Source organism: Bactrocera neohumeralis, chromosome 5 (genome assembly GCF_024586455.1).
Source record: "Bactrocera neohumeralis isolate Rockhampton chromosome 5, APGP_CSIRO_Bneo_wtdbg2-racon-allhic-juicebox.fasta_v2, whole genome shotgun sequence".
Taxonomy (NCBI): domain Eukaryota; kingdom Metazoa; phylum Arthropoda; class Insecta; order Diptera; family Tephritidae; genus Bactrocera; species Bactrocera neohumeralis.
The window spans coordinates 63,145,754-63,267,649 of NC_065922.1; the positions used below are offsets into that span (position 1 = coordinate 63,145,754).

The 121,896-nt window shown below is 35.7% G+C and overlaps 1 protein-coding gene and 1 long non-coding RNA gene across 10 annotated transcripts; one reads left to right on the forward strand and one right to left on the reverse strand.

Annotated features, from left to right (window-relative positions):
* Positions 1-27,296: 27,296 nt before the first annotated feature.
* Positions 27,297-98,025, reverse strand: LOC126759512 (uncharacterized). Its single transcript, XR_007667015.1, has 3 exons — positions 97,929-98,025; positions 97,616-97,841; positions 27,297-27,405 (listed from the first exon to the last, which is right to left on the reverse strand). It is a non-coding gene; the product is annotated as an uncharacterized LOC126759512 (long non-coding RNA).
* Positions 34,720-113,323, forward strand: LOC126759390 (uncharacterized). 9 transcript variants are annotated; one of them, XM_050474142.1, is made up of 9 exons: positions 34,720-34,998; positions 35,141-35,288; positions 101,702-104,858; positions 104,920-105,573; positions 105,643-105,769; positions 106,209-106,448; positions 106,535-106,944; positions 107,751-107,917; positions 108,031-113,323. In XM_050474142.1, exons 3-9 carry the CDS (start codon positions 101,880-101,882, stop codon positions 110,828-110,830), a joined length of 7,377 nt encoding a protein of 2,458 aa, XP_050330099.1. In that variant the 5' UTR covers positions 34,720-34,998; positions 35,141-35,288; positions 101,702-101,879; the 3' UTR covers positions 110,831-113,323. The 9 variants fall into 9 exon arrangements, with proteins under 9 accessions (XP_050330099.1, XP_050330098.1, XP_050330101.1 ...); XM_050474141.1 differs by having other exon boundaries at positions 34,720-34,994; XM_050474144.1 differs by having other exon boundaries at positions 34,720-34,994; positions 35,146-35,288.
* Positions 113,324-121,896: the final 8,573 nt, after the last annotated feature.

Genomic DNA, 121,896 nt, shown 5'->3' on the forward strand with positions numbered 1-121,896 from the left:
ATTTTCCATCAAAACTTAACTATAGAAAAGTAGGTAGTAGGTAGGAAAGCACCTTGCCAAAGTAAACAGGACTTAAAAAAAAAACAGGACAAATGTTTTTTTCGGCAAGATCAATTTATTTTATTCAAAATAGTCTTCTTCTGCTTCAATACAGCTTTTTGCACGATCCAAAAGCATGTCGAACGAGTATTTTAGCTCGTTGGCCGGTATGGTCGCCAGTATGCCGGTGCAAGCCTTTTGAGTGGCCTCTACGTCTGCATAACACTTTCCTTTCATGGGCAAATGCATTTTTCCGAAAAGGAAGAAGTCGCACGGTGCCATATCAGATGAATACGGGGAGTGATTAATGGTTAAAATGTGATTTTTGGTCAAATAATCGGTCACAAGCGTCGATCGATAAGAGCAATTTTTGGTCGTCAATCAATTTGTGTTGGTCATAAGGTGGCGCACACTAAAGATATTATTATTGCAAAGTTTTAACCCGTTATATTATCAAGTGGAATTTAAAATTTTGCTATATGGGAAGTAGGCGTGACTGTAGTCCGATTTCGCCCATTTTCACAATGTGACATAAGAATATAAGAAGAATGCCATGTGCTAAATTTTGTCAAAATCGGTTTGGTCGGGTCCCGAGATATGGGATTTCAAAAAAAGTGGATGGTACTACACCCATCGTCCTATTTTCTCACCGGTCGCCATTAAGATCTCTCATACCATATAGGTTTATAGAAAGACGGAAATCATTATACGTTGTATATTAAGGGCAGAGAAAAGAACGGCTATTTTGCAATTTGTACATTGTTCAGGTATACTTGAAAACATAAAACTATTTTATAAATATATAACTCACACACTGAACGTCATATTCGGCATCAAAGTTGTTAGAAAAACACACATGATAATATGGGAGTTGGGTGCAGTACTCGTATCAACACTTTATTAGGATAGAGACAACAACGGCTTATTAGCAGTTAATTTTGTCCAACTTTATAAAGATCCAAATCCAACAACTGATCAACATCAACGAAAATGTTGCAAATGTGGTTACTCTAATCCTGTAAGCCACAGAGGATTTTTAGTTGCAAAAGAACTGCAAAAAATTCTTGATCACAAATGTTACAAAGAAAACGATCTTCAGTTACCAAAAATGCAATAAGTCATCCAAAACACAACACGCTAACCAATAGCTAAAGACTAACGTTTAACAATAGTAAGAGCACCTTTTGCTTTCAAATCCATTGTGTTAATATGAAGACTGAGATTAACCTTAGTGTACATAGTAACTCCCAAAGTTAAAAACTTTATCTAGACTACAGACCTTTATTACATATACTCTGAAAACTGAATTTGAAAAGAAGCTGCTATCACAACAGACAACCGAACGATTTTCTACTTGACTTGCACTCCTGCTCTCTGAGAGCACTCGTCAACAACTCGGTATAAGGGAACTATGGGACGGCATTTCAACCTCCTTACGTACAGCTGCAACCAAAACCATTGGTTTTCGGAAAATGCAAAAGAACAGCTGATACGACGAGGACAGTGGCGTAGCTACAACTTCGGGCACCCAGGGCCATGTTTTCGCCGCCCCTTTATCTACCTACCTACAAGTTTCGGTGGTTCGAACAAAAGTGAATTTTTACTTAATATCTTCGATATTAAGTATATAAAATTTAGGAACTAGAAGCCACGCAAATTCTGAAATTCCAAAATTCTCACAAAACGGTTTTTGAGGAAATTGATAGTAAATTTACAAGACATCAAATTAAAAGCCATTTTCGCCCTATACTCGTATCTTGTACACTTTTGACACAATTTGCAGGAATTTTTGCCCGAATTGGAGTTTTTAAATACCATTTTTGAAAATTTGGAGAAATAAAAGTATTTGTTACATTCAAAGCATAGGGTAACTGTGAGAGTGACACTTCGCTAGACAAAGCTAGAAAAGTGCATCTTTAAGTTCTATCACTATTTTTAAGAAAGATATAAGCCAAAAGATATAAGTAAGACAAATACAAAGACTGAAGAGTATTCGAGTAAAAATTAATATTTTTCATTGTTATTCAGATTATTACATTGTGAGTGTACAACTCTTTATCTTTTATAATAAATTTTGTAAAAAAATTTGTGGAAGTATTTTTCTGAATATTAAAAAACAGCGAAGATCGTTTTGCCGCCCCCCAAGACGTTGCGCCCGGGGCGACGGCCCCCTTCGAACAACAAAGCGGCGGGGCTGATGGATTGTCGGACGAGCTATGCAAACACGGCGGCGAAGAACTGATAAGGAGCATGCATCAGTTTCCATACTGTCGGACGAAAGCATCCCCAACGATTGGAATTTAAATGTGCTCTGCCCAATCCACAACAGGGGAGACCCAACTACCGTGGGATAAGTTACCTAAATATCGCATATAAAGTTCTATCGAGCGTATTGTGTGAAAGATTAAATCCCACCGTCAACAAACTGATCGGACCTTATCAGTGTGGCTTTAGACCTGGCAAATCAACAACCGACCAGATATTCACCATGCGACAAATTTTGAAAAAGACCTGTAAAAAGATAATCGACACACACCACCTCTTCGTCGATTTTAAAGCTGCTTTTGACAGCACGAAATGAGCTGCCTTTATGCCGCTATATCCGAATTTGGTATTCCCGTAAAACTGATTCGGCTGTGTAAACTGACGTTGAGCAATACCAAAAGCTCCGTCAGGATTGGGAAGATCTTTCCGAGCAGGTCAAAACGAGGTTTCAGATAAGGCGTTAGTAATTCTTTGACGTTTTAGCCTTTAAAAGTGTTCTCCTGTCTGACATTAGTAATCCAGTTGGCTAAATACACTCTCTGACTTTGTAAAATTAAAATTAATTCACGTATTCATTTTTCACCACGACAATGCGAGCTCCCACACGTCGACTGAAACAACTGAATTTTTGAGCATTCAAAACATTAGTCCTAAATTGGCACCGAATGGTTTCTTTTTATTCCCGTACGTAAACAATAAAAATTTTTGTTAGACGAAAATAAAACTTGACACATCTTGGTGTTGGACCGGGGTTATATTTTTTTAAAGTGCCAACGCAAAAAAAAAATTCTAAAAGAGAGTTCTTCGCGAAAAGTAGTAATGCCATAGAGGGTATAACAGCAATTTCCACAGCAGCCGGTTCTACGCACCGGAATTGATTTCATCAGGCCAAGAGCTGTTATTTCGGAGACCTAACCCCGTTTAGATCGGTAAGTTTTAGTCTAAGTTTGTCGTTACTGTCGTGCTGGCATTGAGTCCAATCAGGGCCCGGAGAAATTTTTCTGCTACGTTTGCGCTAAAAGGCTCCATCCAAACACTACCTCAGTCAGGTGTAATACATGCAAGGGATGGAGCCATCTTAAAACCTGCTCAAGTCTTAAGACACAGGGAGTGGACCACGAGTTACGTGGCCACATGTTGCCAACGCACTACTGCGACCTTAGCCTCTACGGCTGTGCAACCTGCGTATAGTTCGCGCACTACGCCGCCACTCCAGCTGAGTGGCCAACAGAGGACCTCCGTGGTCCATAAGAGCTCCAACAGGCAACATGACTCCCATTCTGTCGTGCTTTTGATAACTTTTACAAAGCTAACTAGGTCAACTTCACTGAATTTACTGAGAACACCTTCACCGATCTACCCATTCTGTTCTAGGAGAAAATTCTAAAATGAGAAGAATTAAACAAGGGTTCCGCAGGGTGGTGTCCTCTCCCCGCTTTTGTTTAACTTCTATATCTCGAAACTCACACAGCCACCAGAAGGAGTTTCCATAATCTCGTACGCTATTAATTGCACGATATTGACGTCGAGCAATGGAATCGATGGCAGTTCCTGTTGGAATGTTTTCGCAGAAATCATCACTGCAGTCATCTGCTTGGAGCGGAACCGCCTGCTAGGAACATTAAGAGGTCATTCGTCAATTACGTCAACGACGTTAGATAGCACGCCGACCAGACATCGGACACGTACTTGGAGTCAAACCACCACCCATTGCAGACGAAAAGCTCGAGTTGCCACGAGAAACGAGATTGACTCTTGCGCAGCTTCGTTCTGGATACTGTAGCAGGTTAAACTCCTACTTATCCAGAATAGACCCCGACATATCCAATATATCAACAGCACGTTTCTTGAGCCTTCCGTTAGATGACATCGACGACAACCCGGCTAACCGTTACCATCCCAACGTGGTCTTTAACATCAATGTTATCTAACGGATATCACACACTGCTACTTTGAAGCAAAGTACCATTTCCTTTTTATCCCTTTGCTATTTAATTCATATTTGGCAAGAGGACCTTTGCCGCAAATCTTCTACCTAACGTTTGGATACGCACCACATTGGTCGCAGAAGGAAGTTCGGAAAAATAGCATTGTCTAGCGCTACCAAATGTATGTGACTGGTATAACTACTGGAGGACCATCAGGAGGCGGCAGGTAAAATTGATGGGCCTGGCAAAAAAGTACAAATCGACGGAAGTAAATTTGGAGAAAGAAAATTTAACAAAAGTAAGATCAAAAATAAATAAGATTAGATAATTACATACTTAAATATATGTTTTTCTTATTTATGGCAAGAGGGTAGTGCGTAACTGGGTGTTGGGGTTGGTGGAGGATGGCAACGACGACCAGCGGTTGGAGGTATGTCCGGTCTACTGAGGTAATTATACCCTTGATAAAAAAACATGTTGCGCCAGGCACAATCATTTGTACTGATTGTTGGAAGGCGTATGATTGTTGAACGAATCACAGGTATTACGTACAAGCTATAAACATTTTTGATTTATTAAATTGGAATAATTTATTATATTTGATTTTTATTTGATTATATCTGATTTCAACCCTTTATTATTCTTAAATAAATAGAATTGAACTATAAGAAATTAGAGAGCAATTGCTAAACGTCAAAACCTCCTGGACTTTGACAGTTGACAGAGTTCAGGAGGTTTTGGAGGTTAGCAATTGCTCCCTTATTTCCAATGAGAGACGAGTTGGACATTTCTTTATCTCTGGTACTGCTCAGCAATATTCCGTTATGTGCAGAGCTCAGAGACAGATAGAAAATGAAAAATTACGGAAAAATATTATGAGTTTAAAGGCTTAGTGGGTCCATATGGCAACTGAATTAGAAAGACGTAGGGAAATGTTAAGACTTAGTTCATGTAGGGAAAAGTCAGATCATCTTGAGATAGTTTGCAACAAAGTTCAGGGTATAAAAATGCGGTATGTTTAATTGTGACACCAAAAGTAGAAAATTGGGTATTTTTATCTTTTGAGATTACTTGGCATTAAACGAAGCGTCAGAGGTGATGTCACAAATGCATATCTGGCCGCCTATTTATACGGACTCTGCAGAAATACGACAACATTTGAAGCTTTTAAAAAATTAACTAATGTCGCATTAAATAATACTGTGCGGTGGTTACATTTTATTCCAAAAATGTCTTTAATTTGGCTTCCTGACCCCATATTAAAAGAGCCCTAAAACTAAAAATATGCCGCCATATTTGCTGTCGTAAAGGCTGGTTTAGCTGTCGGAGAGGTTTCTATCGTGTGAACCACCAGCTACCCCGGAATAACAAATACAATTTACAATGATATGCTGATCAGATATATATAGGTTAGACTCTTAATTTTTACCCCAACATCGGAATTAATAAATTATATTTTAAGTTTGATTCCAAGTTGTTGGGATTTTTAATATTTAATCCGAGGTGTTTGGGACTAAAAAACAAAAAAAAAATGATTTTGTAATTTGATTGTGTAAGTTTGCCGACTAGTGCTGTAGAGTATTGTGATGGTTCTGTGTGAGCTCTGATTTAAAATAGTAGAACACGAGGTGCGGAGTTCTTGGGATTAAATTTCTTTTCACCCCGGTATTTTTTTAGTTTATAAGTAGTTTAGTAGTTTACAAAATGAAAAAAAAAATAATAAAAGGTTAATTCTATATTTTTTTGTGGTGGTATTTCTGCGATAACGAGGAGGTTTATTAATTGGGATGCGCACGCCAGCGATAAAATTATGTCCAACTCATTCCAGTGTGAGAGCTCCTTAAAATTAGCGTTTTTTATAACATTATCCATTATGGCCAGGCCATTTATTACGATTAAAAATGACTACATAGAGGCGCTCTCACACTGGAATAATTTGGGCATAATTTTGAAACATGTACTGACCTATCTTCTGATCACTCTCCTGTACTAATAAAGTTATGTGAACAACCCATATTAGTTGATCCAAAAGTGGGTTTAACATCTAATAAAACGAATTGGCTAAAATATAAAAAAAATGTGAGTAGCCACATTAATATTGAGTACAAAATGAATACAGAAAGAGTTATTGACGAAAGCATAAGAGAACTCAATGATATAATAACTAACGCAGCTGTCTTAGCAACACCAAACAAAAGCTACAAGCCGATTGGTTTCGGAAAAATCACTAATAGTGAAATAGAAAATCTTGTAAATGAAGAAAGGCGTGCAAGACGAGAATAGCAGATAAATCGCTCCCACTGAGCTTCAATTGAAATCTGCTGTACGAGGAAGAATTCAACACTGAAATGTACATAAAAAAAGCTGTGTCAAAACTCAAGCAAGCAAAATTCCTTTTGGAAAGCTCAAAAATGCATGAAGCCACCAATTGACTCCAACATGTCTCTACGCAACTTCTAAGACTTTACCTTCTGAAATTATTAAAATCATATAAGCATTTAACCCAAAAAAGTCGACAGGACCTGATAATATTACAACAAAAGTGCTAATTGAGCTACCAAATATTGCTGCATCTCTTTGCTCTTCAATGCAATTCAAAATGTCGGATACTATCTAATTTTATAGAAAAAGTCGCAGATTAGCTTGATATATAAACCTGGGATTTAACACAGGCGTCTTCATACAGATCAATCAGACTTCTACCCTGTCTTTCTAAAATATTTGAAAAAATGTTACTATCAAAGATGTCTTCTTTGCGCCACGAAAATAATATAATACCAACGCACGAATTCGGGTTTCGTGAAAAACATAGCCGATAGAGCAAGTAAATAGAATTATTAACGAAAAAACTAAAAGCATTTGAGCACAGAGAGTACTGTTCAGCCATATTTCTAGACGTGGCTCAGGCGTTTGATAAACTGAGGCATGAAGGCCTTTTATATAAGATTAAAAACATTCTACCTTTAGAATTGTATAAAACATTGGAATCTTATTTAAAAAATAGACATATTATGGGTTAAGTGGGAGAATTTATATCTGATGAAAGACAGATAAAGGCTGGTGTACCATAGGGCAGTGTTTCAGGCTCAACTCTATGCCTCATATATACAGCAGATCTTCCAACAGCTAATAATGTATTGACATCAACTTTTGCGGATGATACAGCTTTAGTGAGCCGTAACAAATGTCACATAATAGCATCAAGAATATTAGGGGAGCACTTAAGTTATATCAAAGAATGGCTAGGCAACTGGCGCATAAATGTGAATGAACAAAAGTTAAATTTTCGCTAAGACCAAAAATGTGCCCGCCAGTAAAAATGAACAATTTTTTAGTACTCCAAGCGAAAGAAGTAACTTATTTTGGTATTCATCTAAATAGAAGACTTACTTTGAGAAAACATATAGTATATCTAGTAAAATAACTTGCATGAAGATATAAGCTTCAAATTTAAATTGGCCTTTAAATAAAAACTCTAAACTTAGCCTAGACAACAAAATGCTTTTATTTAATGCGGCCATAAAGCCGATTTGGATGTATGGCATTGAACTGCGGCGTACGCCCTGTGCAACTAATATTGACATAATACAAAGATTCCAATCGAAAATGCTTAGAACAAAAACTTGTTTGCCATCGAACATGCGTAATTGCGTAATGAAAAGTTTCTAAATAGATTTAGATTTCTCCACTTGGTCCTTTCAACGGAGTGGAGGTCTTCCTCTTCCTCTGCTTCCCCCGGCGGGTACTGCGTCTAATACTTTCAGAGCTGGAGTGTTTTCGTACATCCGGACAATATGACCTAGCCAGTGTAGGCGCTGTCTTTTAATTCGCAGAACTATGTATGTGAATGTCGTCGTATATCTCGTACAGCTCATCGTTCCATCGAATGCGATATTCGCCGTGGCCAATGCGCAAAGGACCATAAATCTTTCGCAGAACTTTTCTCTCGAAAACTCGCAACGTCGACTCATCAGTTGTTGTCATCGTCCATTCCTCTGCACCATATAGGAGGACAGGAATAATAAGCGAGTTTGGTGTTTTTGTTCGTCGAGAGAGGACTTTACTTTTCAATTGCCTACTCAGTTCGAAGTAGCACCTGTTAGGAAGAGTTATTCTGCGTTGGATTTCTAGGCACATTGTTGGTGGTGTTTACGCTGGTTCCAAAATAAACGAAATTATCTACGACTTCGAAGTTATGACTATCAACAGTGACGTGGGAGATAAGTGCGAGTGCGACGACTATTTGTTTGATGACAGAAGATATTTCGTTTTGCCCTCGTTCACTGTCAGACCCATTTTTGCTTTCTTGTCCAGTCTGGAGAAAGCAGAACTAAGGAGGATGGATTCATGTGTAGAAGTTCACGCAAGTGAGGAAAGTTCTCTGATCGCCATTCACTTGGGAGTGGCCAAAAACGATTCTTTTACGTATGGCTCAAGCAGCTCACGACTTCCGGTCTTTGACCAAGTATCCTCTGGGTTGCCTAAGAACATCCGTTTGAAGGCGAGCTAAAATGAGAAGGCGAAACATCTCTTCCGCAGGGTTGTGCGCTGGGTTTGGGACCCGTAAAAAAAACACCCCCAATGAAAGGCCATATCAAAAGTACCGCAATGGAATTGTTCTATATTATGCTATAACTAAATTTCATTGAATAGCTTACTCGAAATATTTATATAAATCCTTTCACTCTTTTATAGATCAAAATTTACATATATGCCATATGTTCACGTTGGCTAAACTGGAAGAAATAATGATGGCTATATTCTTGAAAATAGTTGATTAAAGAAATGTCAATGAAGCGAAGTGCCTCAACTGCTGGCATGATTCCGGTCGAATGAGTAGCTGAAACCAAAAAATTCAAAATGTTTATTAAACTTAAATATATTTTCTATACAATGAACTACGATCTTTGAAAAATATCAAAAATTAAGAAAATGGCGTAATTTTGAAAAAAAAAAATAGTTTTTTTACGAAAAAAATGGTCGTTTTATTAATGCCAAATTGACAATTTTCAACCTATCAAAAAGATAGAAAGAAGTAGTCCCTTGTATAGCAAATTTATTCAACTATACCCAGTTTTAATTTAAAGTCGATCGGTCAATTTCTCGTTGAGTTATGATGTCAGCAATTTTGAAAAATGTCGTTTCGAGAAAAACGCGTTTAAAGTTTCACTTATAATAATGAGTTGTCAAAAAAGTCTTGCGGTATTTTCGCTAGTTGGCGCTGAAAGCGCGTAGTTCTAGTTTTATTCGTCGCATCGTCGTCGAAAATTGCGATAAAATCGCTGAATTGGTCGAAATAGACCGGCATAGTAGCAGCCGTAGCATCGGTCAAGAGCTGGGCATGAGTCATCAAAAATTCATTTCAATTTCAATAAAAAAAAATTCAATAAAAATACCGCAAGACATTTTTGACAACCCATTATATGTATATGTTTGCAACTCTGAGCGGTCGCTGTTTAGAACGCTGCTATTCAAAAACTATTCAAGGTACGAACTTGCCGATTTCACAGGATTTTTTTGAATACATAAACTATCGAAAAAGCAAAAAAGAATTTTTTTTTAAAGTGTCACACTGGTATAGCCCCTTAAGATACTTTCATGCCCTATTTTGCAAAATTTTTTTGAAAATGGAAAGTGGTAAAAATCCTTCTTACTGTATCCAAGATACTGCAGAAATAACTACAGAAGTTCTACATCACACTAGAAGAGCTGGGGAAAATGATGTAACAGCATCGCCTATTATATATGCAATAGCTCTGAGGTTACGTGTGTATACATATGTAGATGCCCCATAATATATAGGGAATACTGGAGGAAAATATGGCGCAACTCACCAAATTAGGGAGCAAGTTACACCAAGCGGCCAAACCTTTGGGGAGGTGGGGTGAAAAATATACCACTGGAGACTTTTAATTTGCTAGTTGAGGCCTTGCACTTGATCAATATAACAGTAGTGACAGACCGTCTCACTTCAACGCAACGGGCACAAGCGAGGAGAAAGTATTATGTGGAGCCGGTTCTATTCTTGCCAAGGGAATTTAAAAAAAAATAATGATTCATTTGGGCCAACTGACTGTGAGTAAGGTCTATTGTGCCCTCTCATAAGTCACAACGAATCACTTAGCCCCAGCACGTTGATGAAATCCTGAATTCCTAGCATGGCGCATACCTTGAAATTGTTGCCAATGTCTTTCCCTACCTGCTCTTTTCTCATTACGGAGCAGCTCCTCAATGGTATGGGGACCAACCGCAAAGTAAGGTTCTGGTCTTACCATTCTTGTGGAAGTTGCAGAGCGGGAAAGCTCGTCAGCCAGTTCATTACCAGCTATTCCCTTGTGACCATGCATTCAAATAAGATGCACTTGTTTACCATCAGATAGGCTGTTCAGTATGTATTACTTAGCAGAAGGTTAAGCGTGGAATCATTCCATTCCGCCTTACTGCTGAGGGTAACTTTAAATTTCCAGAGCCAATGGTATTTCATCACTTAGGCCTTTCGTCTGCTTTCATGTTCTGTTGTCATTTGAAGCATTGTATGTTTGACTGCTTGATTGCTTACTATGTGTAGCGGTGAGAGATCCATCACTTCCAGTGTTGCTGTCGGGCACGTACGCAGATTCAGGCTAGTCGTTGCCTCTTCGATAGTTGGAGTCCTACAGAAGTATGCGATGCTTTTGAGGTGTTTCCGCCCCATTAGTCATAATCGATCGTACGATGATCGTGTACTTCCTGAGTGCTTTTGTAACCTTGACTATGGTCAGTTCCATAGGCTGCTTCCACCGAAGAGTTGAATCCAGCATGAGGCCCAGGTAATTGACCATATTAGTCATCTCCAGCTCTAGGTTTCTAAGGGATAGATTTCTTTCGTCTCGCGAGTGGAACGATGGTGGTTTTCGAGGGGTTGATGTTTAATTCTGGCCGAGTCCTTTTTGTACGATGTCACAGAGAGTGTCTACGAATTTTCCCCTTGCTAAAATGACAACGTATTGAGGTTTCAGCTATCCTAGTACGCAGTCCCATAAATTCTTTTAATTACTAATGCTGTGCCAGTCTTGCATCTGGCCAGAGCCCGCAGCCGAGCTGCAGGTGTGCAGGTGACGCCTCAACCGAGGCGAGGGACGCTATCCGCAAACGAGGCGATTTTAAGCTGCTCAGCTACAGAAACAAACATATACGGTGGAATGGTTCCTTTAACTCAAAATTTGTTCTAGAAAATTTTAAAAGTAAAAGTCTAAACTGCCTGGTTGATACTAGGGTCCCATATCGCAGAAACATACTCTAATATAGGCCTCACCAAAGATGTAAAAATGAATTTTCGTAATAAGCGGATCTCTAAATTTAGACCAACGTTTAACAAAACTGACTAACTAACTAACTACTTTAAAAGCCATGGAAGATGCATGAAGATTAAAATTGAGTTTGGGGTCCATAGTTACTAACAGATCAACAAAACTGCTCACTTATTCCAAACTAAAGTTTTGTATTACGTAAGAATTAGGGTCCACAGATCTACGGAAAAAACACATCGTTTTACATTTTTTAAGTTTCTATGGCATATCATTTCTAACACACCAAGAAACTAAGTTGTTTCAGTCTGTTTGTAACTGACAGCTTTCAGTATTTACGATTTAAAGAGTTTCCGGCCGCCGGCATACAATAAAACTCTTGAATACTTAATAAGAGAAGAAATATCATTAATAAATAACCATAACAGAATTGGGCCAAGATTGCTACCTTGAGGAACGCCTGAAGGGAAATCCATTAAATCAGTGAAAGTATCGTTAAATATAACTTGTTGAGTTCTATTACTAAGATAAGAAGCAACCCATTTTAGGAATATTGGTTAAAAATCCAGAAAAACCCTTTTTTTGAAAAGGATTGAATGGTTGACTTTATCAAAACTTTACTAAAATCTGTGTATATAATAACAGTATACGTATTATCCCTAAGAGCTATCGTTACATGTGTTAAAATTGTAGAAAATTAGTTACTGTAGATGCCCCTTTGCGAAAACCGTGCTGAGCACAAGGGATTAGAGGAGAAATTCGGTAGGAATTTCATCAGTAATAATTCCTACAAAAAGTTAAAGTATTACAACTTTGCTATTCCCCTATAGGTTTCGATGCATGACCTAAATTCACTCTTATGCAAAGGTATTATTAAGGACTTTTTCCATTTTGATGGAAACAAGCCTTGTATATGTATGTATATAGCATTTATGGGGAAATCATATCTGGACCATAACTAAACGATTTTCTTAACATATTTAACTGGTATAAGATGTCTACCTCGCAAATGTTAGGTGCATTATTAACAGAAATCGGACGTAACTTATGCTGTTACAGCACACTTACAGGAGAGTTTGAAGAGTAATTGAACTTAAAGAATTCAGCAAACATATTAGAAATTGTGTGAATGTCACTGGACAAAGTATATTTTATCGTGGACGGAAAATTAAAAATCTTACGTTTGGAGTTGACGAAATATGGATCAATTTTGGATTACGTATACTATTTTTTACTTCGTTTCTGTAATTATTTTAACATATTTTGTTAAGTTCAGCAAATTGTCGACGGAATTTAGAATATTTTGAATAGTCAGCAACTTAATAAATTTTTTTAAGTTTAAAAGCACGAGATTTTCTGTTTTTTAATTTAACAAATTAAAACTGTATTACAAGTATTATCAAGTAAGGTAATTCGATATTAATATCCAAAGCAGAATGATAAGAGTCCTCTGACAATACCAAAGCATCACATCGGACAACAGAGAATATTGAAGCGTTATCAACGTAAACCAGATCTAAAAACTTACCGAACTTGTGTGAAATTTAATTAATTTGAATAAGACCCAACTCCGACATTTCAATTAGAAACTCATTAAAACATAAGCGATTACTAAGAGGAATGATGTAATCATCAATAGATTTCCATGATACACTCGGTAAATTGAAATCTCCCAAAACAATTTTCAATTTTATTAGACATATAGAAAACATTATTTATTAAAGCGTGCAGCATATATACATATAAGTACGATTAAGGCGGTATATAGGTATATATGATAAAGTTAAGTAAATATCATCACTATTAACACAAATTCGAATGCACTTAAACACAATGAAGTCTGCATAAGGAACATCCACTTCTTCAGATGCAATTGAAGAATGTACAGCAAACAGGACACCACCTTTTATTCTGCTCAGCCGGTCAGATCTAAAGACTTCAAATTCGCTATTCAATATCTTATTATCAAAAATGTGGGGCTTTAGTCAATTTTCAGCGAAACGATAATTTTAAAATTACAATTAGATGTCAGATCGTCCAATTTTAATTTTAAAGAGATACAACACTTTATTATATTGAAAAAATATTCGACTTTTTTCGCGGTATTACAACTAAATTTTTGGTAACAGACTTAGAGTTATTAAGAGGCGGATCCTCAAGAAGTTTTTCAGTTAAAATTTTTCAGTTACAACTTTCATTGTATTCTAATCATGTGATGACGAAAGTTTGTCTCCTTGAGGACAAGCGAAGAAAGATTAATAAGCTTAATGTTGGGAGAGAGCATTCTTTTCAGGGCAGATTCGGTGGTATTTTCATTAGACGGGCGTTTACGTTTGGAGAAAAGTTTCGAATCATATTCTTGATCATTAAGGCCTTTAAATCATTGAAGCAACATTTCATAATGCCTAAATTTTCCATAAATGTTTCAAGTTTAAAACCGATTTTCTTGAAGTTATTGCACGCCTGCCTTAAGACTTTAAATAGATCAATTTCTGGCGGTCTATGGTTTATGCAAGACTAGCGCAAAACTTTACTATCAAAAATAAAATCTCAAAAAAAAAAAAACATCTTAAATTAAAATAAAAAAATTTTGAATAATAAAAGTTAAAAGATAATAAATAAATGCAATAACATAATAATTGATTATCAGAGGTCACAACCAATGTAACGGGCAGTGTGAGATACACTGTGACGCACGAAAAATAAGAACACGCAAATAGCTGTGAACAAAGATGGAAAACGAATAAATACAAGAGAGCATAAATTATAAATTATGCTGTTGACCACTCGCCAGGCCGAGGAGGACTTCGTTTTGGTTCTTAATGAGTCCGAGAGCAAACTCATATGGCTTGCCTGCGCATTTAAGGTTGATGAACGGTCAAAACGGCAAATAAGCATTTGGCAGTCAGTAAAAACATTTCCCCAGAAAAAATTATGCGTCAACTAAATCTTGAGGTGTCCACCCGTCGAGTTCAACACACTTTGAAAGAGAATAGTAACATCCAGTATGTTAAACGAGCGCCTCAAATTATGTTGCTACCTCGACACAAAACTGCAAGGATGCAATATGCCCAAAGGCACTTATTGTGGGACGACGAGTGGAAAAAGTGGTTTTTAGTGATGAAAAAAATTTAATTTAGATGGCCCCGACGGCAATGACAAATATTGGAGAGATATTCGACGACCACCAGAAACAATGCATTCGAGAAATTTCCAGGGAGGATCTCTAATGGTAACCCCATACTTTCGGATACAATGGTGCAACTCCAATTTGTTTTGTAATGCATAAAATGAATACTATGAGTTATATGGAATTATTTGACAACGTCTTAATATAGTTTTTGGAAATATTTTGTGAGGAACCATGGATTTTCAACAAGATAACGCCGCTATAAGCAATGTAGCTGAAACAAAACGTTTCTTTATGGACAGAAATATAGCAATAATTGACTGGTCCACCAAAAGTCCCGGCTTAAGTCCTATGGAAAATTTCTGGGGAATACTTCCGCAGCAAGTTTATTCAGCTGGCCGACAATTGGATACTGTTAGAGATCTAAGGAAGTGCATTGAAGCCGAATGGAAGAAAATGCCGATTTCCACCTTTCGCTCTCTAATTGAATCCATGCCGAGGCGCATAAACACAGTTATTTTGGCTAACGGTAACCATATAAGTTATTAATACTTCATTCCATTCCGCCTTACTGCTGAGGGTAACTTTGAATTTTCAGAGCCAAGGGTATTTCATCACTTAGGCCTTTCATTTGCTTATATGTATGTCCTGTTGTCACATCTTTTTTCCTTACCATGGTCGTACTGGATTTGCTCATTACATACCGTCGAAACCAGTGAAGTGGAAATTCATATCACTGATGAAACAAATAACACTCACGAAAATAGCCGGGGTGAAAGGCTCCGTACCGAGAAAGTGGTACCCGTTGTTAAATATCTGTTATCTTGGAATCCTTACCACTATCATAATTTCTAATGTTATGGCAGCAAATAAGACACGGGAAAAATATTTATCTGTTCTTAGATTTCGCGAAAAGGTGACCACGTGTTCTTATCTACATAAAAAAACAAAGCTGCCATTCTATTCCAAATGCATCAGAAGGTGATAATAACAGACGGTAACCAGAAATGATAAATTATTATAATAAATATTATATAAAACTGGCGTTGATACTATGGATCAAATGGTTCATGATTGAAAGGTTGATCTACAAGTCACACAAGTCAACCACGATCTTCGAGAAAGTCAATGGCAATGTTCTTCAACATGCTAGACATTTTTTCACTGGAATCATATCTAATAGTTATATTATACAAAGCAAAAATAAAAAAAAATTATAGCCAGAAAAACAACAAAACGTCTTCAGTTTTTCGTAAATTGAGTGAATAACTGACACTACCAATGGTAGAGCAACGCACAGCAAACCCATGCAGTAGGAACTTTTGCACCCAATCCTGGTTGAGCGATTAAACCAGATAAAATTGTAAGAAAAAAATACGCAGAATCTTCCATAACTCACCAGTAAAGCATTTAAAAATTCTCTGAATCCCCGGATCTCAAACGGTACGTTTCAATGCAATCCCAGTCTTCTAGGTCGCGACTCTGGCATGTTGTACAAGAGGCTTGGGCCCAGACTCCCATTAAGCGCTGCCAGGAGTTGATTGACTCTTTTATACGGATGTGCCCAGTTACAATGGCCAATAAAGAATATACAACAAAGTATAAGTTCAATAGCAAAATGTTATTTAGTATTATTAAGTAAATTAATGAGTTATTTTTAATTTAATTTTTTTGTTACTGTTATTTCATTAAACACTTCTTTCGTTTTTATTTTTTTATTCATCCATACTTGAAAAATATTCTATAAATTAACAAAAAATTATTAGTCACTTCAAAAATTTGTTTTAAACTCTAATAATCTTTATATTAGGATTTATTAGTCTGAAAAATACAATAATCTGCACTACTATTTCAACGAATACAGGCGTTTAATTTATGGTAGAGGGAAGGAAAGACGGAGTGCAGAACTTTAATCCGCTAAACCTAACCTATGACCAACTCACGTTTCTCTCACGGATCCACCACGGATTATGTATTACTTCACAAGAGACCAAGAAATTTAAGCCTCCTTTATGGACTGACACGAGTGTGCGGTCATAGTTCCCACCGTAGAACTACTGCCGAGTGTAGATTTTAACTTTTCCCGAAAATTAAAAAAACGGAGACACTGAAATAATACGTGTTCACAGTCTTCTGTGCATTCGGTGTGTCGGACAGTATGCACTGATGTCGCGATGAAATTGGAGCAGGTACCATCCAAAACATCCATATCCGGTCAATATTTGGATTAGAAAATAAGGTCCCCATGTCGTCTGTCTATTGTCTGGTATTAGTCTGTGGATGCACTGTCTTTTGTTTGAGGTTTTCCACCACTGCTGCCACATTGTAAGGCTCTTAATCCTCTCCTCTTTTGTTTCTCGTGTGGACGGTTCTGACAGTTGGTAGCGCCAGAATTCGTCCTAATGAATGCCAATGGCCATCATACCCATTTCAAATTTAAATATTTTCTCTAATATCGTTAATTTGAGCAAATCTTATGCTGTTACCCAGTGATCAAGATTTAACTGCAATATCCTCTTTCTCCTAAAGACTTCAGTTTACTCCAAATTCTTGGAGTAAACCATACTCAAAACTGATTAATCTCCTTTGCAAAATATGTAGCTTGGATCGTTAATGCATGGATCCGCAACGTGTGTATAAGAACGACCTATCTACGGGGTTACGACGTTTGCGCGCCATGGGGAATAGGGGAGTATTCCCGGAGGCATCATATAGACCACCCTTATTCGATGCCTTCTCATCCTGATCTGATACTATTTGAGTACAGCCGCGGGTGTTTCGCCTACTTTTAACATTTATTTTCCGCCGATTTTATATCAAGTACAGTTATATTACAACTATTTCACCAGCCACTCGCTCTCAGTTGCTTTCGTATCGGCTCTTTTCTCCGCTTGATTCCTCAATTCTAAAAGCAAGTTTCCTTTCAAACTTTTCCTTATTTACAGGAGCCTGTGCCCAATTCTTCTAGTCCTCGTCAACTTTTTTCAGAGGTTGTCAGCGTTTGATACACCGTCCTTTTTTATACTCTTGCTACAGTAAATCATGGACAAATGAAAAGCACTTAGCTTATTTCATATTTTCCCTTAAAAACGAAGTGTGTTGGCAACGCGGGCGGGAACAGTCAGCTGATATTCAATTTGTTTCAATATGTCTGATGTGGAGAAAAGGTTAGTTTGAATTCTTCAATTTGTAAACGGGATATTAAATTACTATATAAATATATTTATTTTGTTGATTTGAAGATATTAATACAAAAAAATAAATAATAACAAACGTATTTCATATTTGTATTAATTTTAACTTAAACAAAACACAACATTTTGTAATATTGGTTTGTTTACATTTTCATCCGTCAAAATGAACTTTTTCGTTATTGCCAAAAATGTGTGATATACATATATAACTGAAATTAAGGGACAATCCTTCTCTTATAATGGTAGGTCTGTATGGCAAAAATGGGGTGAATCGGACCAATATCTCCCTTAGCCCCCATATAATAAGTAAAAAAAATTTCGAACTTCTGGGTGACTTTGTACCGCATATATCGGCCATTATGTGAGTTATCCCAATGATATAAGAGAGCGTTTTTTATTCATAACAGTGTATCTTTGTGCCTAAAAAAATAAATTTCATCCGGTTGACTTTACTCTACAAGTATATGATTGGTTTTACACCTTAAAATATTTCCCTGGTAGTGATTGTTGCAAGTTGCAAGAGTATAAAATGTTCGGTCGCACCCGAACTTACTTCCTTACTTGTTTTTTGTGTGAGATTGTTACGAGGGTTGAAATCGTGGGTATGGTAATTGCTTTCTTTTAATTTGTTCGGCAGTTTTTGAGATATCCGAATGAATTTTAATACTTAGGTGCATTTTGATATTATATTGATCATTTGTCGGAACTGGTCAGATCGGACAACTATATTACATCTCCCATCTCCCATACAATCGGTTATTCAGATGTTTTAAACTTGGACTTAAGAATCGATGGCGCGAAACCGGTTTTAGACCCATAGTCTCTTACGCAAAGTTGTTCAGAATAATCCGCAGAGCATTTCTCCCATACACAATTTTATAGATAAAATCTACACGTTCTAATCGAGTCCTCTTTTCTAACAATATTTTTATACTCTGGAAACCGGTTGCTACAGAGTATAATAGTTTTGTTCACCTAAAACACATACATATACATATATATAAATGAACAGGGTGACGGAAAAAGTTGAAATCCGGGGACTGTCTGTCCGTCCGTCGGTGCTACAGGTTGAGTAAAAATTGAGATATCTCAATGAATCTTGGTATGTGGGTTTCTTAGTACGAAAAAAATTACGAGTTCGCAGATGAGCGTGGGGTATAAAATTGTAATTTGTCACAGAGGATCGCAGTACCACGGGGCACCTGAGCGTAAAAAATGTGGAAAAAGTAGGAATGGCCACGCCCTCTAATATGTTTAATGTACACATCTCCTAAACCACTAAAGCTACAATAACCAGAATATTATAAGAACTTCTACCGACAGTGTAAAAATGGATGAAACCGGAAGATAACCCCGCTCACTCACCATATAACGGTACTGTTTAAAACTTTTTACCTTTTTAACTTTAAGACGGTATGAGAAGGCTTTATGAGAACTGGTGTGAAAATTGGACAATGAGCGTGGCACCGCCCACATTTTGGTGAAATCATATACATATCTTAGGACCCGACCATCCTATTTCGACTAAATTTAGTACGTATCATTTCTATAACATACCTACGTTACGATGTGAAAATAAGCAAAATCGATTATAAACATGAATAAAAATTTGCAGTAGTAATTCCCTTAAAGTAGGGCACCTTTCGATCAAAAATTGTCCAAACCCAACCAAAACTGTTCCAGAGTTTAGGTTCCGAATTTGTGGATCCCAGTATCTATAGTTGACTTTTTGATCTATAAAGATTTTGTTATGTGGAACATCGCCAAAGTATTTCAAACGTTTCAGTCGCGGGAGAGCTACAAAACCTTTGCTGAAGAAAGAGCAAGAGCTTATTTTAACATAGAAGTTTTGCAGCATACATTAACAGGCGATGGTGTTCTATCTAGACGGATATATGTAGCACTGTCGGTAAGTTTAGATGACGTAAGGAATCATACCGTACGCGTGTGGTTATATCGCGATCCAAAAGGTCTTGATCGAGAACACAAAAATACGTTTGCCATCTTCTATCTGATGTTTTTCTACGCATCACATTGTTCGCAGGAGAAGGTCCTACAAAAAGCATAGTCAGGAAACCTATTTTATCTAGCGCTACCATATGTGACTGGTGTAACTACTGTTGAAAACTGTAGTATTACAGCAAGTGGAATATGAGGGGTGACAGGAAAAATTGTACAAATCGACGAAAGTAAATTTAGAAAAAGAAAATTTAAGAAAGATGAGATTAACAAGTAAGGAAGGGCAAAGTTCGGGTGCAACCGAACATTTTAAAAATTCTATAAGATCATTATCTAACAAGCAATGATATTTTACAACCATATTTTTTAATTCCATTGCCAACATTTTTATTTAATTTTTTTATCTATTTCCTATTTTGATTACTATTTAAGAAATACAAAAACAAGTATATTTAAAGTATTTTTTATTTATAGACTTTGCCATGTTATAATTTTAAAAGCTTATTAACCATATATATTTTTTAGTTAAGCGATACTCAAAAACACTAATTTCAGTATTAAGGGGGTATTCTGGTCTAGTAATTTAAAAAAATCACATTTTTTTTTTAAATTTTCAAAGTTTGACTATTCAAGAATATGTGTACAAGAGGATTTTTCAAAATTCAAATTATTTTCGGAGATATAGGCATTTTTCTGACCCAGCATCCAAACTGGTTCGGCCGGAACTAATCGAACAAAAGACTTTACGCGAAACTTTAAACGCGTTTTTCTCGAAACTGACTTTTTCGGAACGATACCCACGATTTCTCAGGTTCTACTGGACCGATTTACTTGAAATTTTTATAGAGTCTTCTTTATAGGCTTGTTTATGGTTGGAACTAGCCCCATCCCCAAATTTTTATTTTTATTATTTTTAAAAAATTCGAAATAGTCAGAAAAAGTGATCCAAAAAAACTTTCTTTTTCAGGCAGTCGCCATTTTGTGAAAAAAATGTTTCCCACATTTCCGTAGTTTCGGCCATTGCGACATTAATCTAGATTAATAATCTTTTTTTTTTTTTGGTTTCAGATAACTAGAAGGGATGAAATCATGGGTATAATAATTTTTGTAATTTTTTACTTTTTAATTTTTTTCTGTACTCTTTTAAAATTAACAAATAACTAATAAAAAAATGGATGCTAAAAATATTATTTGCCTGTTTTTTACGACACTTTAAAAATTACCTGAAATTCATGCTTCTAGACCAGAATACCCCCTTAAATGTGGGAGCAGTTGTTTCAAATAAATTATTTAAGCATTTCATTATTTTACTACTTGGTTTTAGTTGAAAAACGTTTATGTTTAATTAGCTCATCTGCATTACTAAACTTAAGATTATATATGTATATCACATTTAAGGAAATTGTGAATGTCGCTTCAACGATTTGTTACACTGATACTGTTTTTTTATAAAATACATGTTTAGTATGTTACTAAAGAAATTGCAAAATCAAATTAAAACGATTTTTTTATATAAATTTTTCACACAGTGTCTATTACTCAATGTGTATATATATACAAGTAACAAGAAAATCGGTTTTAAGCCTAATTATAATTGTGAATTTTTTCAAAACGCAATGCCCTCATTGGCAAATTTTTTTAATTTTGTGAAGGTAATTTTTTCAGTCAATTTCGATATCGATGGCTCAATGTGTATATCGTCACCTAAAATGCAAAATAACGTAACAACATTTTCGAAAATTTACAGTGACTGGATACATATCTTCAAGAAATTTGGCTTGGATTGCCTATGTCAATGATGCAATCTCCGAACAAAGTGGTCAGATAAAACCACTATACTTTTGGATCAGCCCCGAGTTCTTGTATGGAATTTAAGTATTTACCAAAATCTATAAAATAAAAAATAAAATATTTGAAATTTTCTGGTCAATTCTGATCAAGTTTGTCACCTCACCAATTTACAATTTCTCATTACCTGAGTACTATACATACATATATATTTTTTGATGAACTTAATTAAATTTTTGGCGATGAAGCTCCATCAAGGACCAGTGTTTATCGATGGTATAGTGAATTCAATCGAGATCTCATAACACTCCAAGGGGAATTTCATGAAGGTCGTAAGAAATCAGTTGTTGTTCCATAAACCATTGATGTTATGCGTGAAATTAAGGCAAATATAGGCATTAGTGGCATCAGCATGCATTCAATATTGCAGTGAAAAACAATTTCGAGTGTGAAAAACAATTGTTGGAGCTCACATACTTTGTTGATCGCTAAAGGCAAGGTTCCTGTCGATTTGGCAAAAAAAAAAACAATAACGATGCTTCAAAACACAAAAGTTGTTCGCGCCAGAAGTACTTCCAAGCAAATGGTCACTTATTTTTTTGGAAAAACTGGAAATGTCGCAATCATACCACTATAACAACGCAGAACAGTAAATTCTGAACGGTATACTCGTCAACCATTTGTCTGCCAGTTGTTTTTCAAGAAGTCAGGAAAACCACCACCCGCAAACGGATCACCCTTCATCACGACATTGCAAACTTTCACAGTTCGACTGAAATAACTGCATTTTTCAGCATTCAAAACATAATCCGTATTGTCTTGACTTGGCACCGAATGACTTCGTTTTATTTCCGTACGTAAAAAATACACTAAGAGGTCAACCTTTTTTGGTATTTTAAGAGGCGGTTGATGCGTTCAGAAAGCATGTTTTGGAGATACGAACGTATATAGATCTTAATGGAGAATATTTTGAAAAAACAATTAAAAGGACATAGTTCAGCGAATTAAGAGGCAGCCGCTGCGCTGGCAAGGTCATGTCGTCCGAATGGATGAAAACACTCCAGCTCTGAGAGTACTCGCCGGTGGAAACAGGAAGAGGAAGACCTCCCCTCCGTTGGAAAGACCAGGTTTCTTTTGGCGCCAAACTGCGTAAAGAAAGAGCGACTGACGCGCTGTTGTAAACTTGGCTATAACCGCGTGTGCGGTTTCTACGCCAATAAAAAAGAGAAAGATCGAAGGATTTTTTTTCTAATTTCGGTTTTTGAGAAACAATTCACTTTTGGTTTTTTGACGTAACTGTGATAAAAACTTTCCTGGAAATGTTCACTAAAAAAGCTTCGATCTGGCACAAGATAATCTATTGATAAAACAATTTTTTTTTGTTTGATTGATTTTAGATGAATCTCCAAGGATTAGTGATGATCACCACAAGGAGCTTTGGTTGGAACTGGATCAACTCAAACAGTCATTACTTCTAAAATTGTTAAGTAAAAAATAAATCTTATTTAGTTATGCTATGTTTCTACTTCTATAAAATAGAATAATATTTTGGCAAAAATTAATAAATATTTAAAATTGTAATTTTCTCATGTCTCTGACTACAACTAACCCCATTAATAATAAAGGGAAAATTTTGACATAATTTATTAATTTTTTAATGTTTGTCTCTCTGCCTGTCTTCAGTATATTGAAGAATTGGTTTCAAATGATAACAGCCTCTTTTCAGTAAAGTCTCATATCTAAATAATTACTGCACCATTTTGTTCCACTAAATTCGGATTATAATCTCGTTCGCTTCCAAAACTTATTTTGCATTTCATTTAATTGTTTTATAACAAATAGCCACAGACACTAAAATGATATCGAAACAAAGAGTAGTGATTCCGATATGTGAAAACGTGGACACAATATAAAATAAAGTAAAAACAGGAATTATTTTGTAGTCGTATTCTTTTCTTCTATTCTGGTTTGATCCCTAGTATACTCAGAGAGATTTAAGATACAAGAAAATTTAAAATACTGTCAAAATCAAACACAAGGAAAACACGCTCTTGCTACGTGACATTTAGTACATACATTTGTTAAGGGGGAGCCTGCTTTAGTGGCTTAAAAAATTCGATTTTTTTGAAAAGTTTTTTGGGAAGGAAAGAAATAAGTGATTAAAGCAAAATTTCTAGGGTTTATAGTCATATATTTAAACATTATTCGCAAATTTTTTGGATAAGAAATCTTTGATATTCTGCCTTTGGGAAGCAATTGCCCGATGCATCTCGCATGTGCATTTGTCGGACGGCGGGCAGGATGCAGGTCGCAATTTCTATCGGAAACAAAAAATTCAAAAAGATTCATATTTTTTAATAATTTATCTTCTAGTTAAGCCAAAAAAGTTCCAAAAAAAATTATAACATTTTATTATAATTATATACATATCTATATAATTTTTTTAAAAATTGAAAAAAAGCGGTTTTTAACCAAAAAAATTTGACTTTACGTTGTTTAAAAATATGTTCAAACCTGACTTTTCTTAGTTTTTTTTGGCTTAAATAGAAGTTAATTTAATGCCAAAGATAATAAACTTTGCTCCAATTTCATACGACGTTTAGTTTTTTTTATCCTGCCCGCCAATTAAGAAAAATCGTAAAAATGAAAAACCGAGAAAACGCGCTTCAAAGTTTTCGCTGTCTGCCCAAGCGCATATACATATGTACTACATATATCTGCTAGACGGTCGGTCACTATTTCCCTTCTAGCTTCGAAGATATTTCTAATATATCTATAACTTTGGGGACATATTCTTAGATTATTTCTAAAGAGATTTAAGCAAAAAAAAATCGACTTTAAGAAGCTTCTAAAGCATGCTCCCCCCTTAAATATTCAATTGATCATTAGGAATACCTACATACATGTATTTTTTTAAAACAGACCATAAACTCTCAAAGATTGATTTATTTATCGTCATGGTAAATCCTTGAAGAACTACAAATTGAATTCGTTTAAACTCAGAGGCATGTAGTTTAGTGCCATCACAATCCTTGAAATGGAGCTTCCAAGGTTTTTAATTTATCATCGGGTATATTCCATTGTGACGCATTAACTTCAGTTTTCCTGTCACCCAACACCATTCCAGTCCAATTCAAACTTTTTATTGGTTTAGATTTCGATTATTTAGCTAATTTTTTGAATATGTCTATAGTAATTACATATTTTTTTCGGAGCAGAGAGAAATGCAAAGAATCAGAGATCATTAAATTAAGTTAAGTCTTCTTTCAGTTGGAATTTTAAAGAAGTTAAAAAACGAAGGAGCTTTTTAGATGTATAAATAATCCGGAATGTTTAATTATGATAAATTTATTTTTTATTATCTCTCAAATATTAATTTGTAAGTGAATGAAAAGTCTTTAGTTCGACCATGCGTGCATTTTCATACTTAACTAACCAGTCAAAGTTTCGTGATGTCATTCCATTCGTTCTCATGTTATTGGTCACAATAAAATTTTGTCGAGAGGCAATAAAATGAAATTAAGTGAGATGGTTAACATTATTGGTATCTCAAAGCAATGTGTAGATAAGTGGCGTAGCTACCTAAGGGACCCTCAAGCTCAGGTAGCTCTCGAGTCCTTACCAGAAATCTCGATAGAACTTTTGGAACTTAACCTATGTATTTTCAAAATAAATATGAAAGTTTGCAACCCACTTCAATCATCACAACTCAGTTGAGAAAATTCAAAAGTTATGCCTAGGGAGTTCCACTAAATTCTTTCTGTAGGTTGGCATGTTGTCAATTTGACGGATAGTGATACTTGTGCGTTTTAATGTGAATGAGATTTTTTTTCGAGAACGGTTAAAAAATTAATAATGTATCAGGAGTAAGAAAGGTAATGTCAATACACTTTTTTGTACTGGTCAATATAGTGGTTCAATTTTATTTGATTTCACCATTCATATTGATGTCCGTTAAGTCAATAAATCGTGTCAAATTATATAGATAGAATCATGCATTTCGGCTACAGCTCCTTGTATAACGCGAAAAGTCGTGATAAAATAATAGTCACCTGCAGTAGGTTCATTAATACAGGTCCGCGGGCAGGAGATCGGGGATTCCCCAACGGCACTTGTAGCGTATTATTGTGTTTTTCTTTCATTTCATTTTACTTTCAATGTCGTCAGTGAATAGCACAATCTAAATATTTCTAATGATAGTGACTCAAATAATGTTCTTAACCAGTGTTGGTTAAGAAGCCTACTGAAGAGATTCGATAATTATTGCAATTGGAGATGCCTCCGCCGATCATGTGAACGTGGATGATGTTTGCATGACGCACATAAGGACGGAGGGTTTGGAGGAACCACAGACCTCTACATTTTTCGAAAATGTATACGACAAATCTTCTTATGATTTGAAAAACTTCACGAACAAAGTATGAAGTGATAACGAAAAATGTCAAATTCTTGATATGGGACATTTACAGCCTTCAGGACCTTTACCAACAGACATCAACCAGAACCATAGGTGTTCTTCAAAATCGTATTACGTTTCCCCTTCTAAATATAAGCCAGTTAATCGTTTTTGGTTGTGTTATTCCAAAATACTAGACGCTGTCTATTGTCAATACTGCTGGTTATTTGCTTCACAAAAGAATAATGTTTGGGGTACGGGAATTCGAGGATGTGTGTGTATGAATTTTTGAAAACGCCGATACTAATACTATCGATAAGGAACTTGAAAATGAAATTCGCAAAGAAGCATCATTTTGGAAAATGGATCTTCAAAGGTTATTTGATATCATACTTACCCTAGCAAAGAATTCTTTGAATTTGTGAGGACATCAAGAAGACTTAAGTCAGGAAGGATACCACGGAAATTTTCTGTCCTTTGTAGCGATTGTCGCCCGATATGATCCCATTTTGGATATGCCCAAAGGTAAAAATAATTATTTCTAAGTTTTTTTTTATCGTTTTATTTTGTTTATACAGTTTAATATCAAGACTTTTTTGTACTTTTTATGTTTTTAGGATCTACAAGATATCTGAGAGCAGCAATTGAAAATGAAATGATTAAAGGCTTTGGGACCAAACTCGAAACCCATCTACTAGAACAGATTAGTGCGTCACCGCCATCATAATGGATACGACACAGGACATATCGAAGGTACACCAGCTAAGCATTGTTGTGAGGTATGCAGTAATAACCAGATCGGAAAATGGATAGCCAATTGATATAGAAGTAAAGAAGTGTTTCTAGGCTTTTATGCAGCCATCAAACATGGTGCAGTAGATTTATTCAACCAAGTGACAACACTTTTTTTATGTTTAAAATATGTGTGGGGCAAAGTTATGATGGAGCCAGTGTAATGAGTGGTGTAAATAATGGTGTACAAAAATATATTAAGGATATCCAGCCTAACGCAGAGTACGTACATTGTGTCACTCATAAATAATTTAAATTTGGTGATAAATCGTTAGCAATTGTGTGGATTTTTTCGCAACGTTGCAAGATTTGTATAAGATGTTGCAGTATGATTGATACGATATTTGCAAAAAAACTTCGTTATTTTGATTTTATTAAATCATTTTCATCATCAAAGGGTATTCTAGTCTAGAAATGCTATTTAACGGCATTTTTTAAAGTCCAATAAAAAAAAACTAAGAACATTTTTACTATCCAATTTTTTATCAGATATTTATTGATATTTTAAGAATACAAAAAAAAAAAAAAAAAAATTTGTGATAATTTGATTAATTGCGGCGTGGTGGCGTGGCGGGGGTTGAAAATAAGGGTGCGCCCTTCCTGACACGATTCCAACACTTTGGGTGATCTGAAAAAAAAAAAAAAAATTTTTAATCAGTACAAATGCCGCTATCGTCTGAACTAGGATAAATAAAAAAAAAAATTTTCAGTAAATGGCGACTGTTTGAATTTTTTGCCCGTTTTTTGGCAAAGATCAAAATTTTTTAAAAATAGTAAAAATCAAAATTTATTAATAATCCTAGTTCCAACCATAGAGAGATATATAAAGAAGGTCCACACCAAATTTCAAGTTAATCGGTTCATTAGAACTTGAGAAATCATGTCAGAAGTGTTGAAAATAGTAGTTTCGAGAAAAACGCGATAAAATATTTGAGTCTAACTGCAGGCAATCTATACGCTGAAATAGCTATAAGTCGGTAAATAATAGGAATTTTAAAAATTCCTTTGGGGAATATATTCTTAAAGGTCCAGTCTTTAAGAATATGCAAAAAAAAATCGATTTTTTCAAAATTTTAGACTAGAATGCTCCCTTAAGAGAAAAAGTTCTAAAGAGTCCTAATAAAGATGAGCGTAATGCCGCAGAGTGTATTAAAACAAAAATTTTAAATTTTCAGTTCGTGTTGCTTTGCGAATTCATGCACAGTGTATTGAACAACTTTACAAAAATGCAAATTCAATTTGGGCGAGGCGAGTAAAGTTTTAGGAAAGACCAAAGCAAAGTTGCAAATTTATAGAAATGATTTCGAATTATTCAAGTGCCAGTAAAACTGCAAGAAAATATGGTATTGATTCCCATTTTCAGAAAAAAGCCAAAGAAAAGTTAAAAAACATTTTGATGAATTAGATTTCCAAACAGAGAAAAAATATTTAAAAGTAAGATTTTCAATAATGTACCAGACGTAGTACCCTGCCAGCCACGGCTAACTACTTTTCTCAAATATTACAATACAATTACATATTTTTCCTCTATGCACTAACACCAACGCACATATTCGGGTTATTTTTTTGTTTACCTAGATGTGATGAAAAAAAGTTATCTAATTTCTTAATTTATTTGCATGAGTGCGAATGAGAAAACATAATTGTCAATAGTGCCAAAAGAAAATCCCAAAAAGGGTAATAAAAAAACGATTGGAAGACGCATGTCATTCGTGCTCCTACAACAAGGAGGTAAGTGAATGTATTTTATGTGATTTTTTTTAAATAATTTGCAAATAATTACTTCATTTGTTTTTATAGCATTGGAAATCATGAAAACAGAATTGGAAATAGCAGCAGTAGCAAGAAGAATGCGGCCTAACGAAAGTATTTACAGCAATGCTATTATTCTTTACAATTCCTGTCACTTCTGCAGTAGCTGCAAGGTCATTTAGAAAATTAAAAATAATACAAAAAATATTTAATAAATAACAAAACCGCGTCAATACTGCATTTAAACGAAGTTATTGATACTTTTGCGAAAACTAATGCTACGAAAAAATTGTAAATATAATTGTTATTAAGTCAGTTGGTTTATATAATAAAGCCTTGAATCTTCTCTATCTCGTTTTATAAGCCAAATCTACACCAAGTGTTAGTTGTAATATATGTATGTTGTTACGGTTTAACATTGTTATTATACGAACAGCAGTCAGAAAGAGCTTAAGTAGCTTAGCAGTATTAAAGTACAGATACAAGAATCGCGAAAAGTTAACCAAAATGTCCTAAAGGTTTTTTACTTTTCAGAAATAATGTATTAACTATTCGAAAGGCTTTTCGAATTTGGAAAAAAACACGGAAATAAACACAAATTTGGTGTAATAATACGTTCAATTTATTTGCATCACTATCTTTTACTCGTAATAAAACAAAAACTTAGATTTAGCTTGTACTTTTAAACATTATACATAGAAATGTACATATAATTATTAGACTTATTTGTTTCGTTTTTGTGTTATAGCTCCTGATTTGCACCGTAATTGTTTTCATTCAACTGCTTGCGAAAAACTCACTTTCTGTTGTTACATATCTTCCTCGATAAATGGTTCTCCAACTTCATTAACAGACACTTCGAAATCTTCATCATCTTCCGTGTTTCGATTGTCATTCCAATTTTCGATGTCTTCACTGCTGACGTCATCAGCACCCAACTCGGACAATAACGATTATACCCTCGAAGTGTTTCATCATAATCAAATCAAGCAATGGAATTTCATCTCCGCTGTCGTATTGATCATCGTCTCACTGTTTTATATTCTCCAAGCTTTTAAAAGCACAGCTCTTGGCAATTCATTCCTTGCTAATTTAAGCAGCAAAATGGCATCACGAATTGAATGTCCTTTCAAATTATTCTCAGCCGTAACATTTTCTTGTAATACAATGATCCATAACAGTTTAGTCCGGTATCCTTACTTGAACAGTCTTATGGGGTTTACATCCAAATTTATCTGCTTAATAAACGATTGATGGAACCAAAGGAAGAATTGTCTGAATTCATCCAAGACTTTTGCGAAATTAAAAATAATAAAAAATCAATTCAACTTAGCAAATAACGTTCAAAATAAATATGATTCGATAGCCAGGTAATTTGTAAAGTTTTCTTTGTTGCAAATTCATGTATGTTTCCCACTGCCTCCGAAATTGCATGACATTTTTTCTTCATTTTTTAGATGACCGCCTTAGATACCTACTTTATAATGCAACGCCAATCGATTTCAATAAATACCTTCAGCGTGGCACCGCTCACCTTTACGTGAAATCGCATATCTCCGGACCAAATACCTTATTGTCCTTACCAATTTAAACTTTTCAAATGTTACGGTACGAAAAGAGGCGAAATCGGATAGGAACCACGCCTACTTCGCATATGACACAATTTTAGGTACCATTTGAATCTGGTATACAAATCAAGAAATAATAAATATAAAACTTTTTTGGAAATATTGCTTTTGAGATGCGGCACCTCATAACTAAAAATTGTTTAAATAGAACCATAGCTCTTCAAGACCCCATATACCAGAAACATTGACCCCACAATCCACGGCTGATTTTTTGCGTAAAAAATATGTGATATACTATATATAATTGAAATTAGGAGAGAATTATTTCCTGATAATAGTATGTCTGTATGTAAAAAATGGACTAATCCATGAATATTCTCTTAGTCCGCATATACCCAATAGAACATTTTTCAAACTTCCTGCTGAATTTATACCTCTAATATCGGTCATTATCTGAATTATCTAATTAAATTTAGGGTATGTATATTTCATCAAACAAAACATCTCTGTGCCTAAATTGGATAAAATCGGCTGAAAACTTGCCTTAGCCTCATTTAACTAATATCGGGATTTTCAAACATCTGTTTGACCCCTATTATATTGTTGATGGGCCTTAATAAATACAATTGAGTCAATACTATACCTATCTCCCATATACTTATTAAAAGATTTTCAAACTTCCTGTTGGCTTCATACCGTATACTATCTGGTCAATACCATCAATTCTGATCTTCTGGTTGACGTTTAGCAACTCAACTCAATATCGGTATTAAATTCAACCTCTTCGGTTAAGGTTATGTGAGACATATCTCATTTGAGGATGACTTTAATATAATTTTCAATGACGGAAAGTAAAATATAGTTATCAAACTATAACTATAATTAATATAATTTCAAAAAATACCAAATTTGATTCTAATTTTTTCACGATTTCGTCGAATAATGAATGTTGAACTCTTTCGCAAAATTTTGATACTCTTGCAACCAGTTGCTACAGAGTATTATAGTTTTCTTCACCTAACGGTTGTACGTATCACCTAAAACTAATCGAGATAGATATAGGGATATATATATATATATATATATAAATGATCAGGGTGACGAGAAAAGTTGAAAAAATGGGCTAGGCCCCGCCCTCTAACAAGTGACTGTCTGTCCGCCCGTCCATAGAACTTCTAACGACTGCATGAAAATGGATGAAATCAAGCTGTAACTTCAGTACAAATACGCCAGAGATATCTCGAGATGGTATGAGATTGGAATTCCGGGCTGACATTGTTGGTGGTGTTTACGCTGGTTCCAAGATAGACGAAATTATCTACGACTTCAAAGTTATGACTGTCAACAGTGACGTGAGAGCCAAGTCGCGAGTGCGACGAGTGTTTGTTTGATGACGTCTTGCCCTCGTTCACTGCCAGACCCATTTTCTGTGCTTCCTTGTCCAGCCTGAAGAAAGCAGAACTAACGGCGCGGGTGTTGAGGCCGATGATATCAATATCATCGGCATACACCAGCAGCTGTACACTCTTATAGAAGATGGTACCTTCTCTATTTAGTTCTGCAGCTTGAATTATTTACTCCAGAAGCGGGTTGAATAGGGAGTCGCCTTGTCAGAAACCTCGTTTGGTATCGAACGGCTCGGAGAGGTCCTTACCGATTCTGACGGAGGTTTTCGTGTTACTCAACGTCAGTTTACACAGCCGTATTAGGGGATACCAAGTTCAGACATCGCAGCATAAAGGCAGCTCCTTTTCGTGCTGTCGAAAGCAGCTTTGAAATCGACGAAGAGGTGGTGTGTGTCGATTCTTCTTTCAGGGGTCTTTTCCAAGATTTGGCGCATGGTGAATATCTGGTCGGTTGGTGATTTTCCAGGTCTAAAGCCACACTGATAAGGTTCAATCAGTTTGTTGACGGTGGGCTTTAATCTTTCACACAATACGCTCGATAGAAACTTAGTATACGCGATGTTGAGGAGGCTTATCCCACTATGGTTGGCGCAGATTGTGAGGTCTCCTTTTTATGGATTTGACATAGCACACTTAAATTCCAATCGTTGGGCATGCTTTCGTCCGACCATATTTTACAAAGAAGCTGATGCATGCTCCTTATCAGTTCTTCGCCGCCGTGTTTGAATAGCTCGGCCGGCAATCCATCGGCCCCGCCGCTTTGTTGTTCTTCAGACGGGTAATTGCTATTCGAACTTCTTCATGGTCGGGCAATGGAACGTCTGCCCCATCGTCATCGATTGGGGAATCGGGTTCGCCTTCTCCTGGCGTTGCGCGTTCACTGCCATTCAGCAGGCTGGAGAAGTGTTCCCTCCATAATTTAAGTATGCTCTGAGCATCGGTGACTAGATCACCTTTGGGGGTTCTACAAGAGTATGCTCCGGTCTTGAAACCTTCTGTAAGCCGTCGCATTTTTTCGTAGAATTTTCGAGCATTACCCCTGTCGGCCAGCTTATCAAGCTCTTCGTACACACGCATTTCGGTCTCTTTCTTTTTCTGTCTACAAATGCGTCTCGCTTCCCTTTTCAACTCTCGGTAGGCAGCCTGTTTTCTCTCCGCTGCGACACGGCACTCCTCGTCGTACCTGCTGTTTTTTTTGTACTTTTCGAAAACCAATGGTTTCGTTTGCAGCTGAGTTTGAAATGCCGTTCCACAGTTCCCTTATACCGAGTTGTTGACGAATGCTCTCAGAGAGCGGGAGTGCAAGCCGAGTAGAAAATCGTCCGGCTGTCTGTTGTGACGTTTTACACCTTAAAGTATTTAACTGTCTTTGAATCTTGCAAGTTGCAAGAGTATAAAATGTTCGGTTGCACCCGAACTTAGCCCTTCCTTACTTTTTTAATATAAAGATATGCTAACATCTGAAGGTATTTCTCAGTTTCGGTTACACCGGATCTTAGCTCCTCCTTACTTGTTATTATTATTTCCTGTAGTACATACTGTAGTATGTACATACATATGTAGCGAATTCATTTTATTATCAACTTTAATCCACATCCCATTCTTAAAAACAGCTTGAGAAAAAATTGCCAAAAAGATTGAGATCTCTCAGTACGATTGATATCTCTACTGCATTCTAGGACGTGTACTTTTTTAATCGCAAATATTCCGACATTATCGTGTTGAAATATCCAATTTTCCTTAATAGTCCAGTCATTATATTAAGTTCACCTCGGAATTCGATATACCCATTTATATGTCTGTAAATACTTGTATATTGACACCCTAAAGTTGTCTCAAAACCTACATATGGTAGGTATTCAGAGATTCTTACCTAATTTAAGCTTAAATGACTGGACTATAAAGATATCATCACAAGAACTTTAAAGTACTTCGCCCAGCAGTTCGATATATCTTCGGTTATTATCTTTCGTTGAAATATAGCAAATTGGTATGCTTCGATTCTTCTTTCGTATATCGTGGACACCTTTGGAATTTTTTCTCATCAGAAAATAATAACCCCCACCCATTCTTTCTCCCAAACTTAGTATCTTTTAGCAAGTTTCAATGTGGCTTGTTTGTGTCACAGCGTCAGCTTTGTGTTAGGGACTCACTTTGTATATTCCAATTTGGAGTCAGTCTTCAAAATTTGCTGAATTCGACTCTTCGATAACTTGCTATGGGGTCTATTAACAGCAATCCGTTTTATTTCACAGATATCCCTAGCTTGGGTTTTCTTTCACTTCGCTTCTTTTGTCGATACATTTATTTAAGGTAAAGAAAGTGTAGGTCCACACTTTTGCGTCTTCTTAATTTAGACGCTACGCTGACGAGTAGTCAACGAGTATGTACATATGTGTGTATGTATGTATGTTGATCATATTTTCCTTCAAAGAAGAGCTATTAATGACAGCAACATTATAAATCAATTAATCATCGGTTTCTCTGCTCCATGTACAAATGAGTGATTAGCTTTAATTTTGCCTTTAAATTGGTTGAGAAAAATTTTCTTTTTTAATGGAAATTTTTTTCTGAGAATTTATAAAAAGTAAAAGGTTAAGTTTTTTTAATCATATTTGCGTATATATTTACATACATATGTATTAAAATAGGTACCTTTTTATGTGCAGAAAATGCTATGCAAATTTATTTAAAAAGTCTATAAAAGCTCAATATTTGTGAATGCCCAAGCGTATTCGTAATACCTACATAATTGGATGAGCACAATATTTTAAATGCCAACAATACAAACACATACTTACTTATGTATGCACACACAAACATTCGAGGCAAGCGAACGCAAACGCCATATTGAAACTAGTCGAAATTGGAATAGTGAAATTATTTGTAAGCAGTAGGAAAAAACAATGAACTGCCAAAGCGAATAAACATTTTCAAGGTTTCGCTTGAACTTCTCACCCTGTGCGCCGCCTACCAGCAACCATCCAGCCACCGTCACCTCACAAAACACAGCAAGCACCGCAACAAAGCGACTCAGCGATAATTATAAAAAATACATATATTATTATATAGAGTAAGTAGCAGACGAAATAAATAAACGAACTGTACATTCGGCTTGAACCCAATGCACACGAACATGGCGAGGCCACGCAGCCACGAAGTGTTCGCTTTGCTTGCACGTCAGATAAACGAGACATAGTAGTATCACGTCAATCGACTGAGAACAGAAGAGCACGTAAACGCTGTCACACATGTCAACATAACAACAACAAAACTACAACCACGTAATACAAGTGCTCGATAATCACAGCAACAAAAACTAGCTAGCGAAAGCAACAAGCATATTGTAGAATCGGCACCAAAGAAGGGAAGTGGCAACAAGTTACAAGATAACTTGCTGAACTACAAAGGATAACTGAGAAGCAGTTGGAGGTGGCAGAGTTGTGACCGTAGCGATAGTCGAAGACGGAGCCTTCGCCTACATAATACACGTAAGTACGTATGCTTTGAATTAACCTTCAAACGACTGGCCTGCATTCAGCCATAAACGGATGCATGTATGCATGTATGTGTATGTGTGTGCATGTGTAGTTGTGCAATGAAAAATTCCTAATTGTGCACAACTGTTGTTTTCTAGAGAAGAACGCAGCTGCATTTTACGAAAGCGATAAAAGAAGAGATGGTAAAGTTGAAACAGAAGCACATAGGGAAACGGCAAAAGCGGCGAATATAACGATTGAATGCAACATGCAGGCAACGGCGAGTAGCCAGCAGCAGCAACACAGGTAAGTGCACGAGCACTTGCTTGCGCAAATAGCTACGCAAATATATACATATGTATGTACATGTTTGTGACCTAAACGCTTTTAAATATAAAATAATACATATATTATGAATTCATATGATTATTTTCTAGTAAATTTATTATTATTTTATAGTTTATGATATAACCTAAAATTATATACTTACATACATACATATGTACATACATACATACATACATGCTATACAAAAATATATTTTCGTAAGCCAAACAAATAAAGTTTTATTAGCACCAAGAATGCTAGGAAACGGAGATTACTGGAACTTCTTTCCATTTTTAAACTTCTAACAGGGTGTGTTAAGTTAGCCACGAAGTTTATAACACCCAAAAGCCAACGTCGGAGACCCTGCAACAATGTACATATATGTACATACATACAATGTACATGCATTTGTATGTACATATGGTATATAAATGATCAGCATGAGGAGCTGAGTTGCTTTAGTCATTCAGATATCTTAAGGAACTTCGACATTCATTATCGTCCAAGACAACAGTAAGATCTCTGAAGAAATCAAGTTTTACTCCACAAAACTTCAAAAATGGATTTAAAAATGAAATATAATGTTTAATCTCAAAATCAAAATTAAAACTTTTTAAAACATTTAAGAATTTAAAAATTGCAGTAACTGATAAAAAATGATTTTCCAAATTAAAAGCTAGAGTGAAAAAGGATTAAAAGTAAATAACACAAAGAGTGCTAAACTATTTAAAAATTTTATTTTAAAATACAATATATTTTATTTAAAAGGATAATTAAAATGGTAGAAGTCGAAGTAAGCAAGCGTCGAATAATTTAAGATTCAAAAACAGAATATTTGAAATGTTTAATCATAAACTTGATATTAAATATTTTTTTTTCAATCTGCTAAGCAACAAAAGGAAAATAATTACTTTAGATGTTAAATCATTGTCTTTATAATGCCTGAATGTAAGTCTTAATAACAATTTAGATATACTTATGTACATATGTATGTATGTATGTATGTGTGTATGTATGTATATTTCCGGTCAAAATAATAGTAGTCCGCATAGTAAAGAAATAAAAAAATCATGTTTGGTTTTTACTTTGGCAAATAAAATAGTAATTCATAAAAAAGCTTAAAAGGACTTGCAGTTATTTACGGTTACAATTCAGCATAGTTTGTTGAAATAATTGTCGAAGTTAAAGAATTTCAAGACAAAATTATGTTTAAGAGACCAAATTTATACAGGGTATGCATTTTATTCATTGTTCTTAATCCTATTTATCAGTACTGGTCGAAAAGTGTCTGGCATCACTGTCTCTGGCGGCTAGAGCTTTTACTATAAGACTTGTATGGGTGCCGGGCCACAGTGGAATCGCGGGTAACTGCAAAGCTGATGAGCTAGCAAGGAAAGGCACCCTAGTATCGTTATCGGTAGAATGGGTACGGGTCGGTGCTCCCGCATCCTCCTATGCTCTACTACTGGCTGGGCCTTGCGGCTTCTTGGTCAACGCTGGGCCAGCGTTGGTAGCTGTGCGGTCGCAAAAGCCTTCTGGCCCAATATACATACTTAGATCGCAAGAGATCTAATGATCTCTTTGCCCTCAGTAAGGCCAGCCTCTCGTTAGTGATGGGCCACTGCCCTATTGGCATACATGCTGTAAGACTGGGAACTCTACCGGACGCCGCATGCAGAAGCTGTTTGGAAGAAGATGCGGTAGAAACTAGCCAGCACTTCCTTCTTGACTGCCCCGCTTTCGGGAGATCAAGACTTAGACACTTGGGGACGCATACCTTCAGACATCCCTCCGAACTGGCGGGCGTAGAAATTAAGCGCCTTTGCAAATTTTTATTGGCTACGAAGCGTTTCGCCGATCTTTAAGTCCGAACACGGGAGTTCTATTTTCAATGGCTTCACAAAGGACTACATCTAGTCGACGTGCAATCTATGATCAGTCATCTAACCTAACGTAATAAGTTTGGGTTTTTAATTTTAGATGAACCAATAATAAGTTATGCTGCCCACAGCGAGAGCACTTTTTTGTGAGACACCCAGAGAGATGAGGTCTCAACGGCTAAATTTTCAACATTTTTATACCAAAATTTCAGAGACATTGTCCAAATATGCTAATTTTTCAAACGTTTTTATATGTTTACCCTTTTGGAATATATACATATGTATGTTTTATTGATAAGTTCGCGCTGATAAGCGCCGTGTGGTTTTTGCCTCGTCCCATTGCAGAAAAATTTGCGTTTTGGCAGCTCACTCTTAGCACTGCTCTTATTTTCACTTCCTCAAAAGCTTACTTGTAAAGATACAAATGTATGTATGTATGTACATATACATATGTATATGTACCATATTTATATTACAGTATCTGAATGAGAACGCAAAAAAATTAAGGCAACGGAATAAACTATGTACATACATATGTATGCATGTATATGCCAAAGTAACACAACTATTATCTTGACCGCAGCTGTATGTATATACATACATACATATTTACTATATGCGAAAATTAAAATGAATGATATTTATAAAAATGCGCTTTTTTACAATAATAAAATATCGTTGAAAACATCATATCCCATCGTTCAATCAACACTTAAGTTTCTGGAGAATAGATAAAATTAGCTATTAAAATATGAATCAAATATTTTCCCAATATAATTTTCTCGTATTACCAAATTTATTTCATTATAAACAAATAAATATAAATTAATGCACGAGTTTGCAAAATTTTTGCGTTTTTTGTTTACAATTTACAAGCAATTTGACATTTTCTCTACGTTGCCACTTCTCTTTTTTTCCTTTTATGACTTTCAATGTCGTATTCTTTGAACCTAGTTAGTATTCATTTTGCAAAAAAAGTTAACTTGGTTTCGAAGGTAAATAAGCCAAATTTGCGCTATTTGCCCAGAAAAACTTAAAAAATAATATTGCTCTAAGCACTTTATCAAGTTTGGCTGCTCTAATATTATTTGATGTGGTTTAAATTTAAACAAGCCATACTTGTGCATATGAATATGTATAATATTTAAATGAGTATGTGGGAAGTTGGTCACATTGCGTCTGCCGTTATGTAAACTTCTAAGTATTTACACACCATGATGCATGTGTGTGTCTGTTCGTGCGCATGTATTTGCGGTTGTCAAACGAAATACCATGATTTGAATTGTTAGCTTTGTTGGCAGTTTTGTTGTGCTGCTCGTCTGCCACGACGGCCGATGTGTTGTTGACTCTGTTCACTTTACTGATCAGATCGCCAAAAAATTATAAAAAATAGCATTACTAGCTGCAAAAGAAAACACGAGGCTCGTCGTCGTGCCGACGATATAGCAACGATCGAAAACGCGAACAAAGCGCCACAACAGCGATACGTTTGTTCGTTTTTCTGCTGCTTTTCTCCATTAAGTGCTGTGTTTTCGTTTGCTTTTTTCATTTCTGGTTTTTTGCATTACTTTCACACATACCAAAAGGTAAGTACTACTTCCGTACATATCTATATGTACCTTGTACTTACCATGTACATACATATACATATATTCGCGTTGTGTGTATTTAGATTGCCTTCGTTTGACACGATTCGCAGCTGTGAATAATACCGACGAGCGAACAGCATGAGCAACACATCACAGCTCACTGCTTTCTGTTTTGAATGCGGTTTTAGCTCGTTGCTCATTCTACTAATAGACTGTACAAGTTTCGCAAACACAGATATGATGGGGTCAAAGTGCAAGGTGAAGCTGTTAAGTCTAAAGCAAAGTTTTTCTACACGCCATGTGAATTATTATCTTTAACAAAGGATAAAAAGGATCAACCGGCGTTGAAAATAGCTAATTTTTATCCATTTATTGTATTTCTTTATTCAAATATAATATCAATTAAGCCAATTAGTATAACCCTTGCCGTTCAAAGACACCTCCAAATGCCACTAGCGAAATATTTTAAAGTACTATGGTAAGCATAAAACTACTAAAAGTGCGATAACTCTCTAAAGAAGCATCTCTGAAGCATCAAATTTTACAATAAAGATGGGAACGGATGGTTTCGCAGTTGCCTAGTTTTAGATGAAGTCGTATATTATAGGAACCACTCCAACAGTAACAATATTCTAAAATCATTGTGTAAAAATAAACTAAAACGACTACAATTACGCCAACTTGAAATTCCCTCTGTTTTTAACAGTTCTAAAATCAAGAACCAATCAAGATATTGCAAAGAAAGTTTGTGCAAATAGTATGCTCAAGCCATGTCATCTCACATCCAAAAATACTCAAAATCTGACCATAAATTTTCAACCTCCTGGATACCTCAGTACCTAAACTTATTGTAAGAGTTTTGAAACTTCAGGTTGACTTTATACCATATTCCTAGACACATATACAAACGTATGTATATCGGACTTTAAACGGTTTATTTAGGTCGATATCAGTGATATTTAAATAGTTTCAGCGCACGCGTTTTCTTAAAGTTAATGTGGTTTAGCGCTGACCCCAATGTAAATTTCGTCCCTTCGGAGTTAAGTTTTTATCTCATACATAAGTATGTATGTATATCGATATGTATCATCCCACAACAGTAATATTATCTGAATATCCTTCCTTCTTGCCACCTAAACGTCTCCGTACTTAAAAGTATAGGTCGTCAACATCAGGATGAAAACGAGGCCGACATTTATAAGCACTCGGATGCAGAAGAAGACGGTTTCTAACATTTACTACTTCATCTTCTTCTTCTTTACTGGCTTAGACACCGCTTACGCGAATATAGCAGAGTTAACAACAGCGCGCCAGTCGTTCCTTCTTTTCGCTACGCGGCGCCAATTGGATATTCCAAGCGTAGCCTGGTCTTTCTCCACCTGGTCCTTCCAACGGAGTAAAGGTCTTCCTCTTCCTCTGCTTCCCCCGGCGGGTATTGCGTCGAATACTTTCAGAGCTGGAGTGCTTTCGTCCATCCGGACAACATGACCTAGCCAGCGTAGCCACTGTCTTTTAATTCGCTGAACTAAGTATGTCAATGTCGTCGTATATCTCGTACAGCTCATCATTCCATCGAATGCGATATTCGCCGTGGCCAATGCGCAAAGACCATAAATCTTTCGCAGAACTTTTCTCGCGAAAACTCTCAACGTCGACTCATCTGTTGATGTCATCGTCCAAGCCGCTGCACCATATAGAAGGACGGGAATTATGAGCGACTTATAGAGTTTGGTTTTTGTTCATCGAGAGAGGACTTTACTTCTCAATTGCCTACTCAGTCCGAAGTAGCACCTGTTGGCAAGAGTTATCCTGCGTTGGATTTCCAGGCTGACATTGTTAGTGGTGTTAATACTGGTTCCCAAATATACGAAACTATCTACAACTTCAAAGTAATGACTGTCAACAGTGGCGTGAGAGCCAAGTCGCGAGTGCGACGACTGTTTGTTTGATGACAGGAGATATTTCGTCTTGCCCTCGTTCACTACCAGACCCATTTGCTTTGCTTCCTTGTCCAGTCTGGAGAAAGCAGAACTAACGGCGCGGGTGTTGAGAAAAAAAAATGCTTCATAGTTTTTATAAATTGGGTATGTTAAGTTTTCTATGGAATCTGGACAACCCAGAAGGAAAAGTCGAAGACGCAGCCCCTCAGTTTTTGAGATATCGATCCGAAATGTTGTACACGTCCTTTTCTCCTCAAGAAGCTGCTCATTGGTCGAAATCGGACCATTATAGCACATAACTGCTATACAAACTGATTATTTGCATTAAACCGATGAATTATTTTCTACTTTATAAAAATTTTATATAAGTAGGTACATATGTATGTATACGTATTTTGATTTAAAAATTAGAAACATATTTGAAGATTGAGTAGTATATTTTCAAGATGTCTCAATTTCTACACAAGTAAACTTGATATTGTTGATTTTTCATTTTATTATTTTTTGTGATACAGCAATTTCTGATATATCCGTCTTGATCGAGTTTACGCCTGGATGACGCTCTATAACACCAGTGTTAAAGCAAACATTATGTAGTATATGCAATTCTAAGTATGTACCTCATATCTTGTGAAAAGCTTTTACTAAGAAATAAAAATCAGACGGAAACTTAATACGGTGGTTGATCGATTATTCATTGCATTTTTGGCGTCAAATTGGCACGATGTGATGCTGTATTATCATCATGTAAAATCCATGAATTGTTCTCACGGAAACGTCACAATACGGCCAAATAGAAATCCTTATTGACCGTCTGTCCCTCCGAAACAAATTCATTATGCTTGGTGAATCAAAAATCAAATGTCGAAAAAAAAAAACAATGAGCGTCGGCTTGATTTTTGGCGTGGTTTTTTTGGTTTCGGCTGGTTTCCGATTGATTGTTGACTTGTTTGCATGTCAAACTTACAAACCCATGAATGTGGCATTAGATCACGATCAAGTACATATGTGCAAAGAGATGTGTTTACGTTACTCTTTTTGAAAAACATTCAGCTTTATCAAGACGAGTTGAGCAAGAACGTCTTCAAAAATCTCTCGACTGTCTTTGAAGGCTTTGTAACTTTCATAGCCTTGTCTTTTTGGTAAAACTGAATCACCGTAAGCCTTTCCCAACATTCGCAACGATTCCGCACACGAAATTTAGTTAGAAATACTAAATTTGAGAAAAATTCGACTGAGGTGTACCGACTTAAGCAGCTGCTGTAAACAAACTAGTTGATAGATCGTGCTCATATTTGGCATAGTAATTAAGAACAGTCCTACCAACTTAACAAAATACACTTTTTTGAAATATCATTTAATTACAATTTTTTCACAATGTAAGTTAACGCCCAAAATCGCTAAAAAGACATAACTCTTAACAATTTTTGCTTATCGTAAAGGGTAGGTTCTGCCGGCACCTGCTGATTTCGATTTTCTGTTAATGGTAAAAAAGGGTTATTTCGTTTTAATACTCATTTTTATTACTTAATTAATTATTAAGTATATTATAATAATTAATATATTTTATGTGTGTAAACATTTTTTGAAACCGATAAATTTGTTCACAAACTTGAAATACTGATTCTACTACTTTATTTCTGTTAACTTGAATTTGCGGTGGATATTATTAATATACTAATACAAGAAATTTTAATAAATAAACAGTTATGGAAATGAATCCATATAGTTTGTAATGGGATCTAACCTCCAAAAAATACTGGTAAAATAACACACTACGTTTTATGAAGAAAAAATTGCAGATACCAAAATTTAGTTGAACCACGTTGACCGAGTTCTTTGCCTGGCGATGCAACCATTCATATGTATGTGGTTTATTGAATTCCCTAGATATTCATATAGCCTGAGAATTGAAAACTGTTTATACAGTAGACGTCCAGAGAGGTCGAAAACGTAAAAAATGGCACAAAATGACTTTTCATCACCGCAAAATGAAGCTAATCTAATCTTTAATGATAACAAAGGAATTTTTTGGCATATAGCTCAAGTATCTTTTAGTATTGAAAGCTCAGTTAAAAGTGAGTGTCGCTCGAGTCCACATTCGGCATAAACTGTCACAAACTAATGATAACGAAGGCAAATTTCTATTTTGAATTCCTTTCGTATCCAACATATTTTTGGGTTCTGGCCTCCAGCTACTTTTCTCTTGCTGAACAAATTTAAATATAAGAAATTTCGCTGAATTATGATGAGATAATCGCCGAAGCTGATACCTTATTTGAAGTAAGAGAAATCTACAAAGTTATATGAAAATTTTAGATTGCTATAACCAATGTAATGCTTTCGGTTACCCAGAATTTGTAAAAATTATTCTTTGGCAATCGAAAATAATCTTCAAAATTCATTTCATTTCATTTTTGAATTTTGTTCTCAAAAAAAAGTAAAATTAACTATTTGTGACAACTAGCTGTCGAATGGAATTCAACTCTCGTCATCCTGATCTTACAACGTGTGATCCAAGTGGAGGTACTTTTGTCTATAGCCTTTTTTTGACAGATCACGCGTGAGTCGTGTCAAGCTGCCATGTTTTTTTCGTTTTTTTTTTGGCATTTGATCATGGAAAGACTTACACGTGAACAACGTTTACAAATAGTTCAACTTTATTTCGAAAATTCAAGTTCTGTGAAGAATGTGTTTCACGCACTTCCCTCAACTATGGTCAACATAATTGTTATACTGAGCATAATATTCGCAACACCCATCTTGAGACCAAGCATTACTTATTAGATAATATTCAACCGAATAGACCACGTCCAGCAGGAAATGAAGAAAATATAGCAGCCGTAACTGAGCGTGTTCACGAAGACCGTGGAGAGATGATTCGGTGCCTTCGGCGGAATCTCGGACTGACGTACGTTGAAATCTTATATTGAAAACTTACAAAATACAGTTTTTGCAAGAACTAAGTCCGCTCGACCTCCCCAAGCGACATTGTTTCGCTCTATGGTCGCTTGAAAAGTTCCGAGCAGATCTGAAGATTTTGAGCAAAATTTTGTTCAGCGATGAGGCCTAATTCTGACTCAATGGGTATGTAACGAAGCAAAATTGCCGCATTTGGGTCGAAGAGCAACCTCAAGAGCTGCCATCTCAATCATAAAAAATAAGGGTTTGGTGTGGTCTGTGTGCCGGTGGAATAATCGGTCTATATAGCTTCAAAATGATGATGTGAGAATGGCGACCGTTATCGCGCCATGATAACCGACTATTTGTTGAATGAAATTGAAGCTCCTGATCTCGGCGCCATTCGGTTTTAACACTCGCCACTTCTCACACATCGCATAATATCACGTTTTGGACTGGTTCATTGACCACCAGAATTGTGTGATATCACTCCTTTAGACTTTTTCCTGTGTGGGTATGTAAAGTCTAAAGCCTTGAAGCAAAACATAACACTTGTCATTCGCCAGTTACCAGTCGAATTCTCGAACACTGGATTCAACGGATAGACCATCTGAGACGTAGCCACGGCCAACATTTCAAAGAGATAATCTTCAAAACATAAATGCCAAAGAATGTTCTTTCGAATTATAGTAAACATTCCCCTTTAAATTATAGGTTTCTTTCTTTCTTTAAAAAGGGGAACCTCGAAATGGATCACCCTTTATATACATATATATATGGTTCAGTCCGGAAAGTGTAAATAACACGCAAAATATTTCATTATTTATCAATATTTTTTTTGTCGCCTTCAAAGTAATCCTTACCAGAAACACTTTTCATAAGCACTTCTTTCATTTCAGTTTGGGGAACAAGACAAAATCTCACAGAACCAAATCTGGTGAATACGATAGTTGATCGATGGTATTCATTGCGTTTTTGCCGTTAAATACGGCAACCAACTTACAAAAATATATTTTTATACTCTCGCAACAAAGTTGCTAAGGAGAGTATTATAGTTTTGTTCACATAACGGTTGTTTGTAAGTCCTAAAACTAAAAGAGTCAGATATAGGGTTCTATATACCAAAGTGATCAGGTGACGAGTAGAGTTGAAATCCGGATGTCTGTCTGTCCGTCCGTCCGTCTGTCCGTGCAAGCTGTAACTTGAGTAAAAATTGAGATATCATGATAAAACTTGGTACACGTATTTCTTGGCTCCATAAGAAGGTTAAGTTCGAAGATGGGCAAAATCGGACCACTGCCACGCCCACAAAATGGCGAAAACCGAAAACCTATAAAGTGTCATAACTAAGCCATAAATAAAGATCTTAAAGTGAAATTTGGCACAAAGGATCGCATTAGGGAGGGGCATATTTGGACGTAATTTTTTGGAAAAGTGGGCGTGGCCCCGCCCCTACTAAGTTTTTTGTACATATCTCGGAAACTACTATAGCTATGTCAACCAAACTCTAAAGAGTCGTTTTCTTCAGGCATTTCCATATACAGTTCAAAAATGGAAGAAATCGGATAATAACCACGCCCACCTCCCATACAAAGGTTATGTTGAAAATCACTAAAAGTGCGTTAACCGACTAACAAAAAACGTCAGAAACACTAAATTTTACGGAAGAAATTGCAGAAGGAAGCTGCACCCAGGCTTTTTTTTAAAATTGAAAATGGGCGTGGCCTCGCCCACTTATGGACCAAAAACCATATCTCAGGAACTGCTAGACAGATTTCAATGAAATTCGGTATATATAATATTTTCCTAACACCCTGTTGACATGTACGAAATATGGGTGAAATCGGTTTACAACCACGCCTTCTTCCAATATAACGCTATTTTGAATTCCATCTGATGCCTTCTCTGTATAATAGTATATACAATTATGTATGCTAAACTATATATAATATATACATTAGGAACCAATGATGATAGCGGAATAAAACTTTACACAAATACGGTATTTGAAAAATATGTAAATGACGGATAATGAAATCTCGATTATCACTTTATCATGCGAGAGTATAAAATGCTCGGTGACACCCGAACTTAGCCCTTCCTTACTTGTTCATATTTATTTTCGGCGTAAAGCATTTCAACTAATTACAGTAAACCCTTTTCATATAATTTTATCATTCCAACGGCGTTCAATTTTCCTGAAATTCTTATATTACATTGTAAAAATTCGAGAAATTCAAATGTGACCAGTGTATCCTCTAACCTAAAATAGATGAAGTCAGGGAAATACTTACGCATATATCGACGGATGTTTGATCGCCATTGGCCTTATAACTATATTAGTCAATCTGTGAGCCGTCTTAATGAAATTCAAAGAGCCTCAATTTTTCCTGGGGTAAGGTTTGATTCGTCGAAAAAATATTTTATGAATTTTTTAGAAACAATTATTGCGTCAATTTATTTTACTTATTATTATATGAAAGTACAACATTTGAAGGATACACAAAAAAATTTTATCAAAAAATAGACGAGAAATCGGAAACCGTGATCTCTAAAGTAGATGAAAAAAAGTTTTTGTGCGGTGACCAGCCTACAGCGTCACTATAATCTGAAACCAAAATGTTTAAAATGCCTTCTTTAGTTTATAGTTTATCTATATTGACGTCAAGTTTTTTTTTTAATTTTTCAATTTTTGGTACCATTTTCAAGCCAAAATGACGATTTTGGACGAAAAAATTTCTATTTGTATTGTGATATGTTATAAATTAAAATTTTTGGAAAAAAATCGAGAGCTATATATATGTAGAATATTTGTACAAAATATTAAGACGATCGATAAGTAGTTTTTTCTGTAGGCTCGTCACCGACTTTAAAAATGTAATACTGGAAAATCGATTCAAAGTTTTGTACACTCAGCGCAGGTAGTTAGAGATAATTATTAAACTGTAACTTCGTTAGTTTCATGGCCTATTTTTAAGTCCGCGTCACAATATTCTTGAGATTCAGAAAAAAAATAAAAAAAAAATAAAAAAAAGTTGTCAAACCTTACCCCCCCCTTAACTCGAGCAAAGAGGCTAAATTTAATATACTGAGTTAATGTGGGGAAACTCAACCAAAGTATCGAACTTATTTAAATTAGAGAAATGAGATTTAGATCAAGGTATATAAAGTACTAGTCTAAACTCGCGGCTCCGCTCGCTCTTTGTTGTCAAGGATATCATTTATCGTGATAAAAATATAATGGAATAGTTAAATTGGCAATCTGCATTTTTTATTGACATCGCAAATCACTTAAGTAATAGTAGATACATAAATATGTATGATGTAACAACATCTTCACAGTTTCTGCATCTGCATCGTATATCGTTACAGATGTACATATGTACATTAGAGTGATTCAAAAAAAAATTTTTTTTTTTTCGTTTGGTACTCGGAAAAATAAAATAAGTATTCGTCGTATATCGACAGATGTACATATGTACATTAAAGTGATTCAAAAAAAATTTTTTTTTTTCAATTCGGAAAAATAGGTTCCTAGAAGCTTCTCCAAATATGAGTTTTTAATTGTAACGGGAAGGTCCTCCTACATACAGTTTACTATTTTTTCTTATTATCAGATAGAAAAATTTATATCTCGCTTCCAACTGCTTGAAAAAATATCTTGTTCCTTAGATTTTGTAGGAAATTGAATGCTTTACAAAAAAGGTCTACTATGATTTTTTCGTAAACCCAACCGTTTAAAGGATATTAACGGTTGAAGTTTGATTATTTTTGGGAAAATTTTTTATTTCTTATGAATTTTATAACTCTATGAAAAAAATCATTATGAAAACAAAAAAAATTTTTTTTTTTGAATCACTCTAATGTACATATGTACATGCTTCTTGCTATAGTGAATAACAGTGCAGGAGTAGAGCAGAGGTGGGCGCGTCTCACGCCCTATATCTAATCATATGGTAATGTTTTGTCCAACATGCATCGAATGTAATTGCAAAATCCAAGGCTAAAACCCAGATACTTCACGTAAGAAAACACAGACTTGGTCGTTCCTTTTAAATATTGCATTGTTCTGTGCAATGCTTCAGGAATATTTGTCAGCTATTATGCACTCATCTCAAATTATGATTCAACCTTTTCTTATTCAGTTGCAACTATCACTAGAATTCATATATATAGTATGTGTATGTAAACAAAAACCACTGTACCCTGCCAATAGCTGTGTGATTTTATTTTGTATTTTTGAAGAACAAAATGTTCAAATGATTCTTACATGAATATTGAAAACATGCTTATGTTTTGAAATATAATTTTTTTTATTTATGAATTGTTGTGACTTTTAACATAAAACGATAGAAAGTAGCATATGCCCGTCCGGGGTTCCAAGCTACTTCATCAATTTTCAGCCACATCGATTCAGCCGTTCTTGAGTTATAAATATAGACATAAATTGCGAAATCGAGTGTGATTTTGCAACAAATGCCGCCATTAGGACCTTCTTCAGGACTAAAGGAATACCCGTGCAAATTTTCACGTCTTTCCGTGCTGTGGTTCGGGCGTAATGCGGGGACATACAAAAAAGTATCGCCCAAATTTTATCTAATTCTGCTGACAACACATACATTAACATACTACATACTAATAAAATGTTCCCAGGGATTCATTAATGTATCTCACATACCATCACTAATTATATGGAGTAATGTCAGCCGGCTTTGTCAAAAACCCTGATGTTAGTTATATGGGGGCCAGATCAAGGTTATGAGTAAAACACGCTCTCTCAATTTTACTCAGATAACTTACAATAGGCCGATATATGCGGAATATATCGCACACGGAGCTAAGGAAAGTATTGTCCCGCTTCAACTGATTTGTCGCTTTCGTAGCGTTATAAAATTGCATGCTTAAATGGCGCAGAAATATGAAATAACTGGTCGATACTAATGGAACAGCGATGCTACGGCTGCGTTTTGAATGTGAGAGTATAAAACTCACACAAAGAAGCTACACAAAATTTGTATAAACTTTGTGAAATAATGTCATATGCAAGAATTTGTTTGACTCATTCAAGCAATGAAATATGAGACACCACTTGCCTTTGCGAGTCTACGTAGACACGTACTTACATACATATTCAAACGAATGCCAATTTTTCAACGTTGACAATATGGATTATTTTAAGAATTATTAACACATTTACAAAAATTATGAAAATGAGGTTAATAAATATGTGAATATGAATTCAAATTACAATATACATATGTATATGTGTATTTATTTACATACATATACATATGTATGCAAACGTATGTATCATATACATGTGCATATGTATGTACATACATATGTATGTATATAATGCATTTATTAGTGTAATGGGGCGTATACGCAACATTGTTTTCAGCAGTACATGTGTGTATACACTTAGTCATCTGCAAAATACATATGTACATATGTATATTGATATGCTCATGTATATGTATAAGCAAAGAATTTCAAAATACATATGTATGTGTATATGGGCATTTGTTTGTACACTCAGTACCCACTTGGCATTTAAAAATCAAATAAAGAAGCGAAAATTATGTCATATGATCGGTCAACAGACACATATACATAAATCTCTGACGTTTCGATTTCAAATGAGTCATATATGTATGTATGTAAATAAAAACCGGAATTTCTCGATACTATATAGATATATAATACATATGTATTTATTGCCCAATACTGCACCTTATACATACATTTCTCTCAGTATTAATTTTAGTTTTTTTGTATATCGTTATAAACTTCAAATTTTAGTGTTATAAACTTTTCCCGCAGAAAATCAATAAAACCCATAAATAAGCATTAATTTATAAATAAACTCATGAAAGCGAATCGAACTAGCGTCTGAGATTATCGGTCTATTTGCCTTATTTTCTTTCTTTTGTTGCTATGCCTCTTATCAGTGATTATCAGTAGATGTGTTTACAAACATACTATGTATACGTACATACATATATATGAATATGAATAATTTCGTGTATTTGCCGCTTTCAGTCGCTTTTATCTTATCAACTGCACTTTATGGGCTTCTTTTCATTATAGTAGCACAAAGTGAACGTAGAAATTCTCGAAAGAAAGTGCTACGTCAAATTATGTAACATCACAGTTTTTGCCGTATTGACGTTGAGCGAGACTTCATTGTAGTTTAAATTGATTGTCTAACGGGATTTAAAAATGACTTGGTTTATTGTCATAGGAAACTGTAGTAATTTCATAGCAAATAATCAGTGAACCAACCAAGCTGATTGAAATACTATTTTTTTAAAGAAAATTTGTTTATAAAGTTCATTATACTTGATAACGAGGAAACGCGCCGCATAAAATGATCCTCCAACTTTTCGTTGTCATATTATCTCTTCGTGATCACTATATTAAGGGGTTATATACAGTTAAAATTTCATATTTTTTCTGAAAAACTTTTAAATATTATACAATATATTGATCCAAATATTTGCACACATATTATGGTATCTTTTGACCGTATTTTAAGACTTAGTATTAATAAAAATATTTATTTGAAAAGGTAAGGCAGCTGACCTCCAGGAGCTCCTCTCAAAAAAGACGTTTGCCGTGACCACTATATTTCTGAACTGAATCTTCTGATAAGCACAATACATTTTTTTAAACCAATAATCAATTTTTGACCAAAATTTCAGCTTTAAATATTTGATAAACAAGAAAAAACGTTAATTTCGGCTGCACCGAAGCTAATAAACCCTTCACAGGTGCATTTCTTTTAGTAACTATGTGTTCAGTTTGTATGGTAGATATGCTATAGTTAACCGATCTGACTAATTTATTCGGAGATTACATTGTTGCCTTAGAAAATAGTCTATACCAAATTTGGTGAAGATACATTGACAAATGTGAAAGTTTTCCATACAAGAACTTGATTCCGATCGTTCAGTTTGTATGGTAGCTATATGCTATAGTTAACCGATCTGAACAATTTCTTCGGAGATTACATTGTTGCCTTAGAAAATAACATATACCAAATTTGGTGAAGATACCACGTCAAATGCAAAAGTTTTCCATACAAGAACTTTTTTTCGATCGTTCAGTTTGTATGGCAGCTATATGCTATAGTTAACCGATCTGATCAATTTCTTCGGAGATTACATTGTTGCCTTAGAAAATAACATATACCAAATTTGGTGAAGATACCACGTCAAATGCAAAAGTTTTCCATATCAGCACTAGATGCCGATCGTTCAGTTTGTATGGTAGCTATATGCTATAGCTAACCGATCTGAACAATTTCTTCGGAGATTACATTGTTGCCTTAGAAAATAGTCTATACCAAATTTGGTGAAGATACATTGTCAAATGTGAAAGTTTTCCATACAAGAACTTGATTCCGATCGTTCAGTTTATATGGCAGCTATATGTTATAGTGGTCCGATATCGGCCGTTCCGACAAATGAGCAGCTTCTTGAAGAGAAAATGACGTTTACAAAATTTCAGAACGATATCTTAAAAACTGAGGGACTAGTTCGTATATATATATACAGACGGACGGACAGACAGACAGACGGACATGGTTAAATCGACTCAGCTCAACATACTGATCATTTATATATATACTTTATAGGGTCTCCGACGCTTCTTTCTGGGTGACAAACTTAATATACCCTGTTCAGGGTATAAAATAGCTATCGGTGAGAAAAAATCTTCGAAGCTCGTATTAATATTTGAGAGTAATTGGTTTAGCCGTTTTCGAGTAATGTTGGTCAGTGACTTTGAAAACACCATTTTGAGAAAAACGCGTTTAAAGTTTGGATTGCATTTTACATACACTCCGAAACGCCTTTTCAGATTTGCATGTAACTTCCGGATACAGGATGTATATGATCAGGATGACGAGAAAAGTTGAAAACCGCGTAAGTGTCTGTGTGTCCGTCCGTCCGTGCAAGCTGTAATTTGAGTAAAAATTGAGATATCTTGTTATGTGGATTCCTTGGTACAAAAAAAAATTTCGTGCTCGTAGATGGGCGTAAACGGGCCATTGCCACGCCCACAAATCAGCATTAACCGAAAACATACAAAGTGCCATAACCAAGTACTAAATTAAGATATAAAACTGTAATTTGGCACAGGGGAACGCAGTAGCAAAGGGCATCGGTGGATAAAAAATGTTGGCAAAGTGGGCGTGGAGCGCAATAAATTCATAACTAATTACGCCAACATTAAATTTTACCTTCAAGATCGTATGAGAAGGCTTTATGAGAGCCGGGGTGAAAATTAGACAATGGGTGTGGCACCGCCCATTTTTTGGTGAAATCCCATATCTCGAAACCCGACCAACCGATTTCGACTAAATTTACTACGTGGGTCAATCCATGAAAATTTCGAAAAATCTCCGATTTTGAAAATTAGCAGTTCATTAGAAAGGGGACCAGACGCATACCCCGTTACATAAATATTTCTTCAAAACTCTATTTTTTTTTTAAGTTCTTGAAGCTTGAAATTTAGTGCACATAAAATTGTAAAATTATTTTCTCATTGACCACTTGACGTGGTTTGACCCACATATCATTTTTAGAACATCGCAATGTTACAGTGTGAAAATAGGCAAAATCAGAATAAAACGGCGCCTTCTTCCTTTGATTCTTTCACTTTCTCTAACACATATCAAGAAGTAATTAATATAACGGAATAAAATTGTGCAGTAATAATACCCTTAATGTATGGCACCTTTTGACCGAAAATTGTCCAAATCCAACCAAAACTGTGCAAGACCCTAGGTACCGAATATGTGGAGCCCAGCATCAATAGTTGACTTTTGACCCAAAATATCGGCCAATGTGTAAGATACATATGTATATAATTGAAATTCAGGGATAATCCTTCGCTGAAAATAGTATGTGTGTATTCTAAATATTGGTCGAATCGGGCCAATACTTCCCAGAGCCCCCATATACCTAATATAAAGTTTTTGAACTTCCAGATTCTTAGATTCCGATCCTCTGGTTGACGTTTTTCATCTTAATGTATTCCCCTGGCTTTATTTCGTACAAGTTGCAAGAGTGTAAAATGTTGGGTTACACCCGAACTTACTTCCTTACTTGTTCAAATTAAATGTTCATCAATTTTATTTCTTTATTTGCGATGTGGTGCATTATGTATACAATTGCGAATGCGCTCGCTGCTTTTCTTATAAGTATGTGTTCCAAACTCTGCCTGATAGCGATTTGAATTAAGTGTTATTCAAAGATTAATCTTTTATGATTTTCATTATTTCTAATTATAATTAAAAACTGTTAAATTCCGATGTAACCGAACATTTTATACTTCTTATTAATTGGCGTAGACACCGCTTACGCGATTATAGCCGAGTAAACCCGAGGCTGTCGTTTGGTTTTCATTGGTACTATGTAGGAGATATTTCGCCTTCTCACTTTAGCTCGCCTTCAAACGGATGTTCTTAGGCTACCCAGAGGATATTTGGTCAAAGACCGGAAGTTGTGAGCTGCTTGAGCCATGTGTAAAAGAATTGTTTCTGGCCACACCCAAGTGAATGGCGATCAGAGAACTTTCCTCACTTGCGTGAACTTCTACACATGACTCCATCCTCCCCGAACATTTTATACTACGCCAAGTAAATATTTTCAGGTATTGGCAAAACTTATATTAAACAAGATACAATAACTTCGGTTGCACTGAAGCTATAATACCCACAAATAAAAATTTTTCAGTAAATGGACTTGATTTTAATCGTTTAGTGTGTATATACCCATTAAGTGCCATTAATCGAAAACCTTTGTAATGACAAAACAGCCGCAAGTTAAGATACAAAACTGTAATTTGAAAAAACAAATTGCAATTTCTTTTTAAGAAATTTTTAAAAATTGAGTTTGACCTCACCCCTAATAGATTTCAAGTATATATCTCCCTAACCATTCAAGATATGTATATCATCCAAATTTACAAATGAAAATTCATTGCGACACCTTGCGGCAGCGTACAAATAAATGAATTCGGATGATAACCCCGCCCACTCCACATATAACAGTATTGTTAAAAACTACTAAAAGCGCGATAAATCAATAACTAAATACGACAGAGATATTAAATTTTAGTCCCGAGATGTTATGGGCGAGCTTTAAACGAGCCGGGATCAAAATTAGAAGATGAAGATCGCAGCAGCGCGGATTGAAGTATTTTTCATTCTTTTGACATTCATTCCTATGTCACAGTACGAAAATGGACTAAATCGGACCACAACCATGCCTACTTCGCATATAACACAACTTTCAATTCCATCTGATTCTTTTTCTTCCCAGTATACAATACAGTATAAAGCCAACCGGAAGTTTGGAACTCTTATATAGGGTAAATGGGGCTACGAAAAGTATTGACCGGATTTGATTGATTTTTGACACCAAGCACTTCATTATCAGGAGAAGATGATCTAATTAAGACATCTCACCTAACGAACGATATATTGGTTGTCAAAAAAGTCTTGCGGTATTTTCGCTAGTTGGCGCTGAAAGCGCGTAGTTCTAGTTTTATTCGTCGCATCGGGTCATGCTATACCTTTTTGGAAAGCTCATTTCACGCGCTAACACATGTTTAATTGATTGTCGTTTCTTTTAAGTCGTTCGTGAGTTATAGCGCCGCAAACATGGAGCAAAATAGAGAGAAAATACGGCATATTTTACAGTACTACTACGATAAAGGCCAAAATGCATCTCAAGCCGCCAATAAAATGTGCGCTGTTTATGGACCCGATACAGTTTCCATTTCCACCGCGCAACGATGGTTTCAACGTTTTCGTTCTGGTGTAGAGGTGGTCGAAGATGCGCCACGCTCCGGAAGGCCTGTCGTCGGAAATTGTGATAAAATCGCTGAATTGGTCGAAAGAGACCGGCATAGTAGCAGCCGTAGCATCGGTCAAGAGCTGGGCATGAGTCATCAAAAATTCATTTCAATTTCAATAAAAAAAAATTCAATAAAAATACCGCAAGACTTTTTTGACAACCCATTATGTATACGGCATAAAGGAAACTGATTTTATAAATTTTTTAACAAGGTACATACATCGTTCAACTTTATTTCGAAAATTCACGTTCTATTCACAACATCATTGCCCATCTTGAGGACCAGCATTCAGGGGTTACATGGGTTTCCTCGGGCAAAAAACGGCCTTTTTCAATAATTTTTTTTACATATAAAAAATGAAATATTTTAATGAACTTTTTTTTATTTAAAAGACTCATATTTAATAAACACTTCGTAAAATTTTCAAAAAAAAATATCCAAATGGCAGTCATTACGACGCCATTTCTGGCAGTCCCTCGGAAAAAAGGTGCATCCGCGTTGTCAGCAGAACTTCTTTCAGGATCATCTGAAATAAAAATAAAAAATACGTGTTTTAGTAAAGACAATAAACTACGTGTTGGACAAAGGAAAAAAAAAATGAAAATTGGATTTTTGGCAGACATTTTTATAAAAAATGAAAATTTCAGTGAAAATTTCGCGACATTTTTTTTTTAAATAGTTGTAATTGGAAAAAAAAATCCTTCATGCAAGACTTTGTAATTATACATATATCGAAGATCTGTGTAAAATTTCATCAAGATCGGTTGAGTAGTTCGCGAGAAATCTTGACAACCGACTTTGAAAACATAGTTTTGAGAAAAACGCGTTTAAAGACGGCGCACTTAGCCTATCTAACCTCGAACGCACAAGTTCTCAAGGCTGTATCTCCGAAACTATTAGTCGGATCAAATTTAGGACAATATTCTAGAGATGTTATAGAATTTAATAAGACAAAAAAAAATTTTCGATTTTTTGAAACTGTGAAACCCATGTAACCCCTTCAGCGAAGAAAATTAGCAGCCATATCGGAGAGTGTTTGCAGCAGCTCGGGTTGAGGTATGGAACGATTTTACGCATTTTACGTCGAGACCTTAAATGAAATATAATAACAGCTTGTGGAAAAACTAAAGCCGCTCCACTTTAGTAAACGATCTTGCTTCGTTCTATGGGCTCTTGGAAAGTTCCAAGAAGATCCGACGTGTTCGTGCCAAATTTTGTGCATCGATAAGGCCCTTTTCTCGCTCAATAGGACGTAGAGCAACTTCAAGAGATTCAAGAGCTGTCATTTCAACCAGAAACACAACGGTTTGGTTTGTGGCTGGTGGAATCATCGGTTCATATTTGTTTAAAAGTGATGCCGGTGAGAACGTAACTTTCAATGCCGACCGTTATCGCGCCGTGAAAACCAACTATTTGATGCCTGAAATTGAAGCTCGTGATCTCGGCGAACTTTGGTTTCAACACGACACACATCACATTTATTGATACAAACTTCGGTGCGCAGATAATTTGACGTTTTGAGCCGGTTGCTTGGCCAACAAGATCGTGTTATTTCACACCATTAGATTTTTTCCTGTGGAGATATGTAAAATCTAAATTCTATGCGTACAATCCCTTTTAGATTCAGGCCTTGGAACAAGACATCAAGCGTGTCATTCGCCAGTTACCAGTCAAAATGCTCGAATAAGTCATCGAAAATTGCACCGCGACCAACATTTGAAAGAGATAATCTTCAAAAAATAAATGCCAAAGAATGTTCTTTCGAATGATAATAAATATTCCCCATTAAATTTGAAGTAGATATGTTTTTTCTTTTTTTCTTTACATACATTTGGGTTTGAGGAGACACAATATTATTAGGGAAATATTCATATGCTTGTTTCTATATGTGAGGATATCTCGATCAGTTTTAGGTATTCCAAACAACTTTTATGTAAATAAAACTAGTCAACTCTGTGAAATATATTGCGTGAGTAGCAAAAGTAAGAAAAAGATAACTGCGGATACAGCCGATATACTGAAAATTCTATACACTTAGCGTATATTGGGAATAGTGAAAAGATTGGACCAGTTTTACTTACCTGCGGCATTTCACGTTTGTAACGTAATGCAAGGGCCTGAATAAGTTGTGTAAAGTACCCTCCCATCCAACAAAATCATTCATATTCTGCAGCAGTTACTAAGGTTATCAAGTCTTTCTTTGTAATCATGCAAGGAAATACTAGCGTTTCTAATATCCTGGCACTCAGCTTACAAGAACAAATATATAGGTACAAACACGAAAATTAAAGAGTTTAGCTTATTCGTACTTTGATCCTGCTACCGTAGAAAGCAGAAATCTTCTAAAACATCAGTTAGAACTTGAATTCGACGCATTCAAGGCTGCAAGTTACCTACATATTTCGCTTCTCCACATTCCAAAGCTTTTTGTTTTGTTTGAATACAAAACTGGTTATGTAGCTTTTTCCATTTTATTACTCCACAAATTTGCAAAAAGCGGAATGTCGAACTTCATAAGCACATGACTTGCGAGAACGCAAATACCATACATACACACATTTGTATTTTTTTATGTATGTATATATTCAATACTATAAGTATGCACGCGATGCATTTGGAAAATAATCGCCTCTCAGCATTGTCAAATACATTATTTTCTTTTAAAATATACATATAATTACAAATTTCTAATTAAAGTAGCAAACAAAAGAAGTTAACTTCGTTTACACCGAAGCTATAACACATTTGACATATAGTATACAAAAGATTCCTTACAATTACTTGAATTTGACCGCTCGGTTTATAGACAACTACGAGTATATGCCATAGTGATTCGATCTGAACTATTTCTTTCACCATTGCTTTGAACAATAATCCATGCAGAATTTCGTGTAGAAACAAATAAAAGATTTTCTATACGCTTACTTGTTTCCGATTGTTCAGTTTCTACAACTTTCAGTAATTATATGCTAAGATGTCCAATATCGGCAAATGAGCAGGAAGAAAAAGAACTAGTTCACCTATATACAGACAGATGGGCATGGCTAACTCGACTTGTGCTGATCATTTATTTATAACTATTTGTTTATATTTTATAGGGTCTCCAACGTTTCCTTTGGGGTGTTACAAGTAAATTTCTATACTGTTCAGGATATAAAAAGCGTCGGAAGTAATATTTACTGACAAATTAAAATTATTTACATGTACATTTTATATACATATATACATAATTATTTATATTATGTTAAAATATATGTATTCTTTACATTATAATAGGTTGTCAAAAAAGTCTTGCGGTATTTTCGCTAGTTGGCGCTGAAAGCGCGTAGTTCCAGTTTTATTCGTCGCATCGGGTCATGCTATACCTTTTTGGAAAGCTGATTTCACGCCCTAACACATGTTTGTTTGATTGTCGTTTCTTTTAAGTCGTTCGTGAGTTATAGCGTCGCAAACATGGAGAAAAATAAAGAGAAAATACGGCATATTTTACAGTACTACTACGATAAAGGCTAAAATGCATCTCAAGCCGCCAATAAAATTTGTGCAGTTTATGCACCCGATACAGTTTCCATTTCCACCGCACAACGATGGTTTCAACGTTTCCGTTCTGGTGTAGAGGTGGTCGAAGGTGCGCCACGCTCCGGAAGGCCTGTCGTCGAAAATTGCGATAAAATCGCTGAATTGGTCGAAAGAGACCGGCATAGTAGCAGCCGTAGCATCGGTCAAGAGCTGGGCATGAGTCATCAAAAATTCATTTCAATTTCAATAAAAAAGAAAAAAATCAATAAAAATACCGCAAGACTTTTTTGACAACCCTTTATTTATACTGTTGCAGCCTGTTAATACAGAGTGTAATAGTTTTGTTCACCTAACGGTTGTATATATCACCCAAAACTAATCGAGATAGATATAGGGTTGTATTTACAGTGTATCACAGAAGAAGTGTGCACAATATATTGGCGTAATAAAAGTCAAATTATTTGCAAAATAAAAAATATAGTATGTACATACATATATAAAAATACAGAGCTTGATTCACGGAATATGGCATGTTGGTGGGTCGCTCATGGTTTGGGGATGTATGGCAGCAACTGGTGTAGGGAATCTTGTATTCATTGAGCATACAATGAACAAATATGATTACCTTAGTATATTAATATCGAATTTAAACGATAGTGCGGCCAAATTGGGACTTGAAGGATCATTTGTCTTCCCACACAACAATGATTCAAAACACACCGCTCAAATTGTTAAGGAATGGCTACTTTACAAGACATCCAAACAATTAAAAACACCAGCCCAATCTCTTGATGTGAACCCTATCGAACCTTTGTGGGATTTTATAGAGAGAAAAATCAGAAGACACCAAATAACCCGCAAAGAATCTTTGAAATCTGCTTTAATCGAAGAATGGGGCAAGATTCCATCTTCAGTGACCCAAAAACTGGTAAAGTCCATGCCATCCGGATTGAATGCAATCAAAAAATCCAAAGGCTATCCAATACACTATTAAAGGTCTATCAAAGCTCAAAAATAAAACCATTGGAACGTTTTCTTTGGAATATATTACTGTTACATACATACTTTAGTGATGTAATTTTTAGCTATTTAAACCTTTTTTTGTTTGATTTGAAAAATTATTAATTTAAGTTTCTGTTTTTTACTATTGCTTTTAACTAAAATATGAAATAACTGAAACAAAATAAAAAAATTAATATTATTATTAGTTCTGCGGCATTTTTCTTCTCAAAACAAAACGGATAAACACAGTGCATACTTATTTTTGTGATGCACTGTATATAAATGATCAGGATGACGCGAAAAGTAGAAGTCCAGGTGACGGTCTGTCTATCCGTCCGTGCACGCTGTAGCATGACAAATGTTTAAATATCTTTAAGAAACTTGGTATGCTGGTTCCTTAGTACAGAAAAAAATTACAAGTTCGTAGATGGGCGTAATTGGACCACTGCCACGCCTACAAAACACCATTACCCGAAAACTAATAAATTGCCACAACTAAGTACTCAATTAGGAAATAAAACTCTAATTTGGCACAGGGGATCGCAGTAGCAAGGAACATCTGTGGGAAAAAAATTTTGAAAAAGTGGGCGTGGTCGCATCCTCTAATAAGTTTAATGTACATATCTGTACATAAAGCTACAACAACCAAATTCCTACCGACAGTGTGAAAATGGATGAAATAGGAAGATAATCCTGCTCCCCATATAACGGTATTGTTAAAAACTATTAAAAGCGCCATAAATCAATAACTAATTATGCCAAAGACCTCCTAGATGGTATAAGATAGCTTTATGGGAGCCGGTGTGAAAATTGTACGATGAGCGTGGCATCTCACACATTGATCGATTTTTTAAAAAGTCAACTATAGTAACTGGGGTCCATTATCCAATTTCGCCCATTTTCACGCTATAATGTAAGAATATCAGGAGAATGTCACGTATTCGGTTGAAATCAGTCGGGCCGGTTCGAGATATGTGATTCCAACTAAAAGTGGACGGTGTTACGCCCTTCGTCCAATTTTGACAACGGCTCGATTTAAGTCTTCTCGTACCATATCGTGGGTAAAATTTATTGTCTCTGGTTTCTTTAGTTATTACTTTATCGCGCTTTTACTAGTTTTTAAGAGCACCGTTATATAGGGAGTAAGTAGGGTTATCATCCATCGGTAGGAGTTCTTATGCTATTTGTATTGGGCGAATTTGGTTATTCTAATTTTTTTGGTTTAAGAGATATGTACATTAAAAGTTGTTGCCTACAGGTGCCCCTTGCTACTACGATCCCCTGTGCCAAATAAGAGTTTTATATGTATCTTTATTTAGTGCTAGTTACGGTTCTTTATAAATTTTCGATTAATAGCGTCTTGTGGGCGTGGCAATGGTGCGATTAACTCCATCTACGACAGACAGACAGTCACCCGTATTTCAACTCGGCGCTTCATCGTGATGGTTTATATATACATACATATAAAAGGTCTGTCGCAAAAGAAACAGAACTTTTTAAATATAACTATTTCTGGTGGCGCCACCTTTTGGTGGGTATATGAAATAAAAAGTTTGATCTCTTGTTGACATTTCGTAAAAATTTTAAGACAATTGGATAACTACAATCGATGTTATCGATCAAAAAGTGACAGCAGCTTTTGGTCATCGGTCGTAAAATGCAAAGAGCAAATATTAAATTTTGTTTTAAACTTGGGAAAACGTTTACCGAAACATTTCAAATGATGAAAAAAGTTTATGGTGATCAGTGCCTATCCCGTAGTAGTGTGCATGAGTGGTTTAAGCGATTCCAAGAATGTCGTGAGGGCCTCTGTGACGATCAGAAGTCGGTTGTCTTCAGAAGTCAAAAATAAAGACAATGCTGATTTGTTTTTACGATTCCGAGGGTATTGTACACCGAGAGTTCGTCCCACCTGGCCAAACGATTAATGCTGTGTTTTACCTTGGTGTTATGAAGCGTATGAGGAAGGGACCTGGCGCCTGTTGCACGATAATGCCCCGTGTCATCGGTCGACGCTTGTCACTGATTTTTTGACAAAAAACTCCATATTAACCATTAATCACTCACCCTACTCACCTAATCTGGTACCCTGTGATTTTTACCTATTTGGAAAACTTCATTTGCCCTTGAAAGGACACTGGTTTCAGGACATTTCAGCGTTTTGAGCGGCCAAAGATTTGAGCCAAATATACACCCAAGACAACAAGTAAAGTTATTCCAAAATATCCGAACACGCTATCGCCAAGGAGTCGGAGGTAGCTAACTTTGCAAAACTCTAACCTCAGACTCTACGCAACTTCGTGCTTTCATCCGCTTTTAAAGCGTATACACCACGAAGCAAGCCACAATTATCGAAGAGAAATATTATACTCGTATATTTGTTATTCTGTAATTGTTACCGAAGAGTCCAAATTTAATTATTTGGATCTGTCAGCATGGAAAAGGTGTTATTGCGTGGTGCATTGCGTCGGTAGCCTTGTTTCATCGAAGGATATACGTAAAGAATGAACTACTAGGTAATATTAATATATAATTTGGCTTCGTCAGCAGCTAAACTCAATTTAAATGGAAATTTATTTAGGATAACAACCCAAAACATTCTGCTTTACTTGTAGTGATTAAGAATGGTTGTAGTACAACGTGAAAAAAGTGCTGCCAAATCCTCCGCAGATTCCAGTCCCAATCCCATTGAAGACGTGGGGGCCTTTATGGAGACGAAATTACGGGAGCGCAAAGTTTTAGTAGCAAAAATGAGCTTAAGGCTGCTTTTCATGGAATATGGGTAAATATACCTCCTGAACTTACCCAAATTTTGGTGCTTTCAATGAATAAAAAACTACAGACCGTGATAGTGTGAAAAAGTGTACATACAAAGTATATATTAATTTTCCTTAAACAGTGTTAAAATCTCAATTTATGCAAACTTACAAGTTTTTTTTTTGGTCTTCGAAATGGAATTAGTTTAGATTTTTTTTTAATTTTTTAGAGAAAACTGAAATTTTAAAAATAAATTCAAATTACATTATGAAAATCAATAAATCGACTTTTTTCTCACTTTTCATTCAACTCAAATATTTTAGGAGTTAAGTCACTTCAAAGTCAAACTATCCCTTTTTTATTTGAATTTTTGTGTGAAATGGTAAAATAATATGTGTTACTTTAGAGCAATAATTGCACTGTGATTATGTACATATGTAGACATATATCCTGTTCTGTAATCTATAGAGTTGAGAACGCCCTGTTGATTCATGCAAGCTGGAATATCTTGCAACGGAAGCTATATTAATATGAACTGTTGCAGTATTGATATGAAGAATTTACATAAGAAAATTTGTAGAATTAAGCATATCTTCCCAATAAATATCTATGTAATTTTAGTACTAATCGTTCCAACATCGTTAATTGCAATATCCTTTTTGAAGTGACATGCATGAATTCTACCACGGTTCGAACCATTTCAACCTATTTAAGGCTTGTGTTGTTCATCGTGATGGAGTCCATTGCATTCATTATCAGTTTACTTCACCTTCCAACATTACATTTTTGCTGAATGACACAATTATAGATACAATTTTCAATTTGAAGGCACTAACTTTTTGGGACACTTAACAAACAAAAACGTCCAAGCCATGCCTTCGTATCTTCCATTGCAAGTTTTCGCTCCATATTTGAGAGCCAGGTCTTGAAACCAATTCTAACAACGAGAGGAAGGGCTCTCTTATTTTCATTTATATATATATAACCATATATCTAGTCTCCATTTAACTGGGGACTGTACTATACATTGGTGATGGTATGCGTGGTACCTCAATTAAACTCCGTGAGCCAAAAATTGATAATATCGGATCAATACTATCCCCTATCCCATATACCAAATATAACATTTCCAATTTTTCGGTTAACATTATACGGAAATACATATATTAATATGTAAGGTATCTAATATTAGATAAATATACTATAGTTTCATGCGGAAAATTTGTGAAATTATATTATACAAGGTGCGTTCCATGATTTTCAATCATGATTTCGGCGGATTTTTTATGAATTCACGCACAGTTTCGATGGAATTTCCGGTGATCATGGATTTTGATTGGCGCACATGTTGATTGTCATTTATGTCCTTACGACCACTTTGAAAACGTTGAAACAATCATCGCCATAAACTTGTTTCATCAATTGAAACATTTCAGTAAAAGTTTTACCAATTTTACAACAAAATGAAATGTTGGCTCTTTATTCGAAGCTCATTTTCGCACCGATAACACAAACATACTGACACTTAAAACGCAATAACTTCACTTCCAATCGATGAAATGTCATGAAATTCTCACTGGACAATCGATAAAGATAGCAGATTCTAACGCACCAGTCGATAGATGGCGCTACCAGGGGGCGCTGGTTTCAAAAAGTCCTGTTTCCTTTGGAACACACTTTACAAATTAAAATTTTTGAGAAAAAAAACCCGAATATTTTTTGAATTTCACGTAATTTTCGAACGCGCCTAAAACGAGCCATGGTCGAAAAAAATCATAAGTGTTTATTTTGAGTGAATTTTTTACAAATGTATGGACTTTTTGAGCTGCCAAAATTGGTAGGTAGTCATAGGATCATTTGTCTCCATGTAATCACCTAAGAAATTTTAAAAATGCCGGTTTTGGGAAAATTGTTTAAAGACAATCTGATTAGGCTGATTGAACTGAACGGTTACATTTTACAAGGCCGTAACTCAAAACACATATAAAGTATCGGTTTAAAATTTTAATTTAGAGAAGCGAGTTAAAAAAGTAAGGAAGGGCCAAGTTCGGGTGCAATCGAACATATTATACTCTTGCAACTTACAAGAATCAAAGCCAGGGAAATATTTTATAGTGTAAAACGTCAACCTGAGGAACGAAATCCAAGCAATTATATATGTATATGGGCCATTCCATCAATTGACGACATGGTTTTGTACCCGTGGTTCTCCGATTTTGACGAAACTTTAGAATATCATAATATAGACCAAAATAAGAATATCTGTAAACTTTTTAGTGGTCAAAGTTGCTCCATTATTTTTTGGCGCGCAATTCAAATTGAGATTAAACAAAAAAATGACAATTTCTTTTATTTTTTAACGACCTCAAAATTGAGTGAAAAAAATTTTGCAGTTATCCAATTTTATGTAAAAAAATCTCAGCTTTCTGATAAAAATATTTTCAAAATCCAAAAAAAAACATTTTTTCTTTCCAAAAATCCCGTTTTTTGTGCTTTTCCTCCAATTTTTCAAAACTGGCTTTTTCATTCGATTCCTCGTTAAATTTTACATAAGAATCAGTGTTCAAAAATATGGGACTCTGATCCCATGAACAGCAAAAAAAATGCAAAGTTGTCGCTATACGGGGCATATTTTTATGAATGAAGACACTGATTTCTTCATTAATTCAAGTCTAAGAATACAATTTCTGTACTTGTTTACCTCCTTCACACAACCTTCTAAGCGAACAGACTGCGACTGCACAGAGGAATATGAAACAAAAAACTCTAAGCCCGTGAGTGCTAAACTTTTCGAAAATATAGATTGTCTTTGTTCCAAAAAGTGTTTAAATCGAATCGGATATGAAGACAGAAAAGCTAATTTTGATTATTTTTGGAATTTAGCAAGTTTCGAAAAACAGAATATGTTTCTGTATGGTTTGATTAGAAAACAATCAATAAAACAAAAACGCCCCAGAAATCACAAAGGATATATGAGAAATTGGAGTCTTAAGTTTCATCTATATGTATGTATGAGTTCGGCAGTTTCTGTTTGCAAAACTTTTTTTTGGATACTTTCAAAATATCTAACGGAAGATTAAGCCGTGCCTTAAATTCTGAAACACCTGGAATGGATGGTCGTGGCAAAATGGCTAGTTCATCTAGAAAAACAGATGAAGAAAAAATTAAAGTAGTACGAGATCATATTCTGAGTTTTTCAGCATGTGAGAGCCATTACACGCGATCACATCACACTTCAGGTCGAAAGTATCTAAGTGCTGACTTAGATATTCGAAAAATGTATGGGCTATATGTGGAAAAATGTGACGAAAATAATACATCATGTGTAAAAAGGAGTGGACTTATAGAAATAAATTTAATACTGAGTTCAACGTAAATTTTCATACTCCTCGTAAAGACACGTGCCAAAAGTGTGATTCGATAAAACTAAAGATTGAAGCATCCAGTAACGAAGACGAGAAGTTGCATCTTATGGAAATTCATGATTCACATCTTAAAAGTGCCGAACAGGCTAGAAAAATTTTAACAGATCACATACAAAACACAAAAGATAACCCGACTGAAAATTACGGATTCACATTTGAGCTATAGAAAGCGCTTCCTTATCCAAAACTTTCTGTTTCGGTAGCTTACTATAAGCGCAACATGTATGTATACAATTTAGGGTTTCATAATTTCAACAATGGAAATGCTAAAATGTATGCATGGGATGAAACAATCGCCTCAAGAGGATCACAAGAAGCTGCGTCCTGCATCATAAAGCACATTCGGGACATTACCACTCAAAAGCATATAACAGCTTACAGTGATGCCTGCTCAGGACAAAACCGAAACATTAACAGAGCTTTAATATGGTTAAAAATTGTTCAGTCATTTGATAATAATGTTGAAACAATTGATCATAAATTTATGGTATCCGGCCATCCTTTTTTGCCAAATGATCCCGATTTTGGTTTGATAGAAACTAAAATTAAAAAATCGAATTATTTATACATCCCTGAGCATTATTATAATTTAATAAAATCATGTAAGATGAGAAACCCATTTTCGGTAGTACAAATGGATCAAAAAGATTTTATTTCTACAAGACAAGTAAAAGAATCGACGAATAATAGAAAGAAAAACATCAATGGAGAAGCTGTGCCTTGGTTAAAAATACAATGGATCAGATTTCTATATCTAAACTATGTTGATGTTTTATAAAACTTCCTTGGATGACAACTCCGAATTCAAAGTATTGGACCTCTCACCTAAAAAAGAAGACCTAGAATATACGGAAATATTGATTTACTTCGATTATACACAACCATTAGACCAATAACAAAAGAAAAACGTAAAAATATGATGGATCTACTAACCTATATTCCACCAATTTTTCACAAACACTTTATTTCTCTAAATACCAATGAATAATTTACTTAGTCATAATGAAATGAGTTTGAATAAAATGTTAATTACTAATAAAATTTTTTCATTGGTGGTATAAGTCATTTATAAAGTCATGCAGTTAATTTTGAAAGTGGTACAAGTCATTTAAAACCACATTTTCTTTTAAAAATGGCTATAAATTTCACAATCATAATAAATACTTGTTTGTTGGGACTACTTTACTGTCGAAAAATCATAATCCATAATGCAAGAATATTTTTTAATCCTTTAAAATGCAAAACTCTAAATATCTCGAAACAAAAAAAATATGACTTATACCACTTTCAAAATCATGGGCACATATATACTGCATATAACACCTATACTGATACACTTATAAGGTTTGTTAGAAAAACGAAAACCATTATATGTAGTATATGGCAGTTGGGGTAGTATCGACCAGATTTTATCAATTTTTCGCAATACCACAAACTATTAACATGTCACATACTAAAAAAACTAATCATATAGAGTAAAATCGGCATGTTTGAAAATCACGGGATTAGTTATGATGGAGGGTAAGTCAAGTTTTCGCTCAATTTATCTATTTTAGGCACAAAGATACGATGTTATGAGCAAAACACGCTCTGTAATGAGATAACTCAAATATTGGCCGATACATCCAGCATAAAGTCGCCTGGAAGTTCGAAATCTTTATATTGGGTACATGGGGGCTCAGGGAAGTATTGACCTGATTCAAGGCATTTTTAACATACAGACATGCCATTGCTAGAAAAGTAATATCCCTGAATTTCAATTATATATCTCACACATTGACAGATATTTTCGATCAAAAGGCAACTATAGGTACCTGGATCCAAATATTCGGTACCTAGGGGCTTGAAAAGTTTTTGTTGGATTTGACAAATTTTTTATCATAAGGTGGCAATCACTAAGGGCATTATTCGTGCAAAGTTTAATCCCGTTATATTAATTGCCTCTTGGTTTGTGTACTGGAAAGCAGCTTTTGAAAAACTACGCTACCCCCGACCTATGTGTTCTGCTCTGCTCGGAGTTTTGTTAGGTAAAAAAAACTATAGCCAAAAATCTGGCGTAGCGGTAGCAAAAAATTGGGAGCGGTAGTAGAGCAGAGCTAATTAAAATTTTCATGTGCTACAGCTCTCGCAAGTAAGTAGCTATAGCATAGCAATAATTCTAGAAATTTTGCTGTTTCCATCCAATTTTTACACCAATCCCTATAAAGCCTTATCATACCATCCCGATGACAAATTTTTGCGTCTCTGACGCATTTTGTTATTGATTTATCGTGCTTTTTGTAGTTTTGAACAGTACCGTTATATGGGAAGTGTACAGAGTTTTCATCCGATTTCGTCCATTTTCACATTATTGGTAGGAGTTCTTGTAATATTTCTGCTGGGCGAATTTGGTTATTGTAACTTTAGTAGTGTAGTGGTTTAGGAGATATATACATTAAACTTATTAGAGGGCGTGGCCACGCACACTTTTCAAAAAAATTTTCCCACAGGTGCCCCTGGCTACTGCGATCCTCTGTGTCAAATATGAATATCATTTTTTTTTGTACTAAGAAACCTGCATACCAAGTTTCAGCAAGATATCTATATCTATCTCGATTAGTTCTAGGTGATACGTACAACCGTTAGGTGAACAAAACTATAATACTCTGTAGCAAGTTGTTGCAAGATTATAAAAATATTACAATTTCACACCAAGTGAGCTTCTTCAATATTCAATTTGTTTTACCACACTATATGAAGTGTTAATGGCAATGCCGTTATTTTTGTGGCAGCTTCTACTGCACCGACCGTGTTATTTGCTTTGAACCGTTTATACTCGTACTCTGAGGACTTGTACCGAATGAACCTTTGCGTGGTCTGTCAAGTTCGTCTCGTTTTGCATTTTAATTAAGCAATCCAATTTCATTTAAGATGCAAGAAGCCCCACAAAGGGACTCCATTTTCCATCAACAAGTGTTTTTTTTTAATCCAAATCCCATCGCTACTACCAAAACAAGAATATATTGTGTGAAAACGCTCTAAATTGATCATTTCTTCCTAAGAAATTAACCGCATTCTAATTCAGATAGAAAACTGTTTTCTTATCCAGAACTCTACAACCTTGTTTCTGTATTATTTTTATTTTTAATAGTTATTCCTTTATAAGTATTAGTTCGTATTTAGCTTCTGTCGAAATTCTCTCCACTAGACGAGGTCATTACTTAATGGATAAAACAGTTGTACAGTTTAGACCAAGCATAAAGCAGTCTCCACTGCGTTTTTTGAAACTACTGCTTTTCTTAGATTATTAGGTTATAACGGGTGATTTGGCGGCGTTCGCAGAAATTCGGACTGCCGTATGGAATGGCTTTGGTGTGGTTTGTGGACCGGCGGATTCATTCATATCTTCAAAAATGATGTGAGAAAGTAACCGTCAACAGTGACCGTTATCGCGCCATGATAAGCGACTATTTGATACCTGAAATTTAAGCTCTTGATCTCGGCGACATTTGGTTGCAACAAGACAGAGTCACTTCCCACAAATCGCATCAATAAATGGATTTATTGAGAACACTTCGGTGAGCAGATAATTTCACGATTTGAGCCGGTGATATCACACTGTTAAACTTTTTCCTGTGGGGATATGTAAAGTCTAAAGTCTATGCTTACAATCCCCCTTCGATTCAGGCCTTGGAGCAAAACTTCACGAGTGTCATTCGCCAGTTACCAGTCAAAGTGGTCGAACGAGTCAGCGAAAATAGGACTCAACGAATGGACCATGTGACTGATAATAAACATTTTCTATTAAATTAGAAGTGTCTGTGTTTTTTCTTTAAAAAAGTAGAAAACATCAAAACAGATTACTTTATTTTATATTCACTTAAAGTAACACAGTAATTATTATTTTATTTTGATTTTAAAAGTTGCACCTGGTCCATAAAAAATGTGTAGATTAACTATCAGAATTTTGTAACTCCAATCAAGGCACTAATAGTACTGAAAGGTATTTTAGATCAAGATTAGTTAGTTATTATTTAGTTGATTGGAATATAGTTAATTAATACGTTCAAAACATAATTAAAAGTTAATACTAAAACTCTTTAACGTGGATAATATGTGGAAAAAAAGTATCTTTGTCAAAGGTCGTTAACTCAAAAATCACTTTAACGAAAATTTAAGCTTATAAAATTATCGATTAAAAATGTATGAATACTTTTTTCCTGCGTTTTATTGTTTCTGATATGCGCTGTTGTTCTGTATAAATTTTGTATGAGGAACAAAGACATTTCAATTTTAAATAAAAGCTGTTTATATCATCAAAAATTTACAAAATTGAATTTCGTGCAAAACATTGAAAAATTTTGGAGAAATGAATTTTTACAATTTCAACACTCGAAAAAAGTAACTTGACGAAAAGCTTTTAATGATACTTGTATATTCGTTGAATTTATACAACTTTTTATACCCTGAACAGGGTTTGTTAAGTTTTTCACGAAGTTTGTAACACCTTATATATAAAATCGAAGTTGGTGTGTGTCGATTCCCTATAAAGTATATACATATATAAATAATCAGTATGTTGAGCTGAGTCGATCTAGCCATGTCCGTCTGTCTGTCTGTCTGTCTGTCTGTCTGTATATATACGAACTAGTCCCTCAGTTTTTAAGATATCGTTTGGAAATTATGCAAAAGTAATTTTCTCGTCAATAAGCTGTTCATTTGTCGGAAATGTCGATATCGGACCACTATAACATATAGCTGCCATACAAACTGAACGATCGGAATCAATTTCTTGTATGGAAAACTTTCACATTTGACAATGTATCTTGACAAAAGTTGGCACAAGTTATTTTCTAAAGCAACAATGTAATCTCCGAAGAATTTGTTTTGTTCGGTTAGCTATAGCATATAGCTACCATACAAACTGAACGATCGGAATCAAGTTCTTTCACGTTTGACAAGATATATTCCCGAATTTTTGTATAGCTTATTTTCTAAGGCAACAATGTAATCTCCGAAAAAAATTGTTCAGATCAGATTACTATAGCATATAGCTTCCATACAAACTGAACACATAGATACTAAAAGAAATACACCTGTGAAGGGTATATTAGCTTCGGTGCAGCCAAAGTTAACGTTTTTTCTTGTTTTATAAACAAAATGTAATTTCTATAATTTTTTTTTTCAATGTGGAACTATATTTTATGTTCTTTTTTATTAAAAAATGTGTACTATATTATTTATACATATATAAAAATAAGTTGGGTTTTTGTCTGTTCGCTATAGCTGACTAAACCGTTACATGAAATGAAAAATGGTCTGAACCATTTTGAAGGGAATCCAATCAGAAAATGTTAATTTTTAACCGACTTACGGGAGTAAATTTCCAAAAAGTGACTTTTTCATACAAAATTTGTTTTTCAATTGATTTATTTGTGTTTCATACAAAGTGATCAATTAAAGATTGAAATTTGTTACGATACCACGATGAGGTCGCACTAATATGTGATCTGTTTCGGAAGCAAGGCCAACAGTAGATGGACATCCAGGTGTGTTCCCAACGAATACATTAGTATCAATTTATACAAACCAGCCAAAAAACGACGATTGCTTCTACGTTCGGTTGCCATTGATTAAAGTACGCGGTTCAACTTCATTTGAATTATGCGTACTGTTGAATGGTGAAATGGTACCGCGGTGTGTTCAACTGTTTTGCTAGAAGCATGCCAACAATTACATTTTTTGAAAAAACATGATAATCACTGGAATCAAACGATGAACGTTGCGATAGCTACTTCGTATACCACTGAAGATCGCATACTTTTCGCGATGATCAGTTCAGCATATTAACCTTCAAATCCGCGTCAATTATGGGATACGAACAAAAATGACATTGCCAAAGACATTTCCCATCGTATTCGCTAAGAATTGGAAATAGGCAAATTCCGATCTTATTGACAATGAAGACGAAGCCGTGAATTATCCAGTGGAATTTCTAAATTCTTTGGAGAGGCTTGGTATGCCGCCGCATCATTTGCATCTCAAAGTTGGATCTGTCATTATTATGTTTCGCAATCTTCATGCGCCGGAACTGTGTATTGAAACCCGACTGATTGTGACGCAGCTATCGAATACATGGCGGCCGAATGCTTAATTTTACGAACTCCTTTGAGTTCCAACGATTTGCCATTTCACTTCAAACGTATTCAGCTTCCAAGTAAAATTGCATTTGCGATGGCAATCAACAGGACACAAGGATAGTCGCTAGAAATGTGTGGCATAAATCTGGAAATACTATGTTTTTCACACGGCCAGATATACGTGGCGTGTTCACGAGTTGGCCCATATCCTCTGTACATTTACGCACCGGAACAGAAACCAAAAAATGTTGTTTATCAAGCTGCGTTACATTGAAAAAAAAATGTAGAAAAATCGAAAAATTAAATTCAACTTTCTTTTAATTTCAAAACACATAATTTTAAGCAGGACAACGCCTGCGGGGTCAGCGAGTAGTATATTTATATATATATATTTCAAATATTATAATTCCAGTAACCGATAACCCTAGTTGCTAGAGTTTTTTTTCAAATTCATTGTAATTTTAATTATATTAAATAATAAATAATAATAAAAAATCCATATTTTTCCCAGAATTTCTTCTGAAGAACCTTGCTTCTACATATGATTCAACACTTAATATGCAAGAAATCATTTTGTCTTCTTTATTACCGTTTTATTCACTTTTTGCGTTTGTTGTAACTTGGAAATATGTTTCAAATCTCGTATACTAGTGTTTTTCAAGACTTTCTCAATTCAAACGTCCATAAAATATGGCCATGATTTCTTAAAGAAATCTATAGTAATTCTATCATTTTGTTCCCAATAACTTGGAATGACATCAGACCAATTACGAAAAATTTCACAATACTTTACAAAAAGCAACATTTGTTAACAAAATGACAGAATTGGGTGTTCTGCATTTTACATTAATTTTCCTCTTGTGGTGCTTGTAGAGAGCTTAAAAGAATGCAGAGCTTGAAAAATACAGGCCCCATAAGGTTACATATACCAGACTGTCATGAGAATGGTAACTATTTTTTTACATTACGAAAGCTCTATCGAAAAAATCTTGGGTAAGTGCATGGTATAAAAGGTCTAAAACAAAAGTTACATAACAATATCTCTTTTAATAAGTTGCCTTTGTTTTAAGAACTGAACTACTCAAGGTGATAAACTCACTTTTAATCTCAAGGGATCGCATAAGTTTCCCTCCACATACCCATACATATAAATTTAGGATTTATAAAACAATTTGTGAAAGAGCCAGGCATTTTTAACTTCAAATTGAAGAATCTTAAAAAAACTAAATTCTTTCTATTGAGCGAAGTGAAAATTTGTGTGGTTTTCAGATAAGATCTTTAATAAAAGGCATAAGCATATGTACGTATGCGTATTATGACAGAAATTGAGATGAAGGCATATGAAGAGTTTGTTTGGATAAGAACATTTTCTCACTAGCTAACCATGGCTGCCTGTAGTTGAATGAATTAGAACAGTTCTCTGCCTCCCAAAAAATCAGCCGATCGTCGCGTTTTCCCCTATAAGCAGTTGGTTTTTTATACCCTGAACATGGTAAATTAAGTTTGACACGAAGTTTGTAACACCCAGAAGGAAGCGTCGGAGACCCTATAAAGTATATACATATATATAAATGATCAGTATGTTGAGCTGAGTCGATTTAGCCATGTCCGTCTGTCCGTCGTCTGTCTGTATATATACGAAATAGTCTCTCAGTTTTTAAGATATCGTTTTGAAATTTTGCAAACGTCATTTTCTCGTCAATAAGCTGTTCATTTGTCGGAAATGCCGATATCGGACCACTAAAACATATAGCTGCCATACAAACCAAACGATCGAAGTCAAGTTCTTGTATGGAAAACTTTCACATTTGACGATATATCTTCACGAAATTTGACATGGATTACTGCTTAAGGTAATAACATAATCTCCGAAAAAATTGTACAGATCGGATTACTATAGCATATATGTATGTAGCTTCCATACAAACTGGACACATAGTTACTAAAAGAAATGCACCTGTGAAGGGTATGTTAGCTTCGGTGCAGCCGAAGTTAACGTTTTTTCTTGTTTTTACAGATTTTTGGTCCAAAAACTACCAATCTACATATGTATGTATAATTGGTGATAATTTTGTTTTCCCGCCCTTTATTTTATTCCCTGAATAATTTAAAGCTTCAGCGCAGGGTGGATATAGCTTGATGAATTTATATGTACTACTGTGAACAAAAAAAGTAAGACTTTTTGATTTACATAAATTTTCCGCGAAAACCCTTTCGCCGTTAAAGTTGGTATGACTGCCAGTGACATCTGTACCAAATATCATGTCAAAATAATCATAAGTGTTTAGTATACACTTGTCTTTCTGAAATTCATAAAGGGCATTCGGCGATTTTTGCGATGACTGAAATTATTCAACAAAGAAGTTCAATTAATTTTTTTGTGCGAAATCAAATTACTGGTTCCGAAACGTTCAGAAGGTTGGAAAAGGCCTTCGGTGATAATTGTATGTCGCGTGCAAGTGTTTTTGATTGGTATTCGAGAAGGCGTTGACGACAAATCGAGTCCATGACGGTCATCAACATCAACTGATGATCAACATGTCAATAAAATAAAGGAATTGGTGCTTGAGAATAAATTAAGAATTTTTACAATTATGAACAAAGTCTTACTATATTTTGCTCATAATAGTAAATAAATACATTCATATATAAATATATATAAGTATATATGTACATATGTATGTACATAGTTATTGCAAGATTTGCTTCAACTTTTACCCATAACTAAGCGACATCACTTGAAATTTCCTCAATAACATTACGTCAGCGCATTGGAAATGACTTTGGAGGCGTCAAGGTGACCGTAGTTGCTTTCATTGTATTTGTTGTTTTGTTTTGTAAAAGTATAGATTTTCAATAAACATGGTTTCGTACAATTGCAACGAACAACAGGCACTCAATTTCCGTTCGCCATATTGTTTCGCATAAAATCTAATTTTCAAGCTCACCCCAACAACTGAGCGTTACACTCAAATAAATATGTGGGTACATAGTACATATGTATGTATGTGTGTATTTATGTGCATACGGTACATAAATACAAGTACAAATACGCCACTTCATTTCAAAATGTCGCCGCAACTATTCTAGTGATAGCTCATGGCAACAAGCACGTCACGCCGAACATGGATCAAAAGAGAAAGAAAAGTGCGCACTACGCGGAAGAGGAGAAATGGAAAATGATACGAGGACGGAATGAAAATTTTACAAGCAATTTTAATAAATTGCTTATGTATGCACTTATAATTGTAGAATTGCTCAAATGCAAAATAATCAAATATGTATGTACATGGATTTATAAACTTATAATATGTTAAATAAAGCGCTTGCCGTTGAAGCTGACCGGTTATTTGCAATATTTTCTCTTTTAATTACTTTGGAGACGTCAACATTTTATATTTTCCAAGCTTTTCTATACTAAGTTTAATTGCTTTCCATTATAATATGAAAACGTGCTCATATACATTTATATACCGTGTATGTACACTTGTGTGTAGGTGCATGCTCGTATATTTTTCTATAGCGTTCACGACGTGGCTTATCTTCGTCATCACCGAGTCGGCATTTCACTGCTCAATAGTGATTAACACGCAGACGAGGTCAACGCCTGCGTCAACTGCGACGCCAACACCAATCAACATACGAAGCTAAATCAATTACACGAGCCGAACGGTTTGTGGAAAACAGCAACAACGGCGGGAGCAAACGTCAATAAGCGCAATAAAAGCGAAACAACGAAAAACAGCAGCAGCCAGAATAACAACCCACAGCGGCACCGCAATGACGAAAAACAAAACCCATAAGTAAATCGAATGCTAGAAACACGTTTCCTACTAACGAAAATATACCTGCAAAAATACAAATGTACTTACTTAAGCGCTTACACGTAAACATGCATGGGCACTAGAATGAAAGAATACAAAAATATGCGTACGAAATTCGCCACGCTCGTATTTAACTAGTTGTTGCTGCCAAAATTGACAAAACCAACGAATGTGCAGAGAATCCACAAAATTCGCAAACGCCACATTAGCGCAACTTTCCCAACTTCACATGCAATTTCAAACCCCCTAGACATGTAATTAACAGCAAACTTTCACATTAACGGTTAATTTAAACATTCCGTAACATATTTCTTGAACGAATCCGTATGAAACAAGGACGAAAAGTTATGTAAAAACCGTTTGAAAATGTTGCTGAAAAATTCAATAAACGAAAATCCAATATGGCCTCGTATTAGGCAGCTGGCAAAGACAACGAGCAAACGAGTAGACGAACGAAAGAAGCCAAAGAGCGTGGCGCATTTTGCCGCAGCTGCCGACGTTGTGACGGCCACTGCAGCAGCAGCAGCAGCGCACCACGTCAGCCACAACGTCAGCGTGAAGTGCCGCTGTAGCTTTTTAGTTTTAACTATTTCGCCTCAATTCCACTGTTTATTACAAGCAATATTTATAGCTATGGGCTGGCTGACTCAATTTTACGACATTTTGAGCCAAAGTTGAGACACGAACATCGGAGTTGTTGACGCATACGTCGGTTCTCGCTGGTATTTTGTTACCGGCTTGAGAAGAAGCGGCTGTGCGCCGTTCTGCTTGCATATGCATGTGTGAGTGGCAGGTATGTACGTGTGAGTATTAATAATATTAGGGCCTTTTGGCAAAGAACGTACATATGTATGTACCTCGCTTGATATGCACGCTTCTACTTGCGGCATTCGCTCTCCCTCTGCTGGGATCTCATTTGGCATTTCATGTTTTTTTTGGCGAATGAAGCGTGTGTGTGTGAATTTGTGATGGGAAGTGGGCATAAAATTGCAAATTGCCATGATCGGTTAACGCTTTACTTGCACCTTGCTTTATAATTGCTTGTATAAGACGAATATCCATGCATAAATATGAACATATCTACATATGTATGTATGTATGTCTACAAATAGCGAGCTTTAATGCTTTATGTGCATGAGATCAGAACTTTATAGATACATATGTATGTATATGATTATTTTGTATAATATATACATATGTATGTGCATTTACTTACATATACAAACATACTATATCCACATTAATTTGTAAAAGAGTAGATACATACATATGTATGTATATATGCCTGTGTGTATATGGCGTTTGCGAATGATCTGCATTGACGCCGGAAGTTATTTCCTGTCAATATATGTATATACATACATACGTACTTACGAATACATTAGCATCTGTATACTTACATATGCATGTGTTTGTTCCAATAGCTTACTACATACATACATATATTTTATAGTATTTTTTCGCGAGCCCTTTTGTTCTGAGCGATAGCAGTATACCTTTGTGAGTATGTTATGCATTGTACATACATATGCACATATGTATATGTATGTATGTACTTAATTGTATACCTACGGGTAAGTACATATGTACATATATGCATATACATACATACATACTATATGTTTGATGTGGCTGCTGTGTCTAATTTTTTTGTAATCGGATGAATATTAATTATTTTCAAGTATGAATACTCCTTTACACCCGTGAACTTATAATGAAATTATAACTTTTTAAATTTATAAAATATAGTATGTACATATGTATGTATGTACGTAAGAACCAAAAAATACCTTGTTTTTGAAAATTCCGTTTTTTTTTAATTTACCATCGGTGCCGCCGAAGGTGGTATACTGATTATATCTTCAAAATTTTCGATAAAAATTTTCGATAAAAATTTTGAAACTCGACTTGAAACTCCCTTATTCATTTTACTCCAAACTACCAACACTTGCTTGACGCAAAATACTATATCTCACGAACCAATTGGGTCTACTGTGATCAAAAAGTAAGGTGAATTTGTTTAAAAGTTAAAAATTCTTTATTTATTCTTCCTAATCAATTTCATCCCCTTTCAAAGTAACAGTGAGCCGATCTACCGATACCTTTCGTGTATATGTATGACTAAATCTAAATAATTAACCAACGGTTTGAGCCGATGAAAAAGCTTTTGTTAGTTCTTGTTCGATAGAAACAACATTCAAGTCAAAGTAAGATTACTTTATAAGGAAAAAGATATTTTATGAAGGTCTTTATCCTGATTTGGTCGGTCAGTTTATATGGCTGGTGTACTCATGCTATAACAATTCGATCTGAACAATTTGTCCTGGACAATTACACCAGTTTACAGTAATTTTGCAACTGTGATGTTAGAGGCTGCTTCTTGCTAATTTTGGATGACTAAGACTAAAAATTTCCTATCACGATGACGTTGTAGTCAAACCATCACCATTTACTAAAATGACAAAAAAAGGCTGTACGTAATTGCTGATTTATGAACTCAAATTCGTAATTAGAACACCTCAAATACCCCACAGACCCCTTAGAAACTTCGAGTTATAAAGACTTCGAGTTATAAAGACTTCGATTTACTGAAGGAAATTTGTATGAAATTTTACTTCTATTGCCAACTCAAGAGTTCGAGTTATGGAAGTTCAAGTGTATTTGAGAATAGCTAATTTTAAGATATTTGATAGCGCTCAGGGTGGGTACTTTTTTAACAATTTGTCACTATTTTTTGGATTGTTGAAAGGAAGCAATTAACAAATATTGTTAAAAATATGTAAATTGTTTGAGAAATATACAATTTATTAACATTAATTTGAATTTGTCATACCCACCGCACATCGCCTTTCTTGTGAACAGCTACCTAACCAAGGACGGCATCCCAACGCTTCCCGAGCCACCCTACAGCACAGATGTAGCCCCCACTGACTTTTTTTGTTTCCTTGCCCGAAAAGGCCGATGAAAGGCAAGCATTTTGAGACGACAGAAGGGATCTAAGCAGCATGCACCTCGGCTCTCAAGGCTATTCCGGAGAATGTCCTCCGTGACGCCTTCAATGCTTGGATATTTTGAAAGTTTTTGAAGAATTGTAACGATTGGTTCAATAATTTTTTTTTTTTTTTTTTTTTTTTTAAATTGAAAAAGGTAATTTAAATACAATTACAATTTATATATATAGCACTAGCGGTTAAGCCATCAGCTTAATAATTTTTTTTAAAACGACTCAGTCCTATTACTTTGCGGACAAACCCTGCATTTTAGTGGTGTTGCAAAATATCGTTAAAAGGAAGATGAAGTAAGTAGTTGTAATCACTTGCTTTGTAGTAACCTAAGCAGATCATCAGAATATGCAACATTATAATAAAAATTTAAAATGCAAAACTTAGTAAATTTGTCTGTTCATTTAAAAAATAACCTCATTATAATAGGTTAATTGAAGAGTCTCCGACCTGACACATCCATAGATGGCGCTACTGGAATGAAATTTATAGCACTAACCTTCAGAAAGCGCGTGTATAAATTTGACAGCTGTTCGAACATTATGAATTATATCATTTTGAGTAAAGCACTTTGTTTATTATGAAAAAATAGGTAAAAAGGAATTTCGCGTGTTGATAAAATATTGTTTTTTGAAGCAAAAACTTGGCTTGATGCGAGTTTCCGGACACTGCCTTAGGAAAATCAACCATCAAGGAGAGCAGTGGACTCCCCGAAGAGAATGTACCCGACGAAAACATTAAAAAAGTTCAGAAAATAATTATGGATGGCCGTAAATTGAAGTTGCTTGGGATAGCACTCTTAAGAGTGGAAAAACTCAGCAGTCGGCTAGTAAGGTTATGGCGTCTGTAATAATAATTTTTTATTGACTACCTTGAAATAGGAAGGATAATCAACAGCGATTAAGTATTACATAGCGTTATTTCATGTTCTTAGATCTCAAAAGAATACTCGCTGGAAGAAATTTTCGTCGAAAGAAGAGGTGATCAAACTTTCCAAGCTTTACTTTCCGAACATCGATAACATCTATTTTTCATGACTCGCTGTATTTGAGGTTCAACAAATAGTCCACTTTTCAACTTTCCATACCACGCTTCAGACGATAGTCGAAAAAGTCTTTTCGTATTTCTAATCAAACTTCAACTTTTTTTTTTAATTTATAATGAACTTTAATGAACCAAATATGTACCATTTTGGTCGACCACGTTTTGCATTGACCGAAAAAGCAAAATGTAGAATCAATCTCATCAGTTGCTGACAGGAAAATGTAGAATCAATAGTTCGACCAGGCTGGAGCAGTTCATAGTTGTGATTCCTTTCCAATCGCAACAAACACTCAGCATAACCTTTCGAGGCGTCAATCCTGGCTTTACGACCCTTTTTTGAGCTTCACCATGCTTGGATTACGATCTTTTTCGCCCATTTTTGTCGTATTTGATCCATTTTTCGTCTCCTGTTGCCATTCGCTTCAGAAATGGTTCAATTTCATTTCGTTTCAGCAAAGAATCGCTGATGTTAGTTTGGTCCATTAAAATTTTCACAGATAATTCATGTGCTACCCAAACATCAAGCTTGTTTTTGTAGCCAGCCTTTTTTAAATGGTTCAAACTATTTGATGATGAATGTTAAGTTCCTTGGCGATGACATGGCTGCTTATGTGACGGTCCTGTTGAAACTTTTCCATGATTTCAACGACTTTTTCAACGGTCGGTCGACCAGAGCGAGGTGCATCTTTCACATCGAAACTTCCAGAACGGAAGCGAACAAACCATTGTTGTGCTACACGAACTGATAGAGCATCGTCTCTGTAAGCTTCACAAATTCCATTGGAGGCTTCCGTGGCATTCTTCTTATTTTTTACATAATTTTAAAAATATAGCGAATTTCTTCATTATTTTCACTCATTTTTGAACAGCTGTGCTTTTTTTCAACTTCCCCGAATTTAATTTTTATCGGTTAAATGAAGCTTACACTCCAACACTATATGGTATGACACAATGTGATTGGTGGCACTGGAGATATACGACTGCAACGACATCTATTGACAAAATACGATAAGATATGGATATAAGGAATTATTGACCCGATCCAACTTATTCTTGAAATTCAGATTATTATCAGGAAAAAATTAAGGTGGCACACTACAAAGGTACTATTCGTGCAAAGTTTTATCCCGTTATATTAAGTACTCTATGTATACAAAAATGTAAAAGAATCAGTTGGAATTTAGTTCGATTTCCTCCATTTTCATTGGAGCATAGGTGGGCGTAATCGGATCACTGCCACACCCAAAAAACGCCATTAACCGTAAACTTATAAAGGGCTATAGCTAAGCACTAAGATATACTATTAAACTCTTATTTGGCAAAGGGGATCGCAGTAGCAAAGGGCACCTGTGGGCAAACAATTTTAAAAAATAGGCGAGACCCCGCCCTCTAATAAGTTAAGATGTACATATGTATCTCTTAAATCATTTAAAATACAACACCAAATTCACCGACAGTATGACAATGGATGTCTTAGGATTATAACCCTGTACACTCCCCTTATAACGGTACTGTTAAAAACCACTAAAGCTCGCTAAATCAATAACTAAATACGCCAGAGACATTTTATGTTGGCAACGAGAACGCACCGCCGTAGAAGACCTGGTCGGCCCATAAATGTTGACAATTCAATCAGCGTCATGCTGGAGAGTGAAGCAAACTGGGGAATTATCTAGAAATTCGCAGCAATCTTGCTACGCAGCAAAAAGCGGGATGTAAATCTCTCACTGAGAAAAATGGAACGCCACCCTGAAGTAATGCAAATGCGGTCTCAGGGTGGGCAACGGTTCTTTAGCGGGGGGGAGGGGTTTTTAGTGACCTGCAAGTAGCACATACCACTGCTGTGACGATAGCACCTATAATGCGGAAGGCATTTTCACCCCCTCACCCACAAAAAAAAAAATAAAAAAAGACCAAATATTCCTCAAATCCAACAAACACTGTTCAAGTTCCTAGGTAGTGTCCATAGTTGACCTTTGACCGCAAATATCGGTAAATATAAGGGTTATTCAATTAAAATTCAGAGAAAATTATGTCCTGGCAATTAACACTGTGTATCAAAAATAGTTTGTATCGGGCCGATAATTGCCTGAACCCCCATATAGCTAAAATAAAGATTTTCGAAGATATACTGCATATATCGGTCAATATTTTAGTTATCTCGACGAAAATTACATAGTGTGTTTAACTCATAACAATGTATGTCAATGCCTCAGATAAATAAAACTGGCCGAAAACTTGATCTACCCCATCCGACTGACTTTACTCCATATGATAGGTGATTGTATATAAAGCACCTTAATGAAAAGCAGGGAACATTTTTTTAGTATTTGGCATGATAATAGATAAAATCGGGTCGATACTACCCAAACTCCCATATACTACGTATAATGATTTCCGTTTTTTTAACAAATCTTATGCCGAAGTTGTTGGTCGGTGTATAAGTTATATATAGTATACATAAATTTGCTTGGATGCCGATCCTCCGGTTGACCTTTTACATCTTAAGGTATTTTCCTGGCTTTGATTGTTGCAAGTTGCAAGAGTATAAAATGTTCAGTCACATCCGAACATAGTGCTTCCCTACTTTTCTTGAATTAATTCGTAATCTAGACAATTGAAACCATTAAAATTTGCTAATAATGTATATACTATATATCTTGAGCAACAACAAATATATTTTTTTGAGCTGTGTTATGTATGCAAAAATAATAGAGCGAAGGCACATTACCATTCCTAAGTTTCTAGATCATACTTTCCTCTCAGTACTAATTGTCATTAGTTACTTGTTGCAATTTGTTTTGGGCAAAATTCCATCTGCAATACAGTTTCTATAGATAGAAAGAAATTCGCCTCGTCCTCATAGTCAAATATACAGTTGTCCACAAAAAGGAGTTCACTCATATTCGTTCCTTAACTAAACAAATCTTATAATTTTCAAAAATAAAAATTTGTGTTGTTTCAAAATTTTGGCACAACATATTCACTAATTGAACATAAAGAAAATTTTATAGTACAGTTTACATATGTTAAATATTCAGAAAAACAAGTTCACATTCAAAAGGAGTATTCTATGCAGTAAATAAAATAAAAAAAGAATAAATTAAATTGGTTTCAAACTTTTACAGAACAGTATAATAAATCGTACTTCACCGAATATATTTGGTTTTTTAACTTCCTGGAAATAGAGTATATTCCAGGATCACAATTTGGTTGGTTTTCGTTCGAAACACTTTTTTCATATCGGTCATGAGATTTTTTATGGAGTTGTGGCAAAGAAACTGCACAGAATGGGGCTTAACCTCAAATCCGTTGACTCTACAACCGCTTCTTGCGCAAATGATGATATGTTTAGGATCATTATCTCATAAAATGTTATATTCAGCCAGGCATGTGGTAACATTACTGTATCTAATATTTTGACGTACAGTAAAGACATTGTTGAAAGAATCAAATAGGTTTTAAAATTGTATTATATGGGAAGTAGGCAAGGGGACAGTCCGATTTAGCCCATTTTCACACTATAATCGGGTCCTGAAATATGTGATGTTATCTTGCAATTTGTTGCTACAGGATATAATAAGTTTTGTTGCGATTGTGTGTATCACCTAAAACTATGCGAGATAGATATGGTACTTTTATTCATAAAAAGTACGTGAATGGTTATCGTCCCTACTAAAATCATGAAAAAATGTTGATAATTAAAAAAGTAATTAACGTTTTTTTTAATTCTTCCCCATGTTTTTTTACATAAATTTTGTCATAACATAATCAATCAATAAATTATAAAAAATGTAGGGACAATAGCCAGGCGTTTTGTGAACATTAAAAAAAAAAATTAAGCAAATCGGTTGAGTAGTTCGACCGGAATCATGTTCGCCAGTTTAAAAAAGTGTGTTTTGAGAAAAACGCGTTTAAAGTTGGAGGCCTCGTTCTGGACGATCTCCGACCTCTTCAACGGATGATAAAGCTGAATTGTTTTCAAAAAGAGTACCGTAAACAGGTCTCTTTAGACATGCTCCATTGTGCGAATTCCGATCCTACATTCATAGAGAACATTATAACTGCCGATGAGACATGGGTTTAAGAGTTTGACATGCAAACAAGTCGGAACCTGTCTTCAGTCGAACAAAGAGATACAAAAAATTCGCTGAAAGAGTTGAAGGCCATCCCAAAAAGTTCTAATGAAAAGTGTTTCGAGGGCTGGAAAAATCCTTATCATAAGTGTATCACATCTGGTGGTGATTACTTTGAAGGCGATAAAATAAGTATAGATGAAGAATGAAATGTTTTGCGTTTTATTTACAATTAGTCTAAACCCGCGGCTCCGCTCGTTCTTTATCGTGATAACAATGTAACTGAATAGTTACATAAATTGGCAATCTACATTTTTTATTGACTTCGTAAATCAAAGGAATAAATTAAGGGGGGCGGGGGTGGGGTAAGGTTTGTTTCGTCGAAAAAAGACCTTTTTTCGTGAATTTTTTTAGAAAAAATTATTGCTGTAGGTTTATTTTACTTATTATTATATGAAAGTACAACATTTGAAGGATACTTAAAAAAAGTTTTATCGAAAAATAGTGAGGAATAACGGATTTATCGTCGATCTCTGTAGGCACCTCGAAAAAAAGTTGTTGTGCGGTGACCAGCCTACAGCATCACTGGATCATCGGAAACCAAAAAATTAAAATGCTTTCTTTAGTTTATGAGTTTATCTTTCAATTGACGTCGAGTTTTTTTTAATTTTTCAATTTTTGGTACCATTTTCAAGCCAAAATGACGATTTTGGACGAAAAAATCGACCTATTTGTTATTGTAAAATTCTAAGAAATTAAAATTTTTGAAAAAACTCGACGTCATTCGAGAGCTATATATATGTAGAATATTTGTACAAAATTTCAAAACAATCGATGCAGTAGTTTTTTCTGTAGGCTGGTCACCGACTTTAAAAATGACATATTTGGGAAAATCGATTCAAAGTTTTGTACACTCAGCGCAGGTAGTTAGAGGTACCGTTATTCAACCTGCTGTAACTTCGTTAGTTTTTCTCCGAATGACCTAAAACTTTAACACAATATTCTTGAGATGTTGATCGTTCAGAAAAAAAAAAATATAAAAAAATGAAAATAAAAAAGTTGTCAAACCTTACCCCCCCCTTAAGGGATAGTACATACTTAAATATGTATGATGTAACAACATCTTCACAGTTTCTGCATCTGCATCGTATATCGTTACAGATATATGTACATATGTACATACATTATATGCTTCTTGTTATAGTGAATAACAGTGCAGGAGTAGAGCAGAGGTGGGCGCGTCTCACGCCCTATAGCCAATCAAATGGTAATGTTTTGTCCAACATGCATTGAATGTAATTGCAAAATCCAAGGCTAAAACCCAGATACTTCACGTAAGAAAACACAGACTTGGTCGTGCCTTTTAAATATTGCATTGTTCTATGCAATGCTTCAGGAATATTTGTCAGCTATTATGCACTCATCTCAAATTATGATTCAACCTTTTCTTATTCAGTTGCAACTATAACAACAATTCATATACATATACATATGTGTATGTAAATAAAAACCACTGTACCCTGCCAATATCTGTGTGATTTTATTTTGTATTTTTGAAGAACAAAATGTTCAAATGATTCTTACATGAATATTGAATACATGCTTATGTTTTTTTGAAATATATATTTATACCCTGAACAGGGTATATTAAGTTTGTCACCCAGAAAGAAGCGTCGGAGACCCTATAAAGTTTATATATAAATGATCAGTATGTTGAGCTGAGTCGATTTAACCATGTCCGTTTGTCTGTCTGTCCGTCCGTCCGTCCGTCCATCTGTATATATACGAACTAGTCCCTCAGTTTTTAAGATATCGTTCTGAAATTTTGCAAACGTCATTTTCTCTTCAAGAAGCTGCTCATTTGTCGGAACGGCCGATATCGGACCACTATAACATATAGCTGCCATATAAACTGAACGATCGGAATCAAGTTCTTGTATGGAAAATTTTCACATTTGACAATGTATCTTCACCAAATTTGGTATAGATTATTTTCTAAGGCAACAATGTAATCTTCGAAGAAATTGTTCAGATCGGTTAACTATAGCATATAGCTACCATACAAACTGAACGATCGGAATCAAGTTCTTGTATGGAAAACTTTCACATTTGACAATGTATCTTCACAAAATCTATTTTCTAACAAAATTTGAAGAAAAAGACTATTTTACCTAACTGAACGCAACAGTTCTTGTATGGAAAACTTTCACATTTGACAATGTATCTTCCGAAGAAATTGTTCAGTGTAATCGAAGGTTAACTATAGCATATAGCTACCATACAAGCTGAACGATCGGAATCAAGTTCTTGTATGGAAAACTTTCACATTTGACAATATATCTTCACCAAATTTGGTATAGACTATTTTCCAAGGCAACAATGTAATCTCCGCAGAAATTGTTCAGATCGGTTAACTATAGCACATAGCTGCCATACAAACTGAACACATAGTTACTAACAGAAATGCACCTGTGAAGGGTATATTAGCTTCGGTGCAGCCGAAGTTAACGTTTTTTCTTGTTTTATTTATGAATTATTGTGACTTTTAACATAAAACGACAGAAAGTTGCCTATGCCCGTCCGAGGTTCCAAGCTACCTCATCACCAATTTTCAGCCAAATCGGTTGAGTTATAAATATAGACATAAATTGCGAAATCGAGGGTGATTTTGCAAAAAATGCCGCCATTAGGACCTGCTCCCGGAGAAATACCCGTACAAATTTTCACGGGTTTCTGTGCTGTGGTTCGGTCGTAATGCGCGGACATACAAAATAGGCGTTTCATTTTTATATACATAAAAGATTTCGGGGTACTGTTTTTGTTACTATGTATATGTAATATACCAAATAAATACAAACAACATCAACTCAGTGAATGGTAAAAACGATACTGGACTACTGTTTCATTTAATTGGCGCTGACATCCTGCAGACCGTTCAAGATCAAGGCCCTGTATAGAATCTTTTTTATTTGAGAAGGATATTATAGCTTCGTTGGAACTCAAGTTTCATGGATTTGGAATGACTACAAATGTTTTTTGAACTGACCTACAAATTCCTTGAAGATTTTCTAGTGCATTTAGAGATTTAAAACAAATAAGTACTCATAAGTTCTAATATTCTTTCATCATTTATTGAAATCTGCATCTTTTATTTTACACCCCCATTATCGAAAAAAGTCCCACACATCCTTTGTAGTAACAAAAAAATTTTTTTTTTAATATATTTCTTGGAATCATCTCAAATTATGATTCAATTTCTTGGAAAATCTCAGAGTTCCTACATTCTCGGTTTATTACAAAAAAATATAATAATTAATAAATAACATAAACTTATCATAACGTGGCTTTAAAAAATAATTTTAATGTGTTCCTCAAAGTGATCGCATAGAATTTTGTTTGATCAACTTTTCACATGCTTCCAACTATATACATTATCTAATCTCAGAAATAGAGATAAGATAGAATGATCGACATACTAACTAACTAATACAAACCTTTTCGTAAATTTTATAGTTTTTCTAAAAGCTTAGCCGCTTATTAAATAAAGCTCGCTACGTTATCAGTCTAAGAAGTAAGAGAGCTTCTTTGCAGAACATGGTCCGCCGAAAACCTACCCGACAATTGGAATTTAAGTGCACTCTTCCCAATCTACCAAAGTGGATTCAACAATCCGCGAAAACTATCGTGGGTTAAATTCCCCTCGAGTACCGTCTAATTATTTCTTCGAGGAAATGGAAAAGCACCAATTCAAAGTTTTATTATAATATTTAAATAAAAAAATCATTGAATTTTTTTCAACATAAAACACAAAAATTTCCTGTCAGAAAAGAAAGAAATCAAAAATTTTTAAATGAACCAATGTATAACTTATGCAAATGGCTAAAAAAAATAATTGCATTTTGTGCTGCTTGCATTTTAGAAATTCTAGTTCGAGCCATTCAAGGGCTCATGTTGTGTCTGAAGTCATGCTTTATGAACTCACACTCGTCGGATTAGATTTGATAATTTAAATACTTATAGCATTATGTCAGTAAGATTAGATATTATGTCTTGGCTTGGGTATGTTAGTATGAAAGCATATTTGCGGTGATTGTCTATCAAATGAGCTTCATTGACTATTTGTTTCAATATATATACATATACATATGGACACTTAGTTTCTGTATGGGAGTTAAGTTATAATTCTGAGTCACATAGGCTCATTGGTTAGGGCTTAGGTGCGCATGTTTCTTTTTGTGTAAACATACATTTGTAGTGGAGGATGAAATCATGTGTAGAATCACGCAAGTGAGGAAAGTTCCCTGATCGCCATTCACTTGGTAGTGGGCAGAAACGATTCTTTTACACATGGCTCAAGCAGCTCACGACTTCCGGTCTTTGACCAAATATCCTCTGGGTAGCCTAAGAACGTCCGTTCGAAGGCGAGCTAAAGGGAAGGCGAAACATCCCCTACATAGGGTTGTGCGCTGGGTTTGGGACCCGCCAATTAAAAAACTGTACCAATGAAAAATCACCAACAGCCTCGGAAGAGAAACTCTTGCCAACAGGTGCTACTTCGGACTGAGTAGGCAATTGAAAAGTAAAGTCCTCTCTCAACGAACAAAAACCAAACTATAAGTCACTCATAATTCCCGTCCTGCTATATGGTACAGAGGCTTGGACGATGACAACAACTGATGAGTCGACGCTGCGAGTTTTCGAGAGAAAAGTTCTGCGAAAGATTTATGGTCCTTTGCACGTTGCCCACGGCAAATATCGCATTCGATGGAACGATGAGCTGTATGAGATATACGACGACATTGACATAGTTCAGCGAATTAAAAGACAGTGGCTACGCTGGCTAGGTCATGTTGTCTGAATGGACGAAAACACTCAAATTCGGGAATAGCCTTCAATGTGCGTAGCGATTTATTATGTAAAAGTCACTCAAAATGGTTGCCCCGGAGTGGTCTTTTTAGTTTGCTGAATAGACAGATATCACACGGAACTAAATCACGCGAATATGGTTGCGGCACAATATTTGTGCAAAACCAAGAGTGGTTGGCCTATAATTCCGGCCTCTTCTTACGAATAGCTTCGCGCAAACGACAATTTAGCCGGTCGGAATGCACCACTCCTCGATAATCGAAGAAAACTGCCAACATAACCTTGATTTTTGATCTGCTTTGGCATTGTTTTTTCGTCACGATATTCGTCCGATTGATCGTCTGTTTCCGGGCTGCAAGCAAAGATCAAAAACTCATCGCCAGTAATAAAACGTTTCATGACATCCTTGTAGTAGGAAAGCATTATTTGACAACGCAACGTTGTTTTTTCGAAAAAATTGAATGATTTTAGAACCAATCGTGCTTTCTTAGGTCCAAATGTTCTTTCAAATGCTTTTCACTGGTCCTTCCGATATTTCTGCGATGCCAGCAAGACCTCTGACTGTTAACCATCGATTTTCAAGCATCGTTTCCTGTATTTGATTGATGTGTTGATCATCAGTTGATGTTGATGGCCGTTCAGGACGTGGTTCGACGTCAACGCGTTCTCGACCCTCTTTGAACAATTTATACCAATCAAAAATACTTGCTCACGGCAAAAAATTATTACCGAAGGCATTTTCCAACATTCTGAACGTTTCGGCACCAACAATTTGATTCCGCACACAAAATTTAATGTAACTTCTTTGTTGAATAATTTCACTCAACGTAAAAATCGGCGAATCACTTTATGTACTTCAGAAAGACAAGCGTATACTACGTAGGTTGCTATATATATTTCTGGCCTTTTTTTATTTTTTTATTTTTTTGTCGATTGCTGTTTTGTTTCGGGCTCATACGCATATATCCATGATTCGTCACCTGTGACGATCTTATAAACGTCTTTTGAAGCACCGCGATCGTATTTTTTCAGCATTTCTTTACACCAATCCACACGAGCCTTTTTTTGAGCGATTGTCAAATTGTGCGGGATCCAACGAGAACAAACCTTTTTTACGGCCAGGTGTTCATGCAATATCGAATGTATGTTGGTGGGAGAAATGCGTAGGCATGCCTCTATCTGAAGGTATGTTACATGACGGTCTTGCATTATCAGTTCACGTACGGCATCGATGTTTTCTGGCACAACGGCTGTTTTTGGACGACCTTCACGGAATTCGTCTTTGAGCGAGCGTCGGCCACGATTGAATTCGTTGTACCAGTTTTTCACAGTGCTATAGGATGGTGCTTCATAGCCATACAAAGATTTTAGTTCATCGATGCACTCTTGTCGTGATAATCCACGTCGAAAGTTGTGAAAAATTATCGCACGAAAATGTTCACGAGTTAATTCCATTTTTTGGTCGAGATGAATTTTTTAATTCCCTGTAAATAAACAATTCACGATTAAATGACAAAACGTTCTGAGTGATGTTATGCTAGAAAATGTCAAACTTTCCAATGGAAATGTCAGATTGCACCTGGCAACACTTAGTGTTGCCCTAGGCCTGAATATATATAGCAGCCCTCGTATAAGCGCTAATGATTATTTTGATGTGACATTAGACACAAATGTCACTGAAAGTTAAGCAACCCTAGAAAGAAGTATTTCGACGAGTGGGTTTTCGTACTCACAGTAGTAAGTCTTAGCATATTTCAGCTGGTCCCACTACACAATATACTATATATGTTAAATGGTTCGTTCTAAGGTCGACTCTTTGGAGGAAATTATCTAACTCTGAGTATTCGAAAATTGTTGGTAATTGGGTGAGATGAAGGATCTAAACAACTTATATGGCATATCCTCCTGGAATGTTATACAATATATTCTCCTTGTACTAATCCCATAATAATAATGCGAGTTTTTTAAACCACCTTAAAACAAAACTATTTGCTTGTTCGAGGCACGCAACAAAAACGACAATACCATAATGGTGAAGTGATGAATGTTTGCAACACAAAATAAATTGCATGTGGAAAGAATTATGTAAAAGGAGAAATGTGACGAAAACAGTTTACTTTTTCAAAATCATTAAATGGTATCCAGATGTTTTCAATTTTACCCATTTTCAGATGTCCCGAAACTTTGTATCTCGATTTTTATATAAATTACATAAATTATATAATTTAATTATAAATTTAATAAATTATATAATTAAAGACTCAACTGGAACCATTTTTTCCAAAAAGCAGCGGCGTCACATAACGTGAACTTTGGCGGAAATATATATATTTGCGTTAAACATTATCAGAAATATGGATGTATCCGTATGTACATATGTATACTATAAGTTAAATACCAAATATTTTATTATGTATATATAACTATTGGGTAGTCGAAAAAGTCTCTTCGTATTTCTAATCAAACTTCAACTTATTTCTCTATGTTTATAATAATAAGTAAATGCTATTTTTCCGCCATAGACATTATTCCATCAGTGTAAATCGAAATTTCGAAATTTCCAGAATGTGCGAGCGTCTCCGTAAACATCACAAATTTCATTGGTGGCTTGCTCTACAAAAATTTCAAAATATAGCGAATTTCTTCAATATTTTCACTCATTTTTGAACAGTTGTAACTTTTTTTCAACTTGCCCGAATTTAATTTTTAATTAGATGAAGCTTAAAACCTCACCTTTCCAACACTATATGGTATGACACAATGTGATTGGTGGCACTGGAGATATACGACTGCAAGGGCCTTTATTGACCTAATACGAAAAGACTTTTTCGACTACCCATTTCACTACGCGCTCAACAATCAAAATTGTTAACGGCTAGAATACGATACTTTTGCCAAAGTTGGCGTAAATTTCGAATCGAACGTGATACTGTGATGTTGTGATTGAAACTCGAACTCGATATTATATTGGAATGTGATGCATTTTAACATGTATTTAGCCAAACTCAAATTTTCTAGTATACATAATTCAATTCCTCGGGGAAATGTTATTTTGCTAAGTTGTTAGGACTGTCCTTAATTACTTTGCCAAATATGAGCACTATCTGTCAACTAGTTTGTTCATATGTAGCAGCTGTTTAAGTGGGTACACCTCAGTAGTACGTTGCGATTTTTACAATGGATAAAAATATCGAACAAAGAGAATCGCCAGGCAGGTGTTAGAGAGATGGGAAGACATCTCGACATCTCTCGTGAGTCCGTTCGAATGATGTTGATGGATATTTAGGACACGAAACGCATTCTTGTTCAACTCGTCCCGATAAAGCTGAACTTTTTTCAAAAAGACTACCGTAAACAGGTATCTTTGGACATGCTTGATCGTGCGATTTCCAATCCCACATTCATGTAGAGCATTATAACTGCATATATTGGATAGCCGATGAGACATAGGTTTATGAATTTGACATGCAAACAAGTTAACAGTCATCGCAATGGAGGGAAAAACGAGCCGAAGCCAAAAAAACACACCAAAGCCGAAAACGGCCGGAATTGTGGAAGATCAATTCATTGATTTTACACGATGATAATGCACTGTGCCACGATTGTGACCGAATTTAAAGCCAAAACTCCAATTAATACTATCGTTCAACCACCTTATTCACCAGATTTGGATCCGTGTGATTGCTTCTTGTTCCCCAAACTGAAATTACCGCTCGGTTGAACCCGTTTTCAGTCGAATAAAGAGATAAAACAAAACTCGCTTAAAGAAGTGAAGGCCATCCCAAAAAGTGCATCTGTGGGGATTAATGATGAATAATTAAGTATTTTGCTTTTTATTTACATTTTTGTCACAATCTACATACTATATACATATGGCTGAGAAACATATTTGCCTACGGTAAATGTATAATTTAAACAGTCAAACCCGTTTCTCATAATTCTAGGCTATAATAATTTCCCATTCGTGGTTCTCCACTTTTCAATTAACGCTATTTAATATTGCACTTATTTTTAAGTATTTAGTATTGTCTTTTGAAAATGGATGACATCAGTTCATATCTCTTGCAATGAATTGCCTGCATCTGCACGTCGGGTGCAATGAGTACGTGCCCGACGGCAGCACTTGATGTCATGCTATAGGGTGATCCATTTTGAGGTTATCTCTTATTTTTTTAAAGAAAAAAGACAGAAACTTCAAATTTAACGGCATTTAGTTTTTGAATATTATCTCTTTGAAATGTTGGCCGCGGCTACGTCTCCGATGGTCCAATCCGTTGAGTCCAATTTTCGATGACTCGTTCGAGCATTTCAATATGACACGCGTGACGTTTTGCTCCAAGGCCAGAATCGAAGTGGGGTTGCCCGCACAGGCTCTTTACATATTCCCACAGAAAAAAATCTAACGGTTTGGTACCACACGATCTTGGTGGCCAATCGACCGGCCCAAAACGTGAAATTATCTGTTCACCGAAGTGTTCTCTCAATAAATCCATTGATTGATGCGAGATGTGAGAAGCGACGCCATCCTGTTGAAACCAAATGTCGCAAATGGCGCGATAACGGTTACGTTCTTATCGCATCATTTTTGAAGAAATATGGTTCGGTGGAATCAAATCACACCAAACCGCTGTTTTTTCTGGATGAAATGGCAGCTCTTTACATACATGACCAAGAAATGAGCCTCAGCGCTGAACAACATTTGGCTCGAAAACTTCGGATCCTCTTGGAACTTTTCATGAGTCCATAGAGCGAAGCGATGTCGCTTGGGAAGGTCGAACGGCTTCAGTTCTTGCACAAGCTGTATTTTTTACGCTTTTAATTTAAGATCTGCACGTATAATGCGCCAAGTCAGCCCATACGTCAGTCCGAGTTGCTGCAGACGGTGCTGAATCGACGCTCCAGGGTCTTCTCGTATACTCGATGCAAGATGATGGTGCACACGTTAGAACTCTCATCGCTTCACCTAGTAATCAATCAAGTAGCCAAACATAAACTACTTCAAATGGCAACAGAAGAGTTTAGGAGAGGAAAAGTAATATCAACCCAGCAAATGCAGGCCCTAAGTGTCGAAATACCACTAGCTCTTCTCCCAAAGGACAGCATTACTAAAAGGTTAAACTTCTCAAGAAGTTCAAAGTTGCCCGTAGCAGTAAGGCTGGATGGAAAGACTACGCTCTCGACCTCCTGCTTAGGGTTAGCAGAATTAAGTGGTACACCGATGGCTCGAAAACGTCGGATATAATTGGTGCAGAAGGACCACCATGGCAAGTGTTACAAACATAATCCAAGCAGAGTTCTTTGCTATAAGTCGCTGCATAGAGATAAACCTCTAACGAAACTATCGTAACCATGAAGCGATCTATGCTTATGACAGCGCAGGGGTATATATGTATGTATGTAGAACGGCTGAACAGTCAATCAGTTGCACTTGCACTCAGGTGCACTTGGTACCTCATCTGGGTGCCCGGTCGCAAGGGTATAGCCTTCAATTATATATTCAATTGATATCACAGGCAACTATTGACAATATCCTGTTAAAATGAAGGATGGATTTGGAAAACTAATGGTAAAAATCATTCGGTTCTTATTTCCAGCCTCAAAACACTGAGCAGAGATATTTGTGAACCTACAAACAAACAATTCTTACCAAATATATACAACAATATGCAAGGTATCATAATAAAATTAGGTAGTACACATATTTCGCTTTATGTTATTGAATTTGGCGCGAAAAACTTTTGAAATGGTCTAAGAAATTCCTCTAGATAAATTTGACAGAAACTAGGTAGTTATATTAAAATATATTCAGGAGATAATTGTAATCTAGTCTAATAACAGAAGTGGCTCAAATCGGCCAACAATTCCATCTGCACGAAGTCTGATACCATATGCGATATTTTCTTTAAAACAATTTGGCACATGCCAGGAAATGTTTCAAAAACTATTAATTAGCCAACTTAGCCTTTCGGTTCGTAATGAAGTTTTATATTTTTAATTAAGTACTTTTCAAAGCTTATGAAATTGCTCTTTTTTGAAAATTGCTTTCTTTTTAGTTATATGAAATTTTATTATTTTTTAGTTATTGAAATGAAGCAGTAGCATCTATAATCAAATTAATATTTACTGCTATTTTTTTGAGTATCCATATAAAGTATAAGTAATATTTATAAATATTGTATTCAAACTGATATCTTCGATAGCTTTTTGCCATGTTGGCATTTACCTAAGGTAAAAAGCAAAACAAAATGATTAATGTGTCAGATAAACACAAAGCTTACAACAACTCCCGGACAGTTAGTTCAGAAGTAATGTTAAGAACAAAAGTCCAATTTAAAGAATAAGTTGCAGTTTAATCGTCATAATTCATCGGAAACTTTTTCTTGTCCTTATATCCAAAAAACAAAGTTCGGTGAAGAGAAAGTAAGTGATCATGTATTGTTGCTATGAAATTTCAATTAGGATGTTGCCAAGCGTATATATCAATAACTTAACCATGTTGCAAGGTTCTTCCGTTCATATCTCATTCTAACCATTGTTTAGGAATATCTGTGGAAAAGTGTGAAATTACTGTTTTCCTGATGTATGTACATATGTATAAATTTCGAGGTTCTCTTTTAAAAAAAAAAAACAGAAACTTCAAATTTAATCACACGATCATGGCGGTCAATTGACTACCCCAAAACGTGAAATTATTTGTTCACCCACGTGTTCTCTCAATAACTGTAATGATGGATGCGATGTGGCACCGTCTTGTTGAAACCAAATGTCACTCAGATTTCGAGCTACAATTTAAGGAATCAAATAGTCGGTTATTATGGTGCGATGATGATCGCCATTGACGGCTACGTTTTCATCATTTTTGAAGAAATATGGACCGATGATTCCACGGACCCACAAACCACACCAAACCGAAGTTTTTTCTGGATGGAATGAAAGACCTTCTTCAATCTGCTGCTGGAGAAAATAGTTCGAGCTGAAGAACTTAATCGGGCAGGTACAATCTTTTATAAGAGTGTACAGCTGCTGGCGTATGCCGATGATATTGATATCATCGGCCTCAACACCCGCGCCGTTAGTTCTGCTTTCTCCCGACTGGACAATGAAGCAAACCAAATGGGCCTGGTAGTGAACGAGGGCAAGACGAAATATCTCCTGTCATCAAACAAACAGTGGTCGCACTCGATACTTGGCACTCACGTCACTGTTGACGGTCATAACTTTGAAGTACCAGCGTAAACACCACCAACAATGTCAGCCTGGAAATCCAACGCAGGATAACTCTTGCCAACAGGTGCTACTTCGGACTGAGTAGGCAATTGAGAAGCAAAGTCCTCTCTCGACGAACAAAAAAAAAATCCAAACTCAGAGGCTTGAGCGATGACTACAACTGATGAGTCGACGCTGCGAGTTTTCGAGAAGTTCTGCGAAAGATTATGGATTTATGGAGATATATGACGACATTGACATAGTTCAGCGAATTAAGAGACAGCGGCTGCGCTGGCTAGGTCATGTTGTCCGAATGGACGAAAAAACTCCAGTTTTGAAAGTATTCGACGCAGTACCCGCCGGGGGAAGCAGAGGAAGAGGAAGACCTTCACTCCGTTGGAAGGACCAGGTGGAGAAAGACCTGGAATATCCAATTGGCGCCACGTAGCAAAAAGAAGAAACGACTGGCGCGCTGTTGTTAACTCGGCTATAATCGCGTAAGTGGTGTCTACGCAAATTAAGAAGATATAAGGATCACTGCATTGCAGAATCTACTCGTGATGAGAAGAGGCGCAGTGAGATTTTTCGCGGATGGGTTCAAGCTAGGAGAAAATTTTGGAGAGGAAGTTTTCTGTAAGGAGCTTCTGTCAAGTTTTAGTGTACCAAACAAACCTGGTGATTTTCAAGAAGGTAAATATTCACTCCGACAGCAAATTTGAAATATTAGCGCTGAGCTCGCAACTGAGCGCTCAATGCTGGCAACGGTGTCATCTTACGTTCCTGCACTGGGTCAATGAATTTTGCAAGGCTGAGGTTGAAACATCTCGGTAGTGTAACTTTCGGCGCACTAGCAGACTTAGCAGAGACTGACATTAATCGCTTATCATTTGTGATAAGCCCAATGTGCTTTGTCGGGTTGTAATCAATTATATAGAAGATTTAGGTACGACAATGGACTAGCGTTGTTCAAGTCAGATTCTATCAAGATCAACCTCTTAACCTTACCTTGCTGGAAGGTGTGTATTTGCGAAAGTTTTTCTTAGACTTAGATGACCATAAGTTTGAATACTCTGAGTTTCTTAAAATAAGTTTCTTGATCAAATAGCGAATCGGTAAAAACTGCAATGCGGAAAGAAAAGGTCGTCTACCAAAATGATTAGAGCTTTGTAAAGGCAAAAAGACTAAAAATCTTGCTCAAGACGATCCGGCAAAATATGCTGCTTTAATTCATCTACACGATTTTATTTTTGATCAAACAAAGCTCACAATGGGGAATCAAATAGGAATGACCCTAATACAATATTACAATCTAACTTAACCTAACCTATTCCACCACAGTCACGTTTTAAACGATCAATTCATTTTTTTATCTTTGACCGTGTATAGTTAAACGGTCCCGCTGTGGCAGACCTCTTGCGATTTATCTCAAACCAGGAGGACTTTGCTACCGCTCAGTAATTATTGTGCGCCATTTTCTGTCAAATAATCTTCATCAACTCTTGTTCTCTTACATAAGTACATATGTACATACATATGTATGTATGTATAATATAGTAGAAGCTATTTAAAAACTTCATTTACTTCTTTATCCTCAGTCCAACTATTTATTATTATTGTGATCTTGCAGAGGCTAAGTTGACATACACCTTTATTCAGGCGCATATACTTATGTATATACATATGTACAAACTATGTAGGTATGCATGTAACTATCCGAATAAGTTCGGCACAAGATCATCGTTTTTCAGTTTACAATTGACAAAATTCTCCATTTTGTCAAAACAGCCGAAACGAACACCACAAATTGAAGAAGACTGGTAATACAATCATAAAAAACATGCAAAAGTATGTACATAGTATATAAGTACATATGTATGTATGTATATAAATATTTTTCATAATTTATCTAAGTATAAGTAGTATTTACTTATACATATGTACTTATGTATGTATGTATGTATGCCGAACCTTTTCCAAAATTAATTCAGAAATATGCCTATGTAGGTATTTCCGAGGCCATATACATACTTACATACTTACATACATGTCTTCATATAGTATGTACACGGTTATATACATACATACATACATACATACATATTAGTTATGTATATTTGACAAATCATGCATTTCCCTTTTTACAACTTCGTCTCTATACATACTTATGCATACACACATCCTTATATACATACATATGTGTCATGTTAGAACAAACCCACAAAGCACACATTAACCCACCCGTGAACAACGGTAACATCATTAAAGGAGTAAATTTCGGTATACTTACGCACAAGTACACCCGAAATGCAATTGCATTCACACCCAACGCCAATCGGCCATTTTCCTGTGATGCACTGCTGCTTGTTGCTGCAATTCGAATATGTATGCACATATTATCATACATACGCATGTGTGCATTTGCTTCGTTCGACCACCGTCGACTGCGCTGCCAGCGTCGTCATCGTGAGCTGGCGTTTAAGTCTCGTTGTCGATGGTAACGAACGAACAGCTGGCTGTGTTTTCAATGCATAGAAAGAGAGAAAGACGGAAATGAGAGAGTAAAATTGAGCATTAATTTACGAACACAACAACAAACATACGCTGAAAGAGCAATTGGCGAGTATCGTTGAGAGCGAAAACGATTGTGTTGGCGCAGATTTCGGCTGTTGCTGCTTTGGATTGCTTTGCCAAACGTTTGCCTTGTAGCGAGTGAGCGGTGTAGCAAGCGTTTAGTTTTATTTTCTACCCCCAACGATACAGTCATAATAATCGTTGTAGTCGTTATATCAATGTAGTCGAGGTAGTCCTTCTGACTATGTCGCGCGAAGTAACCAAAACATTTTACTCAGCAAATAAATAAACAGAGATGAACAACAACATTGACTCTGACAGAGTTTAGAAGAACAATAAGAAACTACCGGTTGCTGAGAAAAATCAGAAAAAATGTAAGGAAACAATCGCAAATCAAACAAATATTAACTAGGTAAAGACAGGAAAATTCAAACCCGACAACTGCGAACATACGAACGTTCACGACATGAAGGCATAGCGAAGTTAACTTGACCAAACGCCGTATTGAACGACGTCAGCGACGCTATTGTGAGCAGGAAAATCTCGCTGTCAGCAGTGACGGTGACGCTGCCTACAGTTACGGCTGATTTCTTTAATGGCGAGTTGTATTGAATAGTTGGTTGATTCGACGTCGACTTCAACGTCACGATCTCACGTGCGGTTTGGTCGCTTGCTCTCAGCACGTTTGTCATTTCTTTAATTACGTTTCGGCGGCGCTCTTCGTTCGATGGTTTCGTTTTGTTTGTCACATTCTATTTGCTCAGTTCCCATGTCGTGTTCGCCGTCTACCGTTTGCCGTTCTCTCATTATATTCAAGTTTGTGAATTTATCTGTATATGCGGCAGTACAACGAGTGTGCATTTGGTGTTATGTGCGTGTGTAGAAAGAGGTTGCGGAGAAAAATAAACTTCCAATACTCGCAATCTGTTGATGAGAAAAATATAAACGTTGTTTGCAATGTACATTGTGATAGGTTGGAAAGTGGAAAAACTGAGTGAAAATAGTTAATTTAATTGCATTACATTTGGCGAAAAGTCAAAAGAAATTCGCACACCACATTCGTGCGTTCCAAAGTGTTGTTCGGCTCGTGTGGCCTCGGCTTTCTCGTCGCGAGCTAGCGTTGCAAGAAAACAGCTAAAGCATTGGTGTGCGCGTTTGAATATTGTGCTGAGCGTTGTTATTCAGTGAGTTTTAGATCGGTTGGTCATTTGATTTGAATGCAGTGTTGGTTGCACAAAATGTATATCATCAAATATAAATAAAGCTGCGCTTAACTATGTAGAAAATGGGTGTTGAAGCTGAAAAGCGTAGGTGAAGAGTGTAAAGTTTAATGTAAAAGCGTGTGTGGTGCAAAATTTCACTAGGACAAAAGGAAAGGAAAATTATCAAATGCATTTTTTCAGAATAAAAGAGAGCAGAGGTTGGAAGAGTACATCGAAACTGGTACGAAAATGGCGTACACAAAGTCGCAGCTGCCAACGAATGACAGTGGCAGCAGAGAAGAATGTATGAAGTGACGTTCGGCAATTTCCGTTTTTAGTTTTTGCTATATTTCCTCTTTGCTTTTTGTTTTTCTCTTTGGTTATGAGTGATTATACAGTTTATTTAGTTTATGTTTTGACCGAACATGATAATGGCGGATGCTAAAACAAAATCAGCGATTGAAAATACGTACGTCGGCGAACAGCTGCTGCTGCGTTGAGGAAAGTGTGATGACGGCGACTACGCCGGCGATTATCGGAAGAAAATGGCGTTCTTACGCGCTAGCCTTTAATACTTTTCACACCCGTTTACGCCTGTTACGTTGTTGCCTCATGTTGTTCTGTTTATCTGCTTATGTATGGAGTAGTGTGTTTTGCATATGAGTATAATAACTTACAAATGAATGCTTCCTAATATTTAAATGGTTACTTATTGTTTGCGGCAAATGAAAGCGATAACATGATTCAAATTATGCATTAATTTTGTGTCATTAATTAAGAGGCAGGTAGTTAATGCTATATAAGTAAACATAGAGTTTAAAGTTGTGCAAAACATCGTTACATTAACTTTTTAATTGTTTTTATAAAAATTCTTAATTTTATAAACTTTCAATTTCAATATTTTATTTAATTTTTTGCAACCTAGTGACACCTTAGGTTTCATTCGAATTAAGGTATCATCTAAAGTAGTTACACTTTTATTAAACATTTAAATCTAAAGCTTGTTATCTATTACTGAAGTATTATATATAAAACTTTAGTAGAATGAACAATCGTAAAATAATCCCATTAAAAAAGTTTAGTATAGGAAGCTTATTCAAAAACAAAAATTAGAAAAATTGTCCGAACGTCTTTATAGTTTCTATATTTTGTTGTTTTCAACACCTGACATTATTTTAAAACATAGAGGTGTAGCACTTTTGCTAATATGGGTAGTACTTTCGCGCTTGTTAATATTTTTCTTTTTATTGATTTGTGTATTTTTTAAATTTTACATTTGTTGAGGAATTTGTATATACAACAAATAGTTAATAGGCCTTGCCCGGTTGAAACTTATGCATCCTTCCGGTTATGTAGAACCTATTGTCGTGTTAACGTAGACACTAGAAAAGAACAATGTTTGATATACATATATAAATTAGGAACAAAAATCTTTTCTATATTCCTAGTTTTTTGTTATATAAATCATATCAGCGCAATTAATCTGCATTTTTTTCTTTTTGGACTAGTTTGTAAAGTAATAAGGTCTTTTATGAAGCCGTGGTTACTGAGGTTAACTGCTCTTATTTGACACATAAACAGAAATAATTTATTAAAAAACGTTCATAGGTCAGTGTTAACATTCCTCGAAATACAAGTATAATTTATTAGACTATAAAATTATAAAGTTTTAGGGCAGATATTATTTATAAAGTGAGACAACTTTTAATTGTATAGGCGGCGTATACGCAACATTATGTGTTATGATTAAAAAATTGCGTCAATAATAACAAGAGTATAAAAAAGCTTACATATGCAAATACATTCATAAGTTCACACAAGCTGTATGTACATCTTTCGAAAAAGTCCTATATTCGTTAGTTGGTCCTGTCAGAGATAGTTTTTTTTTTTGTTGCACGCAAGGTAGAACAGAAAAGAGAAAACTTATGTTTCTAATTAGACTTTATGTGCGCCAAGAAAACAAGTACTTACGAAGCATTTAAAAGGGATGTTAAACCCAGTACTCATGTTTAGTTTCCCCACTTACCACAATTACTTTAAGATTGATTATGTCAATATTATTTTTATCACTCCAATTTGTATTTAAATTCTTGACCAAGCTAACGGCTTAAATGAGTAACTATCTGTTGTTATATTATTACTTATTTTCAAAGCCATTTCTACTAATATGTTTAGTAGCCAACAGATACACAATTTGATCTACAACCTTCGCCTTGCAACTGTGAAACAAATCCAATGTACCTAACGAGTACGTGATTCTTACGAGTATACACGCACTTTCGTAACCGGTTTGCAGGAGCTCGCAAACATGTGTACATACACATGCCAATGATATTTTGCTCCTGACGTATTTTTACTTACAGCTGTACATGGTTATAAACCTAAACTAAACGATGGACAGGACTAACTTTAACCAACTTGTTTTAGAAGTACTTATATGTATGTGTTTGTGCTGAAGATAAAAAGCGTTCAATGCGTTGTGATTGATTATATTGAACAAAACGAAAGGGTTATTGGGCTACCTTTTTAACTCATAATTATTTGTTTCATAATTTAGTAGTTTTTAATAACAAATCACAAACTTTCTTATTTCATTATAGCTATAAAACCCAATGCGTAAATTGTACTCCTATATCAAAGGAGCGAATTTTTGGGACGAGAGCCTTTTTCTCGCTCATTAAAAAATACAACCATAAATAAATTGCATACAACTAACACTGTTGTTGCTATATTGCTAATCGTTTAGACCTTAAGAGACCTGGTCTCAAGGAAAACAAAATGTCGACACGCAAATCGGCTCCTTTAGCAGTAACAACGGCTGCAACAGCGCCTCAAACACTATCATTAACAGCGAAATCGGACAATGGAACTCCGAAAGTGGCAGCAAGCACTTCCCCAGCCACAGCCAACACATGCGCCAATCAAAAATCTGAAATGGGTTCAAGTTCTTCCACTAACGCTTGTGAGGATGTTGAAATGAACGAAGCATTGGATTCATCTTCTAACAAAGAAAGTTCAAAAGCCGACACTAAACGCGCAAGTAGCGAACCAAAGCGTATAACGAGAAATTCTCCACTTTTTCTGACATCTCCAACACCATCTGGAGGTGCAATGAAGGAATTACGCAATAACGAAGCTTGTGATTCTGAATTGACAAATAGTGAGAGCGAGGATGGTGGTGCTGTACGGCGCTTAAATCAAATAAAAGGTCGCAAATCGTTGAAAGAATGCAGAGAAACAAAGTCAGGTACCGAAAAGGATAAATCGAAGGAGGGAAATACAGAAAATAATGAAAGCGATAACACATCTAAAGACACGAAAGGAACGTCAGATGATAAAAATATAGAAGACGGGGATGCAGAACGTTCCGTCGCAAATATAAATGCAAGCGTTTATGCAGCATCATCAACTACAACAACAACAAATAGAACGACTAGAAAATCGTTTGCACAAGAATTGGCAGCAAATACCAGAGTAACACGCAATAGACCGACAAACACACAACGTCCTGAGACACCTCCAGTTGCCACAGCATCGACCCGTCCCCGTCGTTCGACAGCCGGCAAAAAAAATTCGTTTTCAACAAGTGAGCCAGTGTCAAAGCGTAAACGTACCGATGAGGAAACAACAATAGCAACAGACTCACACGGTGGAAAATCTATTAAAATCGAACCCAAAGATGATTCCGAAGTTACCGAAGATGAGCTGCCACCTCCGAGCATTTCGGTTAACAGTAATAACGACGTTGACACAGTGAAAATTAAATCAGAGCCCATTGAAAGCGATGAATCCGCAACAGAAGCGAGCATCGCTGGCTCAAGCTCCAGTGTGACGCGCAGTCGTAGCCGATGGAGCGTGCGCAAACCCCAGCAAAGTAACCTGCAATGTTCTCCGAGTACACGTGCCACACGACACTCAAAGAACGCTTCGCCGTCGCCATCACCTACCACTTCAACAACCTCCAGCGCAAGTGGTAGTGCGACAAACGAATCAAAGCGTAAACGTGGCAATGTTCAGACGAACGCTTTGACCCGTAATTCGTCTTTGACATTATTGAAAACTGGAACAACAACAGGTGGCCTAAATCCATCTGCTACACCACTTCACGTACCTGACGAAGACTCAAAGGATAGCATGGCTTCATCGTCCATAGATGATATTTCAATAACAGATATAAAGGTGGAAAAGTTGACTCCCGATTTAGTTGAAGAAATTCATCTAGATATTGAGATGGAGAAAAGACATGTAGACAATGCAAGTAGGGATGTTGTTTTGCCACTTACTGTTGAAACAGATACGGAAATAAAAATTGAATCCAAGATTGCAAACATATCGATTAAAGATAGTGAAACAAAGAAAGTAGAAACAATTGAAAAATCAACTACGCCATTGGCCACCACCAGTAACAGTAACACCTCAGTAGTAAATGAAGAGGTGCATGCTAAGGCAGCCTCCTTAAGTCCAGAAATGATCAGCGAAGGAGTGAGTGAAATTAGCGTTAAGCAATTCTACAAAAAACCGAAATTTCTGGAAAATAATTTGGGAATTGAAGAAGATCCCAAATTGGGAGAAATTGTACAGAAGGTAAGCACAGGAAAGGAAAAAGAACAAACCGCTGTCGAAGACAAAGAAGAAGTAATTCATTTATTGGAAAATGATGAAACATTGCTATCATCTAAGAATAAGGTCATGTCTGATGAGAGCGATGCAATATCTATTGAAAGTGAGGAATTGAAGGAAGGCGATCTACGTGTGGAAGATATTACCGATGATAAGAAAAATGCATTCAATGATGATGGTAATAGCGTGAGCACTGAAATTTTGTCGCCTTTGGTAATCGAGGAGGATGGCGAGGCGGTGGTTGTCGACGGCGATGTGGAAATAAAAGAATGTGTAAACAGTGAAGTAAATGAAGATACAGTTAATTCCGTAGAAAAAGACGCGAAAAAAGACCTTACAGACGTAAAACCCTCGAACGAAATAGATGTTGACGATGATGTAACAATGGAAGGGAGCGAGACCATATCGATGGATAACAATGCGTCAGTGCAAGAAGATGTAATGGAAGGTTTGCACGTTGATGAGGATATGGAGAATGACACAGAACATTTGGAGAATAAAGCCGATTTGTGTGTCTTAGATGACAAAGTAAAAGAGGTGAATGAAAAGACTAAAACTGAATGTGATAGTATACAAGCCAAGCTTAATGTTGAAATTGAAAATAAAACCGTTAAAAAGGATGAATTCATCGAGAATGTCAAATTAAAATGCTTAATTGAAGATGAAAGTGTTGGTGCAAAACTCCCAGCAGATAAACGAATCCAAATGGAAGTCGAAGAGGTTGAATGTATAGATCTAGGAGAAGCTTTGGATGCAGTTAATTCAGATGAAGAAGATGAAACAAAATTATGCATTGATATGCAGGAAGAAGAAAGTCCAACTACAGATATGGAGATTATTGAAAATATAGAGGACGATGAGGTTGTTGCAAAAATTGATGCAGAACTGAAAAAGTACGATGACTTGGAGAAGATAAAGAGTCATGAAAATGTTGAAAACGTTGATTTCCTTATCTCTGAGAAAGATAAAGTATTGAAATGTGCTAAATTGTCAGAACCCGCAGTTATCCTAAAGTCAGGATGGACACTTAAAGACGAAAAGGAAATTGCTAAAATAACTGAACTTCACGAAGATATTAACATTATACCGATTTCTGAGGCGACAGAAATAGATTCTGCAGACAATTTCGAAAAGAAGGTGGGTAATTATTATTATTTTCATTATCTTATTTGACATCTTTCTTTTTTTTAATTCTTAGGATTCTATATGCGCAAATACTGCAGCTCAAGACACTCCAGCTTCTTCCACAACCAATTCACCTACTAAACCAACAACTGCTCTTAAGGAGGACGATTCTACATCCGTGAAATCAGGTCAGTCCACTGATGGCAGCTCCTGGGTTACACTTGAATTGGAGCCCGACGAAGAAACTTTACGCCAAAAAGAACAGCATTTGCAGAATTTAGGGCTGTTAACACACGAAGCCGCGGAAAAGCGTCGTCAAGAATTTATACAAAGTTCTGCCGCTGCTGAAGCTACGCGTGCACAACATCAAAACTCCATCGGCAATGGTGGTAAACGCAATGGAAAATCTGCGAATACGGCGTTGACACATGAATACACTGGCACGCTAAAGACCGTTATTAAAATAAATCGCAATACCAGTAGTGGAAGCCACACTTCGACCTCAGGCGGCAATAACGGACGCAAAAGCAATGGTAATGGCGGTCAACATGCCTCGGCATCGGCTAGCAGTTCTACATCAAAGGATGTATCGAATGGCAGCACAGTGCGCCGACAATCACTTAAAATTACATTCCAAAAAGGACGAGGACGTGGCCAAGGAAATGCTGATCGCGCCACCGATCAGCACAGCAATGGGGAGGACGCCTACTATACTATACAAAATGAGGTAATAATTGAAAGCAAATAGTGTGAAATTGAACACTTTTAAACTAAACATTTCTCTTTCCATTTCCAGAACGAAGGTGGGCTAAAAGCTGGCAACGCCGGTCCAACGGCAGACCATTCAAATGTTCAAACGCATGGTAGAAAATCATACAATCGATCTAACACTACTAGTCATTCTACAAATACCGCTACTATTGGTGTGTGTTTATAGATTAACCCTAATGCAAAAGACTTTTGCCTTAGCTCAAATGAATTAAACCTACTCTTTTCCATTTTGTTCCTATTTATACAAATATTAACCAACCTTTATGATAATGTTGAAGTAGTAACATCCTTTTTTCTTTTAAAATTATGTATATATTATGTGTATATACGAGAAATTTTATTATAATATTTTGAAATTGGTGCACTACATCTCTTTTATGTTTAGTTAATTTCCTATACATGATAATTCACTTACGTTTATTACATATCAATAAGTACATACATAAATAACTTTTATATATTTTGTTGCACGCACAAATTTTTCAATTTAACTTGAGCTTGGTTTGCAAATGCTTGTTATATTTATTAGACTAACTCTACTAAAGGGCAAACATTTCCATATTAACATAATTCAAAATTGTAATTAAATAGATTCCTCGCATTCGGAAGGTTATGACAATGCGCATCACCACACCATTGCAAGTGTTCCACACAAAAAGGATGAAAAAGAAGAAATACTCATACCTGAAAAAGCATCGTCATTTAAATTTCATCCAGGTCGACTTTGTGATGATCAATGTTTCTACTGTAGCGGTAAATTTGGACTGTATGATACACCCTGTCATGTAGGCCAAATCAAATCAGCTGAGCGTCAGCAGAAAATACTTGCAAGTAAGTTTCACAAAAAACAATATTTAACATTCTAAAAAAATATTATATATTTCACTATTAAATCTTTATTATATCATTTTTTATAGATGAAGAGAAATTAACAGTTGACAGTTGCTTGTGTGACGCTTGCTTTCGTCATGTAGACAGACGTGCCAATGTTCCATCCTATAAAAAACGTATGTCTGTAACGGGGCATGCTGATAATGCTGGCTCCTCAACAGGCACGGAAGGAATCGACAATATTGCAATTGATGCCGAAGATGATCCCAGATCTCATAAATGTTTAGTGCCAGATTGCGCCAACCCAGCTGCACATTCATTGCGTCGCAAATGTATACGGAAAAGTGTGAAAAAATTCTTACTAAACTTTGATATGCCGACCGGTTCAACTTGTGTATGGCTATGTCAGGCCCACTATGATACCGTCATTCAATGTTCGGGATGTGTATTGTGTAAACGTCGATTGGGCAAAAATCATATGTATCACATAACGTCGGTAAGCTATACTTCTATTAGAAACAATTATTATATATCAAAGGGATTTTTCAATGTGGATAATAGGGAAACATATTTTAAAGATATCACACCCTCTTTTCCCAATAATTTCTTTGTTTAATTTGAAATACGCGCAAGAGAATATCCTATGCTATTCCTACCATAATTGAGAGTTTAAACCCAGAGTGAAACTGGACTTGTATCCGTCCAAGGACTGTCAATTTGACATTATTCTACACAATTACTTGCGTAATGACTTCTGCGGCAAGAACCCTAAAATCACATCTTTAAGGAATGCTACCGAGTTGACAATTTGTAAGATATACATATTAAATCCGAAACATTCAATTTAGATATACCCGAATTTTGTAGGTACGTTTCAACGTTAGTATATACATATGTAGGTCTGTCAAACTACTCTAAATTTCTAATTCAACATTTCATTCATTAAAGCATTTTTTTTTTCACTGTATAAGTTGCATTGAAATCCACCGAGCGATCGATTGGCTAAAGAAAACTTAAAGATTTAGTTACAGGCTTATAATTTATTTATTTATTTAAATATACTGACGTCAATCAGCATTATACAACTATAATAAGATTTCATTAAATAGGATTACAAAGGTTAGGATGAAGAATTAATTAAAACAACAATTTAAAAAAATATCATTGGACTAGTAAGTAAGTGTAATAGAAAAGACCACTTCGTTGTGTAGAGACAGCAAAATTCATATTCATAATAATTTCGACATATTTTCTAGCGATTTCATTACTAAACTATTTATTTTTATATAAATTTTTTTACAGGACACAGATCGTCTAGAAAAAGCTCTTTCCGAGATGGGTATTCCAGTACAATTGGGCATTGGTACGGCTGTCTGCAAATTATGCCGTTATTTTGCAAATTTGTTAATGAAACCACCAGATAGCACCAAATCACAAAAGGCGGAATTTGTTAAAAATTATCGCAAACGGTAAATAACAAGTTTATTAAAATTTAGCCCAAAACTTATTCGTGCATTTAACCTCAAAAATGTTCGTAATTATCCGTAAAATCAAACAAATATTTTATATTTCCTCGTTGCAGACTTCTTCAATTTCACAATATTCATGATGGCAGCAATGATGCCTCAGAAGCTGATGATGAAGACGGCAATATTACCAATATAACTATGAGTGAAGCAGATAAATCAACATTGAGTAACAGCAAAACTCCTCAGAAAGCGGATAAGACCGATACGTCCATAGCAATTGAAGAGTCCCCCGTAAAAGATTTACCCTCGCCAGCTGATTCGAATGGATCTTCAATTGAATGCTTGGGCGAGGCAATGCCTATGGATATCAGTGCCGGTGAAAACAACGCTACTGTAAAACAGACACAGCAAAAACATATACTACATTCGAATGACATGCTGACCGACTATGATCCACCAACCACATTATCGACCGATTCGAATTCTTCTAGCGCTCCAATGTCACCAATAAACAGCGCCGCTTCCGGGAAACAGCAAATGTCTAAGCTCAAGGCAATCTTGCAGAGCAGTAGTGGCAGCTCAAATGCAGCAAAATCGTCGTCGACAGCGGCAAACCCAGGCGCTGCGAGTGATATTTCAAATGTATTGCGTGCCAATCCCAACATTTCCATGCGTGAACTCTTTCCCGGAGAAGAGGATCTCGGTCTGCATTTCAAGGTGCCCTTTGGCAGCAGCGCAAGTCAGCGTACGCCAGAAGGTTGGACTCGTGTACAAACGTTTTTGCAATACGACGAGGCAACGAGACGTTTGTGGGAGGAGCTACAAAAGCCTTACGGCAATCAAAGTTCGTTCTTACGACATCTCATACTTTTGGAAAAGTACTACCGCAATGGCGATTTGGTGCTTTCGCCAAATGCTTCTTCCAATGCTAGTGTTTATACGCAGACGGTACGGCAGCGTCTTACCTCTTATGATCAAGGGCACTGTGGTGGTTTATTAAGCGTTAAATCTAGCCCGCCCACTAGTAAACGTAGCAGCACTGACATTCCCACAGTAGAAATCAATGAAGATGATGATGAACCGAAGCGCGGTGGTTCGAGCGAAAGTAAAGGCCAACAATTGGATGTGGATAGTGTGTCACGGGACATTCCAAATGCAATGCGTTCTAAACGCGCACGCAGTGATTCGGTGGACAAGCTAACTAAACAGCTAAGCTCCAATGCAGTGACAATAATAGCGCGTCCAAAACCACAATCCCAATCGTCTGGTGATCCTTCGCCACAGAAGTCGCTTTTGAAGGAGAAATCAAACGACACCAATGCAATGCCTTCGACTACGCTAACTGTCGTGAGTGGCAGTAGCACCAGTGGTGCAGTAAGTAGCGGAAGCAATAGCAGTGCCAGCAGTACATCGAGCAATAGTCGCAGTATACTGAAAACCAATCTGCTTGGCATCAACAAAGCTGTTGAAATTTTGCCAATATCAGCGTCAAGTAGCGCTCCCAGCAGCAATATGGCAAGTACGTCTGGAAAAGCTCATGGCAGCACTGAAACTAAGCAGCAAAAGATACTCGATTTAGCAAATAAGCTATTGGACAATCGTAACGAGGCAGAGAAAACGAAAAATAGCACGGGAGCATCTTTATTAACATCACCGCCCGAACTAGTAAGTTTACAACGGCGTTCAGTCGGTGCTGTAACTGGCACCACTACCTCCACTAACGCTACTAGCACCGCAGCAGCGCCCCCAACGAGCATTGCATCCGTGTCTTCACTCACAGCCAGTCTTATAAACAACAAGCGCACGCCGGCTACTGCAAAGGGTAGCACCGGCGCTGCAGCTGAAGGTAGCGCTACGTCGCATCGCCCACCACCGCCCAACGTAGTTATACTGCCCGATACCTTGACTGTACGTGAGCGTCAACAGCGCAGTTGGCGCCCCACTCTCATGCCTGTTGAGGAAAATTTGCATTTAATCGACAAAGGTGGACCTTTATATCAGACCGCAGACGGTCGACGCCTGCCAGCGCTGGTACAGGTACTTTCCGGTGGCAAACCGTTCCTCATCTCCATATTCGACTATAACCGTATGTGCATTTTGAGGCGTGAGAAATTGTTACGTGATCAGATGTTAAAGACTGGCAAGAATCCACATGATGTTAAGCAACAGCAAGCACAGCAGCAACAACAACAGCAGCAGCAATCAACGAAAGTAACAACGGCGCCGAATGTGCCAGTGGCAGGCTTTAACAAACATGCCGTCAAACAACAGCAACATCACCTCCAACAACAACAACATCAGCAGCAACAGCAACAACAGCAGCAAGCAGCACAACAACAATTGATACAATTACAAATGATGCAATTGCAGAAACAACATGCGCTAAAAGCGCCCGGCCGCTATCCAACAATCGCTCCCAAACCCACCGCCACTGCCACACATAATGGCGGTAACGGCACACCCACTTCACACGCGGCAGTCACCAACGTTAGCGTACCCAATTCAAATGCTAGTGTCTTCTCCTCGCCCATGATGCCCCTACTGACCAATGCCTTTTCAAATCCGAATTCCAATCCACTAGCAGTCGCTGCTGCCGCCGCAGCCGCCACAGCCAAGCTCAATAGCAATGCCTGGATTTGGAATTTTCCCGAATCAACGCATATGCTGAATGGCAACATGGTGGGCGCACAAAGTGCACCCAAATTGCCGCAATTGCTGCACAAGGGCCCACAAATTGGCGGTGGTGGCGGCATTCCGGCAACAATGACGTCGAAACAACAGCAGCAACAACAACAAATGCTGATTGACAATACACTGATGTCGAAAATACCCAAAACTCTCACTGTTATACCACAACACAAACTAATGGGCAACAGCGGCAATCCGACGGCTAATATTAGTCACAAGGAGTGATGACAACTTAATTGTTACGCGAGTGTGAAGGGCAGAAGAGAACGTCGGCAGCGTCGACTATTCGGAGCTTGGTTGAGTAGTTGAACATTGCAGTGAGACGACAATCGCGTAAGTTAGCAAAGGCAGTTAAAATTTCAGCTGAATGCTGACTGTAGCTTACGGTCATACAGGGAAAGCGAACAATAAAACATGCAAAACTACCAAATTTTTGCTAGTTAAACACAGAACTCCGCGCATTATATGAAGCGGCTATATGCATTGTTAGATGACTGGCATATTTTTATCAAAATTTAGTTGAGTTAAGTAGCTGAGGCTATATCAAAGAGTTACCAGTAAAAACTCGAAAAATTTAAATCATAACTACAAAAAAAAAATTGGGAATCTGAGAACGTTTGAAATTTAACAAAAAATTTAACAAAAAATTGCCTTAAAAACTTAGTCGAACCAGCAATATTATGATTACCGCTAAAACACCAACAACTACTACATAAAATATTTCTCATATTAACGGTTTCTGATTTATTGTCGTCATTAACAGCGCTTTGTTATTAGTAATTGACTTCTCTAATATGAAATTAACATGCAAAATTGACAATCATCAATTATGAAGTTGCCGTAGAGCTGCCCACGTTCACTACATACATACAAGCATGTGTGCTATTCACCTTAGCTTGGCTCCACATTTTCATCAATTATGTGTCTGATATGGCCACGCGCCGGTAGTAATGTTTTTTCTTAGTGTGTAAATAAATATGAATATTATTGTTAAAACATACTACATATATAATTAACTGTATTTAAAACTGATAAACAATTGTTGAATATGTAGAGCTCAAACAATTGCACCCGTTTTTAAGTAAAGTTGTTCACAGTCACTAAACTTGCGCTTGTTTGCAAGCTAACGCAACATGTTGCGTTGTGTTAAATCATACACACTGTGCACATTAGACGATATTTTACCACAACACGTGCATATGCATATGTTTGCGGTTATTTATCAGGGAGATTTTAATGCATTACAAATATTACATACATACATACTTCATTATCCAACTAACTGTAATCTTATCGCCAATGCGAAACAAAATTATTTACACGCCTAAATCATAAAACTACACATGTATAAAACAATTAAAACGTAAAATTACGATAGTGATAGACCTATATTTATATAATAATGCAGTTAAGTACATACACAATATATATACCTACATACATATATATTTTATTAGCGGCAAGCGAAATCATCCCTTTTAGGCAATAATTACAACAAATCATTAACGTAGTAGTATGTAAAAGCAAAGCGTACATAACGCATGTAATGAAATCTAACCTCAAAATTGCCCTTACAGAAAAAAAACTTTAGACTAGTTAATAAAAAATAAAAAAAAACCACAAAACTTTTATGAAAATGTTAAGGAAAACAGTGCCTAAAATACAGACAAAAATGCAACCGAAACAACAACAACAAAAAGAAGAAAAGAAGTTTGCAAAATTCTGCAGGAATTAATGTTTAAATTTATTGTATGATACAAAATACTTTGTATTTATGTTTATAAACATTCAAAACGATAGAAGGAAAATCGCTTAAGTTGTGGGAGTGGTAATCGTTGAATAAAGTAATGCCAATGTGAAACGTAACTACGAGTTGTTTCAATACATTCATTTATGAAATTTGATTATATTAAAAGATAAAAAAGATTGTTGTTTATTATATACATACAAATATAAATATTATATTATATACATGCATACATATATTCGTAACCATTCTGAAAAAAATAAGAAAAACTCATGAATATATTTACATAAAAAAATTTACTGTTACGGAGTGAAATGCAATGAGTTTTACTGAAAATGAGATGCGAATTACATACGCTCTTGCAAATATTATACTTTAGTTGTATACTCTGTTTATTTGTTAATTACTTTAAGCTAGACTACCACATACCTATTTACAATACACATTTACACATATAGATATAAATGCGTACATATTTATATGTATGTATATGTTTGTGCGCATCTTAGTCATAAGTTCCATTATAAATTATTTAATTTGATTTGTTTAGTTTAATCATGTAATTTTCATATAGTTACTCATATTTCAAATATTATAAAATATTTTAACAACAGCAGAAACTATTTACGTATACTACAAGTAACGCTAACCACGTCTGAAAAGCATTATTTGGTACTGGAATGTAAAATATTGTATAAGTTTCCTATAGAATTGGTTTTTCTGCTGCATACATGTACTATTTAACATTGCAGGCATAAATACATTTATGTTACCGTGTATACGTGGCGCGAAATGTAGGCACTCAAGATTTTACGTATGCCACAGTCTATTATGCAATTTCTTTATACCCGTAGTACTATAGTTATAATTTTTAAAGAAATATCGTTTCCATGCTTTTACTTAAGTTTGAAAGGCAATCACATACATACATATATCCTGGAAATGTAATAAAATAATATCTAATATACATACATATATGAACTCCTTATTTCTCCAAAATGCAATATGTTTTATTATTTTGGCTAAGCAATCTCATTTTCGGAGCGTAAGTATTGATGTTTCAAAACGTATTCACTGATCGTGCGATCGGAGAACTCACTAATTCTCACTGAGTGGACGCGACAGCATTCCTCAAAATTATTTAAGAAGTGTTTGCTGGCGTTACAAAAACAACAAAAATCGTAGAAGCCTGATTTCAACCGAGACAATCTGGGGATGTTCGAGCAAGCAAATAACTGCGGCAACATTGAAACCCTGATGTTTTTTTGCAGATACTCAGCTGATACTTAAACAATTAATTTGCAAATATTTTGCGCGGCGTGCAGGTGCATTGAAGAAGTGAAGTTTAAGAAGTCTTAAAAATGAATTTTTAAACAATTTAACAGTGGATAACTTGGTGGATAGTGAGTGTAGTTTGCTTCTCAAATACAAAAAAGCAAGGAAACAAATTTTTTGCGTAAAAAAGTGGCTTATGACTGAAATTTTAAAGAAGAGGGCAATAGTAAAATCGTAAAACTTCTTTAAAACAATTCGCTTTTATCCTCCAGATATATTTTTATCTCATTTTCGGATGTCTCGTGAAACACAATTAATGATAATAATTAGTTATAAACAAAAATAAAGAGCGATTTCGCTTGCCTCATTTTTCCATCATAAATTTTGTTGATGCCGATTTTGTCACTTTTGCGCGCAAGAAATGTCAAAATTTGAGTTGCTCGAACGTTTGACATTTGCAAAAGTTGCTACATTTTTGCGTCGAATATGATGCTTTGCAATATTGCCGCAGTGATTGAGACTCGAACATCCCCTCTCTGTTAACCACAATGACATTGAAAAAGTTCGGGAACTTGTGTCGACATAGGTTTAACATGAATATAGCAAAAAATCCAGAAACTCATATATCAATTTAATACACTCACATTGAATGAGAATGAAATACGGAAATCTGTCATCAGTTCATCAAAACATAAGTAGTTCCAAAACATCGTCATACATTAGAGATGAAGTGTTAGTAAAAATGGAAAAATATGTAGTGTTTTGGATTGAGGATTTATTGCAAACGATAATACCTACGATGGAAATATTATAAAGCAGAAGTCACTACGAATTTATAAGCAACTGCAAATATCGGAGCCATCAACAAGTCGTCAAGATAAGAGAAAGAAATTTTCTGCCAGTGATGGATGGCTAACAGGATTTCTTAAAAGGAACGCATTTCATAATTTAAAAATTAAAGAAGAAATCGCATCAACAGATGAGAAGGCAGCGGAAACCTTTCCAGCAGAACTAGCCAAAATAATTGAAGATGGGGCCATGTCCCCGCTCAAATATTCAATGCCGATGAAACGGGTTTGTTCTGAAAAAAATGCCTTCCAGAACTTTTATACCAAAATCCGACAAAAATGCTAGTGGTTTTAAAGTTGCTAAAGATCGGCTAACATTTTTATTGTGTAGCAACACTTCTGGTGACAAAATTTTAAAGCCCATTTTAATTAACCAAACATTAAGGCCGCGTGCTTCGAGAGGAAAAAACATTCAAGAGTTGCCGGTTCATTGGAGGGCGAATAAAAAGGCCTCGATGACAGCAGGTCTATTTGCGGAATGGTTTGTTACTGAAATTAAAATATATACAAGTATATATATGTATATATATAAATAATACATATATGTATGTATATGGTACAGCGATGTCTTGATTTTAAAGTGTTTTTGCTCATAGATAATGCACCAAGTCATCTTTCTTGATTCAACAATTAGACCAGGGTATAATTGGCACGTTTAAGCTTTATTATATTCAATGAACATCCCAACATATTTTAGATGCAGTAGAGAAGGACAAACTTACGATCGTTGATGCATGGAAAAAATATTCTGTTTTGCATTGCATTACATAAGCTTCAATGGCCAAAGAAAAGTTAAGGGTATCAACATTAAATTCCTGCTGGAAAGCACTTTGGCCAGAATGCGTCAAGAGTGGTACCTCAGTGCCCCAACCACCGATGGAGACTTCTGAAATTATAGCCTTGGCACATGAAATCGAAGGAGAAGTGTTTGAGGACCTACAAATTGAAGATGTCGACGAATTAATGATAGATAAACCGCTAGAAGATGATTATCTGATTGAGTTAAAAACAGATGACGGCAAAACTGAGAACCATAATAGCGATATCAGCGCGGTGACCGAAATATGTCAACTAACTGCTAGTTTAATTGATGACGGTCTAACATTTGGTAAAAGTATGGTGAATCATTTCTTAAAAAAACGTGCGCTGAAACTGAAACTTAAAAAACCAAAAGTTCAACTACCTATTAATTTAATTTTAATTTTTGATAAAAAAATCGACTACGCAAGACCTTTCGGAAAGTAGTCCGTCAGTTCAAAACTCAAAACTCTATTACCGGGCGAAAGTCACCATTGGATAATTTGATGGATATCTCCAGTGATGATACCGACTTTAGTCTAGTTCGTCGCAAACAATTACGCTTGTTATCAAGTAGCGACAAATAATTATGTATCTATGTAAATATTTTTTCTTTATTTCTATTCTAATTTTTCTGTTCTTAATTTTGGATTAACAGATTTCTTTTGCTTTTTGCTTGCTCTACCAATTTTTCACCTGTATGAATTATGTATTTTAAGTTTTAATGCTCAATAAAATGCCATATGAACATACAATTTGTGTTTTATAGTTTTCAACATTTTTTACACGGTTTTTGGAAGTAAATTTAGTTCTTTATTTCATGTTACACGGTTTTCAGATGACATGGAATGTATCTCCCATTTTACCCCCCATTTTAGCCCCCATCTTCAATTATTTATATTTCTGAGGAACGTATCTACCGTGTAAAGAAAGAGTTGGCTGTACCATATGCTCCTTTTGTACTTCTACATAGTGTGCTTGTATAATATTTAAGTCACCACTTAACTATAAGCATATATTAAACTAGAAGTGAAAACATAAATAACTTATATTAACGTTATGTTTGACATTTATTCATTACGGCGTTTTATTAAATGAGCAATAGGTGCAAAGAAGTACGCAATAATAAATGTTACTCATACGCTCTGTGGAGCTGTGAAATAATGTCGTATATGTACGTATGTATACAAGTGTTCATGTTTTTTAAGTATAGACAGTTCAGATAAATATTTTTTGCTGAGTATACAATTATTTATTATTTGTTTATATTCATTCAAATATTTTAGAAAAAAAATATAAATATGAAATGAAATTAAAAAACTTCTGAAAGTGATTCCACAAAATTCTCCAGAGATTATATAATATTATTACTACATTTCAGTAGAACCGCAGATGCATTAACTACTATCATAACAGGGGAAGTTTCTTATATTATTAAAATGGGAAAAAACGGTAGTATTGACACGATTTTATATAATTTTGGCATTACTACATGTTATTAATCGCATCTGTTCTTGGAGTATCTATAAGGTACCTAACCGACCATAACCTATATATAAGGAATAAAGTCCACTAGATATGAAAGGTATGAAAAACATGATATTAGTTATATGGGAGTTTTCACCCGATTTGATACAATTTAGGTACAAAAATGTACCGTTATTAGAAAACCACGCTCTCCCAATTTTTTGCCCGGTATATGTGGTGTAAAGTCAACTGGAAGTTCGAAAATCTCTATATTAGGTATATGGGCGCTAAGAGAAGTATAGATCCGGTTCAATCCATTTTCGACATGCGAGCATAACACGTAGTCAAGCAATTTTTTTTTGGCAAAATTCATTTATTTTATTCAACATAATTCCTTTAAGTTTCGTCGATCATCTTTTCATTCGACGAAATCCCAGCGAGCATTGTTTTGAGATGTGAGCCTAGGGGCCAGATCTGGAGAATACGGGTAGGCGGAGGAAACTCGCGGATTTCACTGACTTGTTACACGGTGCATTGTTTTGATGAAGCAGCACTTGCTTATTTTCAAGTACCATCGTTTTTCGACAAATTCGTACTTCAAATGATCCAATAACGCTATATAATAGACGCTATTAAGGGTCCTCCTCCCTTTTTCAAGGTATTTAATAAAAATGATTCCTTGTCAGCCGTTTTTTGCGTCTTTCCACGCTTTTGGGGTCTGTTCATCATGGGCAGTCCACTCGGCTGATAGTCGATTTAACTCCGGTGTGAAAATATTCGTTTTTGACATACATACATAGCTTTGTCATACCCAAATATTAATTTACGATATATCGAATACATTCATTTGATTTCTTTAAAGTCTGGCTTCAACAGTATTTTTCCCTCAAAAATGCAATGCTTTATTAACACATAAAATTCCTTTTGATCCATTTCTTGTAAACTAACACAACCCAAAACACTATATCTCATAAACTAATAGCTGAATTTAATATTAGTAGCTCCATCTATTGGCTTGACCGAGTACTTTTCAACTGACCTACTGCTATTATCAAAAAAGGATTCTCTTCAAATATCAATAATACTATATATCTCACATAATGCCCGATATTTTCGATATAAAGTTCACATTAGGAACTGTGGTCTCCATACTCGGTATATGGAGGCTTGAATAGTTTTGGTCGGATTTGGACAAATTTTGGTCATAAGGTGGCACACCCCAATTTTTACTCAAGTTATCGCTTGCATAGACAGACGGAGACTGCTTGTGTGTACTCGGAATTCAACTCACTTCGTCATCCTGTTATTTATTCAGACTGTGCCCAAAAAATAAGGTGACATTGTATTTTTTATGAAAATTCTTTATTTATTCCTCCAAATCAATTTCATCCCCTTCAAAGTAATCCCCTCCCGATGCAATGCACTTATGCCAACGGATTTTCCAATCTTCGAAACACTGGTTGTAGTCACTTTCCGAGATGGCCTTCAGTTCCGTCTTCGCTGCGGCTTGAATCTCCTCTATCGTATAAAAACGGTGTCCCCGGAGCGGTCTTTTGAGCTTGGTGAACAGGCAGAAGTCGCACCGCGCCAGATCAGGTGAATACGGTGGTTGCGGAACGATATGGGTTGAGTTTTTGGCGAAATGATCACGAATTACGAGGGCAGTATGGGATGGTGCATTATCGTGGTGTAAAAACCAAGAATTGTCTTTCCACAATTCCGGTCTTTTTAGGCGGATAGCGTTACGCAAACGACGCATAACGTTCAAATAATATTCCTTGTTGACTGTTTGACCGGTTGGAAGGAATTCATAATGCACAACACCACGATAATCGAAGAAAACAGTCAACATGGCCTTGATTTTTGAGCGACTTTTGCGCGAATTTTTTGATCTCGGCTCTCTTTTGGCACGATAGTCGCTCTATTGATCGGTTGTTTCGGGGTCGTAAGCATAGATCCAAGTCTCATCGCCAGTTATAATGCGTTTCATGACACCCTGGTAGTCGGAAAGCATCGTTTCACACACTTCAACGCGACGCCTTTTTTCCAAAAAAATTCAATGTTTTCGGTACCAGTCGAGATTTGACGCGCTTGAGGCCCAAAACATCCTTCAAAATGGTATTGGCTGAGCCTTTCGGTTTTTCAACACCAAATCTTTGATTTGTTGAACGTGAGCTTCGTCGGTTGAGGTTGATGGTCACCCTGGACGCTCTTCGTCTTCGACACGTTCACGGCCGGCTCGGAACTCACTATACCATTTGTAAACATTTTTTTAGACATAGCCTCATCACCAAAGGCTTTCTGCACCATCCTCAACGTATCCGCAGCAGAAAATTTGATTCCGTAAACAAAATTTAATGCAAATTCTTTGCTCAACAAATTTCGACATCGCAAAAAACGAAAAACTCACTTTTAGCAGCTCACAAAACGACACGTATCTCAAACACTAATGAATATTTTGACATGAAATTTGACATAAATGTGACTAACAGTACTACCAACCTAAAAAAAAATAATAATTCTCCAAATCCTTCGCCGCGCAGTTAAAATTCAAATGTTTTATTTATTTTTTGGGCACAGTAGTATATAACCCTATATTTATGTCGAATAGTTTTGGATGATACAAACAATTTTTATGTGAACAAAGACTATTATTATACTCAGTATCAACATGGTAATAATACGAAAAAACTTCAGATAATTAAGAGAAGAGATTCTCTCAGTAAGCAAGTTTACCGTAAAAAACCTTGCTGTGTTGCAAGTATTTCATTGCTTACATATGTATATATGTATATCTATATGCTTATATATGTGTTTATATATATATGTGACCTGGTCTACGAAAAGGGGGCTAACGTGCGAAAACTAGTTTTCTGGGAAAAGCTGTTAAAAATAATCGTCAGTTTCTCGTTTTCTCATTAATTGTTCTCCTTTTTTTTGACACCTTCTACACCCTTTTCGTAGACCAGGTCACATATTATGACGTGGTGGATAATGTGAAGCTCAAATTCGTACATTAATAAGAGTAATTGCAAGCTTTTGGGTCTATAAAAATCAACAGTCCTCATAAAGGGGTGACCTAGGTTCATTCTGAAACTCAATTTGAAATAGGTAGTTTTCTACGTTCTCTCAGACTGATTGATTAATGATTGATTATTTCATGAGCAAATGAAGTTTTCCAAATATGTAGGTAAAAATCACAGGGTGCAAGATCAGGTGAGTAGTGTGAGTGATTAATGGTTAATATGGAGTTTTTTGTCAAAAAATCAGTAACAAGCGTCGACCGTTGACACGGCGCATTATCGTGCAACAGGCGCCAGGACCCTGCCTCACGGTATTGTGGTCGAGCACGACGAATGCGTAACAAAAGACGCTTCATAACACCAAGGTAAAACACAGCATTATTCGTTTGGCCAGGTGGGACGAACTCTCCGTGTACAATAACCTCGGAATCGTAAAAACAAATCAGCTTTGTCCTTATTTTTGACTTCTGAAGACAGCCGACTTCTAATCGTCACAGAGGTTCTCACGACCTTCTTGGAATCGCTTAAACCACTCATGCATCACCATCAACTTTTTTCATCATTTGAAATGTTTCAGTAAACGTTTTCCCAAGTTTAAAACAAAATTTAATATTTGCTCTTTGCATTTTACGACCGATGACCAAAATCTGCTGTCACTTTTTGATCGATAACATCGATTGTAGTTATCCAATTGTCTTAAAAGTTTTATGAAATGTCAACAAGAGATCAAACTTTTTATTTCATTTATCCACCAATGGGTGGCGCCACCAGAAACAGTTATATTTAAAAAGTTCTATTTCTTTTGCGACAGACCTTCTATAACTCTATATATGTACATATATATACTGCTGTGATCAATATGAAAGGTGAATTTTTAATTTATACTTCGCGTGCTTTTCGAATCGGTAAATTTTTTTTCCTGTAATTTGGTAGTACTGTTAGTGACAGCTATGCTAAATTTCACGTCAAAATATTCATTAGTATTTGAGATACGCGTCGTTTTGTGAGGTTCTAAAAGTGAATTCTTAGATTTTTACTATGTCTGAAAAAAATTGCGAAAATGCACCATCTCATACTGCATTGGTTATTTGTGCTCAGTTCGCCACATTTTTAATTAAAATCGCGCCGCAACCACCGCATTCGCCTGATTTACCTTCAAGCAACTTTTGGCTATTCAGCAAATTCACATGACCACTCCGAGTACACCGTTTTGACTCAATTGAGGATATAAAAGTTGAATCGAAGAAGTCTCTGATGGCCATCACGACGGAGGATTTTTCCAACTGCTATGTTGGCGGGAAAATTCGTTGGCATAAGTGTATTGCAGCGGGAGGGGATTGCTTTGAAGGTGATGAAATGGACAAAATTCACTTTTCAATTTGATCACAGTAGTTATACATTTATAAGTACATATTTGCTTTTTGTAATGTTAATTGTATCAACGTTTCTGCGAATAGAATTGAATTGAATACCATTTCCTCATATCAACCAGATTAACTAGAATATTTCAAATTTTATTTTATTACCAGCCAGTGTGACTGAGAAGGATTCGTTCGAAGCAAAGATTTTAAAGATGATTTTCCAGATGTTCTATGGAAATACAATATCCGCTTCAAATGTGTTTGTGTGCTGCTTTTTAAACGCCAGCTTTCTACAACTGAGTTCGAATTAATTACTTATTTCTGAGTCAACTGACTAAAATCACGATTGTACTCTCTATTGCCGAAAATTTGCTTTTTTGGAAAAAAGCGAATAGCCGCAGATATAATATTGAAATTAACTTATATCTTATATATAATTTGAATATGCCATATTTGGCATCTGCTTTCAAAAAGAAAAATATTAGTCGGTCTTTATATATATAATGTATAATGTCAAGTCGAATGTCAAGAATCGATTCTTAATCGACTTCGACTACTGAAGATCGATTCCGAAAAATCTATTATTTTACGAGAAAACTCGATTTTCGAGTAGAATCGGAATCGAGTTTACCATCCCTACTGGCAGCCATCGCGTGCACATATACCACTACAAATAACCTCTACAAAAAAAATGATTTTTTTTCCATGTAATTTATATGGAAAACAGAAAATTTAAAATAGGCACCTCTTAATATTAATATTAAGAGCTCAT

What these genes read in the sequence shown, in the direction of transcription:
- LOC126759390 (XM_050474142.1), top strand. Translation starts at nt 101,880, where the DNA reads ATGTCGACACGCAAATCGGCTCCTTTAGCAGTAACAACGGCTGCAACA. An exon ending in ATATGTATCACATAACGTCG is followed by an intron (nt 106,945 to 107,750) that starts GTAAGCTATACT and finishes ATTTTTTTACAG; the next exon opens with GACACAGATCGTCTAGAAAA. An exon ending in GTTAAAAATTATCGCAAACG is followed by an intron (nt 107,918 to 108,030) that starts GTAAATAACAAG and finishes TCCTCGTTGCAG; the next exon opens with ACTTCTTCAATTTCACAATA.